This window comes from Bacillus rossius, chromosome 16 (genome assembly GCF_032445375.1).
Source record: "Bacillus rossius redtenbacheri isolate Brsri chromosome 16, Brsri_v3, whole genome shotgun sequence".
Taxonomy (NCBI): Eukaryota; Metazoa; Arthropoda; class Insecta; order Phasmatodea; family Bacillidae; genus Bacillus; species Bacillus rossius.
Window position 1 is genome coordinate 13256464 of NC_086343.1, and position 144179 is coordinate 13400642.

Below are 144179 nucleotides of genomic sequence, written 5' to 3' on the forward strand. Positions count from 1 at the left end.
TTTTTTTATACCTACAGTTTATAACTTGCATCGCTCAGTGATAAATATACTTCTGTGCTACGGCGGTGAAAGGAAGAATTACTTCAAACGCAGCCAGCGGACAATAGCTTGCTCGGATATAGAAAATTCACGACGGGCCCGGAATTCTAATTTTCAAATCTGTACAACTGATCTCCGCGCGCATGGCTGATTCCACTTCTCCAATATGCTGTAGTTTATTCTGATTGCATTGCCGCTTGAATGAGGTACGTTTGGTAATATCACATCTCCCGTTATGTTGTTCTGTTACGTTTTAATTCAGTGAAACAAACACAGTAGGTTCAAACATGTTCCCCAAAAATATTTTTGATTAAGATATAAATACTATATACCCTGTCTTATAGCCTTCTCTGAACCTGTGCAAAATATAAAGGAATAAAAATAATTTGGAATGATTTTACTGATAAATAAATAGACTAAACGTCAACAGCGAAACTTTTTAAATTACATAGTAGTAAATTAAAAGTACGTAATAATCTTGCGTCTATATTAATAAAATAATGAAATCATCTTAAGAAATGGTAGTAAACAAAAGTAAAAATACTACTTTCGTTTTTCAAGTAGGTACGTACATACGAAAATTTATAGACGCGAATCACAAACTTACTTTCTGCGCCCGCCGCTAGAATTCGCTGCTTGCATCTTAAACGTTGCTCGCCACTATCACCAGCAGATGGCAGCACGAAACACACGGAAATTTTAAACTATTAGAAACTACTCAGATAAAACCCCAGATTTGGAACTGATTTTCATCAAGGAATTTTATTAAAATACAGCTTATTTTGTAAAAATTCACTAAACAGTTAATACCATAAAGTTTTAGCACACGTTAGAAGTTATAATTCTATGGAATTACTAAATTATTAACCTGAAAAATTTTAAAACACATATTATAATACTAAGTATATGTTATTATTTGTTTTTCCTTAAACGACTGAAATAAGTCTATAAATACTTCCTTCAAACAAACCTAACCTAATTAAGCTGATCAAAACTGATTATAAACAATATTATATTATAATGTTATTTAGAATAGTTAAAAAAACTGATCCAATGATGACACTTGAACCATTTTCCTTGGCTATCAAACGAACGCTCTACAGCTGTGCTACCTGTGCCCGTTGAAAAATAGCAAGGAGAATATGTATTATAAATATTGTAATGTTAGTTTTCTTACGTATTTTAAAACTTTAGATTACTATTCATTATGACTATTTCAGTTTTCCAAATATATATTACGGGTTGTTTCAATGACATAAAATTTAATTCGGCTTACCAATACATTAACGTTCACGAAATTGACTATATAAGGGTTCATGTTGCTACATGTGCGTCCGCCTTCGTGTTTACACATTTACGTTTATCCTCTTCCGTCACATTTTCACAAAAATTTCTCCTGCCAAATGCCATATACTGAGTGCTAAGATGTTAGCACATCAATAAGGATAAATAAGACATGAAATAAAAAATGAAATACCAATGTAACTAAAACAACCTTCGGAAGTATCTGTACTCAATAATCAGAAACGAAAGTATTCGCTGTTTCTCGATCACCTCTTTGAAGAGGAAGTGGTGAGGGGTTCTTGACCCCACCATTTTGAAAAGGGTAGGGGGTTTTGTATCGAAACGTGTTGGGCCACATTCCCCTAAGGAGTTAGGGGGGGGGGGAGGTGATGGTGGGGGGGAGCTGGACTCCAAATATCCCAGATTTGCCAGGGATAAGGAAAACAATATATAACAACTTATACTATTTTTCGTTTTTTTGTTTTCTTTTTGTTTTAGAACTTAATTGTCATCTTATCGGAGAAGGACCGTTCAAGCCTTAAATGTATTATGGTACGCCATTGCCACGCACATGTAACATAACTTAGGTACACATATCGGCGAAAGTATGGTACGTGCACCACAATCTTCGGGAAATTATGTCATATTTGTAATGCCTCTAAAGGTATGTGATAAAGACAAGATGTGTGTTTGACTATTCTGAAATGAGTTTAACAATTTCTTTCACTGCATTTCGCTATATTTCAAGATGTAGAGCAGCGGTAATCTCACCCCATCGTTTGTTACGAACAAGTGGCGACAAAATATATGGGAATATTTACCTTCTTCAGTTTCAATAGCACTTCACGTTGCTGCACTGAGAGAGTTGAAATATTCAATACTGCCCACCTTCCTAAATTGTTGTGATAAGCAGCAATACTGGATTTGAATTATTAAGTTTTTTATTTTCCCCCACTGCCTGTCGTTAAATGAGAGTAATTGGAATGTGCTTGCGAATGCTATTCTCGCATGTAGTTTATAAGTGTGATTTCTATTTTTGCCATCTGGGTGCATTCAAATTACTAATATTCAAGAACGGAAGTTTCCGTCGTAATGCTATCTCCTCGCAGGGGAAGGAGAACGGATTTGCTCTCATTTCTCCGATTGGTAGCGAGATAGTGTGGCTTACTAGCGAAGTATTATGAGCGATAATACGTACATATTATGGGCTGGCGAGGGGGAGGGGGGGGAGAAAAGGGCCGTTTTCCACTGGGTATATGGAAAACCCAGGTTAATGAAATTACTTTAGCTTGTAATTACATCTCCACCCAGGGAAATCGGTGAGGTGGCCAAATCCCCCCCCCCCCCCTCATTCGAAACGGCTTCTGGGGTAGATTGTTTAAAAACCGTTTGGATCAACACCCTTATGTATAGGGGGAGGGACAGATGGTCAAAAACCAATTTTTTGGCCTTTCGTTGAAAAACCTCATTTTTTAAATTGTTTTCGCCATCAGACCAATGTGTTTAGTTTTTGTTCCCTTGACTCGAACTTCCCAGAAATCATGATAGAAACACATCTGTAAGAAATTAACGCTGAACTTATTTACAACCGAAAATAGTATTACTATCCAAGTAGGAAAGAGGAGTGAGGCGTCGTTCTGTTTTTTACTTCAATTATTAGCATGGAAAATACTGTACACACCTCCTTGTCTTCTTACCTCCACGAATTAGGACTAGTGTTGTTAACTGTCCAAAGTTAGTGAATTACCCCCACCCCCTCCGGAATAAGTGGTGTGCTGTGGTAGGCACTGTTGCACTGTTGTACTGTTGTACTGTGGTACTGTGGTACTGTGCAGTTACTCCACCCAGACCACTGGTGCGTCTGCCATCGTACGGTACCAGATAGTTTCCTGTACTAACATACACTAGATGTTCGTAAATTGTGGAGTATATAATTAACGGGTAACAGGAAATGCAAAACCATCAATTTTTGTTTCGTTTCCAAACACATGTTCCTGAACTAAAATGGCTATTTTTTTTATAATTTCCTGCGAACCATTAAACATATTCCCCGCAACCTGCGAAATCCAGGTAAGCCCACACCAGACAGGTTTATTTCTGTCTTTACCAACCAGTAACAGACCTGCTTCTTGGCCGTTTTGTGGACAGTATTTATTTTCTCTTCGCAGACTAGGCGAAACAATTTATATTGAAAATATTCACTATTAATTGATTAATTAATTTAATGTTTAATCGATGTTGTGTTTATTTGTCAACACAAAGTAAATAGATCAGGGGTTTGGTCAACGAAACAGACACCAAAGCACAAATCTTTTAACATGCATGACATTTTATGTCCCGTTCTTCATGACTTCTTCGGGTATGCAGAAAATCCAAGTATAAATTCTCATGGCTAACGTACCTCTTGAGAATGTTTGACTACGATTGCAGTAAACATACCACCAGGATTTTTAAAAGAATAATTACTAAACGGTTTGGTAGAAATTAGCAAATAATAGATATATTCATAAATATTGAATCATTTACTACCTCGGAAGTACAGGAAACCATGTCAACTTTTAATTGAATACATCTGAAACCATGTCTGTGATGTACATTTTCGCTCGATGTATTAGTTTAGAGCCTTAATTCAATTATGTTCAAATTGAATTTTTATATAAAAATGAATTTTTTATGTAAAACCTTGTAATATAATCTAGAATATATTATTTTGGTGTAATAAAAAGGTCCAGGAAAAAGTTTTTGAAGTTTCAAAAATAAATTCTTATCAATAGGAAAGAAACCTGAAAAATTGAAAACTTGCTCTCGTTAAAATTAACCATTTTTATCATGAAATTCTATAAACCCGAGGCACATAAATATTCAATCATTTACTAGTTATCTGAATTAATGACGATGCATGAAAACAGATGAAACACTTATAAGAACAAAATGGCAAAATTTTATGGATTAACCTTTCGTATGTTGCCTTCTTCTCGACACTCTTTATTTAAAGCATATAATAAAATTTAAGCGTTCCCATAAACCATAAAAAACTGAGGTTTCTGTGGTTTGAGTAAAACCACTCGATTTCATGAGGGAGGTCGACATGAAAGTTAGCCTTGAAAGTATATCATTAAATAAGGAAAATGTTTAGTGCAGAAAAACAATTAATTTGCAAAAAATAAAAACTGGTTATTTTATTATTTGATTTCAAATCATAGACAATAATAGGCACGAATAAAACAGGAGGGTTTTTTAAAAAAAGGTTAGTTGAGACTGCTTGATGTTGGACCCAGGACGACGTCGGCTCAGGGGCGCGGGGTGTTGGTGGTTCTTGCGTCGAGCTGGGGGAGGGGGGAGGGGAGGAGGTGGTTTCCGGACGTAAGGCCTGTCGTCGGCAAACGTCTGCTTTCTGGACGTCTCCGCCGCAGCGTGTTACGTCACCCGCAGACATCCGGGTGGGCGCAATTTGCTTTTCCTTCCCGACACCGGAAGCCTACAACTCACGTAGTAGTTTCGGTTTCCCTACCACGTTCGTGCAACTTCGGATTTCTCATCAAAAATTGAAATAAAAAAAATCGAAGGGGTTAGGTTAGGTTTGGTCAGTCACAACATGCTTGTTTTCATTGGAATCTTCTGATTTAGCGGCTGAAGTGGCGTTAGTACCAAAAACGCAGCAAAAACCTTCGGAAATCTTCAATCTTCGGGAAATTCCTTGCAGGGAACCAGAAACTACGTGAGTTGTAGGCTTCCCTCCCGAAACACCCCCCCCCCCCTCACGCATTCCCGTCCAGCAGTGGCGGATCCAGGATTTTTTGGTTTTGGGAGGGGCTTGACCCAGCTGAGGCTAGGCTCTATCAAGGCAAACACTAAAACAATAGTGGACCCCAGATGCTTTTGGAGGGGGCTTGAGCCCTTTAGCACCTCCCCTCCCCCCCTCTGGATCCGCTACTGCCGTCCAGAGGTGCTCGTTCGCGCAGCACGGGTCTGGCGCGTGTGGGCTCCAGAAGTGTCGCGCCTCGCCGGAAGAAGCTCGCCGGCGCGACGACCAGCCCGGCCTTTGAATATATATACTGTATAGAAGTCGCCAGCCCAGGTTAAAAATTCTAATACGGTTTTGAGGTAGTTGGTTAATTCACCGCCGCAATCGCCACCATCTCTAGGGCATCGACTTGCGGTGGTCCCTAGCGGACAAGTGTCGAACTCTTCAAACACCCCTTCCCCCTCCTGTTGAACGACCTTGAGCTGCAGTGAATGATGGATGAGGGGTGCGGGGAATGACAGCGGGCGACAGTGCTGCGCTCTAACGTGTAAATAACAACTAAGACGATACAGGACGTTACGGCAGCGCACTGCAGCGGTGAAGTTCCCAAGCTGCTCATCATGCGCTTCTGAAAAACGTAGAGTAAATCCTATCCACTCGCGACTTCTATACAGTATATATATTCAAAGGCGCGGCTCCGGGAGATGTGAGTCCGACACGACCTTGAGTGCGGTCCAGGCGGGAGCACCGCGCCCAAGGTCATGGACCCGTCCCCCGGCCGTGGGACAGGCGCGCCACACAGCGCAGCACCATCAGCAGGACAGCCCAGGCCGGCCCCTTACCCAGGGCCGGTGCGAGGTAAACTGGTGTTCTAGGCGAAAAAAAAACCTCAATGCCCCCTGCCACCTACCCCGGCGGACATCCAAAAAAAAATTTTTTCCTTGCCTCAAAATACATCACGTAAGCCTTAAGATTTCGTCAACAATCAAATGTAAGCAGGTTTATGTTGTTGTTTTTTACTTATTACTATAGACCGGAAAAATTGGCGGGTTCAACGACCTCCAGGATAGACTCCAATATCCCCTACACACTCGGGAAAATAATGCCAACTGTTCATTGGCTGCTGACAGTCGTCTCGACTAGGGGGGGGGGGGGGGTGGCCTTTGATTCGACACTTCTATGAGTGAGGGTCTCTAATTGGCCCTCAGTCCTCCAGATTAACAGTGAACCAATGGGCAGAAGCAGCACTAAGGTATAATTATTTGAATTTTAGCATAACACGAATTGAACCCGCGAATTTTTCAGTTCTCTACTTATTACAAATCATAAAAAGGTTCACCGTGGACTTTAAATAATTACTTATATCAATATAAACATTCCAAACTGTTACAAAAATCCATTTTCATCTAGTTTCAATAATCGTTAAACATATTATATCAGCTGTTATGTGTCGTGCTGCGCCGCCCCCAGCTACTTGGCGCCCTAGGCGGTTGCCTAGTTCGCCTATATCATTGACCATATTATATATATTCAATGCCTATATAAACGCGCCGGCCCTGCCCCTACCCTCCCAACTCCCTGCATCTATCTTTGTTACGTCACTCGATTCCTGTTGCTACACGAAGTGTTCTGATTTGAAGTACCTGTCATTGTGTGGGTTTCTGTTCTGAAGTTGAAAACAACTGGTTAGCAATTGTATAGCAAAAAAAAAAAGTAATAGTATGACAATTAATATGCTCCTCCTTCACTCTGTTCCATTATTCTACACTTTTCTTCACTCCTTCAACTAGCTTCTGTTCCCACCATTATTCTCCTCTTTTCTGCCTTTAACTAGCTTCTGTTCCCACCTCCCCCTTAGTCTTCCATGGGGCGTTCTTTAGCTCCATATGCACTGTAGAATCGCTTTAAGATATCAATATCTTCTTTAAGAGAGGTTCGTGCACCTTGCGCATTAGCGGTGTGGGTAGTCAATTATTGTTGACGAACCTGCAATGTTGTCGGGAGACCGCGTGGGAAACTCCCCTTCTGCCCTTCGCTTCCGAAACGGTGCGGAATGACGTCACTGCTTTGCGAATGCGAGGGACGCGTGCTTCGGCACGTCCGAACACGCTCGGCGGAATCAGACGAAGCATTACGAGATGACCACAAAATCGAGCGTGAGATGCATTCTGAACGCCGCGAATATTCCCACGTCATTTTCTGCTCGACACACACTTGCAGGAACATCATATAGTACATATCGATCGCTCTCCATCCATCTACGTATTTCCATATATTTCTCTGTCACTTTCTCTCTCTCTCTCTAGCTCTCTACATACATTATCTTTCACTAATTATATCTTTATCTCTCTATAAAACTGCCATCTATCTCTCCCTATTTCTCTTTATGTATCCCCCTTATCTCGCTCTGTTATATATATATATATATATATATATATATATAATCTTTCTGTATTTCTTCCCCTCTTCCTCTCTCTCAGGCATGGCATAAGAATTGGTAAGTACGGTGGTTGCCCAGGTATGCCGTTCGGGGCCTAAGTAACCGTAAGAAAGACTGATGCAAACGCATAATCTTAAAACTTTTTCGCTTCGTCTCAAACGATCGCTGTTCGACAAATCCCAAGAGTGAGAAAAATGAGCTTCACCAGAGACAAAAAAAATGACTAAAAATATATTGTTTACTCTTGCTGCAATTTGAATTAAGGGTAATACACATTTTACAAAACATCAAACCTGTAAAATTTATTATCCAGATGTTTTTTTATATTACTAAGTTAACTAAATTAGAGCTAATACAGAGTCAGTAAAAATTTTCTTACGTTTAGCAAGAAAATTGTTTAGAAATTAATTGCCATAATATTCTTTTAAATGCTACGCGTAACATATTGCTTGAATTTTAATTCATTGAATATTGAAAATTCAATTCCAATTTTATGATAATTTTGGGAGATTACAATAATTACTTTTTCTGATAGAGCAGTGGTTTTGTATATTCCACAGGAATGAACTGTAAAAATTTCACTTTTTCTTTTCGTAGATTTACAACAAGCATATTTGGGTAATTATTGATTGTTTTCAAGTCACAAAAATTTTTTGGTGGTTTTAAGCACTCAAGTAATTAGGTCGCAGTGTTTTTTTTTTTTTTTTAAGGTTGGGAGGTTTTTTCGCTATAATAACTGAATTCAAGGAATTACAGTTTGTGTTCCAGTTCCATGATACACTGTAAGCTGGTCTTTAGTGTAGTAATGAAAAAGGGCATTTATAATTTGTAGTCATCCAAGTAAAATAAATGAGTGCGGTGGTCACAAGGAGCATTAGTAGTAAAACGATCACAAATAGAAGGATAGTAAGCTAAAAGCGTACACAACAAATACCTGTAAAAACGGGCTAACGGGCTTTTCCCCCAGAACTTCAGTTTTTGAGGAGCGCGAAAATTTGAGATGTGAAAAAAAAAAAAAAGACAAAAAAATTTAGGGGTGGAAAAAAATATGTTTTTCAACGTACGGTAATGATTTTATTTTAAGAAATACATTTCAAGGGGAAAATGTTATTTAATACTAACTATTGCAGCGTGCTTAAAAATATCAGGCCTTAAAACCGAATACTATAGAAATATATTTTGAACTCGTTTAACGATAAACAGTATACTGTAATTCGCATTTCATTACGGTAGTCATAACAGCCGTAAAAAACTGCAACAACCAATTATTTAATTAATATAAGAAAATAGATAAAACAGAATATGTCTTGTAAAAAAACTTAGTATTTAGTTGCATAATGTGCTGTTTTAAAACCGATAGTAAATAAGCTTGGATTTGTAAAATTGTAACGTGTTTGGGGGTAAATGGTAAAGGGAGGGGGAGGGTAAAATTTTATCTGCTATCACTCTGTGATATTAACAAAAAAAAATTAACTTCTTATTTACATAATTCAAACTTTAGCCACATTCGAAGAATATTTTAATCGATCATCCACGATAGTTAATAATAATATTATTTCACTTTTTTTTCACACGGCATTAGGTTCGGTTCGATAAATGAGCAAGCGTTTCGTAGTTTATTTTTTTTTTATTTGCGCTGGTACGTAATTAATTCGCACGTTCCATATTTGTTGTTCATGCGCATTTGTCCGTGAAGTTAATTATGGTAATGAGGTTTCTCATTGGTCCCAACACTGCGCGCGCTGTATGTAGCTTCGTGCGGCGGTGCCGACATACTGGCTACAAACGCGAGGCTAACTGGGTTGTGTTTATCTCATTATCCGCGCTACTTGCTCGGTCACTAAGCGTAGCTTTACTGAATTGTGATGGTTCGTGGTCCCACAGCAACATGGATTCTTGGCGCACTTTCGTTACGTTTAGGGTATCGCAGTTACGTACCAAGCTAATGCGTTTTGACGTGACGTCTAATAAATCGATGAACGCCGGCTGCACGCACGAAAAAGTGTCCCGTTACGCACATTGTTCCGTTACGCTGTGTCCCGTTACACTGTCGGCGAGTGCAGTAATGATAGGTTATGTTACAATTGACTAAAAAATTATGGTGATTCATATCATTGATGATAGATATTTGATTACTGTTTATTTATATAAAAACTTGTTCATAATTATATTTAAACTTTATAGCTAAACGCCAGTTTTTAAAATTAATTAGAAGTCATCTACACGTGAACTGTTTAGTCGACTGTTTATAAAGTGATGTAAAAAGTTCATGTGGTTTTCATTGCTTATTAGAACAACAATTTCGGCAATAAAGGTTAATTATTCTTGCATTTTAAAAATCTGAATACTAGTATAATTTCAAGTATTTATTCTTATATTATTAAAAAAATTATTCAATTTTATTCATAAAAGTATGAAATCATTTCATCAATGTTTTGTTATGACATTGTCACGTTAAACTATCGTCCGTAAACCGACTTTACAGACTACCAATTTATTTTTTTTAGTTATTTAATCCAATGAAATTTATTTAAGACAAAAAACACAGAGAGATTTTTAGTATTTTTATTTGTATGTGTCTTTTAATTTAAAAAAGAACAACACAATTTTTGTATAAAAACATTTATTTTATTTCGTAAAGAACGAATATTATTACTAGCATGAAAATTATGATTTTGCAACCATTTTTTCTCTCGTTACAACATAATTAAAGAAATGTACTGCAGTAACTTATAGTGTAATTGTGAAGATTCTAATATTAACAAATGTTTAAAAAAAAATAAAAAAAAATAAAAAAAGTATTCCTCAAAGAAAAGAAAAAAGGGTGTTGTCTGTAAAGTCGGTTTACGGACGATAATTTTACGTGATAACGTCATAAGAAAACATTGATGAAAAATTGCATACTTTTTAATTTTCAAATATTATTTACAGTTTCTGCAAATTTAATATAATAATTTGTTTAAATATAATCACGAACAATTAGTTAATTAGCCCGCCTTAACCTGTTTGATATTATAGAAGATTTTCTCGCACGGTGGTTGGTCGGTTCTTGCACGCTCGGCTCAGGCGGAACGTGACAATTTTTCTTTCGTGCAGCCGGCGTTCATCGATTTATAAGACGTTTTATCGTCAAAAACATTTTCTAAAACCCACAACAAAATCAATTTTTTTCTTTGTTTTTATGCGCATTTTTTTTGTATCCCAAGAACGAAACTCGGAAATTATTTTGTATTTCTGATGAGAAGTTAGGAGTTTGTCATTGTAGTTTTTTCCGGAAGTTGTGTATGTTTATTTTCTTCTTTAAAAGCCCTCTTGGAGCCAAAATCTTCTTTCGGCAGGCCAAGAATTGCTGTACACTAAAAATCTCGAAATATTACTTTTTAAAATTTTTATAGGGTAAGTGTATATGTATAAATCAATAGCAACGGAAAAACATCATAACAATATAGCTCCTGTAAATTTTTGGACCATAAATGGCCTTGATCGCTATCGCCTTAAGCTCATGTGGCGTGAATCATGGGTTTGATCCCACACTACGGTATAAGTAGTTCGAATTAATGAATGTGTTTCAGTGTTTAATATAGGTCTATATCCTTCTGAGTCGGGGAATTTCTTCCTTACCATGGTGGAGACAAGTCGGGGAATTCCTTCCTTACCATGGATGAAACAAGTCGGGAAATTCCTTCGTTACCATGGAGGAAACAAGTCGGGAAATTCCTTCCTTACCATGGAGGAAACAAGTCGGAGAATTCCTTCCTTACCATGGAGGAAACAAGTAGGAGAATTCCTTCATCACCATGGAGGAAACAAGTCGGAGAATTCCTTCCTCACCATGGAGGAAACAAGTCGAGAAATTGGTGTGCACAATGTTTGTCACGTTACAAATTGTAGTAAAAATAACGGGAAGCCTACAATTCACAGGGATGACAGCCACGCCTGAACAATTCCGAAGTTCTCCGAAGTTTGCCTATCGCTCGTGAAAAAACCACCACCCGTACCCAGAGTCCAAAATACTCTACAACAACCTCAAAAAATGTCTGCGCGGTGTATAACTCTCAGATCTCTTCGTGATTACGCTCAGGGATTTTTTTTTATTAAATGCATGGTTTCCTGAAGTTTATTGTGAGAGTAAAATACAACTATACAGTGCACACTGATTTCAAGTAATTTAAGTGTAGGAATGTTTACAACTTATCTGTTGGAGTAAATTATTAATCTGAAATTTCATTGGCTTCCATTTATACAACAAAGGAACATTGAAATTATGATATAACTAGCCCAAAATGAATGTTCCCGCATGTAGCTAATGATTTAAATCACTTTAAGCTCTTAACAAACTTGTCTTTATTAAAGGAATTGGTGTGAGGATTTGCATTTGAATATATATTTTGTCAAATAAAAAATCTGAAGTCATAATTTAATAGATGCATACAATTAAAGCTGTAATATAACATTTGTTCAATATACACATAACATTAAATACATACATTATAATAAACAGGAACATTGCAGTTATGTCCAAAGAATGAAAATTTCAAATATTTGCTTATCTAACTGAAGCTTTAATCCTAAAATATTTCAGCACCAAATTGTATCTAAACTAGCATGCAGCGATTTCTATGACAGTCTTTTTTTTTTTCGCAGCAGCTGTAAATTCGCTTTTGAAGGAGAAAGTTCCATTGAGGGCATTTTTACAATGAAAAGTTATCTTAAGATTGACAGGTGACAACAATATTAAAAATTACATCAAGCAGCTCGAGTGAAGTTATTTTATTTTCGAAAATCACATTTAGTTACTTATTATTTACTCGTGTGATTTTGATAGTTTGTTTTGAAACCACATGAAGTATAGTTTAGTTATTGGGATTTTCTTGACGTCGGTAAAAAGTTCACGTTTGAATGATTTTTTTCAATTCGTCTACCCGCATCCACGTTCTGGAGATGAAAGTAGATGACCTGCTAGGAAAACGTCCCACTGTCTTTCTGTACCGCACCAGCTTGCTGAGGGAAATTATGTTAGCTGTCCCCCGAGCAACTTTTCGAGGAGATGGTCGCGGATGGGCGAAGCATCAGGTGCGAAGAGGGTACCGCCCAGCTGGTTCCAGTGGCCTCCCGTATCAGGAACTAACCACGGATATGACGACACTGAAGACGAACAACCCCACGGGGTACTGGAGTCTCAGCTGCCCTCCGTGCTGCATCGCCGCCGGGTGCTCGCCTGAAACACGACCATAGAGTCGTGACTTGTCAGCAGATGACACGCCACAGCTGAACGTCTAAAAAATTGCATAAAACACGCTCTAACACGCCTGGAACACGACTATAGAGTCGTGAATTGTCAGCAGATGACACGCCACAGTTGAACGTCTAAAACATTGCATAAAACACGCTCTAACACGCCTGGAACACGACTATAGAGTCGTGAATTGTCAGCAGATGACACGCCACAGTTGAACGTCTAAAACATTGCATAAAACACGCTCTAACACGCCTGGAACACGACCATAGAGTCGTGACTTGTCAGCAGATGACACGCCACAGTTGAACGTCTAAAAAACATTGCAGAAAACACGCTCTAACACGCCTGGAACACAACCACAGAGTCGTGACTTGTCAGCAGATGACACGCCACAGTTGAACGTCTAAAACATTGCATAAAACACGCTCTAACACGCCTGGAACACGACTATAGAGTCGTGAATTGTCAGCAGATGACACGCCACAGTTGAACGTCTAAAAAACATTGCATAAAACACGCTCTAACACGCCTGGAACACGACCATAGAGTCGTGACTTGTCAGCAGATGACACGCCACAGCTGAACGTCTAAAACATTCCAGAAAACACGCTCTAACACGCCTGGAACACAACCACAGAGTCGTGACTTGTCAGCAGATGACACGCCACAGTTGAACGTCTAAAACATTGCATAAAACACGCTCTAACACGCCTGGAACACGACTATAGAGTCGTGAATTGTCAGCAGATGACACGCCACAGTTGAACGTCTAAAACATTGCATAAAACACGCTCTAACACGCCTGGAACACGACTATAGAGTCGTGAATTGTCAGCAGATGACACGCCACAGTTGAACGTCTAAAACATTGCATAAAACACGCTCTAACACGCCTGGAACACGACCATAGAGTCGTGACTTGTCAGCAGATGACACGCCACAGTTGAACATCTAAAAAACATTGCAGAAAACACGCTCTAACACGCCTGGAACACGACCATAGAGACGTGACTTGTCAGCAGATGACACGCCACAGCTGAACGTCTAAAAAACACTGCAGGATAACACGCTCGAACACGCCTGAAACACGACCATAGAGTCGTGACTTGTCAGCAGATGACACGCCACAGCTGAACGTCTAAAAAACATTGCAGAAAACACGCTCTAACACGCCTGAAACACGACCATAGAGTCGTGACTTGTCAGCAGATGACACGCCACAGTTGAACGTCTAAAAAACATTGCATTAAACACGCTCTAACACGCCTGGAACACGACCATAGAGTCGTGACTTGTCAGCAGATGACACGCCACAGTTGAACGTCTAAAAAACACTGCAGGAAAACACGCTCGAACACGCCTGGAACAAGTATACGAATTACAACTTTTCCGTAGCTGGATACGATCACTTCAAACACTATACTTGTACTGTTGTCGTACCAGAAGTCACCTTCCTGGGCTTTTAACTTCCCCCCCCCTTTTCTCTTGTGGTACGATATGATGAATCACAACGCTGGTAAATCCACGCTCCTACATGATAATACGTCATTAGGATGCCAGACATCGAGCAAACATTCGGCTGCTAACTACTAAATGAAAATTATTTATGACCTCTTCATTGCAAGGTTACTTTCGCCATCCTAACCAATGCTCTATTTTTAACACTCTTTCATTTGCTTCCCTTGTAACTAAATAACGAACTATGTAAACGAATCATGAGTGTCGATATTAACCTATTTCTAGCTGTCGTATCGATTTGAAACTTTGCAAGTACAGTGTTACGAATGAGGAAAACAGGTTCGCAAGTATGGCCCAATTAATTTTTATATCGCGACGATATTTTTTTATAAGTGATATTTTTTATGATATTTGGAATTTTTTCCTAATTTCTCAGTTAATTATTACGAAATTTAAAGATGACTGTCAATATGTCGTCAATGGCTTACTAGAGACTGGTAGTAGAGGAATTTAAGCTAATCTTAGTACTTTTCACCATATTTATTAAAATTATTATTATGTGCATAAAATTAAATTTTTTGCATCAATTAAATTTTGAAAAAAGGACAGGAATCTATCGAAACAATCACTATATTAATTGCAGAATTTTTTGATGAATTATGAAATTTTTTCCGAATTTATAGCTAAATAATTACGGATTTCCAAGATGGCTTCAAAATTTAAAGATGGTGGGTGCCACGGTAATAATAAATTATTTTTCTCCAAATTTATCTGACAATAATTTTGGATTTTCAATTTGGCGGCCGTAACGAAAATTGCAACGGTTTTGTCATCATTCAAAATGTCGGAAAGTTCTAGAAAACAAAATGGCGGAATTAAAAATGTTGAAAAGTTCTAGAAATTAAATTGGCGGAATCCATGATGGCCGCCGGGGTCAAGGTCAAAGGTCAATGTCAAGATCATCCGAGATGGCCGCCGTTGCGGCACAATCCGCAGCTTGAACCCCGCCTCAAGTTCCACAGTCTGCAGCCTGGCGCAGGAGGAACTATTATATACTACTTTCATTCTTACTTAGTTTTCCGAAATAACTCCAGGAAAATGCTGTTATTTTTCTTTGCTGTAGGTCATGGCAGAACTCTCTCCCAAAATTCCTGAGAACAGTCGTTGTTAGCTACCATCTCCAATGACACCGCTGTCGACACAGCACTAAGCCCAAATAAAATATAAATAGTAAATTAATAAAAAAAAGTGTTTATAATTTTTATGAATCCATACTTATATTATAAAGTAAATTTTAATGTTTTTTTTTGGGGGGGGGTCAGAAGTAAACTCTAAAGCTACTGGACCGATTCCAAATATTATTTCACTTCTGTGAATCTCCATTCTTCCAGGTGGTTATACTATTTGTTTGATTTTAATCGTTTATTTAGTTATGGTTATAAAAAATTACAAACGGAGAAAAGATACATTCAGTGCTTTCTGCAGGCGTAAGCTTAGTAAAACTTTATAGATATGGCGTGGCCATAGTATTTACACAGCAATGCAATCGAAATGTTTATTGAAGCTTAAAACACAGGCGGTAGGCTACTCAGTATTTCTATATTTATGGTGATCCGTATCACATTACAGTAGATTTTATTGGTAGAATGTAGATGTTTCCCCTAAGGTAATAACCACATGTTACTGTATCCACCCGTGCGCGAAGCCAGTTACCGTTTCTTGTATCGTATTAAAAAAAAGTGAGCAATTTAAAGGTGATTTCTAAAATTCACGCCAGAGGTAGACGCCGTCAATGTTTACCGACTAATGGTTAGGCCGTTACGTAAACAAAGGGGTTTTGTATCCACGAGAGCGTGCATGTAAGTACACGCGCTGACGATTTAGGCGAAGCATGGTGTGTTGTGTGTGAATTTAGGCTGAGCCAGGGGCTTAGCAGATTGTGTGCCTTCATGCAAACTCCTATATTTATATCGATTCCCCGTTCTCTTTCCTTCTCTCTTTTCCTTTTTTTCTCTTTATATTTTTTCTCTTTATTTCTCTCTCTCTTTCGCTCGCTCGTTCTATTTTTATATCTTTCTTTCTCCTCTCTCTTGCTTGCTTGATTGATTAATTTCTTTTTCTCCTTCTCTCTTTCTCTTCATTCACTTTTTCTCTCTTTCTCCCTGTCTCTATTTTTCTTACTCTCTCATCCCATTTTGTCAACTTCCAATCAAAACTTCCGGCTCGTCGCTTACACCTACCTTACCCGGCGGTACGTCGGGTTACATTGCCGTATAAACCGTTTAAAAAATATATATAGTGTAATAATATATAGCGTAAGTGTCAGGGACGTTTTATGGCGAACATGCAAAAACAATATTTATTTTCATATTCCTCCATGATATCAATCGTATAATTTTTAAAACACAAAAATGTAAAAAATATAAATATATTTAAATAATACTGTAGCTACTACAGTTTAATGTAAAAAAGAGAAAAATTTCACTCATGTAACTACGTATAATATATTTATTTTTGAAAGTTTCAGATCGATTTTAAGTTTTATTCGGAGCCAACGTGGAGTTAGATGAAATACGACGGCTAGATTGAACAAATCATTTTGAAGATATTTTTTATTTAAATTATATTAATTAATAGAAAACCATTAATTTATTGGCTTCCGCTGCCTTGAGTTTACCTACCACATTAATGACGCATGGGCCAAAACCTTTTCTGATTATGTTACGTGTTCAAAATGGAACTGATGTCAGTATCACAACAGTGCGACAGGCGCAACGTGACTGTTGTAAATGTGACGTCAGTGCGACAAAATTCTACGGGAGAGACAGACCTCCAGATTAATATATATATAGCCTATATATATATATATATATATATATATATATGTGTGTGTGTGTGTGTGTTTTATCTACATCGCGCCGTGGGTGCGACGTTGCTTAAATGCACCTATGTAAGAATTTTCTTTTAGAAATGACACCGCGAAACCTGTGGATTGTAAAATATTACTAAGTACCGCCTGTTCTCGTGTTTCCCAAGGCTTCGTCTACTTGATTTACCTTTAAAAACTAAGTATTTAAGCTGCCTCCCGTTCGTTCTACAAGGCGTAAGTAACGAAGGCGTTTATTACTCCTTTAAACTGAAAATTTAAAAACAACGCACACAGACCGGCCATAGCGACGTCAGAGTTAAAAACATCCGGCGCACACCCGATACAACTTAAATTTCAAATCAACTTTTTTTTTACGATCTATATTTTTTTTATGATTTATATATGCCTCTGATGCTTTAGAAAAAAACCAAAACTCTCACTTAATAACTTGAAAGTGAAGTATTCGTAAACCCGCCGAAAAAAAAAAGGCTATATTCAAACTATTTTGCCAAATACTTAGTGAAGATAAAAAAAAAATTTGTTGGCCTCGAATCGGCTTATTTGGGAAACACAAAAAAAAAAAAGAATTATTTTTTCGTCACACTGGAATAGTAATTGCTGAGAATACAAAATATTTATTTTGCCCCCGCAAGATATGTAGTACGGTTCATATTGACGAAATATTTTTATATAATGGACACATTTTGTGTCACCCAGTGGCAAGCCGTACGAAAAAGGTTCACAAAAATAATTTGGTGAATTTTGCATAAATTTTGAAAATTTCGGGGTATATAGCCTATATGTGTATGTGTGTGTGTGTATATATATATAAACACACACACTAGATTTACATAATTTTTTTTTTCTGCTTGTGCATGTACGTAAAAAGTTGCGCTGTCCGTTCCTGCTCTGGCCGATACACACACCCCTCACCTATGCAACGCTCCACGTTTTAAATTGCCGCCGCACGCGTCGGTGTTATTCGCCGGTCCATTGGTCACGGAGCGAAGCTCCCGTCGCTGGCAATCTGGTTCCAAAGCGTCGCCCTGCGGAAATTACGGCCGAACGGACAGTGGAGGAGTGGCGCGGTGCCAAAAAAAACTCCCTGCGCCGAGAATCACAGAACGGCAGGACGGACGCGAACTCAAAACATACGCGCGTTTATTTTGAACATGCATTACGTGCGCGACCATAAAGATATATAATAGTTCTTTTTTATTTTGCCATTAACTTCTGACCACACACACCACAGCCATAAACGTTTCCAAAATTTCCTTCTTTCGTAAAATTCACCACTTCGCATGAACACGGTGAAAAAAAAATTACAAATACCTAAATCAAGTAAACGAAACTTAAAAAAAAATCATGCGAATAGCCAGTGCTAAGTAATGTCTTTATCCACACGTTCTAAAAAGCAAATTCTGACAAAGGTGAGTCCAAGTAACGTGACGGAAATTGCGACCAAAAAAAAAAAATCTTGGTCATTGGTTATCAACTGATGAATATGTTTCTAAATCATCAAAATTTGATTCACCAAGTTATTCGTAATTTGTTTTTTTTATACATGCATTTGAAGGGGGGTAAAATAATTGAGTTTGGGACATGATGAAATTACGAGTTTCAAAGCTACCAACCTGTTAAAAACTATCACCTTCAATTTAAAAATGATCCAGGAATCTCCGTCAATTTACGTCTATCTTCGTGTATTTACAGAGACTGAGTAGACTTACTTTGAACATGAATCCAAAAGAATATTCTCGGTATCTTAGCAAAACAATGGAAAAACTGGTTAAGCATACTTCTTTTGAAGAAACATAAAACTCTGGAGTCGAGATACGGAGTAGTTTCTAGTAAGATCCAGTTATTTGAAATCACGAAGAAGTCTTTGTTTATTTGAGTTAAATTCTTCGCTGAAATGTCCGTAAATTTACTGTAATTTCTAGCAGCGAACTGATGAGAGCTTATAGTGAGAAAGAATAAATAACGAAGGAAAAAAAATTGTTCCAGCCTGCATTGCCGTGACCAGGATTCGAACCTGGGTTATTGCGGCCACAACGCAATGTACTAACCACTATACGATCACGGCTACCGCGGCTGCTGGTATCCATCAGCTCTCTTCAAGATGTCTTTCTTGTCCGACACTGACCAGTCACTCATGACGGCTTGGCACGAAGGCTTTTCACCGCCGCGGTTGAGCGAAGGACAGCTTGTTCCGTCGCGCGCCGCTCTCCGGTTCGACGACGACACAGAAACGGACACTGATACGTGGATCACGGAACAGAGTACCTGCAGTGGACGCGTGCAAACACGGACCCGAGGTATCAGTACCCGTTCTGTAACGGCACGGACACGGGAGACGGGATCTCCCGGAAAGTTTCCCCATCACGTCTCTGCTGCTTCCTCGATGCACGGGAAGGTAGCATATTGCAACCAGTGAGATTGCATTTCAAGGTTACGAAAGAAATATTGATTTAATTGTTATATACTTACATAAAAAATAGACGACAAACTTATAACAGCACACTAGATATTCTTTACTTCAAACCATTTTTATCGTGTTTAGAACATAAACAATCACGGATACCACCGCAAGCACAAGTACTCGGCTTACATTGGTCGCACGGAGTGACGTAAACGGAAGAGCTCAGCATTGCCGGGTCCGTCTTCGTCTGCGTGCTATTTTACAAACTCTGTTCCGTGAGATCCGTCTACTGTTACGTGATACGTCTGTCTCTGTAGCCGTGTCATTGTATATCGGGCCTTGGCTGGACACACGCCATTCTCATCCGTTTACACGTTACCCCGTGCAACCCACGGAGTTGGGAATTGATTATTCTCGGAAGACGGCATGCTGTGACGAAGTTGAAATCTTTTTTTTTTTTTACGTTGCCATTGTCGGGGAAGTTCCAAGACCCCGTGAATTGCCACTTCTCATTTTTTTAAATATTATTTGCCTGTCTTGTTCTCCGTGAAAAAAAAATGGACATCAACGGGAGAAAAGGAATAATTAACTTGTTATGAGAGTGTATTTTAAAATGCTTGTCGACACGTTCCGATTTCAACTGAGTTTTCATGATTTGTTATTAAAAATTTTTCCAAAGATTTTAATGGCTTATATAATGACGTAATGACACGGGGATTTGATATATAGCATATATAAAATGACCACTGGTGTAACTATCAGGGAAGAATATAAAAATTGTAAGATACGTCAGTGGAATCATTATCGAAATTTAAGTACACTGTTGGTATAAAAACGTTCTTTTAAGATTTTTTTTTTAATTTAGCAGGGGTTTGCTTCCCTTGGCTCTCCAAAGTATTAGGGCCCCGTAAAAATAAATAGGCCAAGGAAATGATAATTCGGTTGCTTCGCTATACTAAGATTTGTGATGTGAGAAAGGGTTGACATTGAGTTACATTTTCTTGGCGCGTTTCATTTTCAAGAAGAACAGATGGCCTCTGCTCGTTACTAGTGCCATGATTATTTCACTGAATCTTCCAACCCAACGCTAGACTAAGCTGTTATACATACAATCAAGCCATTATATTGATCTCGTTGGCCGGTACCAAGGTTCAAAGACTTGTCCTCCTTTGGACCTTATTTAACGTGATTACGTCAGCAGTTCTTTTTCGTTTATTGTTGGTACAGAACCCCACAGAGCGTATCAAGAGAACTGCAATGTAATTGCAATTTTTTTTTTGTTAATTGAACACAAAATACTCATATAAACTTACAGGTTTGTGTAAATTGGTACATTTACACGAAACACAACCGTATCACTACTAAATTACGTGCGCAGTAATACTTTGCGTTGTCCCAGCATTTCCAATATTTAAAGATTGTGAACCGTTCTCTTAATAGCGTTCCAGTATTAAAAGCGCATATTAAAAATTAGGTTAAAATTTAAAAAAAATGTTCTGAGTTTCGATTATCTTTTTCATCTTTTCAATTTATATATAACATTATATGCCAATATTTTTATAAGAAATACTCAGTATAATATCAAAGACCGTATTTAATAAACGCCAAAAAAACACATTTATGTGTTGCACAACGGTACAAAATATTCAGGTAGTATTACAAACTATTTCTTGGTAACTGGTATTCAGAAGAATCTTTTGTAAAAGTACAGAAAAAGTTTTTTTGTGTACTGCATGAATTAGCAAAATCCCCATGTTTCAACTCATTTCTTAAGGACCCTATATTTTCACGGTTTAAATTTACAACACTCAAGGGATGTTAAACTGTTTATGGGTGAACATTAGTGTTGTTATACACACCATCTCCACCTTTCACTAATTACCATGACATTCTTAAAAGAGATATCTGAGGCATTGCTTAGGCATATAATTTTTTCATGAAAATATTTTTATGCCATCAGTGTGTTAAAACACCTTTAACATCGTCTGTGACTTTCAATTTGTTGATTTCCTCTCAGACACATTATCAATATTCGGCATACGAACCACAGCGTTTTTGTGCGTTTTTAAATAAATGACCCAGCCAAATAAATCAGTGGCTTCTTTAAAAAAGATGGCTTCCATTCAGAAAGATGAAGAAACAGCAAACAACTAAGGATTTAGATTTTTTCTCTAAAAATATTTCCACTTAATCATTATCATCGTCTGTAAGTAGAGTCCGGGAGAATCCGCGGATTAATTTCGTGATCGGCTAAATTGCAAATACCTATACATTTGATCCCTAATCACATGGGGAGGTATCTGAGCCAACGAGGAATCTTTAACGAAAGAAGAACGAATCATAAGCAATCCATTGAGACATCGCTCACGTACGCGTCCAAATAGGTGACATTTTTTCGAGTTTTCAGATGACTTTGGAGTCCATCGCAGAGGTCATCTAATACAGAAAAAAAAATCTGTACATTTACAAAATACTCCTTTGGTAACCAGTCAGTTGCCAATAAATAGTTTGTAATACAGCAATGAACATATTTAAAATTTTGTACAACACTTGGCTACAATTATTTTGGCACATACATGAAATACATTTTTTTCGAGCTAATACTGTGTAAGTCTTACAACAAAATTGGCGCATTATTTTAATTTTTTATTATTCTTTCATTCAAATATGTATTTTTTTTCTTTTATTATGCTTACTAACGTGTGCGTTAATACGTGGAAGATATTCAGGGAACAACAGTTTTACTGTTGGATGTACTGGGACAACAAAGCATAAATGCCCCATACAATTTTTTTTTGAGATAATGCGGTTTTGCTATCGCTGGGATTGCACGATTGCGTATTGTGGAAGATTGATTTCAATGAAGCAGTTATCTTATTTTCATAAGCATATTAAAAACTTTAAATTATATTCTCTAGCCCTTGTACCATTTATCGTAGAATCTTGAATACACGTCTGTGTATTTCAAGTGAACATTTCTTGTTTCACTTACAAAAAAAAATGGGTGCGTGTACTTAGGTACACGCGTGAGAAGTTATACTTATTTGGCATCATTAAAAAATAGTTTTTAATTGCATGCAAAAATTGTGCGTGGAGACCCTCCTCGTGGAAGAAGTGAAACTTCGTAATGTGGAAATTAAAATAGGAAGGGGTAGAAATTGATTTTTAGTGAAATCATATTGTATCTTTAAGACAACTTTATTAGCATTGCTTACAACGCATAGCAAGAATACCACCGTCATGTGCTTGGGATCTACCGACTCACTCTCTTTCTTTCTCCTACTTTCTACCTTTGCGTATCTTTCTTTCTCTCTCCCTCTTGCGTTGGAATATTGGACGCTGCTCGTTGCTAACGCTCGCGCATGCGTTCGAGTGCCACGCATTCACTCTCGCTCTGTCTCTTTCTGTTCCCCCTCCCCAGGACCGTTGAACGTTTAACGCAACAGTGCTTTCATACCCCCTCCATGGTAGCGTTACACGTTTAACGCAACCTTGTTGGAAGTCGCATTAGAAGTTTCACTTCAATTCAAAAAAAAAAAATTGGCGCATGGTCAGGCCGATCGGACGAAAACGTGGCACAGTGGGGTCTGGGAGGGGGGGGGGGGGTGGTCAGGACAGTGAAGGGGGTGGGGGTATTTTACCGTTCAGCACGTGGAGCACGATTGTCTTCCTGTCGGCGTTGGACGGGTTGCAGGTGTAGTTGCCCGAGTCGCGGGCCGTAGCACGCTGGATCAGCAGGTAGCTGGTCGTCACATCGCCCTTCTCCGTGATGACGCTCACCCCGCCGCGCGGCGAGTCGTAGCTGATCTCCTGCGGGACATCACAGGACAGCACAGTCGTAGCTGATCTCCTGCGGGACATCACAGGACGGAACAGTCGTGGCTGATCTCCTGAGGGACATCACAGGACGACACAGTCGTAGCTGATCTCCTGAGGGACATCACAGGACGGCACAGTCGTAGCTGATCTCCTGCGGGACATCACAGGACGACACAGTCGTAACTGATCTCCTGCGGGACATCACAGGACGACACAGTCGTTGCTGATCTCCTGAGGGACATCACAGGACGACACAGTCGTAGCTGATCTCCTGAGGGACATCACAGGACGACACAGTCGTAGCTGATCTCCTGCGGGACATCACAGGACGACACAGTCGTAGCTGATCTCCTGAGGGACATCACAGGATGACACAGTCGTAGCTGATCTCCTGAGGGACATCACAGGACGACACAGTCGTAGCTGATCTCCTGAGGGACATCACAGGACGACACAGTCGTAACTGATCTCCTGCGGGACATCACAGGACGACACAGTCGTAGCTGATCTCCTGAGGGACATCACAGGACGACACAGTCGTAGCTGATCTCCTGAGGGACATCACAGGACGACACAGTCGTAACTGATCTCCTGAGGGACATCACAGGACGACACAGTCGTAACTGATCTCCTGCGGGACATCACAGGACGACACAGTCGTAGCTGATCTCCTGAGGGACATCACAGGACGACACAGTCGTAACTGATCTCCTGCGGGACATCACAGGACGACACAGTCGTAGCTGATCTCCTGAGGGACATCACAGGACGACACAGTCGTAACTGATCTCCTGCGGGACATCACAGGACGACACAGTCGTAGCTGATCTCCTGCGGGACATCACAGGACGACACAGTCGTAGCTGATCTCCTGCGGGACATCACAGGACGACACAGTTCCCCCGATGACAGACCTAACCGACCCTCAATCCTCTGTACGAAGCGAAACAGTTGACAGCGAGCGCACGGAACTCGCCGCGCGAGTAGTTTCCTCTACAAAACAAAAAAAAAAAAAAACAGTTGCCAGGAAATGGTCTGTGATGAAAAGCAGTTTGGCTTCTGGGTTGTAGCCGCATCCTTGGCGAATAATTCACCGAACGTTTTCGGTCGACGTAGCTATCGCCATCATCAGGGAGAAAGTTACATACAGTATGTAACTGCTCCCTGATGATGGCGACTGCAATGTCGACCGAAAACGTTCGGTGAAATTATTCGCCAAGGATGCGGCTACAACCCAGAAGCCATAAGCTACGTCAGAAATTGGCCGTGAAAGCCTGCTAACATTATTAATGGTCTGTGATGCCGCAAACTTGTAACTCTGTACGACAAATGGGCGTTTTCTTATATTTCAACAGATATTTCACTCAGGGAACGAGTTTTTTTTTCTTTTTTAAAAAAACTTATAACTATTTAGAGCTGCTGGAACGACACAAAGCACAAATAGAATCCCCGTTATCACTGTGAACACTATTTCGTAGTGATACAGTTGTCTGATGTGATTATATCTGGTACTGATCATTTCAGAACGGCTTGCCGGCAGCCTATGAACAATGTCTCTTTTTTTACATGTAATGAAATAATCTGTATATAAATAGATGTTGGTATGAATGACGTTGATAAACTTCGACACCGTTTGACCGATAGCCGTAAAAGTTGGCACAATGAAGTTTTTTTTTTTTTCGTGGAGATTTTTATGCTATCCCTTTTAGCTGTACCTTGCCAATAGATGGCGCTGCAGCGCACCAACTTCTGTATCGTTAAACCGATCGCCACGAAAATTGGTATACTGCGATTTTTACTGTCGTTAATTCTCGGTAACAACGGTGATTGTGACTGTGATTAGTAATTGGTGAGTGAGTTAAAAATGGAATACCACTTACAACGCTTTGTAGATTCCAGATTACAAACAAACAATTCATTTTTAGATACATGGAGTCAAATCAATTCGCCCACCTTTGCTCGGTTTGGTCGTTTTAGTCCTATCATGGGGAGGTGCTGACGTAATTCTATTATCGTGTTCAGAACACGTATTTTGGATTTGTTCTAGATCTTTTCTTTTTGTTTGCACGAACAAGTAAACTCGTAACGCTGTGTTTGCTTGCACGTACGTGGGTGACGATGAAATCGAAACAGCGCAACGTATAGCGACGCGAATAAAATGAATATCCAGCCAATCACATTCGACAAATTTTGTGACGTCCGTCAGCCTGACAACTTTTTAAGGGTAGGCAATGGCGGACTTTCCGATCAGAAATATATTCCATTATCCATCGCTTTGATAGCGTGACGTTGTTGAAATGAATTTTAGAATTGTGTGTTCGAAAATGCATTGGTAACACTATTTGTTGTTGTTTTTTTTTTTAAGTTTTGGTGTACGGAATTTATTTGTTAAATCTTTTAAACGTTTTCACGTACGGTTTTTTTGTCGAATAAGTTTAGATTTTAATAACCTGTAAACATTGATAGCTGTCGTGTTGTTCTTCGTGAGTATGTAATGTCAAAAATAGTATTACATAAAATAGTTAAATTTTTTTGTCACACAGTTATGAAACGTATATACGTGACATTTCCCCGTCGCATCATTGCCTTTGCGTCATACGATTGGCGATTGTTATTCCAGCAAAAGAGCGGGAAATTCCTTATAGCCCATGAGTGGGTGAAATTACCCCCCCCCCCCCCCACCCTTCGCCTGATGTATTCTTGGAAGAAATCATACATGAGTCACTTCTGAGACTTCAGAAACTTCGGTACCAACTCGGCTTACAAATTCAAGTCATACTCTACTCTGTAAATTTTAAATTTTTGTAAATGGAACAAAATTGGTTGTCTGTAAAGTCGGTTTACGGACGATAGTTTAACGTGACGTCATTAAAAAACATTGATGAAATTATTGCATACTTTAATGAATAGAATTGAATCATTTTTATTGAATTATCACTATTTTGTATGGATACAAAGGAGTGAAATTAAATCTACAATTTAATTGATAAATTTACTTTTATTTGCACTCATTAATTCAAATATTTTTATTACTTTAACGAACAGATTATTTTAACCATAACTTTTATACATGTTTGCTATTTAACTTCTTCCAATCTGTGTTATTCTGTTAAGGATAGGACGATGATAGGAAAAGTAGGAAACGAATGGGAGTGTTTCAAGTTTAATGTGCCTCGAAAAAGTCAAATCGATGGTTGTTCCAATCGAGTGGAAGAGAGATAGATGCGGCGCAAGCGTACAATGAGCGCAACGGGACAAAGCGTAACGGGACAATGTGCGCAACGGGACAATGAGTTATCCTTTTTCGTGCGTGCAGCCGGCGTTCATCGATTTATTAGACGTTGTCACGTCAAAAATATCTATGTAAAATTACGGATATTTATAAATTCCAACAAATACGTGAAAACAACTATATCACTAAAAAATATTGTTCGCAATTATACTGGTGTGGTCCCAGTACCCCCAACAGTTAGGTTACTTGGAAACCGTTCTCTGAACAGCTTTTCAGTACTATCACGCGTATTTATAAGCAATAAAACCAAATAGTCCAATTATTAAATATTAGATTCTCTGTTCCATGAGTTTAAAAAAATGCTTGAATGAAACATAAATTAAAATATTAAAATATGCTCCAATTTTTGTTTTAAAAACTTGGTATTATCTCGAAAAAACGTAAAACATACATGCAAAAATTACCATACCCAGGTGTTTTACAAAGTTCAAATATCTTTACTATTTATTAGCAACTGGCAACAGGAAAATATTTTTCTGCGTAGTAATATATATTTTTTGGAATGAGGAATGAATTGAATCCCTCTAGTGAAAAAAAAATTCAAAATTTTCGTACGCCTACAACTTGTCCGTTTTCACCATCTTAAAAAAAACTGCTAAGTATAGGCATATTGGTACGAATAAAACTACCAACCCTCTCAAAATCAAAGCGGTGCTTCGGTTTATGGCCAGACATACAGAACCAAGTGAAAATGGGATGCGAAATACGCAAAACATAAATTGGCGATCTTGCAAAATAGGCGGATGATGTGGCATCCAGTTTTGCCAATGCTGAATGCTATAACACCCTTGAACACTTTCCCTAATTGCTGTTGATACGTGTGTTTTTTTTGCACTACTACTAAACCATGCATGATCTTCGGGAGTTCAATTTAAAAAAAAAACTTACATTAATTAAAAATGGACACGTGGAATGAGTGATCTACAATTGCATGAAAAACCTAGTCGCATGTCGTTATTTTTTAACGTAGTTGTTTTATTTGACAGCTGAATCGCAAACACGGAATAACTGGTGTAATAGCGCACGTTACCTTCATGAATAAGGTTTGATTGCCATTTGAGCATTTCTAAACCGAATTATCTCGCATGAAATCCACACGAAGTAGTAAAGTAACGTGAATATAAAATTTTCGGAGTTCGCTTTGCCTACTTGTTTTAAAGGGGTGTAACATGACGTGCGTGTGTGGTTCTATGAAAGCATAAAATTTATTCTTACCTTTCGTTTTTTTTTCTTTTGGATGTTATCCCCCCACGCATTTAATACTTTCCAGTTCTTTTTCTCCTTCCCTAATTTTCTATGTTTTTATTAATGTTAATGTAGTGGGTGTGTGCAATTGTGTGCATATTAATGAATGCCTAAGGGCGTAAACCGTAGTTTAAACCAGGATTTTGTGTGGCTTTACTTCGGCAGCATGGGTTTAATCCCCGATAAGAGGGAGGTAATTTATATTTATGAGCAAGGAAATACTACTGCGTAAGTAAGGGTCTTCCAGTGAAAGTTGATGTCAAAAATTACTGATTTAATTTTTTTTAAATGTGTGTAGAACTTCAGTCTAGTATGCCAAATATATCTTATTTAAATCATTATTTTCGACATACGCCACTGCTAGTTATCACTGTATGGCATAGAAGTAGGTGTATTTGGTTCATATGGGGACAGGGGAGGGGGGAGGGGGATTCGGGGATTCGAGGCGACCATCTTGGATGACGTCACTTCCAGCGGCCATCTTGGATGACGTCACTTCCGGCGGCCATCTTGGATTACTTCACTTCCGGCGGCCATCTTAGATTGCGTCACTTCCGGCGGCCATCTTAGATTGCGTCCCTTCCTGCGACCATCTTGGATTACGTCACTTCCGGCGACCATCTTGGATTACATCAAGTCCGGTGGCCATTTTGTTTTCTACAACATTCCTCTATTTTGAGTTTCGTCCGCCATCTTGAAAATCTTTTATTTATTATCCGATTTTAATGAAAACAAATTTAAATTTTAAAAAATTAAATAATCAAAATTTTAAAATAAAATTAAAAAAATATTATTTAATAAAATTTTAATTAAAAACCTACGTATCGAACACCCCACTCCTCTAAATTACAAGTACATCATCTAGCACCCCCACCCCTCTGTTACAATGGCATCGTCATCGAACACCCCACTCATTCATGTTACAATTTTTCGTTACATCCACCATCTTGGAAAATCATAATTATTAACTTAGAAAATCAGGGAAAAAAATATATACCATCGTTGTCTGCTGGAGGGACCATCTTATTTAGTGGAGACTGCCATCTTGATTTCATCTGATGGATGTCGTCATCGGCTGTAGGTTTATAAAGTATGTTAGTGTATGTAAGGTCGAGTTACAATTCTCTACCAACATTGTTATGAACCTTATAGACCAAAATCCGCAAATCTCAAATTCGCAAAATCCACAGTCATTTTGTTGTTGTAACCGACAGTTTTTTCTTAAAGTCTTATCACTTATAGGTTTTAACTAAAATATATGTTATCAATACTATCGTTGTGGATGCGTTAGTTAAAGTAATGATAATTTAAAAAAACATTTATTACTCCATCTTAGCTGGCCAAAAAATTTTCAGAGTCCTAACTCACAAGTAATAATCTCTTCTCATGTTTGCGTACATGTGTTTTAAAGCTGCATGGAAGCAGATATTTTTAATGTCTGCGTTCAATTTCACTTTTATAAACAAGTTCATGTTTGCGTACATGTGTTTAAAAGCTGCATGGAAGCAGATATTTTTAATGTCTGCGTTCAATTTCACTTTTATAAACAAGTTCATGTTTGCGTACTCGTGTTTTAAAGCTGCACGGAAGCAGATATTTGTAATGTCTGCGTTCAATTTCACTTTTATAAACAAGTTCATGTTTGCGTACTCGTGTTTTAAAAGCTGCATGGAAGCAGATATTTTAATGTTTGTGTATAATTACATTTCACCATTCTGTAAGACATTTATAAGTATCAGTACCTCGTGGGATATAGGTTCTATATTAAAAATAATAAACAATATGTAGGTAAAATTGTATTTATTAAATTAAGAACATATTTTACACAACAAAAATGGAGCAAAAACAAAAACTACACATAAAAAAACTGAAACTTTACAACAAAAATGGAAACTATAAATCAAAAACATAAACTGTACAGCAAAAACAGAAAAACTATACAACAAATAGAAACAACTACCAAACTGCCAAACTATTTAATTCAAAAACTATTTACAGAAAAAAAATTATTCGCCGCCTCCAACATATCCGTGGGGTACTGTGTGGATACCATCTTCGCAGATCAGCCGTTTGTCGTCCTCCCACGTTATGGCCAGCTTATTGCTGTACTCAGTATAGAGTATGTGCTGATGGGAGCGAATTGCTCTAACGCCTGCCCTCATTGTGCGGTGGTCTTGCAGGGCTTCCAGGTAGTCATCGAATGTTATGTGGTTTTTGACCACACATCGCTGGATGCCCTTGGCCTTTTTCTCGCTCTTACCACCACACCTGTAGGCGTAGAGTTTGGCCCGTAGGCTTACAAACTCCTCCATCACTTCTCCCCCACATTCATCTTTGAATTTACCGACAACTTTCTTGTTGATGGGGGAGAAGCATGGGTGGTCGGAAGGGTAGCAGCTGGTGTCGAATTTAGCCATCAGTGTAGGGTCGGCTTTGAGGTCTGAGTAAAAGTCTGTTGTCTGGATCTCATACACAAAACTGTCTGTATCCATATACATCAGGTGAATATTGTCATGGTAACGGGGTTTCATGGTATTGTAGTGGAAGTCGTACATGAGAGTCTTTGAAAGATCTAGTACGGCCAGTCCGGCATAGATCGGCTTGTCGAAAATGATGGTCTCGTGATTAAGGTGTACTAGAGACAAATTCGGTTCGTACATTGTACGGTCCTTGAAGGACGGACGACACACCAACTTCTTGAACCTCTTCTCAGAGCACACCAACTCCATTTTGAGCCTCCGCCTTTTATTTTCCATCAGTTTACCAAATGTCGAGTTCACAGCGAGCTTAAAGAACTCCTTCTCGAACTCGTTGGCTGCTGCTTTCCGCTTGTTGGTATTCAGCCGAATATAGGGCTCCAACCATGCCGACTGCTCAAACTGCAGGACTCGATGTATCTTAGTCACTCTCAGCCCATGAGATACCGCTTGCTGGAGGTTTTTGTAGTGGACAATGTAGTGCTCTTTATTTTCAAGTGTTGTCATCAACTTTGATTGATTTGAGCCGGGCGGACACTGATTTATGGGGAGAAATGGCAGGTCTTTATGACTTTCATGGAGCTCGGGAGGGTACTCCACATCACACTCAATAATGTAGCCTGTAGGAGAATCATCTGGGACAGACACGACATCAATTGATGTGTCTGCCCATTGGAAATGCCGAATTGGAAGCGGCAGAGACATCGCCCACCCGTACAAATTATTTGCATCAATGTACTCCAGGAATGTGGATGGCTTGGATGCATCATATGTCTCAGGTATGTAGGAGTTATTGGCTACGCAATGACGTTTAATGCTTTGCGCTACTCCCCCCCTAATACCAGCCTCCACAAACATGTACATATCATAATCGGTAAGAAGCTCTAGCTGTACGCCTGTGGTTCGAAGCATCGCATCGAAAGCGAACCCTGGACAAGAAACATAGTGAGTCGGATCTAGGCTGTATGTCTCCAAACATATGGAACGGAAATTCTCGAATACATCCGCCAAAATCAGGACATCTGTCTTTAGATACAAGTCAGCGTACTCCCCCAAAGTAGCACACTGAAACTTGTCCCAGACTTTCACTGCATGAGCGTACTCCATCTCTGAAATCATGGAATCAGTCAGACTATTGTAGAAATCATCGATGGATGGAAGACGAGTATCATCTAGTCGAGCAAAAGAATCCACAAAATCATACGGGAAGACACCCTTGCGGGTAACCAACTCCAACTCATCAGGCGCGAAAAACTCAGTAGTACTTATAAACTTGTCTGCAGGCAAGAACTCAGCGAGCGAAGCAAGACCCCGACTCATAAAACGGAACGTATCGACAAACTGAATGCTGAACTTATCATGTAACTTCTTGGAAAAAGTTATCAGCTTCTCCTCTGAATTCGGAATGATGAAGATGTCTTTACTATCATACCCCAACTTCCTGATAATGAAGTTCTGATCGTATGCCAGGTTGTGGAAGAACACAATCAACTTTTTCGGTCTGCGCCTGAGAAGGTTGCAGTCATTACATGCAGGCCCAATAAATTCGCCGGTGAAGTGATTGTGGTCACGAACTTTCTTTACAGTTCCTCCGAACTTTCCTCCACAGTAGCAACAACACCTTGCTTGCAGAAAAGCAGTGTTTTGTGCATGTGTGAGCGGAGTCATAGGAACAGACGTAGAAATTATTTCTGTACGTCATGTCCAATCTCCACAATGCGGGATATGAACTTATCCTCTGCGTCACAACCGCGATACAATTCAGGCTCTGATGGAAGTGCTGAAGTGAGGTGTGCAGGAATGATGGTATTATCAGCTTTCACGTAAATACAGTAGCTGTATGCTTTATGCTTTTGGTACTGCAGCGTGTATGACTCATCAGTATTCGGGTGACATGTATGGATTTTCTCTAGAATAGCTTCAAAGTCGCAATATACCACGATGGGCATCTTATCACTGTGATGGAAGTTTTTGAACTTCAGAACAGGTGGCTGGCCGTTTTGATCGGGCGATGGCATCTCCATCCTAACAGCAGCATGCTGTTTGCAGAGCTCACGGTGTTTTTCCAAACACTGAAGACCAGTGAGCCCGCTAACCCTACCCCGATCATCGTAATGCTTGAAGCATCTTTTACAAACATGAATAGCATCATGATGTGTAGTGATTTGGGACCGAACCAGAGCAGAAAAATTAGTGATGTAGGTGAAATGGGATGAATCGTCATTGACCAAGAGCAGAAGATCGAAATGATGTTCTTTTTCTTCAGGAGCGACTCGTGCAGGAACAACATTCAGATTCTCGTCGATACTGTAGATGTTGATGGAGACTCCGGGGTTCTGTTTTTCAAACAGTGGTATTTGCTTGATTGGAGTAGGGAAGTCAGTGTTGTTGAAGTTGAACTTCCCCTCCAAGTCATGGTAGCGCTGGTTGACACGTTCAGGATGCTCACCTTCCACGTACTTCACAAGAATCGACCACTTAAAGCACATGTGGTCTTCGAGGTTTTGCGGATTTATCACTGCGTATTTGTCTTTGATGGAAGTAGGTAATTCGATGTAGGAGCTGGCACGGAGTGGATCGAGCTTGTTGATTCTCAACTGTAGTCGCTTAACGGCCGACAAAGTCCATCCGGACCCCTTACCCATGTAGTCTTCCTCCTCCTTGCAGATCTTAGAGATGGACTCGGTAACTGCCTCCTCCACCTCATGAACTGCGTAGAGGGGGACATTCATGGTTTTGAAGGCCCTCTTGTCTTCACAGGCATCTACGGGTTTTTTGTAGGCGCACTCGAGCACGATATTGAATTTGAGAGGTCCGTTCTCTTCAATCTCCTCCACAAGTTGGTTGATTATTTTGTTCTTGATGGAGTCCAGGTACGTACAAATATCCTTGGCAGAACTTGACGTATTTTCTGCCACGTACGTCTTCAAGTTACCCTTGAAACCCACTTCGGCGGTGATGAAGCCGTGGGTATTGGCCAAACCAGTCCCGGTCACCACCTTTGTTCGGCTGGTCGAAGGCTTGGGCGTAACTGCAGGCTTAACTGCTACCATCCTCTGCTTCTTTGTTGGAGGCGGAGCAGGCCCCTTGCATACCTTGATGTGGGCTTTTAACTTATCTGCCCTGGCGAACTCCTTAGCACAGTTGTCGCAGGTATGTGATATGCGGTTTGGGTTAAGACCGCAAGCCGACTTCTCATGGCGTCTTGCAAAATCAGCACGGGCGAAGGCCTTGTAGCAGAAGCTACACCGCATACCTGATGTCGTAGCGACAGTTCCAGCACATGATGCAAGGTGTTGCTGCATCTTATCGCTGCGTGCGACCATCTTTCCACATAGGTGGCACTGTTGGTGGTCACGATGCTGGTTCTCAGCAAACTGACGCTCGTGCCGGTAGCGGTTGTGGCCTGCCGTGAATGTAGCAGAGCAGAAACGGCATTTCTGAACGGTAGACGCCATCATCACGACACTCGGTAGACTGGTCTCAACGTACGGAACACACAATGGTAGCTCGACGCACGGAGAACTATAACAAAAGAATTAAGAATACAATGTAGCTAGATGTTAACACGAAAAAGTTGCAAACATAACCTCAAAACTCTATCCCTCAAGCTTATTAACCTAAACTGATAGCAATGTAACTAAATTAAAAAGTTACAAACATAACCTTAAGGCTCTAGCACTCAAGCTTACTAACCTAAACTACTAGTAATGTTACTAAATAAAAAAAGTTGCAAACATAACCTCAAAGCTATTCCTTCATGTACAATCCTAAAAATGGTAGAATATTTAAAGTACCTACTCATAAAAGTTAAAGCTGAAAAAGTATTCAATGTTAACTCAAAATGATTGATTACATAACCTCAAAACTACACTAATGCACAACTCAAAAATGCTAGAATATTTAAAGTACTGTTAAAAGTTTAAGCTAAACAATTCCTGGTTACCCATACATAAGTGTACAGAGAAAAAACTAGCTATCAGATAACCTACGAAAAAGCTGAGAAACATAAAAATATTAACGAAACATGTAGCATACCTCAGAAAACGATGAAGTGGAGCTGCAGAAGATGATGTATCAGTGGCGGTAGGAATCGTGGTAGCAGCGAAACTCACACACGAACTAGCTCACTCAAACTCCAAGAACACAATGAAGCTCCGACAGTTAATCCTGGCCTTTTATAGCCTCGGACCTGCCTGTTCTTGGAAAAACATTAGGAACAGAGTATTTCTGTTGTATCCGCCAATAGGAATGTAGTACATGGAAGTACCATTGTCTTCGGAAAAACCCAGCATGACTCATGTGCATGTCGTAGCAGGTCTGTGAGTGGTGGTGGTAGAAATGTAACCTGACAGCCAAACATGGGAAACCACACTCGGGTAAAACTACGAATGACCTAGGTGATTAGAGATTAGGGCGCGAGGCACTGCCTGCATCGTGACTCATCACTCAGGAATGTCATCTCACAGTGTCCAGGGGACCCAAACAATAGACTTGACCGTGCATGTCACAACTGGTACATTAGTCCGCGACTTTGTGGCGCCATGAGGCGCTCATGAATGTCTGAACCTGCCACCAACTGCTCGTCAAAGTGTCATCACGAAGCACTCGAGCTGCAGTCATGACGCGCATGCTACAACAGGCCCGTTAGTCACCGACTTCGTGGCGCCAATCTGACACTCGGGTAGACAGGTAGCTAAATGGTAATACTAGTAATGCAAGGAAATAAAAAAAATCGGGTATGTTTAATACATTTATTAAAAGTAAGAACACATTACAAAACTAAAACATTAACAATTTATTCTACATTTATTATGACCAACATTCGTTTATAAATTTTTAGCATTTCATTGCGAACAATCAGTTGAACATCCACAGAATGACACATTTTGCTGATGTTCCAGGAACAAACCCTTTTCACAAACATTTAAGGAGACTTACCTTAAGCTTTCTTTTCATTGGTCAAATAAAACATCTCCCTCTCTTCCCCTTTTACAATGATGCTGCTTCACCATTACGCTAAAATTCTGTAAGACCAAAAAAAAATATACTTCCCTTAAACCTTACGGTAGAAATTTCATCCTAGGATGCTGTTACTGCATCTAGAAATTAAAAATTATATTATCTCATACAGGTTTTATTTACATGTTAGGCTTAACCATCCTACCACACACACACACACACACACACATGCGTGCGCATGCGTGCACTGAGATGAAATACATACTTGCCCAAATAATGTACTTTTATTTACAAAGGCAACATATTAAAACACATAATATTTAAATTTTGTGTAGATTGGATGGTACCAGAAACCATACTACAAAACGAGCGGACAACACTTGATTCTTTACTATGATTGGGCTGACGTATTGCCTCTGGAATGCCCTTGTTACCTTCAACGACTCAGAATTAATACTTTTATCCATCAAAAAACAGCAACAGTTTAACTAAGCAAACATACACCCCACACCCCTCAAAAAATTGTTATTACACAAGGCATTATTTACATGGTAGGAGACCGCACATACGAAGTGCGAAGCTTCAGGTTAGAAATATTGATTAAAATAACTACTAAAGATGCTAATTTGTTTATGAAAAAATTGCACATGAAATACAGACACTTGCTTATTTACACACACATACATACATACATACATACATACATACACCCTGCATGGCTTCAGAAGTAAGTACGATATTTTGAAAACCACTCAAGACTTACATCTGTTTATGAAAAGGAGCTAAATATTAAAAAAAATTCAAAGTTAATTTTAGAGATGAAATATCATGTGCAAGTCCTTGCATGCGAGAAGATTTTATTACGCAATTATCTTCATTTTCCCCAAACCATAGGTCTGATGTCTGGATACCACACAAATCCCACACCTAACATATGCAATACGAGATGACTGCACGCCAGTCCAAGCCCCTGCGCTTAGAGACGAATCTGCACTAGAAGCGTTAGCAAGCATTGCAATTATCTCGCTTCACTAATGCAGATTCACCTCTGACTAGGTAGACCTCCTGAAACAGTAAACATAGGACGGTGAAACACATTAAAATAATGCATTTCAAAATAATTGAATAATATAAAACACTGCATATTTCACGAAAATCACCACGCAATTGACAGCCCTTTCAGTCACAATTCTGCGAATGCTATCACAGAATGCTAGATTTAGAAAGAAAGGATCATTCATTCCTTCATTATGGAACAAAGTAATACATCACATGAAGAGAAACAAAAAAGACACACACTTCGTTCTTAGACTCGTGCCGCCTCCTTGACAGAGAGAAAAGATTGTACACATAAAATAGTATATATTTCATTTCCAGCGATGAAGCTGTACTAATATCACATTGACAAGCTTAGATGATCTAGGGAGAGATAAAGTAAATATATTAACAAAAAAAGTCGACTAAAATTCATTTACAAACAAAATACTTAACATTCCTTCGATTACATATTTTTCTCAATTTAATAAATGAGAGAACACAAACATTTGCTTAAATCACTATTTATCAATTTTAAACTCTCTTGTACATCAGGAAAAAATATATTGTATCATTCATTATTAGTTGTAATGTAAAAAATGCAAAACAGTTTCTTTGTGGGATGTGGAATTCTCACTCACGATCGAAAAAAGAGGGGCTTCGCTGTAACTCAAGGGGAGGGGGGGAAACCATCTTGAAAGTTGAAGTTTCTCATATATTTGGATGTATAGTAATCAAGTAAGTAATAACATTTGGTGGTATAATATCCGTCTGATTAAAGTTTATTTGCTAACATGAATTCACAAATTAAACGAATCTCTGAGTACATTTGCTTATCTTTTTAAAAAAAAAATGCACAGATTGATTGTTTTATCATGAATAACCAGGAGCACACTAAAAAAACAAACGAAATTCTCGCCAATAATAACCAACAGCACACAAACAATAAAAAAAAACCATGTGTCAGTAATAACATGCAGCATGCGGAGAAAATCACCAAAATATTGTCAAGAATAACAATCAGTACATGTAGAATACCAATAAAGTCTTGACATGAAAAAGGCTGAAGTGCACGGAGAAAATCATCATATTCTCGTCAGGTAAAAAAAGCAGAAGCACATGAAAAAAAACCAACAATATTATAACACAGTAATGTTGAAGCACACGTAGAAATCTATCGAAATTTCATGTGAAAAAATAGGAGCACTCAGAGAAAACTATCAGGGAGAAGATTAAAAACTCATAAATTATCAATTTTTTTAAAAAAGTTCAATTTAAATCCTGCTAGAACTCTCATGTTGCTTAAGCAAAGAGTTCTAGCACAAGTCAACTTTTGAACTCTTTGCTTAAGCAACATGAGAGTTCTGGCAGGATTTAAATTGAACTTTTTTAAAAAAATTGATAATTTATGAGTTTTTAATCTTCTCCCTGATAGTTTTCTCTGAGTACTCCTATTTTTTCACATGAAATTTCGATAGATTTCTACGTGTGCTTCAACATTACTGTGTTATAATATTGTTGGTTTTTTTTCATGTGCTTCTGCTTTTTTTACCTGACGAGAATATGATGATTTTCTCCGGGCACTTCAGCCTTTTTCATGTCAAGACTTTATTGGTATTCTACATGTACTGATGGTTATTCTTGACAATATTTTGGTGATTTTCTCCGCATGCTGCATGTTATTACTGACACATGGTTTTTTTTTATTGTTTGTGTGCTGTTGGTTATTATTGGCGAGAATTTCGTTTGTTTTTTTAGTGTGCTCCTGGTTATTCATGATAAAACAATCAATCTGTGCATTTTTTTTTTTAAAAGATAAGCAAATGTACTCAGAGATTCGTTTAATTTGTGAATTCATGTTAGCAAATAAACTTTAATCAGACGGATATTATACCACCAAATGTTATTACTTACTTGATTACTATACATCCAAATATATGAGAAACTTCAACTTTCAAGATGGTTTCCCCCCCTCCCCTTGAGTTACAGCGAAGCCCCTCTTTTTTCGATCGTGAGTGAGAATTCCACATCCCACAAAGAAACTGTTTTGCATTTTTTACATTACAACTAATAATGAATGATACAATATATTTTTTCCTGATGTACAAGAGAGTTTAAAATTGATAAATAGTGATTTAAGCAAATGTTTGTGTTCTCTCATTTATTAAATTGAGAAAAATATGTAATCGAAGGAATGTTAAGTATTTTGTTTGTAAATGAATTTTAGTCGACTTTTTTTGTTAATATATTTACTTTATCTCTCCCTAGATCATCTAAGCTTGTCAATGTGATATTAGTACAGCTTCATCGCTGGAAATGAAATATATACTATTTTATGTGTACAATCTTTTCTCTCTGTCAAGGAGGCGGCACGAGTCTAAGAACGAAGTGTGTGTCTTTTTTGTTTCTCTTCATGTGATGTATTACTTTGTTCCATAATGAAGGAATGAATGATCCTTTCTTTCTAAATCTAGCATTCTGTGATAGCATTCGCAGAATTGTGACTGAAAGGGCTGTCAATTGCGTGGTGATTTTCGTGAAATATGCAGTGTTTTATATTATTCAATTATTTTGAAATGCATTATTTTAATGTGTTTCACCGTCCTATGTTTACTGTTTCAGGAGGTCTACCTAGTCAGAGGTGAATCTGCATTAGTGAAGCGAGATAATTGCAATGCTTGCTAACGCTTCTAGTGCAGATTCGTCTCTAAGCGCAGGGGCTTGGACTGGCGTGCAGTCATCTCGTATTGCATATGTTAGGTGTGGGATTTGTGTGGTATCCAGACATCAGACCTATGGTTTGGGGAAAATGAAGATAATTGCGTAATAAAATCTTCTCGCATGCAAGGACTTGCACATGATATTTCATCTCTAAAATTAACTTTGAATTTTTTTTAATATTTAGCTCCTTTTCATAAACAGATGTAAGTCTTGAGTGGTTTTCAAAATATCGTACTTACTTCTGAAGCCATGCAGGGTGTATGTATGTATGTATGTATGTATGTATGTGTGTGTAAATAAGCAAGTGTCTGTATTTCATGTGCAATTTTTTCATAAACAAATTAGCATCTTTAGTAGTTATTTTAATCAATATTTCTAACCTGAAGCTTCGCACTTCGTATGTGCGGTCTCCTACCATGTAAATAATGCCTTGTGTAATAACAATTTTTTGAGGGGTGTGGGGTGTATGTTTGCTTAGTTAAACTGTTGCTGTTTTTTGATGGATAAAAGTATTAATTCTGAGTCGTTGAAGGTAACAAGGGCATTCCAGAGGCAATCCGTCAGCCCAATCATAGTAAAGAATCAAGTGTTGTCCGCTCGTTTTGTAGTATGGTTTCTGGTACCATCCAATCTACACAAAATTTAAATATTATGTGTTTTAATATGTTGCCTTTGTAAATAAAAGTACATTATTTGGGCAAGTATGTATTTCATCTCAGTGCACGCATGCGCACGCATGTGTGTGTGTGTGTGTGTGTGTGTGGTAGGATGGTTAAGCCTAACATGTAAATAAAACCTGTATGAGATAATATAATTTTTAATTTCTAGATGCAGTAACAGCATCCTAGGATGAAATTTCTACCGTAAGGTTTAAGGGAAGTATATTTTTTTTGGTCTTACAGAATTTTAGCGTAATGGTGAAGCAGCATCATTGTAAAAGGGGAAGAGAGGGAGATGTTTTATTTGACCAATGAAAAGAAAGCTTAAGGTAAGTCTCCTTAAATGTTTGTGAAAAGGGTTTGTTCCTGGAACATCAGCAAAATGTGTCATTCTGTGGATGTTCAACTGATTGTTCGCAATGAAATGCTAAAAATTTATAAACGAATGTTGGTCATAATAAATGTAGAATAAATTGTTAATGTTTTAGTTTTGTAATGTGTTCTTACTTTTAATAAATGTATTAAACATACCCGATTTTTTTTATTTCCTTGCATTACTAGTATTACCATTTAGCTACCTGTCTACCCGAGTGTCAGATTGGCGCCACGAAGTCGGTGACTAACGGGCCTGTTGTAGCATGCGCGTCATGACTGCAGCTCGAGTGCTTCGTGATGACACTTTGACGAGCAGTTGGTGGCAGGTTCAGACATTCATGAGCGCCTCATGGCGCCACAAAGTCGCGGACTAATGTACCAGTTGTGACATGCACGGTCAAGTCTATTGTTTGGGTCCCCTGGACACTGTGAGATGACATTCCTGAGTGATGAGTCACGATGCAGGCAGTGCCTCGCGCCCTAATCTCTAATCACCTAGGTCATTCGTAGTTTTACCCGAGTGTGGTTTCCCATGTTTGGCTGTCAGGTTACATTTCTACCATCACCACTCACAGACCTGCTACGACATGCACATGAGTCATGCTGGGTTTTTCCGAAGACAATGGTACTTCCATGTACTACATTCCTATTGGCGGATACAACAGAAATACTCTGTTCCTAATGTTTTTCCAAGAACAGGCAGGTCCGAGGCTATAAAAGGCCAGGATTAACTGTCGGAGCTTCATTGTGTTCTTGGAGTTTGAGTGAGCTAGTTCGTGTGTGAGTTTCGCTGCTACCACGATTCCTACCGCCACCGATACATCATCTTCTGCAGCTCCACTTCATCGTTTTCTGAGGTATGCTACATGTTTCGTTAATATTTTTATGTTTCTCAGCTTTTTCGTAGGTTATCTGATAGCTAGTTTTTTCTCTGTACACTTATGTATGGGTAACCAGGAATTGTTTAGCTTAAACTTTTAACAGTACTTTAAATATTCTAGCATTTTTGAGTTGTGCATTAGTGTAGTTTTGAGGTTATGTAATCAATCATTTTGAGTTAACATTGAATACTTTTTCAGCTTTAACTTTTATGAGTAGGTACTTTAAATATTCTACTATTTTTAGGATTGTACATGAAGGAATAGCTTTGAGGTTATGTTTGCAACTTTTTTTATTTAGTAACATTACTAGTAGTTTAGGTTAGTAAGCTTGAGTGCTAGAGCTTTAAGGTTATGTTTGTAACTTTTTAATTTAGTTACATTGCTATCAGTTTAGGTTAATAAGCTTGAGGGATAGAGTTTTGAGGTTATGTTTGCAACTTTTTCGTGTTAACATCTAGCTACATTGTATTCTTAATTCTTTTGTTATAGTTCTCCGTGCGTCGAGCTACCATTGTGTGTTCCGTACGTTGAGACCAGTCTACCGAGTGTCGTGATGATGGCGTCTACCGTTCAGAAATGCCGTTTCTGCTCTGCTACATTCACGGCAGGCCACAACCGCTACCGGCACGAGCGTCAGTGTGCTGAGAACCAGCATCGTGACCACCAACAGTGCCACCTATGTGGAAAGATGGTCGCACGCAGCGATAAGATGCAGCAACACCTTGCATCATGTGCTGGAACTGTCGCTACGACATCAGGTATGCGGTGTAGCTTCTGCTACAAGGCCTTCGCCCGTGCTGATTTTGCAAGACGCCATGAGAAGTCGGCTTGCGGTCTTAACCCAAACCGCATATCACATACCTGCGACAACTGTGCTAAGGAGTTCGCCAGGGCAGATAAGTTAAAAGCCCACATCAAGGTATGCAAGGGGCCTGCTCCGCCTCCAACAAAGAAGCAGAGGATGGTAGCAGTTAAGCCTGCAGTTACGCCCAAGCCTTCGACCAGCCGAACAAAGGTGGTGACCGGGACTGGTTTGGCCAATACCCACGGCTTCATCACCGCCGAAGTGGGTTTCAAGGGTAACTTGAAGACGTACGTGGCAGAAAATACGTCAAGTTCTGCCAAGGATATTTGTACGTACCTGGACTCCATCAAGAACAAAATAATCAACCAACTTGTGGAGGAGATTGAAGAGAACGGACCTCTCAAATTCAATATCGTGCTCGAGTGCGCCTACAAAAAACCCGTAGATGCCTGTGAAGACAAGAGGGCCTTCAAAACCATGAATGTCCCCCTCTACGCAGTTCATGAGGTGGAGGAGGCAGTTACCGAGTCCATCTCTAAGATCTGCAAGGAGGAGGAAGACTACATGGGTAAGGGGTCCGGATGGACTTTGTCGGCCGTTAAGCGACTACAGTTGAGAATCAACAAGCTCGATCCACTCCGTGCCAGCTCCTACATCGAATTACCTACTTCCATCAAAGACAAATACGCAGTGATAAATCCGCAAAACCTCGAAGACCACATGTGCTTTAAGTGGTCGATTCTTGTGAAGTACGTGGAAGGTGAGCATCCTGAACGTGTCAACCAGCGCTACCATGACTTGGAGGGGAAGTTCAACTTCAACAACACTGACTTCCCTACTCCAATCAAGCAAATACCACTGTTTGAAAAACAGAACCCCGGAGTCTCCATCAACATCTACAGTATCGACGAGAATCTGAATGTTGTTCCTGCACGAGTCGCTCCTGAAGAAAAAGAACATCATTTCGATCTTCTGCTCTTGGTCAATGACGATTCATCCCATTTCACCTACATCACTAATTTTTCTGCTCTGGTTCGGTCCCAAATCACTACACATCATGATGCTATTCATGTTTGTAAAAGATGCTTCAAGCATTACGATGATCGGGGTAGGGTTAGCGGGCTCACTGGTCTTCAGTGTTTGGAAAAACACCGTGAGCTCTGCAAACAGCATGCTGCTGTTAGGATGGAGATGCCATCGCCCGATCAAAACGGCCAGCCACCTGTTCTGAAGTTCAAAAACTTCCATCACAGTGATAAGATGCCCATCGTGGTATATTGCGACTTTGAAGCTATTCTAGAGAAAATCCATACATGTCACCCGAATACTGATGAGTCATACACGCTGCAGTACCAAAAGCATAAAGCATACAGCTACTGTATTTACGTGAAAGCTGATAATACCATCATTCCTGCACACCTCACTTCAGCACTTCCATCAGAGCCTGAATTGTATCGCGGTTGTGACGCAGAGGATAAGTTCATATCCCGCATTGTGGAGATTGGACATGACGTACAGAAATAATTTCTACGTCTGTTCCTATGACTCCGCTCACACATGCACAAAACACTGCTTTTCTGCAAGCAAGGTGTTGTTGCTACTGTGGAGGAAAGTTCGGAGGAACTGTAAAGAAAGTTCGTGACCACAATCACTTCACCGGCGAATTTATTGGGCCTGCATGTAATGACTGCAACCTTCTCAGGCGCAGACCGAAAAAGTTGATTGTGTTCTTCCACAACCTGGCATACGATCAGAACTTCATTATCAGGAAGTTGGGGTATGATAGTAAAGACATCTTCATCATTCCGAATTCAGAGGAGAAGCTGATAACTTTTTCCAAGAAGTTACATGATAAGTTCAGCATTCAGTTTGTCGATACGTTCCGTTTTATGAGTCGGGGTCTTGCTTCGCTCGCTGAGTTCTTGCCTGCAGACAAGTTTATAAGTACTACTGAGTTTTTCGCGCCTGATGAGTTGGAGTTGGTTACCCGCAAGGGTGTCTTCCCGTATGATTTTGTGGATTCTTTTGCTCGACTAGATGATACTCGTCTTCCATCCATCGATGATTTCTACAATAGTCTGACTGATTCCATGATTTCAGAGATGGAGTACGCTCATGCAGTGAAAGTCTGGGACAAGTTTCAGTGTGCTACTTTGGGGGAGTACGCTGACTTGTATCTAAAGACAGATGTCCTGATTTTGGCGGATGTATTCGAGAATTTCCGTTCCATATGTTTGGAGACATACAGCCTAGATCCGACTCACTATGTTTCTTGTCCAGGGTTCGCTTTCGATGCGATGCTTCGAACCACAGGCGTACAGCTAGAGCTTCTTACCGATTATGATATGTACATGTTTGTGGAGGCTGGTATTAGGGGGGGAGTAGCGCAAAGCATTAAACGTCATTGCGTAGCCAATAACTCCTACATACCTGAGACATATGATGCATCCAAGCCATCCACATTCCTGGAGTACATTGATGCAAATAATTTGTACGGGTGGGCGATGTCTCTGCCGCTTCCAATTCGGCATTTCCAATGGGCAGACACATCAATTGATGTCGTGTCTGTCCCAGATGATTCTCCTACAGGCTACATTATTGAGTGTGATGTGGAGTACCCTCCCGAGCTCCATGAAAGTCATAAAGACCTGCCATTTCTCCCCATAAATCAGTGTCCGCCCGGCTCAAATCAATCAAAGTTGATGACAACACTTGAAAATAAAGAGCACTACATTGTCCACTACAAAAACCTCCAGCAAGCGGTATCTCATGGGCTGAGAGTGACTAAGATACATCGAGTCCTGCAGTTTGAGCAGTCGGCATGGTTGGAGCCCTATATTCGGCTGAATACCAACAAGCGGAAAGCAGCAGCCAACGAGTTCGAGAAGGAGTTCTTTAAGCTCGCTGTGAACTCGACATTTGGTAAACTGATGGAAAATAAAAGGCGGAGGCTCAAAATGGAGTTGGTGTGCTCTGAGAAGAGGTTCAAGAAGTTGGTGTGTCGTCTGTCCTTCAAGGACCGTACAATGTACGAACCGAATTTGTCTCTAGTACACCTTAATCACGAGACCATCATTTTCGACAAGCCGATCTATGCCGGACTGGCCGTACTAGATCTTTCAAAGACTCTCATGTACGACTTCCACTACAATACCATGAAACCCCGTTACCATGACAATATTCACCTGATGTATATGGATACAGACAGTTTTGTGTATGAGATCCAGACAACAGACTTTTACTCAGACCTCAAAGCCGACCCTACACTGATGGCTAAATTCGACACCAGCTGCTACCCTTCCGACCACCCATGCTTCTCCCCCATCAACAAGAAAGTTGTCGGTAAATTCAAAGATGAATGTGGGGGAGAAGTGATGGAGGAGTTTGTAAGCCTACGGGCCAAACTCTACGCCTACAGGTGTGGTGGTAAGAGCGAGAAAAAGGCCAAGGGCATCCAGCGATGTGTGGTCAAAAACCACATAACATTCGATGACTACCTGGAAGCCCTGCAAGACCACCGCACAATGAGGGCAGGCGTTAGAGCAATTCGCTCCCATCAGCACATACTCTATACTGAGTACAGCAATAAGCTGGCCATAACGTGGGAGGACGACAAACGGCTGATCTGCGAAGATGGTATCCACACAGTACCCCACGGATATGTTGGAGGCGGCGAATAATTTTTTTTCTGTAAATAGTTTTTGAATTAAATAGTTTGGCAGTTTGGTAGTTGTTTCTATTTGTTGTATAGTTTTTCTGTTTTTGCTGTACAGTTTATGTTTTTGATTTATAGTTTCCATTTTTGTTGTAAAGTTTCAGTTTTTTTATGTGTAGTTTTTGTTTTTGCTCCATTTTTGTTGTGTAAAATATGTTCTTAATTTAATAAATACAATTTTACCTACATATTGTTTATTATTTTTAATATAGAACCTATATCCCACGAGGTACTGATACTTATAAATGTCTTACAGAATGGTGAAATGTAATTATACACAAACATTAAAATATCTGCTTCCATGCAGCTTTTAAAACACGAGTACGCAAACATGAACTTGTTTATAAAAGTGAAATTGAACGCAGACATTACAAATATCTGCTTCCGTGCAGCTTTAAAACACGAGTACGCAAACATGAACTTGTTTATAAAAGTGAAATTGAACGCAGACATTAAAAATATCTGCTTCCATGCAGCTTTTAAACACATGTACGCAAACATGAACTTGTTTATAAAAGTGAAATTGAACGCAGACATTAAAAATATCTGCTTCCATGCAGCTTTAAAACACATGTACGCAAACATGAGAAGAGATTATTACTTGTGAGTTAGGACTCTGAAAATTTTTTGGCCAGCTAAGATGGAGTAATAAATGTTTTTTTAAATTATCATTACTTTAACTAACGCATCCACAACGATAGTATTGATAACATATATTTTAGTTAAAACCTATAAGTGATAAGACTTTAAGAAAAAACTGTCGGTTACAACAACAAAATGACTGTGGATTTTGCGAATTTGAGATTTGCGGATTTTGGTCTATAAGGTTCATAACAATGTTGGTAGAGAATTGTAACTCGACCTTACATACACTAACATACTTTATAAACCTACAGCCGATGACGACATCCATCAGATGAAATCAAGATGGCAGTCTCCACTAAATAAGATGGTCCCTCCAGCAGACAACGATGGTATATATTTTTTTCCCTGATTTTCTAAGTTAATAATTATGATTTTCCAAGATGGTGGATGTAACGAAAAATTGTAACATGAATGAGTGGGGTGTTCGATGACGATGCCATTGTAACAGAGGGGTGGGGGTGCTAGATGATGTACTTGTAATTTAGAGGAGTGGGGTGTTCGATACGTAGGTTTTTAATTAAAATTTTATTAAATAATATTTTTTTAATTTTATTTTAAAATTTTGATTATTTAATTTTTTAAAATTTAAATTTGTTTTCATTAAAATCGGATAATAAATAAAAGATTTTCAAGATGGCGGACGAAACTCAAAATAGAGGAATGTTGTAGAAAACAAAATGGCCACCGGACTTGATGTAATCCAAGATGGTCGCCGGAAGTGACGTAATCCAAGATGGTCGCAGGAAGGGACGCAATCTAAGATGGCCGCCGGAAGTGACGCAATCTAAGATGGCCGCCGGAAGTGAAGTAATCCAAGATGGCCGCCGGAAGTGACGTCATCCAAGATGGCCGCTGGAAGTGACGTCATCCAAGATGGTCGCCTCGAATCCCCGAATCCCCCTCCCCCCTCCCCTGTCCCCATATGAACCAAATACACCTACTCATAGATAAAACCCAAACAATGGATAAGTAATGATTAATACAAACACAAAAAAAAGACCAAAAATCAGCCGACGTCAAATAAAAGTACAGACAGCGCAGAGAATTTCGGGGAATGAATTGGAACAGTAACACAGCACAGACGAACACAGTGTACGCTTTGATAACGATTAGACAGTTGAAACAAAAAAAAATAGTAAATGCAGCGACAGACATAAGAACCAAACGATGATACTAAACATTAATCTGGACAACAAAACTACAATACAGCTACGAACATGCGAACCCAGCGATGAAATAGAACAGGTATTTTGACAACGCAACCACGACAGAACAGGAGAAAAGAGTAGGCTTCCTAAGAAAAAATAAAGTTGTGACCTTTCGGGAACAGAGATCTGATAGCAGAAACAGACGAGAACGTTATATCCAAATTAACGATTTAGATCGCTCTTCCCAAATTGCAAGAATCAGTTAATGAACAATAGTCAATGGTTCGACTCCCAGCCGAGTCGAGATTTTTCTCACGTGTCAAATTTATTTCCTGGGTTGAATGCTGAGTGTTGTGTCCCTTTAGCTCCAAGCTGCGGAAAGCATGGCGGAACCACTGCAGAATCATCTTGCCCAGTACACCCCACTCACGCCTTGGCAATGTCCTTATGACGACTTAAGGGAATCCCAACTAGTTACCAGATTGTCAAAACATATATAATTATCGTTTCTACTGGTGTCGAACATAGTACGATACGCCTTTTCTTACAACTTACTACCTATCGTCATCCGTAATAAAGCCTAAGCCATATAACCTGAAATAAATTTGAAAGTTATGAAATGTTGTACCAGTGGTACCCATTTTCCACTTGTAAAGCATCGCATGATGCTTGTTTGCGAACACTTAACCACCACAAAGAAGTTTTTTTTAGACACTGTTGACAGGAAAACCTGTCAATATTTGAGACAAAGTAGATGGCACAAACTCTCGTTTTATAAATCTTCAATCTCATTTTATATATTTCTCGGTAATTTCCAACATGGCATGCTGACTACCTGTAATATAAATAAGGCGGCTTTATTGAAAGTGTAATTATTTTCTCTCTCCTCAAGATCGTAAAATATAAACGGAACAGTTCAAAGCAAAATTTCCTTTTATTTTTTTGGGCCTTTTCGTTTTTGCCGACTCCAGGTCTCGCATTGGTCGTATATTCCAAAGTGTATTACGGACGGCACATTTGAAGTTGTTTTCGGACCACCAAGTATACGAGATTTTTTCTTCTTCTTCTTCAAATTGGCCACAAAAGGATTTGCGAGGGAGAAAACTTCGTTCCTAACGAGAGTGCGAGACGGAGAGAAGGATGACTTGAAGGAAGGAAAGTTGGGGGAGGTGAGAAATGACCAGGAACAAATGGCAGCGAGTAGAGAGGACACGCGGTGTCGCAGAAGACATCACCGTCGGGGAAACAGGCCGTTGGAGTGGGAGGAATTCTCCGAAGAAGAGGAACGGAGATAAGTGTGTTTCTTAGGAGAGGGTGTCTCGACCCGTGAGAAGGAGGGTTTATTTTATTTTATGTTTTTTTTTTGTTTTGTGGCGGAGTTGGGGGACGGCGGAAGAGGGAGATGATGCATTCGCAAAAGTGATTGATTCCAGCGGGGGGAGAGAGAGAGAGAGAGAGAGAGCATGGCATCGCCTGGAGGCGGTGTTGCTGGGAAGTCCGGCTTTCAGCTGGGGGGGGGGGGGAACTTCCCCTTCTCACTACGCCCTCTCACCCATTCCCCCACTCCCCCGTCAGTCAGAAAGCATCGGCACATTTACCCGCGACGGATCAACGCGCAGAAAAGACTCTCTCACAACAACACCCCGACTCTGGAAAAAAGACGCCGTTATAGAAACTGAAATCGATATTCACTTTGTCGTTCGTTCGTCTTTGGAACATTGAAAGCGTCCCTTTTTTTTTTTACTATTCCGGGAACTGCGATTTGTCACTGCATTTGCGCACGAAAACTAAGTAATAATAAATGAGAAAATATAACAAAAGTTGCTTCAAGAACATTTTTCACACTGAGAATAAAAATCCTTGAAGTTTTTTTTTTATGTGGGCATAGCCCGCTACACGCCTTAGAAGTGAAACTTTATGAAAATTCACAAAGAGATACGAAATTTCTAAGGTACGCAAATATTTGAAATACGTGCACGAGTGTGCAAATATGTAAGCGTACAGATGGGTGTACATGTATGCTAGTGTGTAAGAATGCGTGCAAGTACTGAGACGTGCAAGTATCCATCTTTTTCATATATATATAATTCTAATTTTGAACTATTCATTCTAATATTTGGCCTTTTCAAGGCATAAAACATACCTCCCAGACGTTCTACACCTTGTTGCAACCACATATTTACTATCAGGCTGTAGTATGTAAGTGCTGGGAGAAAATAATGTATTACTTCACGCGGGCTACTACAGCTGCCATGATGACCACACCAGTTCACGAGTTTTGACTTCATCAAGTAGCCAAAGATAAGTCCTAAGCCATGTCAAACAAAAAAAAAATACAGCACGGAAGCTTTATTGCGAGCGTTATCAAAATATTTGAAATTGCAAGATGGTTCCTCCATAAAGCATAATTTATAAGGAGAGAGAGAGCCACATAAATCCCTACTGTATGTACATAATACAAATTGCATTTATTGTTATTCCAAATGCGAGCATTTGTTTTGGGACAAAACTGAATTCAGAACAGGTGTTTTGGAATAACGTAAGGAAACTTTGCAGGTACATTCCTTCTGCATACCTAGGGCCGGCGTTAAACCGGTAGATACGAAGAAACGGAGGTGATGATTTTGTGTGTACGGTTTTGACAGGTATTGATTTGTTGGTTTTTTTTATTCCCTGTCAGAAACATTTGATGGGTAGGGAATTAAAAGCACGTGCGTTTCGTTAAAAGTGAAACTTTTTTTCTCTCTCCCCTCGGAAAGCGGTCGTGTGTACGGTGAATTTTTAATCACGCGGGCGTAATTGAAACGAGGGTTGGGATTTATTGGTTGAATATCCAACTTCGCGTGGAAATTGTCATGCTATCCTGGTAACTTTATGCAGCAGGAGAAAACGACTACGGTAAACTCTCCAGTAAGTCTAAGACATGCTATGACATTAGGGTTTACAAAATTCTATATTAGTACATAGATAAATCATCTTTTTTTTTTGCCAGATGCTGCAAGTCATTATCCTTGTGAAACCAACAAAATAAGAATTAATTTTTTAAGTAACACTTCTTTAAATTGTAGCTCTAGTGGATCACGAAACAACATAAAGTAACGAATAAAAAAAGTTTAATGCTCTAAGCGTTACAGAAAATATCACAATCGGCGAACCAAGCTTCTGGGTTGGCGAGGTCTTATGACTGCGGATACGTCAATCGCACATCACACATATTATTCTGAAGCCTCATAACGCTAATAGAAACTGAAATTTTCATGTTTAAGTTAATTTTAAACACACGACTTGCACATAACACGTATTAATTTTATTTTTAAGCTACTAAGTTAAGAAAGATACTCAGTTAAACGCCGCGTTAGTCAGTCATCCGTCCGTCTGACATCCGTCCGTCTGGCATCCGTCCGTCTGATATCCATCATCCGTCAACCAGCCAAGCGATTCATAACACTCCGCACGTTCCTCATTATACTTTTTTTATTTCGTTTGTAGGCTATACCAACAGAATAGAAGGCTTAAACTGTAGTGAAAATGTTTCGTGTACGGTAGATTAGATTGACGATAAGTTCAGCACATGTCATCTACTCCTTAAATTAATTATTGTTCTCTCTGATATTTAACTATATACGTTCAGATTTACCGTACGTAATTAATTTCACTTTCATGTCTCTGTCCATTTTTTTTATCAAATATAAAAATTTAAAATGAGTTCAAACGCAAGTTTCAAATATATAATGAAAGCAGATGGACAAAAAGAATCTTTTAGGATGAAAAATTTGCTGACAATACCTTGGGAACATTTTGGAGGTCTTTCCAACGTTAAAGCTTTCGGAAGATTTTGGCAGACGGACGGATGGAATTTTCCATACCTTTTTTTGATGGGCTGAAGATCACGTGTTTTAGAACGGACGGGAAACGGACGCTACGGATTATTGTGACCTCTGATTTACTCACCGAAAACACAGATGGCGGCAACGGCGCAGCCTTCAGCGCCGATTGTGAGCTGACGTAGAACTAAAACCGGCCTGTGAAATTTCGCTTCTAGTATGCGTGGTTGCCACGCAACCATAGATGTTTTTGTTTATTTTGTTTTGTCATCATAAATATTAATACAATAAGAAGTATCTTGATTTCTGGGTTGTAGCCGTGTCCTTTGGCGAATAATACACCGACGTTTCGGTCGACATTTCAGTCGCCATCATTAGCGAGTAGTTACCTGCAATGTCGACCGAAACGTCGGTGAATTATTCGCCAAGGACACGGCTACAACCCAGAAGCCAAGCTACTTCAGACAATGGCCGTGAAATCATTCGAACGTTAATACAGTAAGAACTCAAATGTATTCATCCCTTTTAGCAAAAACCACGTAGTTAATCCATACAAATTTTATATCATTATATAGATATATTTTTATGATTGAGTTAAAAAGAGTTTTGAATTAAAATGGTTTATTATTTTATAATTTTTTTATTGAATTTTTATATTATAATTGAATATTTGTCTGTCTGTACACTTGTTTTTTCAAGCACCACGCAAAAACTAATCGACCGAATTTGAAGAAAATGTTCTGTTTTTAAAATTTTATGATTAGAATTAAAAACTGCTTTATATTTTATGTCGCTACGATGACGGTAGCCGGAGATATAACAAAGAAACCACTTTTTTTTTTCATAACTACGTGAAACCAATATAAGGTGAGCTCCCATTTCTACTAACACCCACTAATTTGTTATATCACAATCAATAACTATTTCACGATTAGATGATGTGGTGATTAAAGAACAAAAATCACCGTGCGATTATTTGTACGAGGAGACAACGCTAGTCTTATTTATTTTTTGTTTAAAGTATCGTAAGCCAAGAGTTGACTAGATAACGATCAAAGTCAGGGAAACTGGTAAAGGAATGATTTACGGTGTCCTGATGACGGGAGCAGATGTCAGTTCACGAAACTGTCGCAACTGTTTTGTCTTGGGTAGCCTCCTGTTTAGTTTCATCTGTACGTCGCTGTGTTTCCCGCGTTTGTTGTTTGTCTGTATTTACCATTCTTGTTGCAAATGTATCGTCGTTGTCAACCCACTGTGTTCTTCTATGCTGTGATATTTTTTCTGGATAAATTAATTCCACGGAATTCTCTGAGCTGTAGTTATAGACATTTAACATTTGACATCAACTTGGGTGTTTTTTAATTCATATTTGTTGTCCATTCTTGAGGTTATGTCCATTAAAATGTTTCGAATCAATCTTTTTTTCCATCGTAAGAAGCTTTCAAAGAACGGGTAAGGAACGGCTATGGCCAATTTTAAAGAGTCGCAGCAGTATTTTGCTGGAGTTATTTGGGGGAAAAACTGTGGAAAAAATAACCATGATGAAGTTGGATTGAACGGGATTCAAACCCGTTTCCTCCAAAACGCCAGTCAAAAGTTTTGAAATTGCGCCAATTTTAATCGGTTCAAATAATTATTACATTTACACGGTAAGCTAGTCCTTTTGCCTCAAAAATCTGTGTTTAGCTTTGATTGTCGTCGTTGCATTACAATACCCACAAGCTGCCAAACTGTCGACATGCGTTGATGAGCCTTTCAAATGAAGTGATACTTTATCTTGAACAGAGTGTACCAGCCACCTGAGTGACCGGCTTGCATGCGCAAACAGAGACGCGGGGCCTCAGAGCCTATAAATAAATTATTTTCCCTCGTGTCCACAAACGTCCATTTTCCAGCAGGGCTAACCTTAGCGACGGAGAACTTAATTATAGAATAGATTATTTTCTCCCCAATCGAAGCTTGTATGTGCTCTTCGAAGCCTCCGACCTGATTATCAATATTCGTGGATAGCGGCCGAATCTTTTTTTTTTGTTTGGTTTTTATTTATTCATAGCCGAAACATTTTTACGGAACCCTTTTAATAATAATGTTTGTAAAACAAACGTAGTAACTCTCCTATATATAATTAAAAGCAATTCACTCATCTTATGTGAGTATTTCGTATGAAGTAGTGTTTATTTTCATGAAGGCCATAAGATTACAAAATATGTATAACAATTATTTTTTTCTTTTAAATGCAAAAATGTAACAATAGTTTTATTATACTCTAAAATTCTAATGAATATCAATATACACATTTTATTATAACACTTATTATTTTAAATTATATTTTATATAAAACTAGTAAATTATGTTTTGGGAATTTTCAAAAAACTTTACAATTTTTTTGTATGTATATTTCTCAATTTATAACTTAATTAGAAAAAAATAATAATAATTCTAAACCTTCGTACAAAAACTATACTGCAAACTGTACATTAACATATATCTGCTAGAAAAAAAGCTGTGAAAAGGGGGGGGGGGGGGGGAGGAGAATCAAAATAAGTTCAACAACAACTACTAAAAAAAAAATGACAGAAAGCGAAACCACGGAAAACCCACTCGAGTGAAATCGCGCGGTTAAAAAATTCATGAGTTCCAGAAGGAACTCAGTAAGTGATGGAGGGGGGGGGGGGGGGGGGTGAGATACCGTTGTCAAAACGACGGCATTCGCTTTTTCGAAAAGACAATTTTAAAAAAAAAATTCATTCCACCCATTCTTTCCTCTGGATGAATGAAGGAAAAAAAAATAAAGGAAAATAAGGAACGAAGAAAAAGGGGGTTAAATGTAGTGTGTGGGCCGGGCGGTAGCAAAGCAAAAAGGAAAAGGCATATATATTTTTTTCTTATTCCAATTTCCGTTCCCCCCCCCCCCCCCGCAACGTGTATTCGTCGTGAACGTGGTCTAGGGGCCGAGGATTCGCCCGGAGAAAGAGTGAGAGAGAGAGAGAGAGAGAGAAACAGAGAAGAAAAAAGATTTTCGACCGTGTCGATGGAAGAAGAGAGTGATTTTATTGTCACTCTCGACTCCAAGGGCTGGATGCTGGTCTAGGAAGGGTCGGCGAAGGAAAGTAGGGGGTTGGGATAGGGGGGGGGGAAGTGGTTTACCACCCCCGCAAGGCGATGTCCGACAACGAGAGAGGTAGAGAGTTTGCCCCACCGGTTTCCCTCTGCCACGTCTCCGCGGATCTGTGCTCTCCCACGCGTGTGGAAAAAAAAAAAAATATCGATGAGAAAAACGAAAAAAAAAAAAAAAAAAAAAGGTGGGAGAGACCCTCTTCAACTACGCCGAATCAGCACTACGCCAAGGGTTGCGTTTTTTGTGGGATAAGGTGGGGAGGGAAGGAATGGGGTTGAAGGAAATTGGTCGTAGGTGGGAAAGGAGAGTGAAAAATAAGATGTTACCCCCCCCCCCCCTCCTCTACCACCTACTCTTTTTTTTCTTCCCCTCCACTTCCCGTGTTATCGTATGGGACGTTTCCCATCTCGAACTAGCTCCATCCTTCGTTCTTTTTTAAGTCCGTGGTGCTTGGTTGGACCGCACAAGCTTAATGCATGCAAGGGTGGGTCCGCCCCTGCTTTCGATATATTCCCTAGGACAAGCTGTTACCGACGTTTTTATATATAGGTATAACAGTCACTCGTTCTTGACCAGTGAGATTTATTTCCTTAAAAAAAAAAAAAAGCTCTGGAATTCTGAAACTCCTCTGCATTCACAGTCCCCCTACCCCCCTTTTTTTTAAAAATTGAAACTTCTTTGGGCGTGATGAGAGTAATGATTCAAGGCCGCATTTTAATGCAAAGTTCTCGTGAAAAAAATATTGTGAAAGGTTTCTGACGCTCCAAGGCCAGAGAATAGATACGTTGCCTAAGAGATATGAAGAGAATACTATGATATATACTTTGCTGGGCTCGTAGTCGTGCTCCTCTTTGTGCGATAATTCGTTCCCCCCCCCCTCCAAAAAAAATAGATTTGAGAGAGATGGATAAATTGGTTTACAGTGACAGTTTTAATGATTTGGTAAGTTATGTTAGTGAATTTTAAAAATAATATAGATCTGTGTAAACACTAGGTTAGGTTAGCTACAATTATATTATTGTAAACAACGTATGAACAGTTATTTACGTGTGTTTAATATTGTTACGAGTATGATGTGGAGGAACTGGGTTAGTAAGGGATAACCCAATTAAGTTTTATTAAAGTTTTATTAATAAATAATATTTACTTTACTAATAAATAATTGTACTTAATAATGTCAGATCACCAATTACGTGCACTTAAAAATGATTATTCGCCAGTCACTCAATGTCTGTCAAGTTCCGCAGTTCGCACTCTTCACTGGAGCTGGGCTCGACAGTGGTTCGCCCCTTACTTCGCGCCTGTCCACACACACACAGACAGTCTCGCGCCACTCGGTCGCACTCTCGAGTCTCGAGGGAGGTCTTTCACCCTCTTCGCCGATATGTCGCACTTCCCTTCGCTCGCGGAACTCTCCGAACTCTTCGGAACTCTCACGGAGGCCAGCGTCGTCGCTTATATACCCGTGGCGTCCTTCTCGATGGGACGAGAGCGGCTGCGACGTCTCGCGTGTTCCCGAGCCGACCCGACACCCGAAACACCCAGAACCGCGACGCTTATCCACGCCACTCCGCGCGGTGGCCTCTGTAAGCCCGGGATTCCCAGACCGCTGACGGTGACAATGGCCCGAGGCGGTACGTTGCACGGGGAGCGAAAGGATGTGGGTAGCGAGGACCCTTGTGATCCTACCAGGCACGCGAGGCATGCCTTACGTCAATGGACGGCGCGTGACGTCACTGGATATGCGGGGCCACCAGCCCGCTCCGAACATGGCGTGGGTCGCGGTCCTGTCTGCGTTCGTAACACTATTTTAGCTACAGTTACCATCAAGCTGTAATATCAGCATTAGTGTAAATATCGAGAAAATAAATTCATATATTGAACTGATGTTTTGGTTATGTTTTCATATTTATACTTTAAATCCTATTAGTACTATAAGTTTTTTGTTTTTTGAAAATTGTCTTCTTTATCTTTCTCTCTCTCTCTCTCTCTCTCTCTCTCTGCCGCAGACAGTTGTCTTGGCGAACATCGTCTTTGCTGCTACCTTCGAAATTATGCGTGACGTTTTTTTTTTTAGGAACGGTCATAATTTTGATTATCATAAGCCCTCTCCTCAATAGCAACTTAAGAGACCTTTCTAGTATGATTGTGTTTAACTCTCTTTTTAGTATGGCCTATAATTTTTGTTGTAGTATGTTAATAGAATTTGCGCGTATATTTTTTTTTATGGAAATGTTTATATTTTTACATATTTACCTAGTATTTTTAATAAGTAGCATAATTTTGCATACTAAGGTTTACTCTATATCCAGGGAACTAACAGGATGTTTTGTTAATGTTTGTCAAGTTTTTACAGAGATATAAGTAATGGTTGATTTAATTTGTAAAATTATTTCCGTTTTCAGCCCACCCCTACTTAAGGTCTTGTTTTGTGGACACAATTCGTTCAAGTTTTACTCTGATTTTAAGATATCTGCAAATATTTTTAATAGGCTCGGTACTTGGATCGCGAGCGGGGTTTGGGGTAGCATTGGTTTCTGTGCGAAACAAGTAAATATTTTTCTGATTTTTGCCAGTTGGTTAAGACCGTTGCACAGTGTCGGGGACGTCACTGTTCTTGTTCTTGAGAGACAAGGACAGTTAAACCAATTCGTGACCAGTAGCGGATCCAGAGGGGGGGCTAAGGGGCTCAAGCCCCCTCCTAAAGCATCTGGGTCCACTATTGTTTTAGTGTTTGCCTTAATAAAACCTAGCCTCAGCTGGGTCAAGCCCCTCCCAAACAAAAATTCTGGATCCGCCACTGTTCGTGACCTATCTGTAGGGCCATGCAAATTTCGCGAAAAGATTCCGAGATTAGCTATAAGTGGAAACACTGTAGCATCGTCCGTGTTTCGTGATTGGGTGAATTTCTTTCAGGCGCGTGTCGATTATTACAACACCAATCACAGTAATTCAGTTGGGAAGCAAACGCGTCCTGAGTGGCTTCCTCAAAAAAGGCAACGACTTCTCTCGCAGACGGCCGCCAATCACAAGGAAGAAACCCCTGGTGCGGGTGTACCTTGTTGCAGTCTAATAGGCATTCAGATTTATTCACGAAAAATGCCTGTCCCCACCTATCTGCTGCCCAAGTTCCGCACATGCATAGAGCTCAATTTTTTTGTTGATTTCGTCCAGTTGGCGGACCCGCGTCTGGCTCCATTAATTCGCATGAATTAAATTTCGCGAATTTTCGCGGACGCTCCAAACGTGTTTGTGTGACAAATTAAACTTTATGGTAGCGAATCTATCCCGAAGTACATTTTGTACACTTTAACGGCGATAACAAGAAATGATCTCAACTTGTAAAAGTAAATGAGATAAAATTAGAATAACACTATTTAATTGGTGTGACGGTGCTTCTATCTCTTCACAGGATTTTGGCCGCAACAGCCGTCTCGATGGTTTCCGAAACGTCCGCTAGAATGCGCTGGAACCGGTTTTCTAGCCTCGCGCAGAGGAACCGTTTATTAAAACTGCTGCCGATTTGTTACCTTACCTGGGGTTCGGTTATGGAATACGGCCCGCGAGATATGTTGCAGTTGCGTCCCGGCAAGGCAGCGCTTGATCGCTACCTTAGCCGATGATGATCATCTTATTCTCGAGGTGGTTGGTGGCCATTTTGCTGTCTGCTAAAAGCTGAAATCATGTTTTCGTCTGCTGTCGACCGTCATTTTAAATCTGAGTATTGGAGGAAGATGCCGCAGTGTTAACATTGATATTTATATATTATATCGTGGCTCTGAAGCAGCCAGAGGGATGCAAGCATGTCGAGGTTTGCGGCCAAAGAGACCTAACTACTAAGCTACGAGATCAGTTAAAAATGTGTTATGATATTCAAATTCCAAAGTACACTATGAGGCTATAATGGTAGTGTCCTCCGTTAGGGTCGCCATCTTTAAATTTCAAAAAGTATCTGCTATGGTGCCATATTTAATACTAACCCCAGAGCAACTCACCTGGTGGTTGTGTGTCCAGTAGATGGCGAACGGCGGTTCGGGTATATGCTTCACGATGCAAGTCAAGTTGATGGTGCTTCCTTTGTAGATGTGTATGTCAGGTTCGCCGATGATCAGTGTCACTGGTTCTGTTCCAAAAAAAAATCACGAAACGCTCAACAACTGCACTAAGATCAAATAAATTTATTGTGTGTATACATACAGGTCGCACAAAGAAGTATTTTATCATTACAAAAATTGGTATTTTAATATTTGTTTCTAAATGTATGATATAATTTTTTACCGCAATAAATATTTAAAAAAAAACTATTAATTAAAGGTTTTTTACGATTTGCAGAGTTTATAAAAGGAAAATATGAACTGTCAGAAATTTTGAAATTTTTTTATAAACCGTTTCATTTTACCTAACTATATTTACTTACTTAATTATTTTAAAAAACATCTCAACATAGGTTTTGCATGAGTAATTTTTATTAGATATAATTTTGTTGATCTATACAATAATTTATTCTAACTCCATTTAAAAAACCTTTGAAAAATAGGTACCTTATATTGTAGTAAAAAAATCAAGAATTCTAAGTTTTTTTGTTTACAAATAGTTACTAAAATTGCAAAAATAAATATTATTTAATAATGTCAAAGTTGAGAATCTTAAGAGTTTTTAACTTTAAGTAATTTCTATCAGAATATTAGATAAAATATTTTCAACTGAACATAACTGATGGTGTTAAACTTTTGGTGGGACCTGGTGATTATTTTATGATAAACATTTTATAAGCTGCAAATGCGTAGAAAACTGTAAAAGGTTGGAACATGGCAAGGTCAGAATTTCAGGCCCTTTTACGTTTTGAGAGTTTTCATATGCGCCGGTAAAACTTTTGAGTTTTCACAAACATATCAAAAATAAACGGGTGTTGTGTGTTAAATACATATATGTATATATAATTTAGATTGATGCTGTACTATCTATCTGCAAAATTTAGGTCGTAGGCTTTCCGTAACCAGATCCACAAACTACTTCTGGGCTCTTGGGTCCATGATGCTTACGTGCCCGATGTTTCGGCATGGTTTCTTTTGCAACCATCCTCAAGGACGAGTGACAACGGTAAGCCGTTTTTTTTTATCTAATCCTTGAGGATGGCTGCAAAAAAGGGCATGCCGAAACGTTGGTGACGTCATTTTTATGGACGCGTTAACACAGATGCCAAGAATTAGTTATCTACTTTATCGTCGACCTAATCAACAAATCTCGTAACTACAATATTTTGAAATTTTTAAAAATATTTTTGCATTAAGTTACTCGCAATCATTTTGCGCATGTCCTCATCAAGTATTATAACCAGAGATCCGGAAAATTTGCGGGTTCAATGACCTCCAGGATAGACTCCAATATCCTCTACACACAAATGCCAACTGTTCATTGGCTGCTGACTTGTGAGTCGTCTCGACTGGGTGGCCTGTGATTCGACACTTCTATGAGTGAGGGTCTCTAATTGGCCCTCATTACTCCAGATTAACAGTGAACCAATGACAGAAGCAGCCCTAAGGTATAATTATTTGAATTTTAGCATATCACGAAATGAACCCGCGAATTTTCCGGGTCTCTAGTTATAACCAAAAAAAAAAAAAAATTATGAAATACAATTCCCATTTCAGCAAACTTTTAAACAAAAGTAAAAGGTTAATTTAGGCTGTTATAAGTTAGTGATTATCTTACATAATAAAATTAACAATATTCTCAGACAAAAGTAAAAACGAGATGATAAGATGTAGCAATTTGTCACAACTAGTAGTAAAGATGGAGTTTCAAGTTTTTTTTTTTCACTCCCTCTCCAGTCAGATTTTCATTCTGGGAACTACAAGATTTGCAAGTTAGGACCGTCGTTAAGCAAAACTTACTTTATCTTTTCCACAGCATTTTTACATACGTCACTGGACATTAAAAAAAAACTATGGTTTGTGATTCAAACCAGCAAATTCATACATACGGTTTGACGAATTTCTTTTTTTTTTTTAACACGCTTTTATTTTCTACGTGATAGGCGATTGAAATGCAAATTCAGGGATTCCGCAGCATATGACCTGTCGGGTTGTGAAACGCTTCAAGTACTATCTGATTATGCTGAGCTTTCACTTGTCATACGAAGAGCAGCAAGTTAAATTGGTATTTCTGATTCGGACATTCTATTGTCACCATTCAAGAACAGAGAATCTGAACACGATTTACTATTTTTATTTTATATATAAATCACATATTATAGACATTAATTAATAATTCTGAACAATATAGCCTGCCTAAACGCAAATATAAAATTTTAAATTTGCTTTTCATGTGGTTAAAATTAAAAATGAAATAAAGTGACATTCTTATAAAAATCACTACATCTAAAGTGAAATTAATAACAAAAATAACCATCCATGAGACATACATAGATTGTTATGCGCAGAATAAGATCTTTTTACAGCAAAATAAACTTTCACGCTTGTTATTTAGGCTCAACTTCTAATAACTCCCTCGGTTTATCAAATATTGTCATTGATTTATAGTGGGCTCAGTTATGAATTTTTTTTTTATATTCTGGTTTCATGCATATTATTCTATGTCTTCTTACTAATATTATAAATGCGAGAGTATGTGCGTGAAGTGTGTATGTATATTTGTTACCACGGATTTTGTTGAACGGATTTTCATTAAATTTTCTGTCTGTAGAGTGCCGTAGAGAATTATGGGTACTTCAGCCAGTCTTTTATAATTCAGAGATGAAAAATAAATTTATGCTAGAGATTTTGTGATATTGTATTAGATTGCGTTTTGAATATTAATTTTTTTTACATTTCACGCAAGCCCACTTGAAAAGTTTCGACTCTCATCCTTTCTCGATATTACTTTGTAGTCTTGAGCCTGTTCAAAGCAATGTAATAATGGGTTGTGGAAAACCAAAGGAAGTTCAGAGAAAACAATGTTTCGGAGTAAAACCTGTATGTGCTTGGTTTTTGTTTTTAATTCCATTAAATTCTCATAACTCCGTTCGCTGAAACTACGATTTAATTGTTTTTCATTCAAACAAATGGACCCTTTCTGGCATAGCTACGGAACTTTTAGAAACGAAACCTCTCCAAAAGTTCAGCGCACCACTTTTGTTTAAACACTCTTAGTAATTTTTTTCTGGCATAATAAATTAACATACGTTGAAAAATAATAAAAAAAATCATTCTATTTTTAGAAAGGTAAGAAAAATTTGTAAGTAGAAATGTATTCAAAAGGGTTTGCAATTAAATTAGGCCAAAAAAATCTGTAAATTCAATACTTACATTATTTGAAATTTTGTAAGGATTTTTGAGCATGAGAAATCACTAATTTTTTATATTAATAAAAAATTTAATTTTTTCCGAATTAAATGTTTCTTCACAAAACATCCAAGAATATCAATAAAAACAATTACGGAATAATGAAATTTTAATTTAGTGCAAATGAACACAACCTTGAAAGTGTATAGGCTATGAATAAAAAAATATATAACTTTGACAAAAAGTAGTTCCTATTTTCGATCTTTCATTGGAGTAATAAAAATATTTTGTAAAGAATTTGAAATATAATTGATTCTTTATTTATAAAATAATTCATTTAAGTATTTTAAAGTTTACGTTTAAATTAAATTGGTTAGTTATTTGTTTTAATTTATTCGCAACATTAAAAATTATTTTTAAATTTTATATTAGTTACCTATACATGTTTTACAAAAAATGAAGTATTATGGTAGTTTTCGATAAGCACTATACATTATATTTTATATGAAATGATCTACAATTGCTAAAAAAAATTACACGATTAATAACATAATTTTGTAATTTTTAATCCGCAATACATATCAGGTTTCCAGGATTTATTGGTAGCCTACGTGTATTAATAGGTCTTTTTGATGTATTACATTCTTGTTTCTCGGTGTGCTCTGAAACTTATGTAATTTTTTCTAATCATTATGAAAATTACAAAGAACTACTACCTATTGAAGTAATTACCATGGTGTGACTTCCAGAAATTTTTTTATACAGTTTTTTGTTTCATGGTCTAAAACTCGTCAACTAAAAAATTTATTTATACCAACAATAAAACTGTTTGAGGCAATAAGTCTGTAAATTAAATGAAATTGTTAACAAAAAATCTATTGGAATTGGATATTTATATTATTGAGAATAGAAAAAAAATTATTTTTTTGTATATTTGTATTTTTGTCTGTTTGAGCATCAATCTAAAATATTTTGACGGATTCTGGTGGAAATTTTGTATTTGACAGATCTGTAGCTAAAATAAAATACTAGGCTGTATATAATAACAGAATTCCACCCTCTAAAGGGTTGAACATGGTGGTTAATATGTTAACAGTAAAGCTTCATTAAGGCCAGTGTTCTAAGACACAAAAACTAAAGGGTTTAGGTTTTGAATATGCTACACCTGTTTCCTAACCGTATTTTTAGTGCGCTATAGGACATAGCCAGTTTCTTATTTTAAGGAAACGGATTTCGTTATCCTATCCGTTGCCGATCTGTTGCCCAAATTCCGAACTTGCGCAACGCTCTATTTTTTATATTGATTTCGCACAGGTTTTGGACCGTCGTCTAGCGCCATTAACTCCTGCGATCATCGAGGGCCGTACCAAGCATGTCGGAGTGTCAATTGAAACTGTCCAGGAATGCATTTTGTACACTTTAATGTTCATAACGACAAAATAATCGCCACTTTGAAAGTAAATTTGAGAAAATTAAAAACTACAACATTTATTTCGCGCGATAGTGCTGCTATCTGTAGGACTCTTAGCGTAAAAAAAATATGTATCGATGTTTGCCGAACTTCCGCGCTAGAATTCAATGAAATAAGTTTCTAGCCTCGTGCAGGGCTCAGTTTAATAAAAAAAAATGGTTGATTTCTCGTTGCCTATCAGGGATTTGGGTTAGGACACTTTCTAGGATGCGGTCTGCGAGTCAGGTCGAGGTACCGCTTATTCGCTTGCCTTACCCGGATGTCTCGGAACACCGCCCCCAAGCGGACCTGGTCGACTGAGGGGTTGGGTCGCCGGGGACTGCGGTCGTAGTGACTCGGACCATGGTCGTAGTGACTCGGACCGCGGTCGTAGTGACTCGGACCATGGTCGTAGTGACTCGCACCGCGGTCGTTGTGACTCGGACCATGGTCGTAGTGACTCGGACCGCGGTCGGAGTGACTCGGGCCGCGGACGTAGTGACTCGGACCGCGGTCTTAGTGTCTCGGACCGAGGTCGTAGTGTATCGGACCATGGTCGTAGTGACTCGCACCGCGGTCGTAGTGTCTCGGACCATGGTCGTAGTGACTCGGACCGCGGTCGGAGTGACTCGGGCCGCGGACAAGGAGACTCGGACCGCGGTCTTAGTGTCTCGGACCGAGGTCGTAGTGACTCGGACCATGGTCGTAGTGACTCGCACCGCGGTCGTAGTGTCTCGGACCATGGTCGTAGTGACTCGGACCGCGGTCGGAGTGACCGGGCCGCGGACGTAGTGACTCGGACCGCGGTCTTAGTGTCTTGGACCATGGTCGTAGTGACTCGGACCATGGTCGTAGTGGTTCGCACCGCGGTCGTAGTGTCTCGGACCATGGTCGTAGTGACTCGGACCGCGGTCGGAGTGACCGGGCCGCGGACGTAGTGACTCGGACCGCGGTCTTAGTGTCTTGGACCGAGGTCTTAGTGACTCGGACCATGGTCGTAGTGACTCGGACCGCGGACGTAGTGACTCGGACCATGGTCGTAGTGTCTTGTACCATGGTCGTAGTGACTCGGACCGCGGTCGGAGTGACTCGGGCCGCGGACAAGGAGACTCGGACCGCGGTCTTAGTGTCTCGGACCGAGGTCGTAGTGACTCGGACCATGGTCGTAGTGACTCGCACCGCGGTCGTAGTGTCTCGGACCATGGTCGTAGTGACTCGGACCGCGGTCGGAGTGACTCGGGCCGAGGACGTAGTGACTCGGACCATGGTCGTAGTGACTCGGACCATGGTCGTAGTGACTCGGACCATGGTCGTAGTGACTCGCACCGCGGTCGTAGTGTCTCGGACCATGGTCGTAGTGACTCGGACCGCGGTCGGAGTGACCGGGCCGCGGACGTAGTGACTCGGACCGCGGTCTTAGTGTCTTGGACCGAGGTCGTAGTGACTCGGACCATGGTCGTAGTGACTCGGACCGCGGACGTAGTGACTCGGACCATTGTCGTAGTGTCTTGGACCATGGTCGTAGTGACTCGGACCGCGGTCGGAGTGACTCGGGCCGCGGACAAGGAGACTCGGACCGCGGTCTTAGTGTCTCGGACCGAGGTCGTAGTGACTCGGACCATGATCGTAGTGACTCGCACCGCGGTCGTAGTGTCTCGGACCATGGTCGTAGTGACTCGGACCGCGGTCGGAGTGACCGGGCCGCGGACGTAGTGACTCGGACCGCGGTCTTAGTGTCTTGGACCGAGGTCGTAGTGACTCGAACCATGGTCGTAGTGACTCGGACCGCGGACGTAGTGACTCGGACCATGGTCGTAGTGTCTCGGACCATGGTCGTAGTGACTCGGACCGCGGTCGGAGTGACTCGGGCCGCGGACAAGGAGACTCGGACCGCGGTCTTAGTGTCTCGGACCGAGGTCGTAGTGACTCGGACCATGGTCGTAGTGACTCGCACCGCGGTCGTAGTGTCTCGGACCATGGTCGTAGTGACTCGGACCGCGGTCGGAGTGACTCGGGCCGAGGACGTAGTGACTCGGACCATGGTCGTAGTGACTCGGACCATGGTCGTAGTGACTCGGACCATGGTCGTAGTGACTCGGACCGCGGTCGGAGTGACCGGGCCGCGGACGTAGTGACTCGGACCGCGGTCTTAGTGTCTTGGACCGAGGTCGTAGTGACTCGGACCATGGTCGTAGTGACTCGGACCGCGGTCTTAGTGTCTTGGACCGAGGTCGTAGTGACTCGAACCATGGTCGTAGTGACTCGGACCGCGGACGTAGTGACTCGGACCATGGTCGTAGTGTCTCGGACCATGGTCGTAGTGACTCGGACCGCGGTCGGAGTGACTCGGGCCGCGGACAAGCAGACTCGGACCGCGGTCTTAGTGTCTCGGACCGAGGTCGTAGTGACTCGGACCATGGTCGTAGTGACTCGCACCGCGGTCGTAGTGTCTCGGACCTAGGTCGTAGTGACTCGGACCGCGGTCGGAGTGACCGGGCCGCGGACGTAGTGACTCGGACCGCGGTCTTAGTGTCTCGGACCGAGGTCGTAGTGACTCGGACCATGGTCGTAGTGACTCGCACCGCGGTCGTAGTGTCTCGGACCATGGTCGTAGTGACTCGGACCGCGGTCGGAGTGACCGGGCCGCGGACGTAGTGACTCGGACCGCGGTCTTAGTGTCTCGGACCGAGGTCGTAGTGACTCGGACCATGGTCGTAGTGGTTCGCACCGCGGTCGTAGTGTCTCGGACCATGGTCGTAGTGACTCGGACCGCGGTCGGAGTGACCGGGCCGCGGACGTAGTGACTCGGACCGCGGTCTTAGTGTCTCGGACCGAGGTCGTAGTGACTCGAACCATGGTCGTAGTGACTCGGACCATGGTCGTAGTGACTCGGACCATGGTCGTAGTGTCTCGGACCATGGTCGTAGTGATACGGACCGCGGTCGGAGTGACCGGGCCGCGGACGTAGTGACTCGGACCGCGGTCTTAGTGTCTCGGACCGAGGTCGTAGTGACTCGAACCATGGTCGTAGTGTCTCGGACCATGGTCGTAGTGACTCGGACCGCGGTCGGAGTGACCGGGCCGCGGACGTAGTGACTCGGACCGCGGTCTTAGTGTCTCGGACCGCGGACGTAGTGACTCGGACCGCGGTCTTAGTGTCTCGGACCGAGGTCGTAGTGACTCGGACCGCGGACATAGTGACTCGGACCATGGTCGTAGTGACTCGGACCGCGGTCGGAGTGACCGGGCCGCGGACGTAGTGACTCGGACCGCGGTCTTAGTGTCTCGGACCGAGGTCGTAGTGACTCGGACCATGGTCGTAGTGACTCGCACCGCGGTCGTAGTGTCTCGGACCATGGTCGTAGTGACTCGGACCGCGGTCGGAGTGACCGGGCCGCGGACGTAGTGACTCGGACCGCGGTCTTAGTGTCTCGGACCGAGGTCGTAGTGACTCGGACCATGGTCGTAGTGGTTCGCACCGCGGTCGTAGTGTCTCGGACCATGGTCGTAGTGACTCGGACCGCGGTCGGAGTGACCGGGCCGCGGACGTAGTGACTCGGACCGCGGTCTTAGTGTCTCGGACCGAGGTCGTAGTGACTCGAACCATGGTCGTAGTGACTCGGACCGCGGACGTAGTGACTCGGACCGCGGTCTTAGTGTCTCGGACCGAGGTCGTAGTGACTCGGACCGCGGACGTAGTGACTCGGACCGCGGTCTTAGTGTCTCGGACCGAGGTCGTAGTGACTCGGACCATGGTCGTAGTGACACGGACCGCGGTCGTAGTGTCTCGGACCATGGTCGCAGGGACACGGACCGCGGTCGCAGCGACACTCACCGACGACGGAGAGGTGCATGGCGATGCCGCTGGGCGGCGTGGTGGACACCTGGCACTCGTACACCCCGGAGTCCTCCTGCTGCGGCTGGCGCACCTGCAGCACCCAGTCCTCGGTCTGCGGCGAGTGGATGGCCTGGAAGCGCTGGTCGCTGGTGTACGTGTACCTGCCCACCGTCAGCAGGCGGATGTCTCCGTGCCGTATCCACGACACCTGCAATTACATCCCGGCTCTCGGTGCAGTTCCGCGCTGAACTGTTACTCTCATGTGGCAACACAAACCCGTTTATATTCTCTTACGTGAACATTGAGGGGACATACCAAATGTTTTGGAGTATTTATGACAGTGAAACTAGTTCATAAACTAAAAAAGTTACTGTAAAAAAGTAATAACAAGTATAAAAATACTTCAGAAAACTGGCATTTAATTATTGACTCCCGATAGCAGTAGTAGGACCTCAAGGGACGTGGTTCAAATCTCGTCACTGGAATTTTTTTCAAATATAATAATAATATAATGTTAAATCAGCTCAGTTAGATCATGTTGGTTTGTAGGAAGTATTTTCAAACAAATATGCAAATATACAGTACTATTTTGTCTTATAATAGGTGTTTTAAAATGTTTCAGGTTATCATATTGCCATTGAAGTACAACTGAATGTGTGTAAACTTTATAGTGTAAATTCTTCAGTGAATTTTAACAATTTGGACTGTACTTAGGTAAAATTCCTGGTCAAAAACCAGGTCTGAAGGTTTTTTTTTTCAAGTTTTTCCGATTTTATTGGAGCCGTAGTTTAACAGTTTAAAACTTTTTTTTTCCCCTTTGTGCTGACGTCTGCGCGTAATGGTGACAAGCAACGTTTACGATTCAGGCAGCGAATTCTAGCGGCGGGCGCAGAAATTTCGTGTGTGATTCGCGTCCAGAAATTTTGTTACTTGAAAAGAGAGTACAGTATTTTAATTATCAGTGCATTTATGACGCTCTGCATTATTTAAAATAAGTGTTTAATAAAACTTATTTGTTTTTTATTTTAACTAAACTTTTTTTAATACAGTAGAGCAAAATATAAATTTTATGATTAAATTGCCTAACTTTGCGTCATAGCAGTAAAACATGTAGAAAAAGTGTATTGTCGTGGCATTTGAATTTTGTTCAGTCTGCATATAAGCTGCTGGTAGTTTCTGCTCGAGACTCAGACCAGCCATGACGTTAACTCTAACGTATTTATTACGCTTAAGCCACCTTGACCTTGAACCCTTTAAACACTCTCTAGAGGCCTTGTCGCGACCCAGCTCTCTTGAGCGAAAGCTTCATGCAAACCAAGGACTAAAGTGGCAGTGTGAAGGCATCTGACGTTCATTACTGTGCATTGTTTTCCTTCCCATGATACAAAATTGAAAATCATCCTTTATGCCGCACGTTTAATTGACTATACTCAGGCACATAATGTCATAAACAATTGCCATCTGTTAGCGTTCGTGAATTAACTTAAAAAAAAAGATGTTTCCTGATAGTAAAATTAAGAACATTATTAGTCAATTTATATCCCCAATCACACACAGAATGAAAAAAAAAACACTTATGTATAAAACAAGTTGTCATTAAATTGCGTTTATTGTTTTTAAAAATAAAATCAGAATAACAATAGTATTATTTTGGGTGAATATAGACCTAGTGTAAACAGGGGTAGAAGTACGTCGATTTCTCACCCATTCAAGATGAAAAACATATTTAGTTACAATTTAAAACAAACACACACACATGTATAAATGACGGCCGAGCCTGACAAGTTGGTAACCTTCGAACGAAGAGAGTCGTGAATCGGAACGGAGTGAGTGTAAGGCCCATTCTACAACGGCACGGAAACGAAGACGGATCTACGAAACATTTTCATTATAGCGTCTGCCGCTTACACAATGCCACGTAAACGTAACAAATGGCTACCAATTATTTTGCATTTCAAGGTAACGAAATATTATTATAATTAAAAAAATTATGCTTCGATATTATAGCCAGGGCAGAAATAAAATATAACAAAAATAAACCAAAAATAAATAATAGAACACTGGGTGTTATTTTACGTGTGAACAATTTTTAACCTATTTAGATTATAAACAAGTATGGCTACCACTGAATAATCTGTACCGGTGTGTTTTAAGCATAAAATATTAACTCTGAAAACACGCCTTTTAGCCATTTTTACTCGTTCAAAAAACTTAATCCGTAAACAAAATACTTATCGGCACTCAGCGACGAATTCTTAAATAATTTTCGTAGAAAGCGCTGGGGTATCTTGAGCAGTTTTCAAACCGCGTTGTTTTTCCCCTGAAGCTTAGTTGTGTTGATGTTTGTGTTTATATTTGTGGATGTGTTTTGGTTTGTGTTGTGTTTTTGTTTGTGGTTGTGTTATGTTTTTGTTTGTGTGTGAGAGAGACTGGGGGAAGCCTTCTTTTCACAGACTAGGGAGCCAAACGCCCGATCGTGCATCTTCGGTTTTTTTTGTTCATTGTAAAAGGTTAGGTTAGCTACATTATAAATACTTAAAACATTGTGGACGGTTGATTTGGTTAGGATAGCTACATTAAAGATACTGAGTAATCATGTAAACAGTATCCTAGCCCTGGATAGCTAGATATTAAAGAGTTATTTACCAAACAACCATAACATAATTTTACAGTCTTTTTTAATGTAGCTATACTTACCTTATACAACCAAACCATCCACAATGTTTCAAAGTATTTATAACGTAGCTAACCTATCCTAATCGACCGCAAAATTTAATGCCACACCGGTTTATACGATGAGATAGAACGGAGAAGAAAAGAAAAAGCGAGCATGAACTTGGGGGAACTTCGGGTGTGGCTCTCTCGTCTGTTGAAACGAAGGCTTCCCCCGTGTGTGTGTGTGTGTGTGTAGGTGTGTGTGTGGGAGGGGGCGGGGCGGGGGGCCCCTCAACGAGGATAACACCTTTGAATATATATACTGTATAGAAGTCGCGAGTGGATAGGATTTACTCTACGTTTTTCAGATGCGTATGATGAGCAGCTTGGGAACTTCACCGCTGCAGTGCGCTGCCGTAACGCCCTGTATCGTCTTAGTTGTTATTTACACGTTAGAGCGCAGAACTGTCGCGCGCTGTCATTCCCCGCACCCCTCATCCATCATTCACTGCAGCTCACGGTCGTTCAACGGTGGGGGGGGGGGGATGGGGTGTTTGAAGAGTTCGACACTTGTCCGCTAGGGACCACCACAAGTCGATGCTCTAGAGATGGTGGCGATTGCGGCGGTGAATTAACCAACTACCTCAAAACCGCATTAGAATTTTTAACCTGGGCTGGCGACTTCTATACAGTATATATATTCAAAGATAACACTGACCGTGCGGTTGCCGATGTTGTGCACGCGGCAGCTCAGGTGCGCCGTCTTGCCCACCACGGCAGTCACGTTCTTGGACACGGCGGACTCGAAGTACGGCCGCCGCTTGGGGCCCTGGGAGCCGCCGCCTCCGCCGCCGCCCTCCGACACGCCCGTCAGCCAGGGGGCGGCGCTGGGGCCCGGGTCGAGGTCCTCGGCCGCCTGGTCGGCTCCTGGAACCAGTCCTCCTGTGATCGGTCCCCGACACCGCAACAAACATATTCTTAACATTTTTACAACACGTGTCTGTGGTTATTTTTTTTTTGCATGCATGGAATAATAACTGAGTATTCCCATTGAATATATATAACTTATAGAAGTCGCGAGGGGATAGGATTTATTATTCCAATTTTCGGATCCAAAACTGAGGTAGTTGTTAGCTCCGCCGCTAGACAGCTCTTCTTTCCACAAGAGGGTACTCGTAGTTACCAGCTTCCACGCCAGAGCGCTGTAGCGTCGCTTTTTTCAAGGTCGTGCGCGTAATTCTCTGTTTCACTCTATCGAGAGGCGGTGCCCTTTGTTGAAATCCGAGCGCTTAGATACCGGCGGGCGCAACTGAATTGGAGGAGTACGGCCACCGAAAAAAAAAAAAAAAAAAAAAAAAGTGCGGTTAAAAGATGCCAACATCAAAAATTAAGTTTTAATAATAAGAAAACTACAGAAATTTCTTAAAGCGTATCAGATTGGAATGTACAGTATAGTGTACATTCCCACTGACATTCGTAGTTCAGAATTTATAAAATGTTGTGTTAACGGAGTGGCGCATTGAGTAAAATGGCAAAACATAATTTGGAATAATATTCTTGACAACGTTGAATGATTTTGGTAGCTATGAAACAACTATGGCTGCGATGACTGTTCAAACGCGTGCACGTGTTGTTATTCGTAACTGAAACTAATGGTATGATGTCATACTTTGTGGCTATGCAGTTTATAATTTTTTTAACATAAGATGAAGCATTTTTACATAATGTTTTGGTTGTTTCGTAATTCAAAATAAATAATCTTAAACGTTATATGGTGAATATTCCCAGTAGCGAATGACCACAAAAAAAATCAATTTTGCCAACATAGATCTGAAAAGTTAACGATTTACTATGTTAAGTTGCTTATAAATAACGCACATTTCCCGGATCTCCAAAGAAAATAAGAGTGTTTGTTATAGCATTGAGTTCCCACTCTTTATATTCCTTGATTTGAGGTTAGATACACCTGTTAAGCCCGGGCTACATTCGCAATAGCAAGCAAACAGCACAAACGCACAGAAGTTCAACATACACTATTAGATATGAGCTGCCACATTGGCAAATAGCACGCGCACAGAAAAATAGCACAGGATCGGCGCACAGAAAGTTCATTAACTTTTAACTTTTAGGTTATTTTCTGTGCGCGACCATGGAGGTAGCCAATCAGCAAACAGTTTAAGTACTACTCTAGTGGGCTTATAAAGAACAATTGTCACGAAAGTATTGGTGCTGTTGACTTGAGTAGTTTGTTATTGTTTTCAAACACACGATAACATAAAAATGGAAGGCACATTTGATAGCTTTTTGATAGTTGTAATAGAAAGTAAAAATATTTTGTATGACAGGGGATCCGCAGGATACAAAAATGAAGAAGCTAAATTAAATGCTTGGAAGTCTGTGTCTGAATGTGTTAAAGAAGCCGGATTTGAAATAAACAGTGATATATATTTTTGAATGCTCATTGTGTTTTGTACGTAAACTTTGAAATATTTAAAATATTTCTGGGTTTAACGAAAACCGTACCACAATAACAACACACGAATCTAAACAAACGTCACGTATGCCAACTTCAGTGACCAAAATTGTGAACGGGAGTTTTACATTTAAAAAACTTTTTTGAATGCTTCCGGTATTATTTTGTGTTGTGTTGTGCGTGAATGTAGCATCAAGCTCTGTGCTATCTCTGTGCGTGTGTGCTATCTGTGTGCTGTTTGCGTGCTATTGCGAATGTATCCCGGCCTTTATGCTCGTAAAAACGATGCGCAAGTATTTTGAATACAAATATATTTTCTTTTAATAACCGAAAGGTAAATATTATTTTCATGAAATATAATACAATTCTTTAAACACAGACAACATATAAGAGCTATTTTTTGTTTATTATTCCATCTGGCGTGATAAATATTATATTTTAAAAACTGTTTGTGGATTTTTAATATAAAATAAATATTTATTTATGACATCAATTTAAGTTGTTCAAAAAATTCACTTTGGTATGAATTAAACCAAATGCATGTTATCCAGGGCACAAAATTAGAAACTACCAAAAAAGATTGTTTACATTGCTGTTTTGTGTAAATCTGTGCACGGACTTAGTAAGTGACATATTTATAATTCCTCATTTTAGCAACCCATTTTAACACAAGAGAAAAATGATTTTATACTAAAAAATTATTATTTTAAACCATTAATTAGCAGGAAACATGTATGAATAATCTATTTAAATTTGCATTTGAACAGTGAATATTATTTTGCAATAATAAATATTGTTATCATCGTATATTACTGATGAAAAATTGTATTTCCATCTAATCAGAAGTACCTATTATGACACAGTTAATTAAATTGCTTTACAAGTTTTTATTCACATGAAAATCATTAAAAATTGGTTGGGAAGTTATATAAATATACAAAAACAAATCATTATACATACAATTTTATTATCTTAGTGGATTTAAATTAATGGTGTCCCAGTGACTACTGCGAAGAAAAAAGTCTTGCGAAAGGTTTCCTCGTAATTGAAATTCGTCAAAAAAAACTATCTCTCATTTTTGGTGACATTTCTGACAAGTGGTACGATGAAATTTGAGACTGGCAAATGAATGTTGTGAAGCAATAAACAAAATATCACATTCGTGAACTACAAATGCATAATTGTTTTTATTTTTTAATAAAAGTGTATCTAATAACCCGTGGCTTTGCTCACGTAATTTCCGGGTATTGCTGATATTCTACCATTTTAAGAAAATATGTATTAAATTTCAAAGATTTTTGAAGAATTATACACAAAGAACTGTCAAGTATAGAACATATTTAATAAATAAAAATATTTTTACGTCTTATTTTTAATTGGTTTAGCGTAAGTCTATTTTAACTTTTATTTAAAATTAAGTACCTACCTTATTTTCTATCTCCCGGTTTAGTGACTTTGAGAATATATTTTTCCTTGATGAAATCTTAACTCTTTTCCATCTGACGAAGAAGCCAATTAAAAAATAAACTAAGACTCGCGCACTTATTGTATGTTAAGACTGCCATCGTTTTAAATTACTGTAATTTTTTTAGTTATAGTCATGCTTAGTATAATAACATAATATGCTTTATTACGCATACATTTCAGTATTCATGAAACCAATGCATTTTAATTTGAAATGTAGAGCAGTTACCAAATTTCTTGTCTCGCATTTTGATCTTTTGGTATGGCTAGTATTACTTAAACTAAATTTTTGAATTTTCACTGATGCACTGTTTTCCCTTTTCTATGTGATTTAGAAAATATAGCAATATACGTAAACCAATTAAACCAAAATCATCCTGAATTTTTATTACCGAAAAAAGTTAATTACAAAAAATTGTAATGTGCGTATTTTAATATTGAATTTATATATATCTTGCCAATACTGATTTAGTGGGTTACATTTTTTTTTTTTTATAAATAATATCTACCCCTTTTACTACTTAATAGATAACGTTGAATAAGAGAAGGTTGTTTAAGGTATTTTGATTTTCCTTACCAATATCTAAAAGTAAATTTGTACAAACGCGAAATATAGTTTAAATAAGTATTTTACTTTTAAAATAAAACCATATTTTGAACGTAACACTGACTATTGGCCCAATACAAAGTTTTAATAGCTAATTTTCACTTCACTCGGGAACAGAATTCCATCATTCAGTGATTTCCGTGGCTAGCTTCTTTTGGGATTTCATCATTCTCAAACGACGGTAAGGGAAGCTCCTCTTCAAGGTCGCCTAACGATGCTGATAAGACCTGCCGGGTAATTTGAATCGTTGGTCTGGGATTTTCGATGAGGGGGGGGGGGGGGGGTGAAGGATGATGTCACGACTGGGCTGGTTAACCTAGTTCTGCCAAATACCGCCAGGGGCGTATACGGCCGATACCCAGCGATGAAAGCGATCGCAGCGGCGGAGCTTGGAACTACAACAATTCTTCTAAGTAAACCGGACAGAAAATTTAACCTGGGCTCGCGACTTCTATACATTATATATATTCAATGGTATTCCTTACAAAAATTTGACACATTATTGAAGTGAAACTTCTAATGCGACTTCCAAACAAGGTTGCGTTTAAACGTTTAACGCTACCATGGAGAAAGCAATGTTGCGTCAAACGTTCAACGCTCCTGGGGAGGGGGAATAGAAAGAGACAAAGCGAGGGTGAATGCGTGGCACTCGAACGCATGCGCGTAGTAGTATACCTTGTTACAGGCCAGCGCGAGCGTTAGCAACGGGTAGCGTTCAATATTCCAACGCAAGAGGGGGAGAGAGAAAGAATGATACACAAAGGTAGAAAGTAGGAGAGAGAAAGAGAGTGAGTCGGTAGATCCCAAGCACATGCGCGCGGTATTCTTGCTATGAAGCGAAGTAAACAGTGAAGTTTCACTTCTTCCGCGTGGAGGGACTCCACGCACTATTTTTTTTATGTTTCATTCAACCATGGAAAATAATAATCTAATATTCCACCATTTGACTTCATTTGGTTTAACAGCGCTTATTTACGTGCGCAGTTGCTACTGGAAAGCTAATCAGGGAACGGTTTAGAAATAACTTTTTATCCATTGGAGGAACTGGAACAACACAAAGCTTAAAAAATTGCCTGGGTAAGAATCTGAACCCAGTATTCGTAGTGATGGATTTGTTTTCACGAAACTGTACAGATTTTCAAATTTATGTATGTTTACGTGAATATTTTCAATTTACAAATAAAAAAAATACATTGAGGAGACGTCATGCTTTAGACGTAATTGATGTCATTATTCATCCCTCGCCATCATCGTATTGTAATGCCCGAAATATTGCCAGTGGTTCTTGATAACGTCTGATAATGGTTAGTGCACTGTAAAAAAAATTTCCACCTGCAATCCAGAAAGAACGCGGGTTACACTCTATCCAGAGATCTTCGTAAATTTAAGGACACTTATTTCGTTTGCTTTGAACACGAATCTCAAATATTATACCTGGTTTACTTACAAATCATTCCAAAACTGATTTATGCCTACAGTAATAACACTGTTTTGTCCCGCGTTTATTTCACACGAAACATGCAACTCTGAAGTCTTTTTACGTAGATTCGGTGATTTGAAATCACGAAGAAGTCTTAGTTTATTTAAGTTAAAAATCTTCGTTAAAAGGTCCGTAAATTTACTGCAAATTCAAAAAATGTAAGTATGAATTTGAATCGCCGTCGTTAAAAACAATTACTTCTTTTTTAAAAAAAAGTTATTTTAAAGTGTTTCAGACTGTTTCCACAGTGCAAACACTAAAAATACGGCCTTTTTTTTTTTTTTTTTTTTGAATTCTAACCAATATGACGCAACAATCAGCTGGAAAATGAAAGTGGGGTATCCTGTAAAATTTGTTTGTACATCAAACACTATTTTTACCGTGAGTTTTATTTATTTGTCATTATAACCCAAAATTTGGTCAAAATTTCATTTAGAATGCTGTGACCGACAAAAGATGGAATTAATAGTTACGAAGTGAACAACCAGGTATGGGTTATCATTAAAAAGGTATTCGCATTCAATATTAAAACTGCTTATGAAAATAAACAATGTTTATTGTAGTACAAAACTGAAAACTAAATGTAACTAGAAAAAAAAATGTGTCAATTGCTGAATCGCGCTGACTAAAACGCACGCCGAAGTGTTAACTTAAAAAAATATATATTATCAGTCTTCATGGTTTCATTATATTTTGTCATTAGGTTTTAGATTGCATTTTTTATATAAGTTGTTCACAAGCTGTTTGTTGTCTTGGTTTGTTTATTGGTTTCTTTTAGTCTGCTTGTAAGGGATCTACATTGAAAGATTTTCTCATACTTTTATCCTGATTGAATTAGTAAATATTAGTTGGTAGGTTGATAGTTCCTTACTTAAAACGGTTTTCTTGGTTTATTCTGATAATACGAAGCAGGTGCTAACTTTGGTCTAGTCCTTGCCTACACTAAATACGGAACATCAGGAGGTCTCAATTTCTGGGTTAACTACTAGTGCACATAGTATACCCAGCTTTGTCGATGCTGCTAGTACTGCTATTTGAGAGGACACAGTTGATTATTCTTCTTGCATATATGCTATACCAACGATGTATATACATGAAAAATCATAAATCAAGCTTTGTTTATACTGTTAACATTGCTATTTTAGGCCAGTATCAATAACTGAGAATGGCTTGTTTAGATAAAAATTTAAGAAATAAAGTTCAGTAAATATTTTTAAAAAAAAATTCAAATATCATGTCACGCACGCCTGTAAAATATTAAAAATAAAAATGCTTTGTTATTTCACCAGGGAAAAGAAAAATTTTACTTGACGGTAATGTATTATCTCTGAATCTCTGCATATATTTCTAAAGAAAACCATTTAGGAAAAGTTACTATCGTATTAAACAGGAAGCAATTTTTTTTTCTGTAAGTATTTACGTAATATAATTATTAAAAATTCAAAAAGGCCTAAAGCAAAAATGTTTACCTGATGTTTGTGGCGCATACTAGCACTATGATGTAAAATACATCATTGCTTTAAACTTCAGCGGCACGAACATTCTCTATGAAAGTTTATCTTTGAAATTTACCATCAGTTAAATTTAATGCAATTGGTTTCTCACCAGTTTCTCGTTTATTGTCACAAAATTATTTTACCGTTCAAATGCCTTAAATATTACTACGAAATTAGCATTTATCTTAGTTGATAAAATATGTAAAAAAATAATTTAAATCACTTGTGATATTTTACGCATCAATAAATTTACATAAATATTTCAAGATAAATAATCTACACATTATGAAATGGCTAGTTACATGGATTTTTGATATACAAAGTTTAACTTCTGTTTTATAACAGTTTGCGCTTTGGGTATTTCGCAAAAATCCTACGCATTGTGATTTTCATTTCATACTTATTTCGAAATTAAAAAAAAATTGAAGTTTAAAAATAACTAGGTAGATATCTGGAAGCCTAAGTACAGGTTATAATTTTTTTGTTCACTGAATACCTACATAGTGTTTGTTCAAAATAAAGAGAACCACGTCCTTTTATTTAACCAAGTATATTTTAAATTTAAATTTAAGGCATAACATCTTCTGAAAGTCTATTTCAACTTCCTAATGTCATTTTAACCAAATATTTAAGGTGTTAAAGTTTTGTTTTCCTCAGCACGAATGGCAGTGAGCTTTCTGAAGTTTCCGCTTTTGTATAATAAAGCAGCGTGAAGCCTGAAGTGTCTTGAGGAATAGGGCAATAATAAAGCCGTTAACAGACGTCGCGTCCGAAAGTTTCGCGTTCCGTCAGATAAGAGAAGAGAAACGGTTGCCATTCACGGGGTAAATTGCGGTAAAGTTCTGCGAGAACAGGGGGAACACTTTAGCGCGACTTTGTTACAAAAAAAAAGTACACGGAAATGATTTATTGCCGGAATTTATGGAATTTTAAATATGTCAGTTCCAAATTAATTTTTTTTTTCACTCTTGAGTGAACTGTGAGCTTAGTGGATAAATAGTCTACGTCTGCTATAGTTCCAGGGATGCATGTATTTATTAATTTTCCTGACGCATACAAGCTGGAATATGAGTTATAGCGCGGAAAATAAATTCTTAATTGAATAACAAAACAGTTTCACAATGCAACCGAAGTTTGTAAACGGTATGTTTTGATATTTATGCTTGTTTGTCGACGAATCAAAAAATGTGATACTCAGATCGTACAGTTAATTTTTTGATACACTTTCTCGACTTTTAAGGTTGATCCGCGTTGAGCAGAAATGTATAGCTACGTTTCGCTCGTCATCTTCATGGCCCGAGAATCCACTGAGACCTATGATGGTGTGGTAGGGCTCTATCGTACCATTGCTTACCGAGGGTCTTCATCGGGTGTCAAATCACCCAAATGGGAAGAGGCCTTTAGTAACTGGCTACCTGAAGAAGACCCCTGGCAAGTATGTATGCAGTCCTATACCCCCTAACTAGCTAACAGCTGATTCTCAGACCTGTAGATGCCTGTTGCAGTGAAAAGCGAAACTTTGGTACCTACACACTACCATTGCCATTTAAAACCAAGATATTTTATAAAAGAATGGGCCGCGAAAGCTTGGAATTCACTTCAGTTACTTCAATAAAAAAATATTACATCTTTAAAAAAATTTATGTTAAAATTCACAAATTGTCATGCATGATTATCATACATGTTCAATGCAGGCCATAATAAACAGGAATTAAGAGTAAGTTTAGCATTCCTGCTAAATTAAGACTATACTTTTTAATGTCTAGAAATACTTCTAGTGACACGAATTTAAAACATGTCTGCATACATAACACCAACAAAATATGTAGGTCTGTGTGTAGTAATCTAATCGGAAATCTGATTAAATCCAATTCAGAAATATCAGCATTAAATTTTCTAGGTAATTGATCGTAGCATGTTAATATGTAAAATAAATAACAGGCGGCAGTTTATATTATTATTCAGCTGGATATTATTTTAGTGCGCTAACTTTTTATACCCAAAAAATATCAAATCTACGTAGAAAAAGAGTTATAATATGCATTTCAGTTCCCTCTGAACATTTTGAGCTTTGTGTAAGCAATATTGACCTTATCCCATCGAAGTATATACATATTTTTAACACGCTTGTTGATATATGTTTCAATAAATGCTTGTATAACTTCTCACCAAGTTTAATTCCAATTCCTTCTGCCAATAATAAAAACCATTTTTCAGGGATCCTTGTAATTTAAGCCAAAAGCAAATTCAAATTGATTTAAGAATTAGTGATAGAGAATGGGGTGCAGTATGAACCCTTAGTTTTATGCAACATTATATGATGCATATATTGTCTTGATATGAATCCAATCAGTGCAATAATACATCACAAACAAAATACATAAATCGCAACGAAAATTCAGATGTCAGTAGGAAGTACTGCGAAGCCTAAAAATCCGAAACTCTGAAATATCCGATCCATGTCGGAAAAAAAAGTTGCAGCACTTTTTTTCCATATTTCTTCACAAATCTGAACACTTGTATTCGACTTATTTAAAACATTCCTGTACACAAATGCACTAAGTTGATCTTAAAACTTAGCAGTTTACAACATATATCATACGGCCGGCATACAATGGATGTTTCGGAATATCATCGTAAACGATCCTCTGGCCTACAGCACATCTTAAACAAATTAAGCCAGTTTGGTTAACCTTCCAAAACATATACAAGGATCCCTGCAGAATTGCTGCTGCACACAGAAAAAAAAATTCCCTATTTTTATACAAGATTCCTTTTGAAACCATTTGCCAATAAATTGTTTGTAATAGTGTAAGAATGGTATTGTAACTTTGTACACCAAATGGCTATGTTTATTTTAGCATATATGAAAAATGTTTTTCGAGATAATACTCTTTCTTAAGAAAATTGGCGCATAATTTTATATTTTAATTTATGTTTAATTCAAATATATATATTTTTAAACAAAAAGGGAAAGGTTATCGAATATCCAACGATATTATTTATATTTTGTTGTATCATGCTTATTCTGTGCGCAGTTATACAGGAAAGCTATTCAGAGAACTTTAACTATTGGGGATTCTGGGACAACACAAAACATAAATGTCTGGGTGAGAATCTTAAAGGGGTGCCTCCCATTTCAGTTCAAAATTTTATATTTACAGTAATTACAGATAAACTTGTAGACTTTTTCAATAGTTTAACTTTCACGAAATGAAAAATATATACAACGAATACTTTTTGCATAATTAGCTGCCAAAGTTACATTTTTAACGTTTTTGGGTAGTACAAATAAGGAGAATTTAATTTATTGCAGAATTCAAACTTTTTAGGTTTAACTGCAATGCCATTGGCTAATTCAAGAAATGGTTTGAATTTATTTCAGAAAATATTAATTTAATTTTACCTGGAATTTAAAAATTCTCAAATTGTTACAATTTTGACAGCCAAGAAACATGAAATGAGTTTTTGTGATAGAAATGCAAACCGTCTGATGAAGTAGCCAGTAGCATTGCAGTTGAACCTAAAAAGTTTCAGTTCTGAAATAAATTAAATTCTCCTTATTTGTACAACCCAAAAACGTTAAAAATGTAACTTTGGCGGCTAATTATGCAAAAAGTACGCGCTGTCTATATTTTTCATTTCGTGAAAGTTAAACAATTAAAATATTTTAAAAGTTGATCCGTGATTAATACAAATATAAAATCATGACCTGAAATGGGAGGCACCCCCTTAAATCACTAATAATGCGAACGCTATTTTGTAGTGATAAAGATTTTTTTTTCGTGTAAATGTAAAAATATAGAAATATCTTTAATATTACATGACTATTACTGTTCCATTTACAAAAAAAAAATACAGTGTAGAATTTCGTGGAAAATTAACTTACAATGTATATGACGTGATGTAAGTTTTTGGACATACGCCATTGTATATCCTCGTGGTCTTCAGGTGCTTGTGCATTCCCTTTAGCAGATATGTCACAATAGTTTGTAGTTGAACTAGCTACCCGCTTTCCACAAATTTTTCTTCGCATTTGTAAATGAGAACGGATTAACTTTAAATAAGTACAAATCACACATTGCTTGGATCAGGAAGAAATTTTAAACACATAAAAAAATATGACCGTCTAAAATAAATTTATTTTTTGATACACCAGGTTGAAATAGTGTCGAAAGCATTCGTACGTTTAATTTCACGATAAGTTGATCTCTAAATTCAGCCTTTGCACTTAAAAAAAAAAATCTTTTATAAATTTTTTTATAGAAAAAGAAGCAAATTGTGTTATTATTTCGAAACAACCAGTGTTTCAGACGATTTGAGAAACGAAACTTTACCTTACTGAACGAGTTCGCATTTGAGTCGCTGTATTGTCGGTGGGTTGTCCAGATTATCTGTGGAGTATCAACGTCGGGTTTCCTCTGTCTGTCATTTTGTTGTCCAAAGTCATTGTTTGTTTGCATTTATTGATTTTGTGGAAATTTCTCACCGTTGACAACTCAATCTGTTCGTGTGTGCTGTGAAATTTTTCTGAATAATTATTTCCGCTGTATCCTTTGTGCTTGCTGCTTCGTTACTTTTGACATCGGCTGATGTCTGTCCGTTCATCGAGTTTTCGGTACGACATACAGTGCAGACTAGCAATGGCGTATGTCCAAAATTATGAGTAAAAATAAATTGGATCACGCAGTACAATTCCTTTTGAAGCTATGCTGAGAAACTGCAGTGCATATCTTCATTCGTTCATATCGAAGCATACATTTCGGTTACTGCGGCTGAGCTATACGTCACTCTTTATCTCTGCGGTTCTTACTTGGGGGGGGGGGGGGGGGGGGTTGGGGGATAGTTTTGTTCCCCATTCATTCCGCGGTTGTCCGCTTCCTACGTTCCATCCTTCTCTTGCTTGTTCTTCGTGTCTCTTTCTCACTCCACCCCTTTCTTTGTTTCTACGGTATTCGGACGAAGCCAAAATCCAGGCCGGCGAAATTCCTTTATGCGTATTTTCTGTTCCGTCGTTGAAAATTTCATAAGCGTAAAAAATTTCTGAAATATTTACGCAGCCGGATCTTGCGAGAATATTCGAGAATAATCGAGTAATTGCGCGTTGTTTTTGCAAATGCGAGCTATTCTCGGAACGACCTCTGTGGGTAAAACTGTTACTATTATTGTTTTAGCTGTCCTTTAATTTATATTTTAATCGTATTTCATAGTTGACCTGAGTACGTACTATATATGTATAACCTATATACTTATGTAGAGAGAAAATTCCCTCCCCTCAAAAAGTATACCATGTTTAATTTTATTTTGAACTGTTTATCAATAGTAGGGTTATTTATGATTACGTAGTAAAAATTTTAAATCACAGTATGTAATAATTTTGTGCAGGTAGGGGATTGAAAAACTTTTTGAAAAAATTCCAATAACTCTAAAATACGCCACTTCTTTGAATTCTTTGAAGTTATACTTCTTTTAGGCGCGTTGTGGAAAAATTATGAGAGCGAGCGCGCACCACGCAACGAGATTTTCACAGAAAAATGGCGCACCCACGTGTATATAAACCAATATAATGTTACTTCCATAAAAAATATGGATCATGCCAAACGTATTGGTGTGCCAAAAGAAACTTCATGATATTGAATATATTTGGTAAATTAAAATAGTAATAGTAAAAAGTAATTAAAGGTTTTAAAAACCTGATATGTAGTGGTATTACAACTATTGTAATACAAATTCTCCATTTAATTTTCCGTTAGGCTTCGTAGTGTACTGGTTCTCGGTAGTGGAAATATATTATTTTTACTTTTTTAAATGATAGAATACTGGGTTATACGTCTTGTGCTTTAAGAAAATGTATATGAATACATTTTATTTGTTCATTGTATTGCTACTGTATCATTCAATACATAGCACAGTAGATTGTATTGAATTTTTCATATTAGGTAGGCATATAACCTCTATTTTTATTTAAACTCTATTAAATTATTACGTTTGTAAGTAAATTAATATCCATGAATTCGCAGAGGTAATAACAAATTAACCTTTATAGTAGTACAATTATCCTTTAATAATTAATGATTTATAGTCATCTAACGTGTGCGGAAACTATAGTATTAACTTTTTTAATGACTTTTGAAAACATAATGACAGACAGAAATTAATAAATAAGATTAACCATTCAGCATATTTATTGATTTTCATTATTAATTAAAATTCATCTAAAATTATTTTACTACATTCAATAATTAATTTTATAAAAATGTTTACATTAAAATTTAATACTGATTATTTATTTGGTTAATTTCTTTTACAGTAAATTTCAAATAAATTTAATATCTTAAATCAAAAAGGAGCGTTACTTATAACGCGCTTAAATAATTACACACTGTTTTATTAATATCCGTAATTTTCTGCTCTGTCTACTGTTGTCGGTTTGACGTCGAGTTATATTACATTCTGTATTTAACTTTTTTTTCATTTTGGGATTTAATTCATACCCCAAGCTACTTCTCGTAACTCAGTGTTGTAATTAAAACACTGAGCATCCGAAGATCTCTATTGATCGTATATTTAAAGTGAAAGTTAGTGTGTTTACTTTTATTCTATCTCAAATCAAATTAGTGATGTACCTATGTAATAGATTTCGTATTACTATCGGCATATTCCCAAATTTTTGGATTTCCAACATAATCGTTTCCAAACGATACTTAAAAAAAAGATACATATAAAAAAATTACAATTTCATATTATCAGGTATCACCCATCTTTTCTATTTACCAGTTGTAGTTCCTTAGGCATTTTTTTACTCTAATTTTTCTGTAACATACGACTATACGGGAATATTGTCTTTGTTAATTAGGCAAAGGTATGACGTGTATTATGCTATGCACTAATTTTATGCGGTATTTCTCATCAATAATAAATATTTTTTTAATAAATACCTAATATTATTAAGGCTTTGCCTCATTACTTACAAATATTAAATATTTTGAGACTTTCACAGTGATTATGTACAAAAATTATTCGTATCGGTTATCGGTTAAAGAAACATATCGGTGTAGGAATTTTATTTCTTATCGCCCGTAACTGTTATAAATCACCGTGATAGAGGTGAAAAGGGGGGGGGGGGGACGCACCACAACGCCGAAATACCACAACGCCGAACGTACAATAACGCCGAATGCCAAATTGACTACAACGCCGACAGCTAGAAAACTGCTGTGTAGCACAACGCCGAATTACCACAACGCCGAAATACATTAACGCCGAAAAAAGTCATTGCAGGACTGCCACAAAGGTTAGGTTAGGTAAGGTAAGGTTAGGTTGTGGTATTTCGGCGTTAAGATACATTTAAGAAACACACAAAAGTTCATTCAGTTGGTTTTAATTTTGCTCCTGTGGCCCCCCCTCCCCGCAGCAACGTTTTTCGGCGTTACTGTATTTCGGCGTTGTGGTACACAGCAGTTTTCTAGCTGTCGGCGTTGCAGTCAATTTGGCATTATTGTACATTCGGCGGTGTGGTAACGACCCAAAGGGGGGAAGGGGTTGTTTTCGATGCTATTAAGACCTTAAAAGATAATGTCCGTCGGTATTTAAATTATGACTACCCTCGCCCTTGGGTTGTCTTGACCTCATTTGTCATTCAAGCGCGGGTCTGTGTTGATCTTGGGGCTTCTGGAACCCCGGGAATGCCTCACCCGACACCTCCCCCCACCCCTTGCGACAACTCCTCCAACGGCAACACCGGCTGGAAATCCAATATCGGAGTGCCCTAATCCCTCTCTCCCCCACCCCCTCCTGCCCCCCCCCCCCCCCGCAAATTCCGGTCCCCCTTCACGGGCACGCGGTCTAGATCTGCCTGGACGTGGCGTGGGACGGGAGTTGGCTTGGAAGCGTTCCTACCGCCCCACTTACACGATCATATTACACAGCCACAATGAGTGCTAACTGGCAGCACGACGGGAAACGGCATAAGCCGCCCCCAAAAGACCTGACCTGACCAAACCAATGCGGACTAAAAGTCCAAGTGCCCCACCCCTTTCATAGTAGAACTTCTACCACGCCCCACTCTTCTTCCAGGACCATCCTTCTATTCCTGTAACCCCACCTGCTTGTAATAATGCATGACCTTTGCATCCCGCATGTATGTGCCCAGGGGTTTCCCTCTGTCTATGAAGGTTTTACCTGGGCCCAACTTATCTAGTTTTAGTCTAGAATTAAGAGTGAAGGGAGTTAGTCATGGCGAAAACGTCTGCCATGGCTGGCCAATCCCCTCCTAGCACATGATGCACGTGACCTTTTCTGCATGGTTAAAAACCCGCATGTTTAGAGCGTATAGGGCTTGCCCTGAGACGCACTTAGAGTCTTCCCTACCTAGACCCCTCCCTTACACACTTAGTTTTAACTTAGGTTAGGAAAAAAAAAACGGGAAGCCTTCTTTTCACAGACGAGAGAGCCAAACGCCCGATCGTGCATCTTCGGGGTTTCTTTTTTGTTCTTTGTAAATAAATATGGTGGTGTTGATAATATGAAAGACCATAAACAAGGCAACGGTATTTAGGGTAGACCGGGGGAAATCGGGTCACGGGGTAAACCGGGTCATCGTAACAAGATCTGCTGTCTTGTGGCGAAAGAATGAACTGGAGTCTACGGAACCTACCAAAGAGTGCTGCTATCTGTCTATACAACCGTCCACTACAAGGCGAACATATTCTGTAACATCATTCTGGTAGTCTGTGCGACATGAACCCGAACCTGTGTAGTCCTGAAGTGGAAAATTCATAACAATGTAAGTTTTATTTTGTTTCAAATAAGCCTTTACGTTCGCATTTCGAAATAGTATTGTAGTTTAAGTAATGGAGTACGAAAATATGTACCCAATTAACATTCTTCTGCATTACTGAAGCTCTATATGTTTGACAGAATTTATAATATTTTTCTTTTTTTAAAGTGCGAAATGGGGTAACTCGGGTCGCTGCCGTTGGGGTAAAACGAGTCACTGCATACAGTGGGGAAATCAGGTCGCTTCATATATTTGCTATATATTGTGAAGCACTTTATTCTTCTTTCTCAATTTTTAAGTTAAGACCTATTCTAAATAAGTGGAAAAAATGAATTTAAGGCACATGACTTCAACTTTAGTTAAAATTTGTAAGTACTTATAATAATATTAAAGTTTGAGGACATGTTAAAATACTGAAAATATTATCCATGTAAATATATAATTACCAGTTCACTGCCAAAGATGTAAGTGGAAGGAGCACCACAGAAGAAGTGAGATGCCTGTTACCAACACCGGAAAAATTAACACCAAAGAGAATAGGTGAACGAAAAACTGTTGCTTCTCTAAGGCTACTGTCAAAAGAGAATCGCACATTGTTGGAATCCAGGAAATTGAAAAGCAAGAAGCAGGTGTTAAATTAAGTTCAAAGCAAAGAAAAATTTAACCTCTGAAGACGAAGAAGCAAACAAAAACTAAAAACACATCCGAGTTAGAAATTTTGAAGAAGGCCAGGATGATGAGGAAGATGTTCTCTGCAACATGTGCAAAATTGCATACAAAGACATCAGAAGCTGCACTGCTGGAGACTGGATTCAGTGCCAGTCTTGCAAAATGTGGTACCATGAGCGCTGTGTCAATGCTTTTCAGTGTAAATAGTTTGTATGCGGAATGTGTCTGTCAAAACAGTAAAGAAAATCTGTTGATCCGATTTGCCCCACTTGTGATCCGATTTACCCCACTTCTGTCCAAATCGGGTCAAAACATTTCATTTTCCTTTTATCAAGTTTAATGTCAATTCGTAAGGAAGATTGGCTAAGGTTTGTATGTAAATATGTACATAAATGTATGACTGATATTACTGTAGATTATTTTATGGTAAATTAATATTGGTTTTATACTTATTCAGGAATTTAAAAAAATTGACCCGATTTCCCCCGGTCTACCCTATTTGTAATTGTTTTTTAGAGGAAAATACCAAATTTTGAAGAAACGTACTTCGTGGATTTGTATATTTTTCATACCGTATAAAATCTAGGAAGTCTCTGTCTTCCACAAATATTCTCGGGACGCTCTATATTCCGTGAATGTTTATTTTGGACAACTCATAATAACTAATGGTAAATTGGGTTAGGTTAGCTACATTATAAATACTTTAAAACATTGTGGACGGTTGATTTGATTAGGATAGCTACGTTAAAGATACTGTGAAAATCACGTCTCGGTTTCTTAGCCCAGGATAGCTACATATTAAAAATTTATTTGCTAAGCAACCATACAATGATTTTACAGTATTTTAAATGTAGCTATACTTACCTAATAATATATTATAACCAACCATCCACAATGTTTTAAAGTATTTATAATGTAGCTAACCTATCCTAATAGACCGCAAAATTTAATGCCACACCGGTTTATACAATGAGATAGAACGGGGAAAAAAAGCGAGCATGAACTTCGGCATTGGCGTAGCTGTGTTCATAAAGTTGGGGGGGACAAATAATGATTTTGATGTCATGTAAACCCATTCTCCTCTTACTAAGACGGGGGGTCCGGGGATCCTCCACAGGAACATTTTGATTTTAAAAGTGCAAAATAGCGCTATTTAAGCAGTTTTTGTATCTAACCATTGGATATATCGATGTTAAAATTATTATTGTTTCCTTAAGATAAAATTTGATGAGTGAAGAAATTACAAATAAAGTTGGGCAGAATAATATTATAAAATAAAAATATCACGGTCTAGAAAGTTGGGGGGGACAGTCCCCTCCATCCAAAAAGTTCAGGGGGACACGTCCCCCCTGTCCCCCCCGGTTCCTACGCCCCTGAACTTCGGGGAACTTCGGGTGGGGCTCTCTCGTTTGTGATATGAAGGCTTCCTCCCACGCGCGGAAGGATACACGATCACCTTCTTTCAGTTGTCTCCTGCGTGGTGTCATCTCCCCGCGAACGACCACAAAATAGCGAACCAGCTTGTCTTCGTTAAGGCCCGTGCTTACCGCGCGGCTCGGAAACGGTAACGGATCACGGAAACGGTAACGGATCACGTAAACGGGAGATGGATCTCCCTGAACATTTTGTTAATCGCGTCTGCCGCTTTCACAATTCACGGGAACGTAACACATGGCCGCCGATGAAATTACAGTTCAATATGACGAACTATTAATTTAATTATTAAAAAAAAAATATATATATATATATATTGAGCATGTATGGTCGAATTTAAAGAAATATCTATAACTAATAAATAATTGAACACTAAATATTCTTGAACTTGAAACAATATTTATTGTATTTAGAACGTAAATAAGCATGGCTAACATCGTAGCCAGGTGCTCTGCTGCTATTGGTCCCACAGACAAACGTAAACGGAAAGAGCTCAGGATCGCCGAGCTAATCCGTGCGGGTCTTGTCTGCGCCTGCGTGCTGTTGTAGACGGCTCTGTTCTGTGAGAACCGTCTCCGTACATCCGCACATAGATTTGTTACCGTTTATTTATATTTATTTATAACTTAATAATATTGTAATTGTATTATGTTTTAAGTTTTTATATTGTTCATTTTTTTCTTTGAGCGATAGTTTGTCATGTATTATTTTTAATGTTATTTTTATTACTTATAATTCTACTTTTTCTCTTTTTAACATATTTTTTTATATTATTTTCCATTCTTTTTTTTACCTTTTATCTGTTTTCATTTTTAGGTTAGGTATCTTTTTATGTTTGAATGCTTTGGGCAATCTCTGAAACTACTGATCCAATTCTAACAATTCTTTCACTAATATGAAGCTGCATTGTCCCTGAGTGCTATATGCTATTTTTTTTTTTTATAAATATGTGGTTTCAAAAAAATCTCAATAACTGTAATTGAAGGCAGAAAAAGTCGTCTGGTATACATACACCTGTGAGTGTAATTTCTCTATGGCCACCAAGCCATTACTTTTTTTTCCTATCACTTACCCTTCAACGGCGGTAATCGCAAATACAAAAAGAGAAAACAAACCCAGCTCAGCGGGTACAACCGTGTCATCGTAGAACGGGCTTAAAAGATTGGATGCCACTTGCTAGTAACATAATTCGAGATGGTTCCAATGGGAACCGCAAGATGTCATCTTGGTTCCAACAGAATTTTGTTTGTATCCACGCAGACTGTAATTCTTTTGGCTACGCCCCTTTAAAGGAGCCTTCAAAATGCGTATTGTACTTTTAAACGTAATTTTAGTTAATTTACTATCGAAGCTAATCACTATGACGCATGAGCAATCACGCACAACTAACAACACTCTCTTTAAATGACTGCTCAAGGAACTTGCTTCGTTACAATGGATGAAGATTTCGCCGTAACGCGAACATTTATTTCCATGCCATTCTTTTAAAGAAACCTTGGAGCGAGATGGCCAAGAGCCAAGACTGCACTAAACATGCATTCTAGACAAGGGCGTGTTCAAGAAATTTAAGGGTGATACCCCTCCCCCCCCCCCCCCCCCCCGCCCACAAAAAAAAATAGCGCAGATTTTTTTCCTTGCTAAACCACTTAAAAATTACTTAAACTTTCAGAAAAAATTTTCAATTCCCAAGTATAAATGTATTTATTTAATATTTTAACTAAACTGAGTTTACTGACTGGATATGCAACATTAGAAATTAGCCTTGTATTAAATACACGTATTTTAACATTAGCGAGAAATCGTTTATTGGTTCTCAGCCTGAAAATGTGTATTTTTTTTTTACTTTTTCCCAATAACAGACCTAGCCAAAATATATCCGTCTATAGCTTCCAAAATTCCCCACTTTCTCCTCAAATAATGGTTACGCACGACTCTCCATGGGACCCGGTGTTTGAATTCCAAACCAGCAACACAGCAAACAAAACTTTTCTGTACTTCAACAAAATATTCATTTGGAAATCGTTGCCAAAAAAATTGCTTGTAATACCACAGGAAAGATATTGTGACTTCGTACAACAAATGGCTATGGTTAGTTTTGCATATCACATTTATCACGCGAATCACATTTAGTTACCGCAACCGCCGCTAGAATTCGTTGCTGAAGCAACTACTTCGACAATCGATTCGTTCCATTTGCAGAACGGTTCCAATAAAAGCAACAAAAAAAGTAATAAACCCCGGTTTTGGAAATGATTTTCGACAAGGAATGTTTTATTTTTAACTATGCCCATATTGTTAAATATTCACTAAACAGTTAAAACTATAACATTTTCCTTTGTTTTTGTGAACTTTTGTTCACGCAATCCACCAAGAAAGGCAGCACCCTGGTTACACATTTCCGTTCCATACTACCTCCGTTTCTTTCACTACATGACTCCTACCAAATGCTGTATACCGAGAGTTAAAATGCGATAAATAAAAAAAAATACATGCAAATAACTTTAACTTTCGGAGGTACTGGGACAACACAAAGCCCCGGGAAAGAATGGCTATTTTGTAGTGATGACAGTTGTTTTCACGTAAATGAACAAAATATAAAATATTTGTAATTTTACATTAATATTTCTGTTCCATTTATATATATATATATATATATATATATATATATATATATATATATTACAATGCTCAGGTTAAACATTTGAAAAGTTCGTGATTTCACGGTGATTCCTCACAGTGTAGCATTACAACGAAGTATCTTTTTTGGCAACTTGCTAGCGGAGAATTTCCTTGCGAAAACGTGGATTTTTTTTTGTTTTTTTTTTCTGTACGTTGGCGCGCTCCGGGATCGTCGGGATTTCAGGAGTCGGGGTCCGAAAGCTCTGCCCGCGAGGCGCTCTGAATTTATAGCAGGGCCTCCTCCTTGGAAATTCCGACGACCTCGCGAAAGTTTGATCCCTGCGAACTTCGGAGCGTCTTGCCGTTTCTTCGCCGCCTTTGCCGCCACAGAGGCAAGAGCGTCCTTAAAAGGGGGTAGTATGCCATTTTATTTTTTGGTTTTTATTATTCCGTGTTTTTTGCAAGGATTTTAAATTGATACGTAACTTAAAAAAAATGTAATTGTTTATAACAGGATATTTGAAGTGAAACTTCTTTGCTCAGGGGGCGTAAATTTTCGAGTGTTACGAAAATTCCGATCGCCCGAGGGGAATGGTTAGGGACCCCAGAAAATGGTAAATAAAACTGGCTCATTTCGGTGTAAAAAAATTACAAAAGCGGTGCAAAAAAATGACAAAAACAGTGCAAAAAAACCGGTGTAAAAATTAGCAAGCGGTGCAAAAAATCGGTGTAAAAATAATCAATCAGTAGAGACCCCAAAAAATTGTGAAAAAATTATGCCATTGCGGTGTAAAAAAAACCTCATAGCCTTACTGCTTCCTTATTTGCCTGGCCAATTTTTGGGACATAAGTTTCTCTAAGAATGTTGGCTGATGATGGCAAATCCCCTGCACCTAAAATGTATACATAACTTACAATATACTTATAAATAGGTAGTATTTATAAGGTTATCGCAGAAAAATATTAATGGGCTAATTTATTCAAAACAATTCTTAGCCAAACCTAACCTAACCTTTTCTAGATTAGGTACTGCTGGATTACAGAGTCAAACCATCAATCAATCAGTCAAAAATATATTGTGGTGTGCTCACCATTTCACAATGCAATCCATCCTATTTATGTGTTTGTTAATCTGAGGTACTTCCATATTTATTTGAAGTAAAGATAAGTTAATCGATAATATTGTAGGCCTACATATGCTTATGAACTTTTATTAGAGGGGGAGAACATTTCTAAATAAATAAGGCTAACCTTCAACATTGGTGTTACACCATTCCCTCATAGCTGGATGATCAGCTATTTCCAAAGGAATGTTAACTTCCTGCATCATATTAACAACATCAGAAAAAAATTCTTTCTTTCTGCACTTTAAAGCTTGTTTGCTTTATTCACGCTGTCGCCTATCGAGATTTGTTTAGACACGGTAGAATGCTTGACAAAATAATTGTCTTTTTTGTTTTGTTTTGTGTGTGTCATTTGCCACATGCTTTTTGCACGTGTCTTTGCGTGTACAATCAACCCGCACGTTGCAGAACTTGCACATCATAATTTTGTCCCGCTGATCAAAAATATAAAATCAACCGATTTTATCTCTCTTTCGCGATCAAACTTTGTCGAAGTTTTCGGCATCTTAGCCACAAATTCAATTGTATCACAAAACTTACAAAATGTGGACGGTAGTTGTAAACACTCATAGATATGTGCACGCAAAAATGACTGCCATCTTAGCTCGATGCGATTAAATTAGGTTAGAAAAATCGACACCAGTGCGCCTTGCGGCAGAAATGACCATTATTCAAAACACGAAAACTGTGGAGTCAATTTGTTATGTTGGTAGTGTGCACATATCGATTGTTGACAATTTTTACATTTTTTTTTTTCATTTGCGATGGCAATATTTACTGTTGGTAAACAGAGTAATAAAAATACGTGAATTTCAGTAAGGTGTCAAAACGAAGATAATATCACGGCACTAGTCTTTCAGTCTATGTTTATTTCACGCCTATGTTTATGACGGCGTAAATAAATAGAACTTACGACATAAGGACATTATTTTGTGAGAAAAAGCGTGAATTTCGCGACTATGTCAAAATCAAAGGAAAGTCGCAAAATTCGTTTAAAGTATAAAATTTTCGCGTTACTTCGTGAATTTCGCGCTTCACCATTTTTCGGGGTCTCTAGGAATGGTTATGCACGTGGTGGGGGAACTGGTAGAGGAGGAGTGCGCATGCGCTACCGGTCGAATGGGAAGACGGCAAGAGAGTGGGGGGATGGGTACGTAGCGGAGCATGCTATAAGCCTTCGAAATAGGGGAATTTTGAGGAATTTAGAGGAATTTCAGGGAAAATTGACACCAAGATGGCCGTTGTGGCGTCATGATGGCCGGTCATTGACCCCAGCCACAGCCCCTCACTCCCACTCCTGACGTGGGATCCCCTTTACCACACTACCACTGTATCTGGGAAACATCTTAATCCACCCGTGAGAAGCAGGATACTTTAAGTCTACACGAGCCTATCTCCGTCAGAGGGCACGAGAAGTGAACAGAGGTGGGAGGAGGTCAAATGTGCCTCCCACCTCGTCATCCAATGAAACTATTTTCTGGGACGACTTTGTCTAGACGCCTGGTTTGTTCCTGCTATAGTCTGTTCCACGCTTAGAGTGTAGTACAGAGTGAATGGCGAACACCGTTGCATGAGTGTAACCACTCAGCTTATTAAAATTAAGTACTTTTTTTTTGTATACCATCTTTGACTATAATAAGAGATGATTTTTTTATTTTACTTTTGTTGATTTATTTAGACCATAAATAAGTGTACATTGACAATATTTTCACAGGTGTAGTCATTCTTACAAAAAAATTAATTCAGTGCTAAATACCAATTAGGCCTATTATTTCACAGGAGAAACTATTTGTAACATTCGGTCACTATTATTAACGAGGCATTCCATAAAATTAACTGATATGATCAAAAGAGAGAAAAAAATGTTTTAATATTAAGTTTTCTAAAAAAAACTATTGGAAATACAATTGAAATCAATTTGAAATCTTTCAATTCCAACTGCCTAGAAGAAGAAAAAAAATTATCTGATAATGCTTTCAACGAAATATAAGTGTCAAAATATATTTCTGAATTTGACATTCCAAATTTTTTTTACCCTACAAACCACAATGTTTCAGGTACGCTTTAATGATTGATAGAATGTTGTGTCCAAAAAAAAATTTGCTTGCTAGAGTAGGTACAGCTGACAAGAGAGCGGACGGGAGAGAGGACATGGCTAATGGCGGTAATCGCGCATTGGGAAGAGAGGAACGTTATTCCCATTGCAGTCTGAGAATGCACTGAGAAAAAGGTTTGTTTGAATCAAACAAATACTTGTTTATATATAGCGAAACAAATATTTACTTGGTGGAACAAAATATTTTGTTAGCTTAACCAAACTCGGTAAGAAACAAAAATTATTTGTTACACCTAACCAAATATACATTTGAGTTGACAACATCATTTTGTTTGGTCGACAGAATCTTTCCTACTACAAAATATTTGTTTGAATTAACAAAATATATTTATTTCGCCACATACAAACGCATATTTTGTTGAGGCAAACAAACCTTTATCTCAGTGTGTGACGCGCTATATATGTAGTAGCGGGGTTGGTGTGAACTGTGGCGTTTATTAACTCCCGCCGGCCTTCCTGGAGATCTCCCCTCGGACACCGGAGGTTCTGGTTGAAGGGCCCTTCCCCCAGGGAAGGCCAGTTATTCCCAGGGAAGGCCAGTTATTCCCAGGGAAGTCCCGGTGTAACGGTAACGGGATCATATAGTAAGGACCGGGCTTAGATCCCGTTGAGGCAAGCGAACTGGCTGTCCTCGCTCTACTGGAATCAATGGGCCCTTCACCGTTAAGGCTATCGTAAATGGGAAACGACGATCACGGACGTATTAAAAACTTAAGTTTCCAAAGGAAGCGCTTAGAACATTATGAAGTTAATCCGCTTATTGCATGCGTGCAGTCCTCGGACCATACCTTGTGAGACAGCCCTTGAGTTTCAATTTCCACATTCTTGCTTGTGCCTACTTGATTTTATGAACAATTTATAGAGACCGGAAAAATTCGCGAATTCATTTCGCGATAGGCTAAAATACAAATAGTTATACCTCAGTGCTGCATCTGCTATTGGCTCACAACTCACCTGGATGACTCTGGGCCAATGAGAAACGCCCGACCAAAGCTTTATCGAATCACAGGCTGCTACGTTGGGACGTCTCACAAGACAATGAGTGGGTAGCATTTGACCGAGTGTACGTAGAACTATGGAGTTCATCCTAGAGTTCATTGAACCCGTGAATTTTTCCTGTCCCTAACGATTTGTCGCCAGGTACCAGGTTCGGTGGCCAAGCAGAATAGACTCCACAGTAGTGTGCTTACTTGTGTTGGATGTCATCAGTTGACTGCTGAATTTACGAGTCTCGTGTGGGTCGATCGAAATTCGAAGCTTGCTCAAAGGACATTTTTTTTTTTAATTGTCTGTCGGAAAATCGAATATGCAGCAAGCAGATAAAGTACATTCGGATTTTAAGCCTGTCATGAATTAAATATGCAATTTTTTTTTGGTCTCGCGATATACCTTCTTTTTAGTCTTACGATTTTAGAAATATATTTTTCCTAGAATAACGCGGGGAGAACTGGGTTCGTAAGGGATAGCCCAATTAAGCTTTATTACAGTTTTATCAATTACTAATATTTAAATTACAACTAAATAATTGTACTTAAAAAAAAAGTTCGAACACCAATCACTGGCACTTAAAAACGTTTATTCTCAAGTTCACTGAAATGTCTTGTCAAGTTCCACAGTTCGCACTCCTCGCTGGAGCTGGGCTCGACAGTGGTTCGACCCTTACCTCGCGCCTGTCCACACACACAGTCTCGTGCCACTCAGTCACACTCTCTCGATCCCTTCACTCCGCGTCGCGCCACTCTCTAAGGGGTCTCTCACCCTCTTCGCCGATGTCGCACTTCCCTTCACTCGCGGAACTCTCCGAAATCTCGCGGAACTCCCGCGGAGCGCCGGCGTCGCTGCTTATATCCACGTGGCATCCTTCTCTAAAGTACGAGAGTGGCTGTGACGTGACGCGTCGCGTCATCCCGGGCCGACCCTGACGCCCGAAAAGTCCATAAAGGCGGCGTTTTATTCGCGCCACTCCGCGCGGCGGCCTCGAGGAACCCGCAGGATTCCCAGGCCGCTTGAAGTGTCAGTGACAGTAGTCCGAGGCGGGACGATGAGCGGGGAGCGGAGGGGGAGGTGTAGCCAGACCCTTGTAATCCGGCAGGGCACACGTGGCATGTGTGACGTCAGAGCCCGTGCTGGGCCGCAGCCAGACTCGTTGGAAGACCCACCCAGGTGCCTGGCCTTGTCTCATAGCACGCATGCAACAGTATATTTAATTGCATTTACTGTTTTTTCAATAACGATAGTTGTAAGCCTAACAGTTTCATTCTCATTGTTCCTTTTAAAGTTCAGCCAGTAATAAAAAAATTATAATGGAAACCTGAACAATGATTGTAAATTATAGACTTAAAAATTAGTCAAATTTTCCCGCATTTACTATAACCCAGATTACTTTTTGGTTTAGGTACTTTAGCTCCATAGGATCAACACAATTATTCAAAAGCTATTTAAAATCTATTTAAACATGATCGCTCATGATGCTGCATTAAGTTATGCGCTAGCAATTGTTCTGTTTCCCTTTCAATTGGTGGCTTTCTGCAAGAGAAGCCATTGCCCTATTTGGCCGGACCATCCAGAACGCGTTTGCTTCCTCACTGGGTGCTTGTGATTGGTTGTGTTGACAGAATAAATGTATCTAAAAATAAACCCAACTACCGTCAAGACACATGCAATGCTAAAACGTTTTAACACACAGCTGTTCCGGTTAGCAAACGATACCGCCTAACTGACGTTTTTAACGAACTTGAATTTTTGGTCCCACCGCATCCACCGATAAAAGTTTTTCGGCAAAAAGCCTATAGATAGCGGCACCGTCGCACAAAAATGGAACCGCCTTAAAGTACAAAGCAGACACTGTAGTTTGCTCCATGATGAGGTAATAGGATTATAGTTTGTTACCCTTGCTTGAAAGTAAAAATATATATGTATATTAGAAATGCGGTTATAAAATTTTAAAAAAATAGCAGTATATTAAATACACACTATACGTACTTGAAAATAAGTAGTTTTTTTTTACCCTCCTGTAAGGGTTTCTGAAATGTTAATTAGGCTGCATTGTTAGCTAAGCGACGATATCTGCTTTAACTTATTGATTGGACCAACCCTTCCCTTGACACGTCCTGTTGTGACCTGAACCAGTAATAATCAAGAAGCAGAGTGTAGATCAAATCAGGTGCAACCTATTCGAAAGGATTTTAAGCTTCAGTCTTTGGTATCAACCAATGAGAACACTTAAAGAGTTGTTATCAAAAACTATGTTGCTTAAATCATTCCTTTTTTTTCGCACGTAAGTTTAAATAAATAAATACGAGGGCTACTTGTAAAGTAAGCTCCATTTATTCTTTTAGAAGAATAAACTCGAGAGAAAATTTTTTATTAATAGTTTTAGTTTACTACGTATCTGCTTCATATTTTCACAAAATCGTCGTTTGTTATAAACACTTTGTAACGCTGCACCAGTTTCTTCAACCCCTTAGGGGATTCGTGACTGGTACACTAACTTAAGTGCATGTCTGTTGAAACTGAATTAGAGCGCATACGGGGCATTCTTTACATTGGCTGATCTTTACCGTTGTGTTTTTGACGTGCTTTTGAAATTGCGTTACCTAGAGATCACTTCAGTTTTATTGTTGAAATACTTTATGTGTAAAGATTAAATCTGAATTCGACAGACAGACTTAAGTTTCAGGTTCATCACGTAAGCATTAGGTATAAAACGTATGATCTAAAAGTTATTCCCAAGGCTGTTACGTGTATTTTATGTTGGAGCTGAACAACATTTTTATTTTAATTAATAGAAGAAGTATTTTAAGATTTAACACTGAGCGTATGGATTTTATTTTATTCAATGAAGTTTTACAATCACCGAGAATTTTGTTATTGTTGCAAAATTATTTAATTGAAATAGTTGGGAGGAATACATTTCTTTTCCACATATTTTGGGGATGTTTTACTCCCTAGAACTGTTTCAATGAAATAATTTTTTGAATGCGATAAAATCCACAGTGGTTGCAGAACTTCATCCAACTCAACATAATCCAGACGTTTAGTGTTTCGTTTTAATACTTTCTCTATTGTTTGTAATAAATATTTTGTACAGCCCCAATTTCAGATATGTTGAGAAGCATGTTAGGCCACAAATCGTAAAAAAAAAAAAGGTTTTCAACTTATTTTATCGTAATAAAACTGCAACTGAAGTTTTTCGGGTCGAATTTAGACTCATCTTGTTTATAGATTATCTATAGTACCTTAAAGGCTTGTTTGAAGGTCAAGTTTTCAAATTTTCATCAAGAAATAGGTATTAAATATTCCGCTTTAAGATGTGGTAAAGGCCGAATTGGGGTGAATATTCAAAATCTCATGTGGACAGTGACCTCCAAATTTAGGTTCAAATGTGCAAAAATTTCCTCAAGTTCAGAATATAACTGTAAATTTGTATAAAATCTATGTACTATACAAACTAATTTTCTAAATATATGAATTGATGAATTCAGGCTTAGTTAGGTCTATTACTACAAGAGCATGATTATAGTGAAGACGAGATGAGAATGGTTACGTTGAAGGGTATAAAGAGGGAGGGGAGAGTAAGTATGTAAGTAAATAAGTAGGTACATCCCACGAGAAAAACCCATTGGCTCACGGTGACTTTATTTAAGCTTCCCATGTTGCAAAAAAAATTGGTTGTCTGTAAAGTCGGTTTACGGACGATAGTTTAACGTGAAAACGTCATAACAAAACATTGATGAAATGATTGAATACTATTATGAATAAAATTGAATCATTTTTATTGAATTATCACTAATTGGTATGGATACAAAGAAGGAGTGAAATGAAATGTACAATTTAATTAATAAATTTACTTTTATTTGCACTCATTAATTCAAATATGTTTATTACTTTAACGAAGAGATTATTTTAACTATAACGTTTATACATGTTTGCTATTTAACATCTTCCAATCTGTGTTATTCTGTTAAGGATAGGACGATGATAGGAAAAGAAGGAAACGAATGGGAGTGTTTCAAGTTTAATGTGCCTCGAAAAAGTCAAATCGATGGTTGTTCCAATCTAGTGGAAGAGAGATAGATGCGGCGCAAGCGTACAATGAGCGTAACGGGACACAGCGTAACGGGACACTTTTTCGTGCGTGCAGCCGGCGTTCATCGATTTATTAGACGTTGTCACGTCAAAAAATTACTAAGTCCGCATCGTTTTGGTTCGAGGTGATTTGACAACCCGACCAACTTGGCCACAATTCGCCGATTAGAGACGACGCGAACAGCAATGATGCAAATGCGAATATAAATATATTACAAAGAGTTTCTGTTTAAAATTTTACACAAATATACGGTTTTATTTTGAGTGTGATAAAATTTTGCACACCTAACCTATAAAACAGGATGGTCACGGTAACATGAGATTTTCAAAATCACCTCAAATTCATTTTTATTATCCACCCCTTAAGGCAGAGTTTAAATACCTACTTGTTAGTGACATTTCGCAAACCTGACCTTCAAAACAAGCCTGTTTTTTTTTTGTTTTTTTTAAAAAAAAGAGGAAGAGCACTTTCTGGCTACGATTTAAAAAAAATATCAAAGACTTAACGAAAAATAAAGGTTTCACCGCGAAAAATCATCTCTGCTATGAGTCGCTCGAAAAAGCATCACTGATACTAGAAAAAAATCCTGCTATTAATAATTTTAGTCCATCGCGCAATCGAGTGCAGTTTATTTATTCTATCTATTAAAATAGTTTATCGACTTATTTTATGCATGTGAATTTAAGGTGGCATGCCTTCGATAGCATTAAAATCCCAAAAAAATGTGTTCAGTAACGAAAGATAGTAAAACTAAACGCGTAAATCTAATCCAAACCGAAGTAAAACAGTTAGTAAAATTTAGAGGACAAACTTCTCGAAAATTACTCTCAATAAAAATAAATAAAAGTAATACGTATACGCCAAATGGTATTAAAGTAGTTTGAAATTGAAATAAAAAGACAAAACTATTACTGACCGTAACAAAAATATTATGTAGAAAGAAAAGTTTAATACTACTTAATAACTTCAATGGAACCTGTGAGAAAGTTTTTCATTCAATAAAATAAATTACTATATTTTCCAAGGAAATCGGCTAGTCAGCAATCTACGAGTGTTTTCTCAGAAGTAGAAGAACAATCAGCTGTCAAACAAAAAAAAAAAAAGAAAAGCGTTAATGAAGTTACCTGGCGGAAAAGTGTGCTCATTTTTTGGATTCTCTGTACTTAAGAAACGCTGTGCATCCCGAGTTCCCGTCTCTGTAGCCAAAGAAATCTTAACGCAGTGCTTAGGAGCAGGAAAGGAGAGAGAGTGAGAGAGATTGTGTACATTCCTTACTAAGCTGACATAATGGTAAGAAAATAGGAGTAGGGAATGAGGGAGCCTTTGGGATTGCATAAATGAAGCTAGAGAAACTGCGTAATGAGAAAAACCTGGGAGCGAAAACCAATAAAAAGAAGAATTAAAGTGGAAGGCGCTCGCATAAATTGGGCTGGGAAGCAGGTGCTAGCGCAAGCAAGCGGGCCAGACCTCGTTAAGTACCTCCTGCTAATTGCATAATAATTTTGCTAAGGACTTTATGACCCAAATAACTTTCTTGAGAAAGGAGTTATTTCATAAACATAGAGAAGTATTATTCAAACACTAATTTCAAAAAATGCAAACACAGCCAACTATTTCCTGAATATAATTTAGGGAATTCAAATATCCATATTTATAAAAAAATACCAAGAGTGTTTCGTAACGTTCAGAGAAGTGTTCTGTATGTAGTTGATGTTTGTTGCTTATTTGAATCCAGTCCGTTGCAATAGTTGATTTTTTTTCAAACCTCATATTGTCAATGCCATTCCAAGCAAATCGTGGTACAAGTATGTAGTGACAGTTATGTAGAGGCAATGTGTTCATTACTACAGCTCCGTGTTTGTGTAGGACGTTCAGTGTTTGCATTGTTGAAAGAGTCTCAAAGGACTGTAATTTTATTTTTAAAGTGAAACTTTTTTACTGAGAGGTCTAAAATTTTCGAGCGTTACGAAAATTCCAAAAAAAAACATGAGAGTAATAAATAGGTACGAGGTGAGAAAACCGGTAGATGAGAAGACGGCAGGGTATGAGAGGTGGAAATGACGCATACTGGCACATTCGCATATTCGTACACTTGTATTCATGTAAACTTGCATAGTTTAACACTTGCATACTTATATAATATCTTCTTTATTAGGCGATATTCACAACACTATGTTGCTGGCGGACACGCAATAGCAGAACCAGAACCAAGTGTATAAAATTAGCACTAATCCTGTAAACTTTCGTTACAATAATTTAAGTATTTAAAGAAAACATAGCTCGCATATAATCAACGCAAATCAATTCTAGTTCCTTAGCCAGCGTGTTTTAAACCTACAAACGAAAAATTACCAAGTAAGGAAGTGTGCATGAGTCCACGTATGCGTACCTGTGTGTGTATGCATATATGCACACATGATATGATAATTTTTTACGTATCTGTGAGCGAGCTTACTATTTATGCATGATTTTTGAATAGGTAAAACGTAGGCTTACATATTTCCGACAGTGATATTAAGAAATTTGTAATATTTTTTTATTTAAATATTACGGAAAATGGATTTCTTATTTCCATCGTATGGATGAGTAGCCAAGTTTCGACAGCTCCATAGAACATACATCTGGAGAGACTGGATCAGCACCGAAAGCATGGAAAACGATAGACCTCTAAAAAAAATGAATGTAAGCGAGTCATTCAGTATTCGCCAGAGATGTATAACATCTAACCTCGGTATAACGAGCAAATCCTCATGTTACAAATATGTCCACAAATACGAAACTCGGGCACGAAATTTAACGTAGAATTCTATAAAATAATACCGAGTACGATGAGTGTGTACGCATATTGTGTTTTCAACTACATTCCATGGTACCTAACAAATATTGATGCAAAACTACATGGACCCCGGAGAAACCTTCGGATAACTTCCGGGCAGGCGGAGCCCTTAACGAAAAGGAGATTCTAGTTCATACTTAAATAAGCATCATCAGATTATAACGCAATGTTTTGGGCGATAGCGAGGTGAACAAAAGTGACTAGCCACGTCACAGTATGCCCAACTCCGTGGATGTAAGAACGTGAATTGTTTTTTGACGTGACGTCTAATAAATCGATGAACGCCGGCTGCACACACGAAAAAGTGTCCCGTTAAGCACATTGTTCCGTTTAGCTGTGTACCGTTACGCTCATTGTTCCGTTTCGCTGTGTCCCGTTACGCTCATTGTTCTATTATGCTGTGTTCCGTTACGCTGTCGGCGAGTGCAGTAATAATAGGTTATGCTACAATTGATTAAAAATGATGGTGATTCATATAATTGATGATAGATATTTGATTACAGTTTATTTATATGAAAACTTGTTCATAATTATATTTAAACTTTATAGCTAAACGCCAGATTTTAACATTAATTACAAGTCATCTACACGTGAACTGTTTCGTCGACTGTTTATAAAGTGAAGTTAAAATTTAATGTGGTTTTCATTGCTTATTACAACAACAATTTCGGCAATAATAGTATAGCTAGTATAATTTCAAGTATTTATTCTTTTATTATTAAAATGAAAATGATTCAATTTTATTCATAAAAGTATGCAATCATTTCATCAATGTTTTGTTATGACGTTGTCACGTTAAACTATCGTCCGTAAAACCGACTTTACAGACAAATTTTTTTTTCTGGTGAAAAAGTTGGTGGGAGGGGGGGGGGGGTTGTGTCCTACTCGGGGTAAGTGAATATTACGTTTCACATAGTCCGTGGTGTGCTTCTTGGTGTATCGTTTCTTCAGCTGTTCCTGCTCGTGTGGTGGTTGGTTGTTTTGGAAAGGGGGGGGGGGGGAAGTATAGCGCGGGCAATCCGAGACTCGGTCGAGCGCGGGCTAAGGAGTTGCCAGAGGGCAAGTTGGTTGAATGGTTGAAGGGAGAAAGGGGTGGTTGACGCCGGGGGTGGGGGGGTTGGAATAGTAATCCCGCCGGCAAACTTGCGCGGAAGTTGTGTTCTCCGCGCGCTCTCTGCCATCCGCCGGAAATCTAATCAGGTTAAGAGGTACGGAGGAAAACAACGAGATATGTATATGTGATGAAAATGCATGCGATTTATCGCTTCGTGAAGGACGAAGAGAGAGAGAGCGAAATATCACCCCAAAAAAAATTACAGCAGCGTTGTGACGCGACCGGAATATTAAAAAAAAACATACTATGCCTTTACCCCTTCCCCTTCCCCCGACGTAACGTGAGCACGCAACGCAGCGCCGTCCATAAGGGAAATGAGAATTCGCCCATTTCGCTCCAGTAAATGGAACATAAAGCAAAACGCGTCACGGATTAAGTATTGTTCCGCGTTTTTTTTTTTTTTCCACGCTGTTGTCCGCGGGGCCGAGAAAATTAGGCTAGTTGCAGTGGGAGCAACACAACGGACATGATTCAAAAATTATCCGCCTTTTTTTATCTCACAGCGGTTTTTTATTTATTTATTATTACTTTTTTTGTCAATAAGAGAATTCTAGAGGTGTTCACAGAAAAAATGTAATGCGTCGCATGTGGAATCAGAAATAAATATTTCGTGTTCGTGACTGAATTACGTGTTTCTAAAAATTCCCGAAATAACGTCTTTTTTTTTCAGTCCCGTGTTACAGTTGGTTGAAGCGCCAGCAATTTCAGATACGATTGTTTCCGGTTTCGAAACATTAATGTTTCAATGGGAGGGTGTGAAGTGGATAATTCAAATGTACGATCTTTTTTTTTTTTTTATCAACGCTGAAGTTAAACAGAAAATACCTAAGAAATAACAAAAAAAAAAGTTTACTCCAAACCGCAAATCACCATTAATATCGTTTTTATGTGTAAGTGTATTATTTTACATTTATAGTGCTACTGTACCTAGTGAAAATTTTTGTACTTTAGAAATCATTTTAAATGACAGATAAAACCATAGTTTTTAAAATGTCTTTACAATAAATACTTCAAACATGTTTTAAAGAGACGTTATTTTTTTCCATTTGCCCTAAACCTTCGGGTCACCCGCTGCCTTTCCCTCTACACCACTTCCTCCCCCCCCCCCATCTCCCCCTTAAAAACAGAAAAATTCGAAGCAGGGCGTGAAAATTGTTCTAAATTAGATCTTGGCACGAATATGCATGTCGGCTCAAAACAATCGGTTGTATTTATTTTTGGATTACAAATAAACGCGCACTTGTCATGATATTAAACAACTGACTGCGTGAGTACAAATTAACGGCTTGGTGTTAGAGCAATTGTAAAAAAAAAACCGCGGGAATTGTTTCTTACAATAATTTATTTAGTAACTAGTTTTGGTACCGAGGCAGATAAGAGATTTTTTAGGAATAAATTTTACTTTTAATAATAAATATAACAAAAATTATACTAAATTAATGTAAAGTTCCAACTAATATATATATATATATATTAGTTGGAACTTTACATTCAATTGGTATATATAATATATATATATTAGTAACTTGCCTTCAAATTAAAATTTATTTAACCAATACTGTCTGAATATTCTGGCAAAGATAATTAAAGACGCGAGTGATTTATATACAAAAATAATGTTCACTTCAGATTATATATATATATATCAGAGGCATAAGAAGCTATGTCACGAAAACCATATTTTTCATGAGAGCAGTTAAAGAATTATAAAGAGTGCCTCACTTATTGACTCAACGTTTTTCGACCCCAAGTATGTGAATTTTTTTAACATATCGTAGATATTACAGTTGTATGTCAATACAAAATTTACGGTTAAAATTGCATTTTGCCCAAAAGTGGACATAGTGTCTTATGCCTCTGAGGTACAGACATAGGGATGTATCAAACAGCATGTTTATAACGCACATGTCCACCGTAAGCCGGCCCGACAAGTGTTGTTATGTTACTTATGTAAAGGTTTGATCAGCGATAGCCAAGAAAATAGTCAATAGGGTCGTTTATCTCTGCTCTATTTAGAAATGTATATCTTTACCCAACGGAACAATTTTTTTTTAATGTACCATAAGCACTCGTCATCTCTAATAATGTTATCTTTGTAAAAGTGGACACATTTTTTTAATCAAGACAGGGGTTTTCGAGTTTGCTTATCCCAAACAAACCAATTAAACTTTTTTGATGTAACAGTTTTGTAATAGATACGTGTTGTGAAATTAACAAGAATATTAGGGGCTAATACAAAACACGTAAATTATGTTAATATCGCCACAAGAATTAATGAGATTATTTAAAAAACATGTTTTTGGGATAGCCACAAATTTTGATTTACAATACTGTTACATACAGACCATATTTTGAGGGCTTGAATCAAGACTTTAAAACTATATTTTTCAAGTGCGAAAAAATATGTATATAAGTTCTTTTCAGAAAGCATGTAAATATAAAAATCTGTTTTGACTCCGCGTCTCAAATTCGATGGTTGTAAATAGCAGCACAGCTGGGACCCGTTCCCCGTATTTTTACTTGCAAAGCATCACTCGATGCTTTTTTATTGTGGACGCTGGCAACAACAAGACGTTGTTAAACGAACACTATCCATAAAACCAATGTGGCTGAAGCATAACATGAGAGTCTAAACCATTGGTTCTAGTCCAGTTTCAGATTCAAGTTTGCGGGGGGAAGCCTACGATTCACTCGTCCTTCTGGACATATTCGAATGGGAAGCCTTCATTTCACAGACGAAAGAGCCACACCCGAAGTTCCCCGAAGTTCATGCTCGCTTTTTTTTCCGTACCACAACAGGTGCATTTATTTGGGATGTAGCTTACTCATACGTCATACGCCGTTCTATCTCATTGTATAAATCGGTGTGGCATTAAATTTTGCGGTCGATTGGGATAGGTTAGCTACATTATAAATACTTTAAAACATTGTGGATGGTTAGTTATCTTAGGTAAGTATAGCTACATTAAAAATACTGTATGGTTGCTTAGCAAATAACTTTTTAATATGTAGCTATCCAGGGCTAGGAAACCCTTTGCAGGATTTCACAGTATCTTTAATGTAGCTATCCTAACAAAATCAACCGTCCACAATGTTTTAAAGTATTTATAATGTAGCTAACCTAACCAAATTGACCATTAGTTATCATGAGTTGTCCAAAATAAACATTCACGGACACATGGCAAACGAAAAATATAGCGGCGTAAAAATAAATACCGTTGCCTTGTTTATGATCTTTCCTTTTATCAACACCGCCATATTTATTTACAATGAACAAAAAAAACGAAGATGCACGATCGGGCGTTTGGCTCTCTCGTCTGTGTAAAGAAGGCTTTCCACACATCACGAAGTTGCACGAACGTGAGTATTCGTGTATGTCCAGAAGGCTTTGTGAATCGTAGGCTTCCCTCAGCGGGGCACTGTCTGGCGTCCAAGTGGTTTGGCTTCGTTGCTAGACGGGGGAGTGAACCACCACAAGTTGTGCGAAGTCTAGGATCACCCAACCCCTGTCAGTTCAGAACACATCCGAAGTCCACCCTTTCATACGTGCTACTTCGCGGTCAGAATATATATGTATTTTAAAAATTAGTTTTTTTTTGGCTGCCACATAGAAAAAAAAACATTTTTTACAACGTCGAATAAATCGATGAACGCCGGCTGCACGCACGAAATAGTGTCCCGTTACGCACATTGCTCCGTTACGCTGTGACCCGTTACGCTCATTGTACGCTTGCGCCGCATCTATCTCTCTTCCACTCGACTGTTTATAAAGTGATGTGAAAAGTTAATGTGGTTTTCATTGCTTATTACAACATTAATTTCGGCAATAAATGTTAATTATTCTTGTATTTTAAAAATCTGATTACTAGTATAATTTCAAGTAGGCCCTATTCATTCTTTTATTATTAAAATAAAAGTGATTCAATTTTATTCATAAAGTATGCAAATCATTTCATCAATGTTTTGTTATGACGTTGTCACGTTAAACTATCGTCCGTAAACCGACTTTACAGACAACCAATTATTTTTTTTGTAAATTTACAAAAGATTCCTTAGGAAACAAACTGCCAAGAAATAGTTTGTAATACTACAATCAATATATTGTAACTTTTGTACATCACGTGCTGGCTATGGTTTATTTTTGCATGTATGAGATACAGATTATTTCTTACGAAAATTGGCGCATAATTTTGTATTTTAATTTATGTTTCACTGAAGCATAATTGTTTTTCAAACACATGGCAAATATAATCGAGTATTCAAAATTTGACTTAAGTTTGTTGTATCATGCGCAGTTAATGCTGGTAAGCTGATCAGGGAACTGTTTACAAATAGCTTTTAACTATTGGAGATACTGGGACAACACAAGTCATAAATTCCTGGTTAAGAATACTAACCCAGTATTACTGCGTACACTATTCTGTAGCGATGCCGCTGATTTCATGTAAATGTGTTATTTTACCTGAATGTTTCTATTAGATTTACAAAAAAAAAATATTCAGGGTATGAAATTTAAAAGGGTACACAATTTTTTGAAACAGCATACATGACCGTGTACAGGAATGTGAGTATATATTGGATGCAAGAACACGAATGTGGAAGTATGCGAGTGAGAAAATATGTGAGTGCGCTATAATGCAAACATGACTTGGAGTGATACTGCTGCCATCTGTACTTTTCAAGTAATGTCATAGATAATAAAATACACAATGGAGGTTTGCAATGGAGTTTCATAATTCACACAACCAGGGTGACTCTATACTTTATTAGCTCATGGCGTCACCTTTTTTTTTCTTACTGTTTTTTCGTTGCGCTCTGTTAACTTCATTATCTCAACTTAACCTACGTTTTCGCTTCAATACTTGGTCAAATAACGACGGAGGGTTATGGCAACACCAAAAACGTTACTAGAAATACCATTATTTTATTTTTTCATTTTACAATTCGGATGATTCGAGTTTGCATAAAGTATTTTTTAACAAAAGACTGGTTCCAAAACATGTTGGACGTTTGGCGGAATCAGTCAATCAGAATCGTGCCTAGCGCAAACGGAAATGACGTGTTTCCGTCCCAACGAATATTCAAAATGGCGAACAACAAATTGGATATTAAAGAGGATATAAACGTGAAACAACTTCAATTTATTTTCATATGAATGAAGTATGCAAAGTAATTTACTGGTGAAAAGAGGGCAAAGTGATTATAGATTTTAAAAATCGCAGAAAATTTATTTTAATAAATAGCTAGTATTTATTTGATTTAAACTAAATATATGTATATAATAATCGTATACAAATATAAATGTGTTCGAAACTTCCATTCAGTAAAGTGATGAATGATTGTAAGTTTAACATAGGGTTAAATTTGAACAGGTAAAACTAACTCAGTCAAATTATAAGCTACGGTAGCGTGACAGATAAAAAAAAATTTGAGGTCCAATTTTATTTGATGAATAAATTTGTAACCCATATTTATTGCAGTATTACCAGTCAAACTTTGTTGTCAAATCACGTTGGAGAGAAAAATTTAAAAGTGTTTGTCGGGCCTTTAAGGGGGTGTTAAGAAGATGCTAGGTGAATAACAAACATTTCAGCGTACATAAATTAATTCACGTATTTGTTTTTCATAAAATAATTTGTTGATGACTGAATATAATTTATTAATACACGATTCATGCGATGTATTTTGACCAGTAAAAGGTATCGTGCAGCCTACAAATCAGTCGTGGCATTTTATTCTACAACCGCGACTTCTCTATGAGCTGGGAAACTTACTAAGCTGTGGTTTGGGCGACGAAGTTGAGAATTTTATTATCCACAACTCACAATGAAGTCAAAACATTCTCAAACGCCACCTGTTCCATTCTCATAGCTGGATTTGCATAGAGCTACCATTATCGATGCAAACGAAATGCAACGGGGTACGTGTGTGGAAACGCCTTTCGTGAATTTTGTCGATATCGTCGTCGAGGGTGATGACGTGGTAACGCATTCGTGAGCGCAGGAACAAGAGATTGCAAATGGTGCGTTTGCAAATACGCTTTTTCCTACAATTTCAGCATGTCAACATATGCTGTAAATAAGTACGTACATAGAGTCACTGGGAATTTAAGTTGCGTAAAGCGAAAAAACTTTCGCAACAATATTAAAAACCTACACACTGATAACTCGATATTTTTTTTTTCATACGATCAAACTGCTATCTTATATTCTTTCCAATACTTTTATCTAAAAATTATCGACAGAAACTCGCATTTTTTGTTCATTATTTTTTTCCCAAAAAATTTAAAGTTTTAAATAACTAAATATAACTTGGAAAAAAAATTGCTAGGCTACAAGGTGCAAACGGATGCTCTATGAACCAAATTTCAAATCTCTAGTCTTTTTTTTTTGTCTCCGCGCTTCACGAATGACCGACAGACGAACTCAGTATTTTATTGATGTACTAAATAAAGTACCCGGCGTTGCCCGGCCTACAAACACCATAATATAAGAAACAGCACTATCAAATTTTTAATGTCTGTAGGACATTCACTTGAAAAACGGGAAATTTTTATTTTAAACTCCCATTGATTGCACAATCTCGGTTCATCAAGGCTACGCATAAGAAAAACAGGGAAGCCAATTTTCAGCTTCATTTGTAGGAAGGCAGGTAACCCATAGGCAAGACGTGACGGACGCACCAAACGATAGCGCGTTACAAATACAAGGCAACGCCATCTATTGACGAAGTTTCCTAAACTAAACTGTTAAAAGCACCTTTTAGTTCGCTAGCAGCCGCGAGCTTCGCTAAGCGGATGGGTTTCGCCAAGGAGAAGGATAGGAAGTTGCCAGACCTTACTATATGACCATGTGACGGACGTAGATAAATGATACAAACTCACTGTTTGAGTGTCTTTGACTTACCTGCCATGATGTTCTATTATATAACTGAATTGACACTTTTTTCACTCTCTTAGGGATGCTATTTTGTAATTATATGTAGTCTTTTTCACTATCCGGCTAAAAAACCTATCTTTATATGCTTAAAATCATGTTTATACATAGCGCCATTGCTGCGTGAAAAAAAAAGGACAAACAGACATTTACAATAATGATATTTATAGTAGGGATATAAATAGTTTAAATTAAAATAAACAAGAAAGGTTTTTCTAAATTTTTTTTCCAACTTCGTACTGTTCAACGACTCGCTGTGTCAAAGTCAGAAGCCAGTTACTAAGTGTAATTGCGCTGAGTGTTATCGTTCAATCTAATTGACGCTTTCGTTGTTAAAACGTAAGTAAATGTATACCTGCATAATTTCTTCCCAGAAAACCAGACGCGAGCGGTTGTGCTGAAAACAAAATTCTAGATTCTAATTAAAGCCAACCAGAATGGCCCAAAGATATCTGTAACTTTCTCACTCATGAAAAATTATGTAAGTTGTGAAGTTATTCCCTAGGATTTTGGGCTACGCGATTATTATTATTGTTTTTTTTTAACCCTGTGGCCTCGCGGAGAGAGATCTTATCCCCAGAAGTTACGGAATTCCTCACACGCCTGTGTACTTTATGTAAAAATTATCTTATCCTGAGAACACCACGGAGATTTTATTATAGCAACAAGACGTGCACTGTTCTTAACTTATGAACGAATAATTAAGCATGCAATAATAAATAAATAAAAACAACATTTTTGTCTCTTCCATAAAATATTTTGTAAAATAATTTTGCTGTCCCAAAAACATAATTTATCAGCTTCAATGATTTTATATTTTTTGGTAATTCTAAACAGAAATTGTTTGTTAACTAGCTGTCAAAATTATTTCTTGTAAACAAACAAATATTAGGTATTATACTGTATAATACGTTCTTGTGAAATACATATATAAAAATAAACGTTTATCTAAAGAAGCAAGTATTGCAGTCTTAATCCAGGCTACGATAGACATAGAGTTAACATCATGAATTTTTACCACCTGCAGAAATGTGTTAGTAAAATATCTAATTTTATTACCAATACAGTAAAATATTTCAGGAACTTATGTTTTTAAACATTATCCTTTTAAAAGTTACACATACAAAATAAAAAGTGGTTTGTTTTTAATTATTTCATATGGGTTTGGTTTAAACGGTTATGCACATGAACTCAATGGTTGAGATAGGAACCGAAATGCTCCACATTTGGTTTCAACAGTTTCATGCCACGGCTATTTTATATAGTTTAATATGAAAACATTGCTTTCATTTATGCAGAGATCGACCATTAATAAATATATAAGAGCGTAGCTTAATGCCTGTTAACAGTATGATTAAATTGTTCATTTCCAAAAATAAATTTATATAAATAAAACCAGTGAATTCACAGCTGTTGAAGGTTTTTTTTAGGGGGGAGGGGGGAATTATATTTACACAGAAAAATTATTTTTGTATTTTTACAAAAGATTCCTTTTAAAAGCGATTCCCAAGAAATGGTATGTAATACTAGAATACAGATATTGTGACTTTGTACAACATATAGCTATGGTTATTTTTTGCATGTATGAAATAACGTTTTTCGAGATAATACTGAGTATTTCTTAAGAAATTTGGAGCATAATTTTATATTTTAATTAATGTTTTATTCAAGCTTATTTTTTTTAAACCATTGAAAAGATAATAGAATATTCAACAATTTTATTTTGTTTTGTTCTATCATACCTATTTTGTACGCAGTTAATGGTGGAAAGCTATTCAGGGAAGGTTTACAAATTAATTTAGCTGTTGGAGGTACTGGGACAACACAAAGCATGAATTACCCGGGGTAAGAATCCGAACCCAGTATTACTGCGAACGCTGTTGTGTAGTCATACATTTGTTTTAGTGTGAATGGACATGCAATTTTACTTGAAAACTTCTTTGGGTGTCCCTCAGACGTTAAAAAACTACTTTAGATGCAATATCCATGCATAGAGAAACTGAAAATTTCGCGGGTTCAATAACCTCCGGGATGGACTCCACAGCTCTCCACACATTCGAGTGAATGCCTCACGTTCGCTCGTTTGGGTCGCATTAGCGACAGGCTAAAATTAAGGTCATATATATTTGTATCTCCTTCACGCCTAATGAGAAGGCGTCTGGGCCAATGACAAACCTGCCACTGAAGAAGCACCGAATCGGTAGAAAGCCTGCGTTTTGATGCTACTTTAGTTTAAAGATTCCAAATGTACTCGGGAGTTCTTCCCCAAAACTGTAAGCCAGTTGCAGCACCAGCTGCAGCAGAAATGTATAAGTAGATATCCCAGTTTTCTTACATGCGTGTTTGGCCGGACCACGTGTACAGGTCTCATCAAGTGGCAGGATTTTAGTATTTACAAACTGTTTGGTTAACATCATTGTTAGAGTACCGGAAATTTCGCGGATTCATCTGGCCTCAGGATAGAATTCAAAGTTATAGGTGTGCTCGACCCATGTTTACTTTCCCCATCGGTTGATTTCTTAGCGAGAACATTTTTATCTTTGTTATTTGCCACTACCTGATTCGCTTACTTCTCTCCTAGCTGGACATCGATGGCTCACGGTCGTAGAGGGGGCGTGTCCAGATAACTGCGGTCCAATCACGAACACAGTGCGACAGTGTGGAGCTTTGCATTCTAACTTGCGACTAAATGAATCCGCGAAATTTCCGTGACTCTATTCATTGTTTGTCGACAAGTGTTCGATGTGATGCAAAACATGCCATTTCCAAACAGCTCAAATTCGAGGGCAATTAATGCAACGGTTAAGTTAAATTACATGCAGCATTGAAAAAGTTTTTTTTAAAGGGGAGATTCAAGTTTCATCAGATATTCTAAAGTTATAAGTTTTGTGGATTCATTAAAAAAAACTTATTGATTAATTATTTATTTTCTGATTCATTCCGTTAATTTATGCCCTATTTTTGCACCTTCTAAAAAAAGTCTGCTTTTGAAGTAACAATTTTAACTTTTTAATGAGATGCTCGCATTCAATTTCACCGTTCGTTGGAGTCAATTTTTAATATATATATATATATATATATCGTAGCAGGAAATAATTACCCTGATGGGCGTTAATGATGTTTTGCTTTAACGGGCGCTTCAAACCACTGACTCTCCATCCGCACGGCCGCATATTATTCACGAGAGCGGGGGCTTTCGTTTTGCTCTCGTCGGTAATTCAGGTTCCGCGCACGCTCGCGGATATCATAACCTAATTCATTAGCTGTATCGTAACCAAGAATTAAAAAAAAAAAAAAAAAAACTACCTAGTTATTTTCGGCCAGCCGCGGCACAGTACGAAGCAGTCAGATGCTGCAAAAATATTCCGGACATGTGATAGCTAGAGACCGGAAAAATTCGCGGATTCAATGACCTCTAGGATAGCCTCCATTATACTCTGCACTTCTCAAGTAAACACGCGTGTTCATTGGTTACTAAATTGTGAGTCGTCTCCACTGGGTAGCTTGTGATTCGACGCTTCTTTGGTCGATAGTCTCTCATTGGCCCAGAGAGCTCCAGTTAAACCGCGAGCCAATAGCATAACCAGCAAAATTATACACATGTTTGAATTTCAGTCTATCACGAAATGTATCCGCGAATTTTTCCGGTCTCTAGTGATAGCTTGTTGGCTTGTCGACGTCACAGTGACGTGTTCGCCTCTAATGTCATTTTTCCGCGCCTGCCAGAACTCTTTACGAGTTCATTGAACTGTTGACGTTTCATTCACTAATGAAAGCCGTTTTACTTAGCTGTTCGTTCGGTTTTTTTTTTTTAATTGGCAAGCCACTTGGAAAAAAATTATTTTTCATGAAAGTCGAGATAATGCCACAACAGCGTCAAAAACAATTCGCATGAAAATAATTTGGTGATATACCACCATCCCTACAATGCATCACACTATCATAAGCTAAATACCTATATATTTAATGATCCTAACCTTCTCCTCAGTCAACTAATATAGATTCATTGAGTGATTAATGTGCTAGGGTTCTTAATTAACGAGTGTAATGAAAAATTTGGAAATTCAAATTTTTAAAATTTATTTTAAATATTATTTCCACAAGAAGACATATTTATGGTTGCCACAACATTCCCTCCCCAAAAAAATTTTTTCATAAAAGATTTATGCTAATTATTGTTTTGACCACATACCATGGAAAATTAATTCACCCAATGGATTTCGATTTACTGAGATAAAAGGATTAAATGGCGATTATCAAATATATTCTTTTAGCTTATAATATTGTGATGCATTGTTTTTAAATGGTGGTGTATCGTTAAATTAATTTTTTATGCGAAGAGTTTTTTTTAAACGCTGCTGTAGCTTTATGCCGACTTCTAACAGCGCACACAAAGAGTTTATGATGATTAACGTAGACATCAGCACATTATCGACCTCTCGATCTCATCGATCTCTGTTCGATTCCCGGCGAGGAGGTCGGACCCGAATTGTCCGCGATTGGGAAGCGTGGCGGACGTCGCCGTGAGCGGGTGCGTTTATTATCGGGTTTACGCCCGTTTCCCTCCGCGCATTCACTCAACCGATGCCCCATCCACCGATCTTGTGCAATCAATTGGACTTCAAAATCAAAATTTCCCCTTTTTTCCAAGAGTATTCCTACAGACTTGAAACTCGGTAGTGATGTTCCTTACATTATGTGTTTAGCCCGGGAAAAGTCGAATAACGTCAGCTGGTTGATGATTTGTCCTACGTTTCGGCGTGACTCGTTGCAGACATCTACAGTTCTTTAATCGCCCTTGAAGATAGCTTAAACAGGGCACGTCGAAACGTCAGGCACTTCATCAGTTTCAAGGACGTTCGCCTTAACCCAGAACCAAGAAATGGTTAGGGTCTCTGGCCTCGAAATCCTACTATCTGCATCTGTTAAATAAACTTATATAGTATTCGTCTTTATGCCTCATCCATACAGCTTACATCCTCAGCGTCTCAAACGAGCTAAAGGAGTTGTTAAACCGCATTCATCATCCACTCATTCATCCATTGGCGTAAACTAAATTTAGCTGTGAAATATACCTACATTTCATGAATTCGACTGCCCGTGGGTTATAATTCGCGCGTTACATTACTAAACACCACCTTTATTTTCTACGTGAGGGTAAATAAAATCTCACTTCAGCTGTTACACACCATACCTGTTTTTTTTTTTTTCGTTGCTATTTTGTTCCTATGGGTGAGAGTATTTTAAAGCACTCCATGTTATCATTTGCTTTGTTGAATTATTTTTTTTCATAGTTGTAGCGATTTCAGGTACAGCTATATTATTTTACTTCCAACCTGAAGACAAAAAAAATTGAGTTTTTTTTTTCAGTTCCTTGTTTGACGAAATATTTCCGTCTGACTTTTTAACGCAAGTGACTTTGTTTTTACGAGTGCAACGTTGGGAGGGAACATCGCGATAATAAAAAAAAAACGTTTGTTATTGGTTTAGCACCGCCCACTCCAGCTGTCGCGGTCCAACCAGAGCGAACAACAAGGAGTGCAAAATAAACAGGCGACTCTTTCAAGTGCTGACCTTCACTTTGTTGTGTTGAGGACCCGTCGCTAGGGGTTGAAAGCACAAAACCGGCATTAAAGTGGGAGAGATAGAAACATAAATACGTCATCTTGCCTTCAAAAGTTTCTAATACGTAACCATTTTTTTTTATCGTTTAGTTTTCAAGATTCGACTTCGTTAGGAAAAAAAATTTCAGTTAGTGGAGCACTTAAATTTTGCAGTGACTGGCCACTAAAGTTTCGCCGGTGCCGTCATTATATATATATATTTTTAATGCCAATATACTTTATCATATGGACCTTTGAAAATCTTTTAATTTGTGATGCATACCTGAACGAAGGCAAATATTTTCAATAGTTAAAGTATAAAAAAAGTTAGGATTGTTGAAAAACTACATCGCGGTCTTCGGTACCACATTAAAAGAGAGTTTCTAATTATAAGTGAGGGAAAAAATATGTAGCATTCCCCCCTCCCCCCTTTGAAACCTATTGTAGGTACAGAGATATTTATTTCCTTTTCGTACGCGTAAAGACTATATTTTTTTAAACATCATTTAATTGTTTTTCCTACAGTCACGCAAGGTAAATTTTTTTTACTACCGAAAACCCCTAACTTTCCGCATAATATTCAGTTAAACCGAAAAAAATCTTTGAAATTGTAACATAGCATTTTAGGCCACACATTGGAAAACACATGGCGATGGTAATTTAGGGAGTTGTTATGGGCCATCTTGGCAATGTTGATAAAAAATGTTAAAGTTATTTTAAAATTTAACCCCAATAATTCTTTTTCATGTGTTCACGTATTGATAGCAAGATTTTTCAAGCTTTTTAACAAACTTTGTTTTGGCTATAAATTACAGTAAATTTACGGACATTTCAACGAAGAATTTAACTAAAATAAACGAAGACCTCTTCCTAATTTTAAATAAATGAATATGCGTAGGAACTGCGCCGTATTTCGACTTCCGAGTTGTGTGTTTCGTTCTATAAAAAAGGAAACTCCTTCGTGGACAAAGCAAACACACCCGTGAACAAAAGAAGAGGTTTCTTGCTGTATAATTAACCAGTTTTTGAATGTTTGGATAATATACCAAGAATATTCTTTTGGATTAATGTTCAAAACCAGCTAAATGACTGTCCGTAAATTTACGAAGATAGCCGTAAAGTTACGAACATCCCTCCATAATTTGTAACCAGATTTCTTCGTAAATTGAATGTGAAAATTTTCAACAGTGCACTTCCTTGTAATCCCTATAAATAATATGAATGCGAAAGTGTGTTTATCTGTTTCTCCTTTTTTTCACGCAGCAACGGAGCAACCGATAGACATGATTTTTTTTTCATAGGCCTATATATAGTTTATGGACTGGAGAGTTACATAGACTACCTATAATTGTGAAATTCCATTCCCAAAGGAGTTAAACAGATGTAAATTCAGTTCTATAATAGGAAAACATAGAAGATAGGTCATGAACACACGAACAATGAGTTTGTATCATTTATTAACGTCTGTCACACGGTCATATAGTAAGATTTCTTTTACTTCCTATCCTTATCCTTGGCAAAACCCATCCGCTTCGTGAAGCTCGCGGCTGCTAGCGAACTAAAAGCGCTTTTAACTGTTAGTTTATAAAACTTCGTCAATGGATGGCGTTGCCTTGAATTTGTAACGCGCTATCGTTAGGTGCGTCCGTCACGTCTTGCCTAGGAGTCAACTACCGTCCCACACAATGAAGCTGAAGATTGAATTACTGAGAACGCTTTTTAGTAGTGAGTGATACAGTTGTTATTCGTGTAAATGTACAAATTTACACACATCTGTAAGTTTGCATTAATATTTCTCTTCAATTTACAACAAATAAATTACAGTTCTCTTGACACGCTCTGGGTGGTTCTGGACCAGAAATAAACGAAAAGAATTATGTACAATACGATTCAAAAGAAGAACATTCTTCGAACCATGGTATCGGTCAAAGATATCAATATAATGGCTAGAGTTTTATGTACAACATCCTAGCCTAGCGTTGGGCGAAAAGAATCAGTGAAATAATCGTGGCACTAGTAAAGAGCAGAGGCCATCTGTTCTTCTTGAAAATGAAACTTGCCAAGAAAATGTAGCTCAATGCCAAACATTTCTCACATAACAAGTCTTACTACACCGAAGCAACCGTATCATTTCCCTGGCCCATTTATTTTTACGGGGCACTAATACTTTGGAAAGCCAAGGGAAGCCAACCCCTGCAAAATAAAAAATAAAAAAAAAACAGTAACTCTGAAAAGAATGTTTTTAGACCAACAGGGAAATTAAATTGCGATGGTGATGAACTGACGTATCTTAAAATTTTTGATATTCATTACGTCATATGAGCTAATAAAATCTTAGGAATTTTTCTAGTAAAAAATTATGAAAACTTAGTTGAAATCGAAAAGTGTCAACCAACATTTAAAATACACGCTCCCAACAAGTTAAATATTCCTTTCCACCCGTTGATGTCATTTAAAAATTTTTCATGGAGAACAAAACAGGAAAAGAAATAAAAAAAAAACGAGAAGTGGCAAATCACGGGGTCTTGGAGTTTCCCCGGCAATGGCAACGTAAAAAAATGATTTCAACTTCGTCACAGCATGCCGTCTTCCGAGAATAATCAATTCCCAACTCCATGGGTTGCACGGGGTAACGTGTAAACGGATGAGAATGTCCAGCCAAGGCCCATTATACAATGACACGGCTACAGAGACAGACGTATCACGTAACAGTAGACGGATCACACGGAACAGAGCTTCTACAACAGCAGGCAGACGAAGACGGACCCGGCAATACTGGGCTCTTCCGTTTACGTCACTCCGTGCGACCAATAGAAGCCGAGTACTTGTGCTTGCAGTGGTATCCGTGTTGGTTTTTTATGTTCGAAATACGTTAAAAAATTGTTTGAAGTAAAGCAAATCTAGTGTTCTGTTATAAGTTTGTCGTTAATTTTTTATGTAAGTATATTTAAATTAAATAAATTATCTATTTCGTAACCTTGAAATGCAATCTCACTGGTTGCAATATGCTACCTTCCCGTGTATCGAGGAAGCAGCAGAGACGTGATGGGGAAACTTTCCGGGAGATCCCGTCTCCCGTGTCCGTGCCGTTACAGAACGGGTACTGATACCTCGGGTCCGTGTTTGAACGCGTCCACTGTAGGTACTCTGTTCCGTGATCCACGTATCAGTGTCCGTTTCTGTGTCGTCGTCGAACCGGAGAGCGGCGCGCGACGGAACAAGCTGTCCTTCGCTCAACCGCGGCGGCGAAAAGCCTTCGTGCGACGCGGTCATGAGTGACTGGTCATTGTCGGACAAGAAAGACATCTTGAAGAGAGCTGATGGATACCAGCAGCCGCGGTAGCCGTGATCGTATAGTGGTTAGTACATTGCGTTGTGGCCGCAATAACCCAGGTTCGAATCCTGGTCACGGCAACGTAGGCTGGAACATTTTTTTTCTTCGTTATTTTTTTCTTTCTCACTATACGTTCTCATCAGTTCACTGTTAGAAATTACAGTAAATGTAAGGAAACTTCAACGAAGAATTCAACTCAACCACTTTTATCAGTTCAAGGACGTCGCCTTAACGCAGAAGCCAAGAAATGGTTAGTGTCTCTGGTCTCGAAAGCCTATTATCTGTATCTTTGAAAGATAGTTCAGATACTACTAATACTATCTGCATCTCTTAAACAAACGTCTGGCATTCGCCTTTAAGCAGCTACACATAATAAATATTTTCTGTACTTTCACAAAACAATTCTTTGGAAACCAGTTGCCAATAAATATTTTGTAATACTACAAGAAATATATTGTTACTTTGTACAACACATGGCTATGATTATTTTTGCATGTGTGCTCATAATTATATATTTATCTTTCCTAACAGAATAATTTTTTCAACCATGTAAAAATAAATAAATACTAATTAACTTGATTTTATTTAATTTATTTATTGTGCTTATTGATATGCGCATTTAGTACCGTTAAGCAGTTCAGGAGTTGGTTTACGAACAACTTTTAAGTACTATTGCGAACACTCTTTTTGCAGTGATACAGTTGTTTTCATGCAAATGTAAGTATTTGCAAACACATCTGTTATTTTACGTGAGTAGTTCTGTTTCCATTTACAAAAGAAAAAAATGTTCGCAGTGAGTTGCAGCCAGTCTGTGCACACGACAGCGGTCGAAGCTCCCCTGGAGAGTTGGGGGAAGATGCGCAGACTGTTTGTCTTGGTTTGCCAAACAAACCGGATAAATTAAAATTCCTTTCTTCCTTTCTTTTTTTTTTTTTTTTTCATTCTCTCGCAATGCCACGTCGTACGTCAAGTCCTCGCGGGCCACCGATAGCAATTAACTATGCAAACCCCGTAATCAAGTTTTTACGAAAGATTCGTTTTGTAAACTGCACGGGTGGAAATCGAGAGAGCAGATATCGCTGTCCGAAACCCGTGGAACTCTGTGTTAATTACCGGAGTCATGATGGATTTGCGTGATTGTTTACCCAAGAGGTCCCGGAGTGCATACCGTATAATGCATTTGAATCGCGTTCTCATTTGGGCCATACATACATTATTTTAACACCACCCACCCCCCACCCCCCTCTGAAAGGAGGAAAAAATATATATATATTACGTAATTGAAATCACCCAATCCCATGCAATTAGGGCTGAAGGTTTAACGTCCATTTGGTAATATACACCAACTTGCTTTATTCAAGATGTTATTGTGAACACACGACATACAAGTACCTCAAAAAAGAAGAAAAAATAATTATGAAAGATGCAAACACACAGGAAACGAGCAAAAATCAGTTTATACTAAGAAAAAAAATTGGTTGTCTGTAAAGTCGGTTTACAGACGATAGTTTAACGTGATAACATCATAGCAAAACATTGATGAAATGATTGCATACTCTTATGAATAAAATTGAATCATTTTTATAGAATTATCACTATTTTGTATGGATACAAAGAAGGAGTGAAATTAAATCTACAATTAATTGATAAATTTACTTTTATTTGCACTCATTAATTCAAATATGTTTATTACTTTAACGAAGAGATTATTTCAACGATAACTTTTATACATGTTTGCTATTTAACTTCTTCCAATCTGTGTTATTCTGTTAAAGATAGGACGATGATAGGAAAAGTAGGAAACGAATGGGAGTGTTTCAAGTTTAATGTGCCTCGAAAAAGTCAAATCGATGGTTGTTCCAATCAAGTGGAAGAGAGATAGACGCGGCGCAAGCGTACAATGAGCGTAACGGAACACAGCGTAACGGGACAATGTGCGAAACGGGATACTTCTTTCATGCTAGCAGCCGGCGTTCATCGGATTTATTAGACGTTGTCACGTCAAAAAAAAAACCTAAGCAGCACAGAAAATTCCGTTGAAGGAATTAGTCAAAAACACATTATTACCACACAGACGGACACATTTGGATAAGAACCGCGAGACAGTCGCCACATTGGGAAACAGCGACGAACAGACGAACAGAAGGCATGTGACTAAACATATACTCTGGACACCGCAACGAAGACAGCACAGGCGAACACAGTAAGACAAGAACAGTTGCGATGTTTCGGTAACTGACATCTGTTCCCGTCATCGGGCACAAGATGAGTTCATCTTCGTGTCGTAAAATAACACAAATTTTTGCAAATCCCATGCTAATGGGCAGAGAGACCCGGGTCTTTTGTGGATTCGCTTGGCGTCAGGATAAAAATACACACTCCTATGAATACGAGCTGTTACCCGAATATCTTCGGAATTTTCGACGTGACAACGTCTAACAAATCGATGAACGCCGGCTGCACGCATTAAAAAGTGTCCCGTTACGCTCATTGTACTTTTGCGCCGCATCTATCTCTCTTCCACTCGATTGGAACAACCATCGATTTGACTTTTTCGAGGCTCATTAAACTTGAAACACTTCCCTTCGTTTCCCACTTTTCCTATCATCGTCCTATCCTTAACAGAATAACACAGATTGGAAGAAGTTAAATAGCAAACATGTACAAAAGTTATAGTTAAAATAATCTCTTCGTTAAAGTAATAAACACATTTGAATTAATGAGTGCAAATAAAAGTAAATTTATCAATTAAATTGTAGATTTCATTTCACTCCTTCTTTGTATCCATAAAAAATAGTGATAATTCAATAAAAATGATTCAATTTTATTCATAAAAGAATGTAATCATTTCATCAATGTTTTGTTATGACTTTGTCAAGTTAAACTATCGTCCGTAAACCGACTTTACAGACAACCAATTTTTTTATTAAAAGCATGTCCCTTGGGCTTTGTGAACTTCGGTTCGAAGCCATCCGCCACACGTGGCAGCACATTGGTTAACACATTTCCGTTACATTCACGCAATTAATTCCTGCCAATTGCCGTGTGCCGAGAGATAATAATGCTTTACGTTTTAAATATATATATATATATATATATATATATATATACATATGTGTGTGTGTGTGTGTGTGTACTAGCAGACCCGGCCACGCGTTGCTGTGGCTGAGTGATTTAGAAAGTATTTAAATGACAAAATTTAACACAGATTAACATACCGTTTTCAATTCTATTTTATTATTAAATACTCTGATTACCTTTACTTATAATAAATCGCAATTCATTTTATTAATAAATACTCTGATTAGTTCTAACTGTAATAGAAGATAGATATCAATAATTGTAAACACGTGAGAATAAAATCAGAAATAATACAAAAAAGCGAGGTTACGTAGTACATTAATCAACGAAAATGTGCACAACATGGAGAAAAATAAAATTTTAATTGAAACGTAGCGCCATCTATGAGATATTTATGTCAGACAGTACAACAGTTGTCTGTAAAAAACTGTTTTAAGGCGCCATCTGTTTGAGACTTATGAAACTTACGATTAATAACACCGATCAACATTGATAATCAGTTTATTATTAATTATAAATTATTAAGACCATTAATCGAAATAAAAACTATCCTATCTCTCAAGTTGGAAAAAATTACACATAAATGCCAATTTTCAACGAAATCTGTTGACTTGGTGAAGAGTTCACTGGAAACAAACATCAGGACACTGGATATATATATATATATATATATATATATATATATATATATATATATATTAAGATATTTAGTGAAAGTATAATCTGCCAGCGAAAGAAAGCAGCGAAGTAGATGCCATGCCTTGAAGGGTCAGAGCGAAATGATACACGTCTGTGCGTGATGCTCGGTGGAATTAGGAGGGAGGGAGTGAGGGAGGAGGTTCTGATTGGTAGACAAAGGGATGGGAGGGTTTGGCGTGGGAACAGGAAGTGGCGTGGTTGAATAGGGGCGGGCGCGAGGCTTGTTTGCTGGCCACTTGCTTGTTTCCCAGCCTCGCCCGTCCCTTTTTGCGTTCCTCGACAGCAACAACAACGACGCCCTCGGGCAGATTTCGATTGGCTGTGCCCGCATCTCCCCCTCCTTCCACACATAGCTCCATTATTTCCTCCCCAAACCCCCCCCCCTACACCCACCAACCCCTCGCCCTCATAGTTAGCCGCGGGAATGTACGGGAATGTATGCTCAGATGTCAGGTTCGCCGTGCGAGAAAAAAAAAAAAGGCACGTTGGCTGATACACGCCCCTTGTGTGTATGCTTGCTTTAATTCGGGTCTCCTTCAAAGCCAGTGTCAGGATTCAAATACACAGTTTTGCATTTGCGTTCTTTGAATGATTCTTGCAGTTGATGGGAGATTGATCAAAAACGATCCCATGGACCTACGCCTTTGTTGGTTTTCACTGAAATTCCAAAAAGGGTAGGCCTACACAAATTCATAGAAAACAAGCCGCTGCCAAATGTTAGATGAATGCACAGCACAGAAAAATCTGTGGAAGGAATTAGTCGGAAAAAAAATATCAGGGATATCAATTCTCGAAACGTTGCAACTGTTGTGTCCGAGGTAGCCTACTGCGTTCGTATGAGCCGTTGTCGTTTTGTTGTCCATGTTTTACGTTCCTCTGTTTGTTGTTTATTCTTAGGTTAAAATATAAATTTAACTTTAAAATTAAAAATATTAAACAAAAAATAAATAACTACTTATTAAATTGATTAATATATTTTACAAAATATTTTCTTTCAGTGAATAAACAGTAAATTTTAAGTGAAAACACAAAATTATTGAAAGAGAATAATTAACGAAACTACATGCTTAGGTGCTCGAATGAAAATAATTTCACACACAAAATAAATAAATAAATATATATATATATATATATATATATATATATATTGAATACTATTAATATATTGTAAAGAAATTTTTATGCGCATATGAGAGCTAGTGTGTTTATCTGTTAAATTACACACACACGCTATATATATAATAATATTAATATATTGTAAAGAAATTTCTATGCGCATATGAGAGATAGTGTTTTTATCAGTTAATAAACTATATCTTAAAAAAATTTAAAAAATTAGAAATTATTTTGGAGCCTTTCTTTAAGCATGATTTTAAGTTTAATATAAAAAACAGGTATGTGGAAATGGAACCATAGCAGATCAAATATTTTTTTCTCAAATACAGAGAAGGTTGCTTTATTGAAATATCCTCAGTGTACCGGAAACTATTCATAAGTTAAGCATACAATTATTTTCTATATTGTAAAATATATTTTATATAAAATATAAAAAAATCAAAGAATTATTATTATTATTTTTTGAAATGGAACATTACAATTAGATTCTCTATTAAAACGCTTCATTAAAAAAATTATTTTAAATTTTTGTGAGATTTGAATAATATTTCTTTATTAATCGCCGTGGTAGCTGGTTTTATTTAATTGCATAAAATTTGTTTACTCTTGTTTGATAGTACTTTATGGAGACAATTAATTATCCCTTTCTGGCACACCTTATCAGTTCCTAAGATGTATCTATTTTAATTTTTTATGTGTAACATCTTATGTCCGGTAGAAGGCATTTGGTAGGAGTAATTTCCTGAATGGAGTGGACGTCGATTAGAATGTAAATGTGTAAACACGGTGCTGCCATCTGTGGGAATCTCAGAAATCTCGAAAGTATGGTGGACCCATGTGTTCCATCCGTCTATATTAACTTTCGCAAATGTCGGGGTATTTGCAAATCATGTTGGTGTGCCAAAGAAAACTTAAGAATAGTAAAACTATCCTTTAGTATTTTATGTTATAATTTGTAATAAAAAAACAACTTAAAAAATAAATAATATTTACATTAAAAGTTTGACAATCCTTAGTTAACACTTAAATGTAGAGATTGCGCAGCGTTAGTCATACTGCAGAGACACAAGAAATTGTTAGCCTTCATATATTCGACGCTATGTTGAATAGAATAATTTCGTGTTGAAAATTTACTGTTAAAATTTAAACTTTTAATTAGCTCGTTAAAGATAAGGTTTGTTTGTATTTCCATCTTTTCAGCAAAAAAAAAAAACAAGTATACAAATATAAAATTAGTTTTTTAACATGACGTTTTAATATGTTTCAGGTTAATTTTGTTTCACTAGCATTGTTGTGGTGGTATTCGTTTATTTCGTACGTTTTACGCTCAAATCATTCTATTCTAACGCTTTATAAAACACTGAACTATCGATAGTGATTGGAATAATTCGTAACTCTATTTCGCAACAGGCTTAATTTATATTTTAGTGCATTTGTGCTGTGTCAGCAGTTGGCCTACAGTTCATGCTGAGTTCTTTACGCCAATCCCAATCCAGCATCTTAATAAGTACCGGATCACAGACCTAGCAGTATATACCTCACTCGTATAGTCAGCAGCAAATGAGCAGAGATCAGCACGAGTATACAGAGAACTGTGGGTCTATCCTGCGGGTCAGTTAATAATATTTTTTTTAAAATCCCTTTTTAAAAAAATGCATCCATGAAAGGATCCATGTTAGTCATGTCTAATCTTCAGAAATAAACCAGCGTAGCATTGTTTCTTTTAAAACGGCGTATCACTTTCAACATTTTTTTTCTCTCTCAATAGAATTGTTGACGTTAACCACTAAAATTCAAGCCATTGAAAATACCATGTTTCCGAGGAAAGATATTAGGTTTTTGCACAAGCGCAAAGCACCAGATAGCATCCTTTTTTTTATCTCCTTATGAAGTCCTGCGATCAAAGGAACCCACTTCCTTGTGCACAGGACACGTGAAAGCAATGATGGCTCAGATCCTCCAACAGCGTTACAGATAATGATCTTCGGATTGCTTCGAACGTTTACTGTGTGTATGTGTGTTTCATATAAGAAGAGATCTACTTTGTTAGAGACCCAAGGTTTTTATCATGTCGAACATAACATTGCAAAAATATATGCAGATGAAAGTCAACACAACAGTTGTATAAAGTCAACGTCATGTAACTTGTTTGAAATTTGACAGTTATCAAAAGAAGTAACTGTGGAACCTTTATTTTTTTTCTCTAATGTCGCTTGCAAAGCAACACATGATAATTGCTTACGAGCACTTACAATCTCACGGAAATAGATTGCAAACATTGCTACAGAGAAACATTGGCGGAAGGATACATGGACTACTGGTACTATTTGAGACCTGTCACACTTGAGTCAAGTTATTTGGCATAGATTAGAATATGTTTGCAGAATATCAGCTGCCAGAATTTAACACCAGCTATATAATGATACAGAACATTATAAACCACGGTTAGAAAGAATTATTTTTCTCGTAAATTTTTCATGATTGGTTTAGTTTCTTCCAGATACACGTAAACCTACTTTCGACACACATTTATCAAAACCATTCAGTGAGAAAGGAAACGTGTTCTAAATGGCCCGGACAAGTGTGGCAGTTACTTCTGTTGATACTTACTAAAGACCCGGAAATTTCATTTAACGACAAGTAAAACTCCGAGAACTACTGTATTTTTGGCGAAGTCTGAGGCAGTCGATAAGGAATGAAAACACAACAGTTATCAAACAATCGAATCCCTTTCACATCGCTCAAAATTAGAAGGTCTTCCTTTGGAGAAAGCAACCATTGAACCCATGCCAATGGGTCATTTTCATAAATTAGGATATAATTTGGATGTCGGAATCTTGAGTGGTTTTCTACGAAGAATCTAGTTGTTTGAAAGAACGAAGAACCCTTGAAAATTTTTGGATGCTTAGTTCACTAAAAAAAAAAAAATTCTTAAGATTATCGCCCTTCCCAACGATGCATGTGTGGAGCCACGATTATTTCGCTTTGACTCCAGGTTAGGCCTGAATTTCTGTGTACATAATAACCAGAGTGCTTATTGGTTGATAAAAAGGTCGAACCCTCTCGAATGTTACACGTGATCGGGTATTCACTCGTTATTCTTGTTTATAATAGTCTAAGGGTTGTCAATAGGACGTATCAAGAGCAATATAGTCCAATTATCAATTCGAAGCAAATGTGTATTTGCTTCAAGGCTACTTTTCTATCCAATGAAGAGCAACCGGAAAAATTCGTGGATTCATTTCTCGTTAGGATAAAATAAAAAAAATTGTTTACCTGGAGAACTGTGAGCCAATAATATGCCCTAAACCAAGAAAATGCTGAATTACGGCCAAACCTTTTGATACGTCACACAAGTCAGCAGCCAATAAAAAGGTGGCATTTTTCCTAGTATACAGATGACTGTGGAGTCTAGGGAAGCCTAAGATGTCCATCATGTTCTGTCCCTGCCCGAACACGCCCGAATATTCACCTTCGGCCAACCTCGGGTTTATTTATATATATTAATATTTCTCTGCTTATTTTAATGTAGCTATACTAACCTAACTAACCGTCCATAGTGTTTTAAAGTGTTTTAATGTAGCTAACCTAACCAACCACTTTTAATATCTGAATTCATTTTTCCTGCGCAAAAATAAAACAAATCCCGAAGTTGGCCGAAGATGAATTGTTCGGGTGTAATCGGGAATGGCAGAACTTGATGTGCATCTTAGGTCTCCCGTGGAGTCTACCCTAGAGGTCAATGAACCCGCGAATATTTCCTGTCTCCCCCAATGAATAGTCCTGGCTCTATGCATTCTGAGTTTCCAGACCGTAATGCCGTAGTAGAAGCAAACGGAAACTAATTCACACGGTGTTGCCTTTTTTTATGTAAGCTATATCGTTTGCTGATTGGCTTCACAGCCGAGCTCTGTTGGTGCGGCTGGATTATGGGATGTACGCCACTTTGCGCTGATTGGTGCACGAGAAACTCGATACCCTCTCTGTGCAAACATGCATGCCAATATAGATAACCTCCAAGCGCGTTTGCAATTGGTAATTGGTTGGGACCTACAAAGCTCGCGTTATTACTTGCGACATTCCATATTGCAATTTTTTGTTCATATTTCAATTATTCTTGTCATTGGATAAAGAGTTCGGTGTTATTTTTTCACGAAATTATTTCTAGACTAGCTGGAAGTTAAAACACTGTAGCATCGTCTGTGCTTCATAATTGGTCCAGGTTATATTCAGCTGAATGTCTACTGTCAGCACAAGAATCGCAATAATTAATTGCGGAAGCAAACACGTTCTGAATGTCCCGGTGAAATAAGGCATTGTCTTTTCTTGCATACGGCCACCAATCACAAGGAAGAAACAGCTGGCGGGGACATACTATATTGCATTATAATGGACGATCAGAAATTTTCTGCAAAAATTGCCTGCCCCCCTAATACCTAAAAAAAAAAAAAAATATGTTAAAATGTTAGCGAGTCTTTCAGTACAATCCAGAGATTTGTAACCAGGGCAGCAACTAGAGGCTCTGGCACCCGGGGCATGAATTGATTCATGCGCCCCTCCCCCCCTCTTTTTTGCACATACCACACCAATAAAGCGGGGAGTCTGCGGACCCTCCCACGGAAAAATGGTGCTATTTAAGCATTTTCGGCACCTACATGTAACAGTTTCTGTGCTACTGTAACTTCCATGCATGAACCCACTAGTAGGAATTACAATGCAAGCGATTTCGGCGCCCCGACAGCTTTGCGCCCGGGGCGTATGCCCCGCTTGCCCCCCCCCCCCCCCTAGTTGCGGCCCTGTTTGTAACATCTATCTAACCTCGGTAACGAGCAAATACAAGTGCCCTCGTTTAAAGTAGAACTATTAAAAAATAATGCCGAGCGTGATAATTATGCGCAAATCGTGTTTCAACCACACGTAGTTCCCTCACACGCCGCTACAATTCGCTTCCGTAGCAGCTACGTCGACTAGTGAATCATTTGAGGGACCGAAATTATAACTACACTAGCCGAGTGCCCGATAAGATTTCCCAAAATTTCATCCCCATTTTTTTAACTCACTTAGAGGGGAAATTTTTGAAAATATTTTCTTTGTGCTCACCTTTATTATATAAGGAACTCGTATGCAAATATCATGCTTATAGACCCACCGCACCGGTTTAAACTGTGTGTTGTTTGTAACGCAGTCAGTGTTAAGAGTTTTATAGTAGACTCGCTTTCACTCGTTGAGGTCTATAGATGTAAAGTATATGTTTCGGGTGTTTCACTTATTCATTAAAATAAAAAGAAATTATTTATTTACACGTTTATATGACAGGTAGTGTCGTTATATTTGACAGGAATATAAAGAATTCCAGCTGCCGTAAATATGATAAAATTGATAATTATTGTAGGTGCCGCATAAGTATGAGAAGAATTTTAAAATATGTTAAGAGTACGAAATATATTTTAATGATTATTTTTTTTACTTATAACCTATGAAGCTAGGATAATTCGCAATGAGACAGAAATTATAGATCTCATTAATTTTGATATATTAATATATTGATATTTATATAGTAATGATTAATGATTAATTTGGATAAATTGATATTGATTTGATATAGGGCAGCCGTAAGTTCAGCATGGAAAAAGTTTGAGACATTTGTGAAGGAATTAGAAATATTTCGCTGGTTCTAAGATTGATTGTAACTAAGTTATTACTGATGTAGTTATGATGTCACGAAACAGAAAGTATAGATCTCACCAAATCCAAATCTGATACAATGGTTCAATCCATGTTTCTTTGAGTTCACAACGGATCTCCGAAGAAAGTTCTGCATCGACTTCAAAATAGGCGTTTATAGCTCATCTCTCTTACGCTCTTTGTGAGCTTAGCTTCCTTAACAACCACACGAATTTTGATCTTTTTTTAATACCATAGTCTCTCTTGCTATTCATCACCATGACTAAATTTTAAAAACTTAATGGAAATTTTAATAATGGTTATAAATGGTGGAAAATAGTAATTATAAATATACTTAATAACGTTTATTTTCTACAGCATTTATTAGATTTTATAAATTTTTCATGCATTTAAAATTTCGCCGCTGTATTCATATACTTCTGAGATTTGTTTTCCCCCAGTTAATAAGTTGAAACTTGTTAACAGTAATTTATATGTAGCTTACATAGTGCTTACAAAACAGTATCTTTGATGGCAATGTCATAATTATGTTAAGCGCATTATGTAATTTGTATGTTTAAAACATTAGCCTGAATTCATGTTTATTCCCCTAAAGGTAGGAAAATAAAATGATATTTCATGGGCAAGTTTGGCAGAGGTGACATTTTAATCATTTGATAAATTTAATCTCGCGTCGTGCCAGAGACGACTAAAAGTTAAATTTTTTATCCACTTCAACTATCAACAGGAAGTAAACGATTTATATAGGGCCTACACTATTTTTTATACTACATTCAGTCCGGGGAATATTTTCCGACAGCCATATTTAGAGTTCGTTGTGTTAATGTTGTCGTGGTATTGTGACCCCACGCTGTTAACTCTGTCGTGCTGATAGACCTAACTTGTTACTTAGTATTAAAATCGCCCGTGAACAGCCAACAGCCATACCAAAGGATATCATTATAGTTGGAGCTTGCGCAACCTCCATAATTTTCTGCCACATCGAATACTTTCCTTTCAGTTCTTTTTTTTTTTCGGCTGTAGGCTAAGTTATGCAGCCAGAAAGGTGGAGAGGAAAGAAAAAAAAGATGGTGCGGTTTCGGAAGGGAAGGGAAGGATGTGTCGCTAGTTCTCACCCCGTGTCTTGATTTACGGCTGTTTGCTTTCCCCTTCTCCCGCCCCTCCGCCATTCCCTTACGGTCGCCGTGAGTGAATTACTGCTGCGCCCCTTTTGCCAGCCGTCGTCCGGAGAGAGATACGGCCCCGGTGTGGCTTCGTAGTCTTTCATACGCCCTTATCCCCGCCACAGATCCTCCCCCCACCCGCCCCCATCACCCTCCTCTCATCCCATCATCCCCTCAAGAGAGACACCTGAATAAATCCTTCAGGCTTGCGTGGTGCGGCGCAAATCCCACGTATGTAGATTCCCCCTTTTTTTTTTCCTTTCCTCCGAGGTCTCTTGGGCAAACGGGAGCGAAAGAAGTAGGACGAGAAGAGAAAATAAGGGTGTGTGTGGAGGGAAAAACCTACGACAGGCCTGGCCAGCAAAAGAAGTAAAATACAGCTCCAAAGGTACACCAGAATAACTATTACAAAAACACCCACGGGATAAACACTGTAAAAATCTTTTTTAACTTTTCCAAACGAGAGCCCTTGGAAATCTCAGTTGCCTACGATATCACTTGTACATCTGCAAGGTGGAGCTTTATACCATTCGCAAGTTTGAAAAGTGATATCGTTGGCAACTGAGTTTCCAAGGATTTTTCTTGTAAAATCAAAAAAAGATTTTTACAGTGTATTGTAGATCACAATTTAGTCGCGGATCCGTTGGAAACCAAGTAGGCGTGAAGCACATATACATCTGCTTCCAAACAATATAACCTCTGTGTTTTATATATTAGTTGACGGTTTATGGGAAGAACTCTGGGCCAATGAGAGGAACCTTCAACCAAAGAAGTATCAGATCACAAACCACCTAGTTGGGACGTCTGACAAGTCTACAGTCAATGAACAGATGACATCTCTCGGAGTATGCAGAGGACTTATGTAGTCTATCATAAAAGTAATTGAAACCGCGAAATTTTCCCGTCTCTAATTATTGTACAGTGCTCTTGACACACCCTTGATTACCCTGAGAACAGTTAACACTACTTAAAAGTGCAATCGACCATCAGGTTGAATTCAACAATACTACACCTCCTCGAGAAATAGTTGGCATTTCAATTTACTGCCTCTTGTGTTAGAAGCGATTTCTCTGGTGAACTGGAAACATTCGGACATTTCAATGACTACTTAAAGGTGCAATCGACCATCAGGTTGAATTCAACAATACTACACCTCCTCGAGAAATAGTTGGCTTTTCAATTGACTGCCTCTTGTGTCAGAAGCGATTTCTCTGGTGAACTGGAAACATTTGGACATTTCAATGACCTGCGGGATGCACTTCGCATTCCTCTGTGCACTCGGGCGAAAGTCACCGGTTCATTGGCTGCTGAATTGTCATATGTCCCAGCTGGTTTATCTGCTATTCACTTTTTTATTCAAAGACATTCATGGTAGTCCATAGGCTGTCAAATATACTGAATTTTGAACAATTGCATAATAGACTTGAAGCACATCTACAATTGATCAATGACTGATTATGAGCAGGGCCATGCATATTTCGCAAAATTATTCCCAGACTAGATGAAAGTTAAAACACTGTAGCGTCGTCTGTGTTTCGTGATTGGGTTAGTTTCTTTCAGGTACGTGTCGACTGTTACAACACCAATCACAGTAACTAAGCGCGGAAGCAAACGCGTTCTGAGTGGCTCCGTCAAATAAAGGTATGACTTCTCTCGCAGACGGCAACCAATCACAAGGAACAAAACGGTGGTGCGGATATACCTTGTTGTAGTCTAATAGGCGTTCAGATTTACTCGCGAAAAATGCCTACCCCTAATTATGGGACTACAGTGCTCTTGACATGCATTTTTTGGGACTAGGAAAATTATCTGGGATCTTTTCCACGATTCTATATGCACTCGGGTGAATATAACCTGCTCATCTGCTACTGACTCATGACTAGGGACCGGAAAAATTCGTGGGTTCAATGACCTGTAGGATGAACTCCATAGTTATACGTACACTCGGTTAAATGCCACCCACTCATTGGCTGCTGTCTTGTGAGACGTCCCAACGTAGCAGCCTGTGATTTGATAAAGCTTTGGTCGGGCGTTTCTCATTGGCCCAGATTCATCCAGGTGAGTTGTGAGCCAATGGCAGAGGCAGCACTGAGGTTTAACTATTTGTAATTTAGCCTATCGCGAAATGAATTCGCGAAATTTTCCGGTCTCTACTGATGACACCTGTTAACTGTAATTTTTGTGATTCGACGCTTCTTTTGTTGAGGGCTTTTCATTGGCTCAGTCATCCAGGTTAAACTGTGGTACAATCACTGAAGCAGCATGAAGATAAACGAGTTTAGATTCTAGCCTGTCGCGAAATGAACCCGCGAATTTTTCCGCTCTGTGTGTATAATCAAGTAGAAGAAATGGTTACCCAATCACTAGAGCCACGGAATTTTCGCGCATTCATGTAGTCGCAAGCTAGAATGCAAACCTCCACACTGTCGCACTGTGTTCATGATTGGACCGCAGTTATCTGGACACGCCCCTCTACAACCGTGAGCCAACGATGTCCAGCTAGGAGAGAAGTAAGCGAATCAGGTAGTGCCAAATAACAAAGATAAAAATGTTCTCGCTTAGAAATCAACCAATGGGAAAGTAAACATGGGTCGAGCACACCTATAACTTTGAATTCTATCCTGAGGCCAGAGGACTCCGCGAAATTTCCGGGACTCTACCAATCACGTGTGAGCCTGCATAATAATGTGCTTTTATCATCGACCGACGAGCTGTCATAAAATTAATTTTGGGTCTAGCATAAACTTGTGAAATAACTTTAACTCTACAAACGTGTAAGTATTTAATCTTAAATTCGAATTCCAGAGAGTACCTTGAATATACCCCTCGAATCCGGATACCTATAGGTGTCAAGGGTCAAAAATAAAATAATATACAATAAATTAAAAAAATATTAACTGTACTGTTGAAACAGTTTTACCCTTCAAATTTTTGTTTCACAAACTAAGTTTCGAGAATAAATACGTATTGTAATTTTATGTACTTAATTAAATGTTAAAAGTACTGTATCTTGGGGAATGTAACATGATATGTATGACGAAAAAAATTACCTAGTTTACATCAGAGGTATTACTAATGATTGTATTAATTATTTACTTATTTCCTCGAAATATTTTTCTTCCAATATCGAATACTAAGGATTTGATGCTGTTTTGAGGATTTAAGGGTTTCATTAGCCCATCCCTAATTTAAATTTTCAACCTTCTGAGAAATTTTCAGATTTTTCTGTTACACTAGGTTATAAGGAATGCGGAAAATAAATAGATAAATAATTTTTTTTATGTACTAAGAGTAATGTGTGGCGTTTAATAATTCAGAAAATCCAATCACACACATGATAAAAACGGAGAACATTTTCAGCCCAGTATGCTTGTTGATTTTAGCCAGAAATTGTAAGATCTATAGCAGTGGCTTCTCTAGAACAATAAAAATTTATTATAGTTGTTTGGGTATTGGCTGTGACTCAAATATTTTAGCAGTCACCATCAGATTAATAGCTATGTTGTAGAGACTTGCAGATTTCTTGTTATTTTCTGGCTCTAGACTATGCTCCAAAAACGTGTGCATAAACAAATCGACGTCTTGTGTTCATTGGATGCTGCAACATTTCACCTTCTTCCGTGGTCGCGCCTGACTCAGCCAAATTTTGATATGTAACGTCTTGGCTCTCGGTATACGGCGCTTGCTAGGAGTAATTTTGTGAATGGAACGGAAGTCGCATGGAACGGAAGTCACGTGGAACGGAAATGTATAACAACCACGGTGCTGCCATCTGTGGCGGATGGCGCGGAACAAAGTTCACAAAGACAAAGAGAAACTTTACAGTATTAACTATTTGATGAATGTTAACAAAATAGGCAGTATTTTAATGAAAGTGCCTGTCGGACATCAGGTCCAATGCCGGAGTTCAGTTTTTTTTAAAGAGTATTTTTGGTTTTATATGAGTTCAAAATTTCGGCCTGATAATCAAATAATTCAACAGTAGAACGTAGCTGCTCCGGCAATGAATTCTAGCGGTGAATGTGGAAACTACGTGTGATTCGCGTCAGTAAATGTACCTAAGTGAAAACAGTTGCATATATGTGTGTGTGTGTGTGTAGATGTGTGTGTGTATATATATATGTGTGTAAATATATATGTAAATATATATATATATAACGTAGAATTCTTTAAAAACAATGCCAAGCGTATATGTAAATATACATATATACATATATACATATATATACATACATATACGCTCGGCATTGTTTTTAAAGAATTCTACGTTAAATTTTGTGTCCGAGTTTCGTATTATAAGTGTATTGCAACTTGAGAACACATGAATTATTTGCTCGTTAAAATGTTACACATCTCTGGCGAGGACTGAAAGATTCGCTCACATTTTTATTTTTTCTTATTTTTCATTAGTTCCTAGTCCCTCACGGCGTGTCAAATAATCCGTGAAACTTTTATAATCTCCATCCGTAATTGCCATTCTGTAATATCGCCAAATGCCGTGTTTCATTGTTGCGGTCATTCTCCCTTTTGTGCGACCTATATCGCCCAGTGAGTATGACATTTCGTGCATTCCAATACCTCACGATGTGAAGCCATACACTGATTGGCGTGTATTTGTGGAACAAAAGCACGAACGTCACACAAAGTTACTATGTCCAGAGTTGTCCTGAAATTAAACCAATTTCAAAAAATTTCTGCGAAAAAAAAAGTTGCCTTTTTTTTTTCTCTCGAACAAATAATATTTTCAAGAGTACATGTCACGCCAATTTATTTACTTTTTTTCTCGTGAACAACTCTTTCAAAACTTTCGTTTGTATTTTTGCGTACTTTTTTTTTTCTGTCGGACGAAGTGAATGCGGTTGTGATTCCAAAAATTAATTTAATTAGTGAAATATTCGTTCTTCTTTTGTACCCTGAAAGTCAAAAATTTTTATTTCCAGTTATTTTCGTGTCACTAAAGGTTGGTTGATTTTTTTTTCCACTCGCCGCTTCAAAAAATAATGTATGATTATTTTCTTTTGCAAGTCGATACAAATTAAATTAATTTTGGAATTTATCGCACGCGATTTTGTTTTACGTGTCATGGTGTTTTTTATTTTATTATTATCAAGCTCTTCGTGTTTGCAGTGTTTGTGTTTTCTTCACCCTTGAAGCGTTTTCTGAACGGCGTCCGCAGCACTCCAACCTCTCCTCTTAGCGTATGTGTACTTAATTACCGTCAAGAGGGCGACTGTTAATTAACTCATTATAATTCTTAGCTGCTCCTCCTGCTCTTCTCTCGACGTCCTGACGTCACCGGATCATCCATAAACTGTTTGGGATCAATTAACTCGAGGTTTCCACACTGACAAAGATTGCAAAATGCGTTGTGCTTCGAAAATTGCTTCAACGGCTCATCTCTGTAACTATGAACGCTGAGTTCTGATCGCGTCCACGCCATAAAAGAGGTATAAATTTTCTACAACAGAATAATGAAAGCAAAATATTTTATAAATTTTTTTCCGAGAACGTTTTGCCAACAGCCGGTTTAATTAAGCACATCTCTCCTTTGTGATATTTATGTAAAATATGCAAAGCCAAAATATGGCAGTGATCTAACGTGGAGTTAATTAGTGGTCAATTATAATCTCCGGTCAACTAGATGCATGCAAGCCTGATTCGGAATGCTTTATCTACGCAAGGTTTTCAAACAAAATTTATTATATTGGCGTATAAATATTATAAGTTACCTACATCTCCAGTATGAACGTTTAAATAACTTTTTAACACTGTGTTATTATGAGCTCATTAATACTTTAGTGGTTTATTTTGAATTGCAATTTTTTTACTAAAAAAATATTGTTTGATTTGAAAAATCAGATACGTATCATTATTTTAAATATATACTTAACCAAACAAAAGGCTTTCAACTTATTATATTTAATATAACTAGATGTCGGGTCTTGTTGTTGCTCTGGTGAGTTCAGGATCCTTATATGGCGACATAATTTAAACATATTCACCTTAAATTTATTAAGAACGCTGATTACAAACCATCCAGGTATCGTCGTAAATTTTCGGTTGTCCCTGTAGTAAGGTTATTTACACTGAACATGAATCTATAAAAAAATAATCTTGGTACACCATCAACACATCTAAAAAATTTTGTCTAAAAATTGACACACTTCTATTTCTTTCGTATGTGTATTTGCCTCATTTACAACAGAACACATAATTAAGAATTCGATTTTCGGGGTAGTTTCAGCTGTCTGAAACTATTAAAAACTCTTTCTTTATTTCAGGTAAATTGTTTGTCAGAAAGTTTGAATTTTTTTCTAACAGTGAAGGAGACCTCAATTTTGAAGGGTTTTTTTTCCCTTGTAAATGTAAAGAAAATTAAAAAAATCACATATACTTGATTACTCTATGTATGAGTTCTGCGGACAGAGTTTAGACAAATGTGATTTTTTTCAGAATAGTCTCTTATTTACCCCTGTTTACGACGCTTTTAAGTCACTTGAACAAGCACATAGAAAAAAAAATTGTACTTTAATAAAAGATTACTTTGGAAACCAGTTGCCAAGAAATAGTTTGTAATACTATATTTCAACTTTGTACGACACAAAACTAAGGTTATTTTTTTCATGTATGAAATACTTTTATCGAGATAATAATGATTATTTCTTGTAAAAATTATCGTATATTTTTATATTTTAATTTATTTTTCATTCGGCACAATTTATTTCAACTATGGTACAAATATTTTAATATTCTATAATTGGACTTTATTTTGTTTTATTATGCTTATTAATGTGCAGAGTTGATAGTGTAAAGCTATTCAGGGAACGTTTTTAAAAGTACTGGCACAACACAAAACATGCCCGGGTAAGAATGCGAACCCAGTATTAATGTAAATACAATTTTGTACCGATACAGTTGTTTTCATGTAAATGTGCCAATTTAAATATATGTAACAAAAAATTTACAGTGAATTGATTGTTTACAGGAATAATTTTTTCAAGCTACGTATGTGAGAGCAAAGTGTTAAAACATTCTGATTTATATATTCCTGTACAAATTAAAAAAATAAAACGTAGACTAACCATCAATATTGTTTCATGAATAATATACAGCTTAGGCATAGAGCCATAATTGTTTCACGGATTCATTTCAATTCGTGCTAGACTGAACTTGCCTATTACCTGCAAAATTCGCGGATTCATTCGGTGATAGGCTATAATTCAAACACATAGGCTATACCTCTTAGATAATTTTGCTATTGGCTTGCTGTTCATCAGGACGAATCTCAACCAGTTATAAACTCTCAACCAAAGAAGGATCGAATCACAGACAAACCAGCTGAGACGACTTACAAGTCGGCAGCCAATGAACTTGCGTTATTTGCCCGAGTGTACAGGGGTATGGGCAGTCTATCCTGAAGGCCATCGAAACCGCGAATTTTGCAGGTATCTCCCTATTACGTAACAAAGCCTGTTCAGAGAGCTCATTTCACGGCAGGGGTCACATCCTTTGGTGGGTTGCGCGTCATTGGTTGAAAAGACTTCTCCTTGTCTAAAACTGACTCAAGCTATTCAAGGGCGTGCCAAGAGCACTGTGATCCAATCATCAACATGGAGCATATGTATGTACGCTTTAAGTATAATTTACACATTATTAACCCTTTCATTCTGTATGCATTTTGAACATGAACTAAGCTTTATTTAAATTTTGTATTTGATACAAATTATTAATAATTATTATAATAACATTACTATATAAAATTTATGTTGTTATGAATAAAATTATATTAATAATATATGAACATAACCAAGAATTATGAAGTCCACTAGAATGTACACCATGAACCACACATTCTAAGATTCTGTAAACTCCATTTACCATTAAAATGGCAATGGGCTGTTACATTAGACAAATGTACTGAAATGGGTCAATTATAAAAAAAAAAGTGATTCTTACTATACATATCAATACTATTAAATACATGTTACTCAAAATTGTAATACTTTAACGGCAAAAACGACAACATCGGTTTGAAATTTTCCTTAAATATGCGGTGGTTCCTGGGGAAATAACACGGCTGAATGTGTTCTGAAACTGCAATTATCACTGCGTTGATTATTGGGTTTGCTGGGCGTATCCTTTCGGACGCAACGGATACATGCAGGGCTTGCAGCCGGGAGAATCCTTTCACAGGCTTCTCTGATTAGTCGCTTTGCACGGAGATCAAAGAATGGCAGTTCGGTCGGACCGGACAATGCGTTCTAAAATCGGGCTTCCCCCCCTTCTCCCCTTCCCGTACACCCTTTCATCGTCACCATGACAACGCCCCTAAGCCGTAGAAAACGTTGCCCATGACCGGGCTTTGCGCGTTCCTACCCCAAGATGAGTAACAGGCTGTTGTTCACTTACCCAGAATCCGGTTCCCCTCATATCCCTCGTTCGTACATCTTCATCTTCAGAATTAATTTTTTTTTTGTTTCACAAAGTAAAATTACGTTAGTTTCGGTGCGTTACGTAGCTATATGAGTTTTTTGAGAAAAAAAAATCGTGATCGTAACTAGAATGAAAGTTTGTTTGGATTTGTTTGACTAAATAAAAATATATATATTTACGTCGTATAATCATCGTTTTAGTATCTACTTTCCTGAAAAAAGAAATCGTTTTTAATTTTTTTTTTCTCCGGGAGGGTATATTTTCGCTCGTCTAGACCAGTGTAATTAAAATGAATGGGTTGTTGAGTTTGATCAGCGACATAAAAAAACCCTCTTAAATCGTGAAAATGTATAAATTCTTTTTAACTGCGTGTGTGTGTTTTATTATTTTTATCCGACCGTGAGGTTGCACGAATTAACGTTGAAATTCGGATATTTCAGGTAACTGGTCGGGTTTCTATGAATCTTAGGCTTCCTAACCGATATTGGTAGAGACCGGAAAAATTCGCGGATTCATTCGGCGATAGGCTAAAATTCAAATACATATATCTTGTAGATGATTTTGCTATTGGCTTACTGTTAATCTGGACGAATCTCAACCAATTATAAACCCTCAGCCAAAGAAGGATCGAATCACAGTCAAACCAGCTGGGACGACTTACAAGTTGGCAGCCAATGAACTTGCGTTACTTGCCCGAGTGTACAGGGGAATGCGTAGACTATCCTGAAGGCCATCGAAACCGCGAATTTTTCCGGTCCCTAGATATTGGTCACTGGCCGAAAAGAGATCATGGATTCTAATACGCGCTCTGTACTTGTTATCTGGAAAATGAGCTCTATCATTCAGGGAATATTTTTAATACATTCTAGGAATGAGTTTTGCAAAGGAGAATATTTATTTAAAATAATTTGGTTTTACGTACTTCCGATGCTGGTTTAAACTGGTTGTCACAGAGAAAAACGACCTCAAGAACGAATACCATCCTCTGGCATTGAATTTTTTTCAACGCGTGTATTCATTTATCTTTGTTGCCCGTTATTGGGATTTTCTCCGTGACAAGCAACGTAGAGAAGCAATGGCGGATGTCCATGAAATCATTTTTTATTGGACCGCACCGTGGACTGGACACCAAATGAGAAAATTGCCAAACTCAAAATCATATGCCATCAACTCAGAAAATAAACTTGGCATCTGCCAATTCGTTAACTTGTTTATACACAAAGCCGTGAGAGTCCAAACTGGTGCCAGATAATAACCCGAAGTTTTCAGTTGTCTGGATATCTGACAAACCTGCAAGAATATCAAAAACAGCTTTTTAACGAATTTCCAAAACTACGTTTTTAGTAGAAGAAAGCATCTTAATGACCTTTTTTTTATTTTGATAAATCTAACATTAAATAATTGATAGTCTTACATTGAATTTATTTACTATTAACATATAAACACCTGCAAAATTTACACTCAACAATTTTTTCACAGAATCATTTACATTAGCGCCTTCAACATTGTACCTACAGTTTTAGTCACACGGTACACTTCTTTCCTTTTTTGTGTGATTTCCGTAAGCTTTATGTTACTTCTGATCAATGAAGCAGGCAACAGGGAATTTTTTCCGAAATGACTTTCAGTCTAGAGCCTTTCGGTCTCGTATACCTCTTGCCAGGGGTAAGACATTTTTCTAGTGAGGAAATTTTCCAAGTTTTCGGTCTAAGTAATAACTACCAAGTTGATCAAATATATTTTACTGAACGAGATGAATAAATTTCGGACACACAATATTTATGCAAAGATAATAACCACGCGTTCAAAAAGATTTGTAGCCAACGCGACATCTAGCTAATAATTTAGTTAAAAAGATTTCCTGAGTTTACTGTGCGTTCGAGTATTTTCAAGCAAATTTCTTTTTTTAATCAAACATATTTCTCTCGCTTTAATTTGTCTTACCGTGAACAACGTCGCGTTGGATTTAAGTATTTATTTTATTTTTCTTACGAGGTACAGCAAGTATACATAGAAGAGTCGAGAAACAGGAAAAAAAAACCTTGCTAATCACCTATCTCACAACACGAACAGAGAAGACCAGACGTTTTGATGTTTTGAAATGAGTTCCTTACTTTTACTTAAGAATTACTGCAAGAATTTTCTTATCCAGGAGCATTTGTGAATGTAGAGCTTTTTTTTTTTTTTTTGTTCGCCAAGGAAGGAAACTTAATTACGACAGACATTTAACAAAGCAAGTGCTGTGTGATTGTGTCGAGAAAGAAACGATTATGTCTTGGCGTAGGAGATCCTTTTCTTCTTCGAAGCTCGGCCTGAAACCACCAAGTTGGATGTTTTAATTTGTTGTTGATTCCAGTTCTTAATGAAGAGACGTCTTGATAATGGGACGGTAGAAGCAAAGCTATATGTATGCATCATCCAGCTATATGTTTACATAGCGAGTTAGCATGTCACAGTGAACCACGAGAAAACATAAATGATGAATATTTGCCTGATTTTATTATCAAATAGCAAAAAAAGTGTCTGATATCCAAGATGGTGGCCTTCATTGGAAAAGATAAAGACCAAAATGGCAATCGTGACCTCATCAAAGATGATGGCCTCCAGAAGACTAAAAAAAAAAAAAAAAATGGCGGATATGACATCAGAATAAAAAAACGTTGTTGCAACACAGATCCAAGATGGCGGACGTGACATTAGTGTTCAATATTGCAACAGTAACGAGAATTACGACCTTTCAAGGATTGAGGCGCTCGATGTCAAGATGGCAGCCTTAACTAAAATTGCAGCATTCGGGTAGTGGGGCATTCGATTTCAATATGGCGGAATTCAAAACGGTGACTTAGGTAAAAGGTAGAAGGTCAAGGTCAAATGTCCTTGTTAAGGTCATCCAAGATGGCCGCCGTGACTTCATAATCTAACATAGCAGACACCGACACCATTTCTCTCCTCACTCTTACTTCTGCCGCTGGACCGACATTCCAAAATGGCGGGCAAACAAAAAAGCGCAAAATTCTAGAATTACAAATAGCGGGAAAATAACATTGACGTTCCAAAATGGCCACAGGGGTCAAGGTCAAGGTCAAGTTCAAAGACCAAGGTAAAAGTTATCCAAGATGGCCGCCGTGACGTCATGGTGGTCGGTCATTGAACACGTTCTTAATCCACAGCGTGGAACCTGTTCTCAACTCCGACATTTACATACTATTGGCAAATACTGTAGAGGAGAATACAGGACAGCTCTATACTAATAGCACAGCCGCGCGGGCGAAGAGCGTCAGTGCTGCTACCTAGCGGCTCGGCGTGATAACAGTACCCACGGCCATGCATTCCAAGCCTAAAATGTATTATATTCAACTCGTCATTGCACCTAGACTAATCAACAGATTCCTTTGAAAAAAATTGTGTTGACCCTCGTATTCTTTGCGGCCATGCAGATGTAAATTTATTTGCTGAAAAGTTAGTTGCTTTCGATGTAAAAAATAGTTAATAATGAACAACATATTTTCAAGGAAAATTGAAGTAAAAATTTTCAAAGCATTCTATTGCTAATCATTGTTCATTTAGGAAATTTTCTAATGAATTAATTAAATTATCCAAATTTTTTAGCCACTAAATACTATTGATTTGCTATCGTTTTACAGCCTATTGATTAAAATAAGTTTTTTATGAATATGTGCAATATAATGAGTACAGTTATTCATATATATAGTGTATAATACGTATATAATAATTATATGTACAGTTAACAGAGATTTCAGCACGATATTATGAAATTAAATAGAGCTGTAGCAAACTGTATGTATGTATTCGTTACTGAGTCACGGGTGCGCCGTCTATATACGAGTAACGAAACGTTACACACGGCTGCATTTCGTTACTCGCATTTTTCGTATGTTTCACGCATGCGCGCGCATATTCGATGAATTTACGTTACAAAGAACGATGTTTGTTTATTAAGTAAAGTATAATTTGGAAATTCGTCGTCCAAGTTTTTTTACTGTTTATTAAAGGTATTATGTGTGTAGACAAAGTTTGAGATAGGAACAAAAACAACGTAAGAAAGTATTTTTTACAAATAAGAAATATGTATGTTTTTGTTTTTTATTATCGCGAATTTTCACGGTTTTTTTATTATCTTAAAAGAGATAATATAATAAAGCCGCTCTAATGAGATTTAATTGTTTCTTGGTTAACAAAAACGGTTAATTATCAAATATTGTTAATGATTTATATTCTATTTATTATTATTTACGTGACGTCATACTGTACGCGTACGCAATACGACTCGATTTGTTGCTGCAACATAACATAGCATGTTATGCGGTATCAGAAGTAACGATACGATAGTAACGAGTACTAATTGTTATAGTAACGAATACATACGGGTACGCTTTTTTCGTTACTTTTACACCTCTAAAATTAAATAACATGGACATTTAAATAATATTGAAAATTAAAGGGAAATGAAAAAATACATAATTTCAGTATGACATAAATATGTAGAAGTACATAGCGTTTGACACAGTGTAAATAAACAATATAATCCTTAAATTAGAACTTACAATTGCACCATCTTAAGCTACCATAAATATTAAATATGTATTAATACCGCGTTACTTTAAAATAATAATATTTAAATAAATGCATTATTACAATGGTACCAGAGCTAGAACAAGTTTTACAAGATTCACTTCCATTGTAAATGAAAAAGGCAAATCATATACAAAAGACGAATATGCTTGTAAAATTTTATCCAGCTGTACCTAAATAGGTAGCAAGAAGTTTATTTTCCCCGATCATACCTTATAACCACTGCTATGCTAGATATTCCATACAATTTACATGTGCATGACTTTTTTGCTTTTTTTGTTTTCTTTACTCCGGGTTCTCCCACATTCATCGTAAAACAAATATTTTAATGTCATAATCAATTGTTTTATAAAAGAGGTGTGTACGATGCTTTTGCGATGAAATACATTATCTGAAAAGGAATTGTGTGAAAATAAGAAGAAAAAAACAATGCATAAAATCACTATAATATCAACAAACCAAGAAATAAGGCATATTTAGTTAACAATGAAAGCGGGAAGTGGGAAATATTACAACTCACGATAGTATGTTTTTCTAAAAGAAATATTTTGACTTGGGGAAAATTTTTACGTTCTATAAGGCAATAGAATTTTAAAAAAAAATATTTAATAATAATTCCTTTCAATTCTGACGGTTACTCTTTGTAATTCAGCGAGTTTAGTTTCAGAGGTTTTCGTATGGCGCGGCCGTGGTCGCGGCAGCTAGGGCTAGTCATCACGCCGAGCCGCGAGAGCGCAGCACCGTCGGTTTCTCGCGAAAACGAGCGAGCTGTCCTGTATTCTCCCTCTACTGTA

The 144179-nt window shown here is 38.1% G+C and overlaps 1 protein-coding gene and 2 non-coding genes across 3 annotated transcripts; 1 reads left to right on the plus strand and 2 right to left on the minus strand.

Annotated features, from left to right (window-relative positions):
- Positions 1 to 11904: 11904 nt before the first annotated feature.
- On the minus strand, positions 11905 to 78330 carry LOC134540313 (zwei Ig domain protein zig-8-like). The gene is made up of 6 exons (XM_063382974.1): positions 78318 to 78330; positions 70162 to 70370; positions 66786 to 66996; positions 58213 to 58340; positions 23138 to 23306; positions 11905 to 12726 (listed from the first exon to the last, which is right to left on the minus strand). Exons 1-6 carry the CDS (start codon positions 78328 to 78330, stop codon positions 12626 to 12628), a joined length of 831 nt encoding a protein of 276 aa, XP_063239044.1. The 3' UTR covers positions 11905 to 12625.
- On the minus strand, positions 19089 to 19160 carry Trnah-gug (transfer RNA histidin (anticodon GUG)). Its single transcript has one exon. It is a non-coding gene; the product is annotated as a tRNA-His (tRNA).
- A 40293-nt stretch (positions 78331 to 118623) lies between the features above and the next one.
- On the plus strand, positions 118624 to 118695 carry Trnah-gug (transfer RNA histidin (anticodon GUG)). The gene has a single exon. It is a non-coding gene; the product is annotated as a tRNA-His (tRNA).
- The last annotated feature ends 25484 nt before the right edge of the window (positions 118696 to 144179 follow it).

Bases quoted from the DNA above. Each gene is read 5' to 3' on its own strand.
- LOC134540313 (XM_063382974.1), bottom strand. The intron at 66,997-70,161 runs GTCAGTGTTATC...ATGTAATTGCAG, and splicing joins ACAACATCGGCAACCGCACG to GTGTCGTGGATACGGCACGG. The intron at 23,307-58,212 runs GTGAGTTGCTCT...GATGTCCCGCAG, and splicing joins ACTGGACACACAACCACCAG to GAGATCAGCTACGACTCGCC.